Source organism: Bos indicus, chromosome 12 (genome assembly GCF_029378745.1).
Source record: "Bos indicus isolate NIAB-ARS_2022 breed Sahiwal x Tharparkar chromosome 12, NIAB-ARS_B.indTharparkar_mat_pri_1.0, whole genome shotgun sequence".
NCBI lineage: Eukaryota > Metazoa > Chordata > Mammalia > Artiodactyla > Bovidae > Bos > Bos indicus.
The window spans coordinates 5,709,237-5,853,415 of record NC_091771.1 but is presented as its reverse complement, the minus strand read 5'-3'; positions in this window follow the sequence as shown (position 1 = coordinate 5,853,415).

Below are 144,179 nucleotides of genomic sequence, written 5' to 3'. Positions count from 1 at the left end.
GCCATTATTTGACAAATATGTTTTCTATCGCCATGTCTCCTATTCTGCCTCAACTCTAACATGTGTGTTAGGTTTAATGATGTTTTAAATGCTCTTTTTATTTAAGTATTTCATATCCATTATTTTCTATTTCTATGTTTTCAGGTTTAGTAATCTTTTATTCTACAGTATCATCTTTCGATAATAACATCCAGCATGTATTATTCATTTCGACAGTAGTTTGCATCTTCCTACAACTAGTTTGGCTCTTTTCCACAACTTGCATTTCTCACCTTAACATATTTAATTTTCCTGTTAGCTTATTTAACATCTTTATCTCAGTTATAATAACTTGGATACCCTCACACACTATTTTTTCAATTATTTTTTAATTGGAGGATAATTGCTTTAAAATATTGTGTTGATTTCAGACATACAAATGTCCCCTCCTACCTGAACCCCTCTCCCATCTCCCAGTTCATCCCAATGGAATGTTGTTGTTGTTGTTGTTGTTCAGTCGCTAACTCATGTCAGACTCTTTGCCACCCATGGACTGCAGCATGCCAGACTTCCCTGTCCTTCACTGTCTCCTGGAGTTTGCTCAAACTCATGTTCATTGAATTGGTGATGCTGTCCAAGCATTTCATCTTCTGTCATCCCCTTCTCCTGCTTTCAATCTTCCCCAGCATCAGGGTTTTTCCAATGAGTTGGCTCTTCGCATCAGGTAGCTAAAGTATTGGAGCTTCAGCTTCAGTGTCAGTCCTTCCAATGTATATTCAGGACTTATTTCCTTTAGGATTGACTTGTTTGATCTCCTTGCAGTTCAAAAAACTCTCAAGAGTCTTCTCCAGAACCAATTTGAAAGCATCAGACCTTTGGCACTCAGCCTGATTTATGGTCTGACTCTCATATCTGTCCATGAGTACTGGAAAAACCATAGCTTTGACTATATGGAAATTTGTAGGCAAATTGATGTCTCTGCTTTTTAATAAAAAGTGATGTCTATGTTTTTTAATTGATGGGATATTCAGTTCAGTTCAGTTCAGTTCAGTCGCTCAGTCATGTCTGACTCTTTGTGACCCCATGAATTGCAGCATGCCAGGCCTCCCTGTCCATCACCATCTCCCAGAGTTCACTCAAACTCAAGTCCATCAAGTCGGTGATGACATCCAGCCATCTCATCCTCTGTCGTCCCCTTCTCTTCCTGCCCCCAGTAACTTCCAGCATCAGAGTCTTTTCCAATGAGTCAACTCTTCACATGAGGTGGCCAAAGTATTGGAGTTTCAGCTTTAGCATCACTCCTTTCAATGAACACCCATGACTGATCTCCTTTAGAATGGACTAGTTGGATCTTCTTGCAGTCCAAGGGACTCTCAAGAGTCTTCTCCAAAACCACAGTTCAAAAGCATCAATTCTTCGGTGATCAGCCTTCTTCAGAGCCCAACTCTCACATCCATACATGACCACAGGAAAAACCATAGCCTTGACTAGACGGACCTTTGTTGGCAAAGTAATGTCTCTGCTTTTCAATATGCTATCTAGGTTGGCCATAACTTTCCTTCCAAGGAGTAAGCATCTTTTAGTTTCATGGCTGCAGTCACCATCTGCAGTGATTTTGGAGCCCCCAAAAATAAAGTCTGACATTGTTTCAACTGTTTCCCCATCTATTTCCCATGAAGTGATGGGACCAGATGCCATGATCTTAGTTTTCTGAATGTTGAGCTTTAGGCCGACTATTTCACTCTCCTCTTTCACTTTCATCAGAAGACTTTTTAGTTCCTCTTCACTTTCTGCCATAAGGGTGGTGTCATCTGCATATCTGAGGTTATTGATATTTCCCCCTGCAATCTTGATTCCAGCTTATGCTTCTTCCAGCCCAGATATTACTCAGCTATAAAAAAGAATGCATTCAAGTCAGTCCTAATGCAGTAGATGAACCTACAGCTTAATATACAAAGTGAAGTATGTCAGAAAGAGAAAGACAAATATTGCATATTTGCTCATGCATATGGAATCTAGAAAGGCAATACTGATGAACCCATTTACAGGGCAGCAGTGAAGATGCAGATGTAGGGAACAGACATGTGGACACATTGGAGGAAGAAGAGAGTGGGACTAATTGAGAGAATAGTATGCAATCATATATATTACTATAAGTAAAATAGATAGCAAATGGGAATTTGCTTTGTGACACAGGGAGCTCAACTCAGTGCTCTGTGACAACCTCACCCACTAATTCTAACAACTTTGCCAATTCTTGGCCAGTTTTGATTTGTTAATCTTCATCACAGAAAGTCTTCCCACTTCTCTCTTGATTCTTTTTCTCTTTTCTGCAACCTCATCTAAAAGCAGTAAGTTAGGGAAATTTTAGAATTTAACTCACGTGTCTCCTACTTCTTATTTATTATTTTCCTTTGCATGTTACATGTTTTCTTGAAAACCATTGTTTCACATGTTTTTTTTTTTTTTTTTCCAAACTTTTTTAGTGGCTTGAAGCAGAAGAATAAAGCTGATTCTCGTGACTCCTTCTTAGTTGGAAGTCGAAGTTATGCCTAAGTATTCAATTACTGAACTGAAAGGTTCAGTGTAAAGAAGCAAGTAATTGTAGCTAAAAATCTTTACAATGTTTTTTCTATTACAGCAACATTACATGATATTTATCTTTTGCAACTCATTGTTGCTGTCATTTTACCAACTTCTTTTTATCAGTGATGCCAAAATATTTGTATAATTAATTATAAAGAATTAAACATTAATCTTGGAAACTTTACACTAGAAAATCAGGAAGATAAGTATTATTTCAAATACCATCCCCCCAAATCATAAAGTGGCTTAATAATCTGTTAAGAGCAAGTGAAAGTTTGCCTAAAATACAATAGACATCTTTTTTACTGGTGTTGAAGGAATTCTGAGACTGTAACAACCTCAGATGTTAGGATCCCCAAGAGAAGGGAATTGCAGAAATATGAGATCCACACTACACTGTTTTTACTCGCATGGCATTTTTAAGGCCAAGATGCCAAGAAACTTGACAAAAGCAAGTTGTAAATTAGAATGTTTTATTCAGCAGCCTCAGAATCTTATGAAACAAAAATTGGCCTCAAAATCCACCAAAGATATACTTCTGATTCCACATAAATTTTTCAGTTGGAATTTCTGCTGCTCTATTTTTTGGGCTCCAAAATCACTGCAGATGGTGACTGCAGCCATGAAATTAAAAGACCCTTAACCTTTGGAAGAAAAGTTATGGCCAACCTAGATAGCATATTGAAAAGTAGAGACATTACTTTGTCAACAAAGGTCTGTCTAGTCAAGGCTATGGTTTTTCCAGTGGTCATGTATGGATGTGAGATTTGGACTGTGAAGAAAGCTGAGCACTGAAGAATTGATGCTTTTGAACTGTGGTGTTGGAGAAGACTCTTGAGAGTCACTTGGACTGCAAGGAGATCCAACCAATCCATTCTGAAGGAGATCAGCCCTGGGTGTTCTTTGGAAGGAATGATGCTAAAGCTGAAACTCCAGTACTTTGGCCACCTCATGCAAAGAGTTGACTCATTGGAAAAGACTGATGCTGGGAGGGATTGGGGGCAGAAGGAAGAGGGGACGACAGAGGATGAGATGGTTGGATGGCATCACTGACTCGATGGGTGTGAATTTGAGTGAACTCTGGGAGATGGTGATAGACAGGGAGGCCTGGCATGCTGTTATTCACGGAGTTGCAAAGAGTTGGACACGACTGAGTGACTGAACTGAACTGAACTGATCCTTGGAAATGAGAGGAAAACCAAAATTTACACTCAGCCTCCAGTCAATGAAATTCCTTATTTGTTTTAGGTCACTTGACTCTAGCTCCCTGCTGGAGTATAAGCTATTTTATTTTTTTTTCCAAGAGTAGCTTATGATATCCATAAACTGTTTTTTACTTTCAGATATAGCAGTTGATATCTAATTAAAAAAAAAAAAAAAAAGTAACAGGCATTCAAAGAGAGAAGACCACAAGAGGAGAAAAAAAAAGAAAGAAAGAAAGAAAAAGAAAATAGGAATTAATGAATGGAGTTTTCTTATGTAGAATTTACATCAACAGTGTTTAATTCATTCCAGAATAGCCAAAGATGAAAAACTATTCTAGAGAGTTTAAATCTATAACTAAGAGAAAATGGAAACTCTATACTTGAAGTTAAGAATAGTTGACGTTAAATAGCTTGAAGAGAGAATTACAGAATGGGAAAATGAGTACACAGAAAATATATCATCTGAAAGAATAATAATTTTAAATAATTAAAATACAGAGAAGTGTGGAAGAGACCTATGAGACACAGTGAAAGATCTAACATATGTATATCTGATTTTGTGAAAGAGTATTTGGGGATAAATGGAGAAAATATAATGTTTAAAGTGATAATGGTTACAGATTTTTCAAAAACTTTGAAAGACATTACACCACATATTTAAGAAACTCCACATATATAAAGAAGAATGAATACAGAGTTAAATACACCTGAGCACATATAGCAAAGTCATTGACATGCAAAGAAAAAATAAATGCATATGAGTAGTCCAGTCCCACCACTTCATGGGAAATAGATGGGGAAACAGTGGAAACAGTGTCAGACTTTGTTTTTCCGGGCTCCAAAATCACTACAGAAGGTGACTGCAGCCATGAAATTAAAAGACACTTACTCCTTGGAAGGAAAGTTATGACCAACCTAGATAGCATATTCAAAAGCAGAGATATTATTTTGCCAACAAAGGTTCGTCTAGTCAAGACTATGATTTTTCCTGTGGTCATGTATGGATGTGAGAGTCGGACTGTGAAGAAGGCTGAGCCCTGAAGAATTGATGCTTTTGAACTGTGGTGTTGGAGAAGACTCTTGAGAGTCCCTTGGACTGCAAGGAGATCCAACCAGTCCATTCTGAAGATCAGCTCTGGGATTTCTTTGGAAGGAGTGATGCTAAAGCTGAAACTCCAGTACTTTGGCCACCTCATGTGAAGAGTTGACTCATTGGAAAAGACTCTGATGCTGGGAGGGATTGAGGGCAGGAGGAGAAGGGGACGACAGAGGATGAGATGGTTGGATGGCATCACTGACTCAATGGACGTGAGTTTGAGTGAACTCCGGGAGTTGGTGATGGACAGGGAGGCCTGTCATGCTGCAGTTCATGGGGTTGCAAAGAGTCAGACATGACTGAGTGACTGATCTGATCTGAGTAGAGCAGAGGTGGAGGGGATTCATCATATTCAAAAGAGCAACAATGAAACTTGCAATAATATTCTCCCTATAAGAGATGAAAACCACATACAGACATAAACACACACAAATATTTGCAGTATTGAAATGCATTACAGTATAGAATTCTACAACTAGGAAAATATTATAAATAGTCATAATAAAATAAAAATATTTTCATACCTGTGAAGGAAATAGTGCATAGAAAATTGGCAAGAATTTATGCTGGAGTAAAACAATCTTATGGAGAGTGATCCCAGATGAGAAAAAAGAATAAGATGGAACATATGTAGATATACATATACATATATATATATATATATATATATAATGGTGTACAAGTCCTTATATTATAAATCATAAACATTACTTTGCCAACAAAGGTCAGCCTATTCAAAGCTATGGTGTTTTGAGTGGTCATGTATGGATATGAGAGTTGGACTATAAAGAAAGCTGATCACCAAAGAATTGATGCTTTTGAACTGTGGTGTTGGAGAAGACTCTTGAGAGTCCCTTAGACTGCAAGGAGATCCAACCAGTTTATCCTAAAGGAAATCAGTCCTGAATATTCATTGGAAGGGCTGATGCTGAAGCTGAAACTCCAATACTTTGGCCACCTGATTCGAAGAACTGACTCATTTGAAAAGACCCTGATGCTGGGAAAGATTGAAGGTGGGAGGAGAAGGTGATGACAGAGGATGAGCTGGTTGGATGGCATCACTGAATCGATGGACATGAGTTTGAGTAAATTCTGGGAGTTGGTGATGGACAGGGAGGCCTATTATGCTGCAGTCCATGGGGGTCACAAAGAGTTGGACACGACTGAGCAACTGAACTGAACTGAGCTATTATATTAATAATGCTTTCAGATTGAAATATCCTGAAACTTAAAATGTGACAAACACAAAATGCAAAAGAGGTTTAGGAAGGTAAATTGTTCTAATTGAATTAAGCAGAAATATGGTTAAAGTACTAATGAGTTGGGGTTTACATTATTTCATTGGCAGGAATTAAAAGAAGGGTAGAAGATGAACAAACAGAAGAAGAGTAATAAGCAGAAGCTAAAATAAGATAAATTTAATAACAAAAATGCTTAATCCAAATGTGTCCTAGGAGTGCTTAGAGAAATATAAAAGAGATTGGAAAAACAGAAAGCACATTTTCAAGACTGGATCTGCAAATCAAAGTATCAGCAACTGCACAAAATTCATATGAACTAAATTTCTTAATTATTAAAAAACCAAAAACCTACGTACACACAGCTTGCATAAGATAAATGCATATACAAGTATATAGGGAAGTTTATAGATAAAGGAAAGTTAAAAAATAACTGTGATAAATTAATATATGTACATTAATATCATATAAAATATAACTTAAGGCAAGAAAAATTTATAGAAACAAAGATGCATGTATGGAATAAAAATATTTAATCCTTTTATATTATACAACAATTCTATATCTATGAGTGAAAGTTACTCAGTCATGTCTGACTCTACGAATTCTCCAGGCCAGAATACTGGAGTGGGTAGCCTATCCCTTCTCCAGCAGATCTTTCTGATTCAGGAATCAAACCAGGTTCTCCAGCATTTCAGGCAGATTATTTACCAACTGAGCTATCTACATCTATGAATAACCAGTATTATGGCTTTTAAATGTATAAAGCAAAACCTAATCAATATAGAAGATAAATATATGAGTATCACCTGTCTTTTTGAAAATTATTAAGAAAACAGAAGTTGAAAAATAGTAAAACATCTGAACCATCTGATTACAATTTTCATATAAATGGCATTTTGTAAAAGTGCACTGAACAATGACAGAATCAACATTCTCGGCAGTGCTATTTTACCAAAATTAATGAAAGGTGAAATTTTAAATGGTCTCTACCAATTTCAAAGGAATAAAACACATAACGTATGTATTCCAACCTGAGTGGAATTCAGGTAGAATTCAGTAACATTAAATAAATAGAAAAATTATTATCTCTTCATATTATCTCTGTATGGGCTTCCCTGATAGCGTGGTTGGTAAAGAACCGCCTGCAATGCAGGAGACACTGGCTCACTTCCTGGGTTGGGAAGGCCACTGGAGAAGGGATAGGCTACCAATTCCAGTATTCTTGGGCTATCCTTATGGCTCAGCTGGTAGAGAATCTGCCTGCAATGCTGGAAACCTGGGTTCGATCCCTGGCTTGGGAAGATACAACTAGAAAAATTATCTCTTCATATTATCTCTATATAGTTATAAATTATTATCTCTGCCTGCATGTTTAGTGACTCAGTTGTGTCTGACTGTTTGCGACCCCATGAACTGTAGCCCACCAGGCTCCTCTGTTCTTTTGCATGGATTCTCCATGCAAAAATACTGGAGTGGATATCTATTCCTTTTTCCAGGGGATCTTCCTGACCAGGGTCTCCTGCTGTGCAGGCAGATTCTTTACAGTCTGAGATAAAGACATTTGTCAATTCAAAAATGAGATTTAGAAAATATTTTCAACTGTATAAAAATGAAATATATCAAAAAGTGCATGGCAAATAAAATGGTGCTTAAAGAGAAAGCAATATGTTTAGATTAAAATATTAGAAAAAAAAAGAAAGGATGACAATTCGATAATATATGCATAATTTTCAACTAGTTAGGAAAATCACAGAAAATCAAACCAAAAAAAGTAAATAAAGATAATGAAAATTCATATAGATGAAAAACTATAGCTTATTTCCAGACTAACTAAATATCTAAATATGTGTCTTCTAAAAGCCACTGATTCAGAGAAGCCATCTGCATACATCTGGGAAGGATTTCTATTCCAATTAGGTTAGAGTGAAACTATGAAATCATTGATTAGCATCCATTTTTAAAATAAAAAGAGTTTTTAGTCCTCATGCTAATATAAAGTTTTCATAAAATCAATAATAAACATAAAAACAATTCAAATTAGGCAAAATATAGTTATATGATATTACAGAAATGATAGGAAAATGACAAATAATTAATATATAAAAGGTGCATGATTCTTAGTCAAAAGAAAGCTTCAGAATGTAGAGCAACTTAATGTATGGAGGTTGTTGGGAGTTTAAATTGGTACAACTACATTGGAAAATTCTTTGCTATATGTAAAATTGTTCAAAATATGCTTATTCTTCAACTAGTAATATCACTCATGGGTATATACAAAATGTATGTGTATGTGTGAGTCAGTTCAGTTCAGTTAGTCACTCAGTCATGTCCGACTCTTTGCGACTCCATGAGTTGCAGCACACCAGGCCTCCCTGTTCATCACCAACTCCAGGAGTTCACTCAAACTCATGTCCATCGAGTCGGTGATGCCATCCATCCATCTCATCCTCTGTTGTCCCCTTCTCCTCCTGCCCCCAATCCCTCCCAGCAACAGGGTCTTTTCCAAGGAGTCAACTCTTTGCATGAGGTGGCCAAAGTATTGGAGTTTCAGCTTCAGCATTAGTCCTTCCATGAGTGAGTGTGTGTAAATGTCATGTTTAAGAATATTTGTTTATAATAGCTCCACACAGAAGCAACCCCTAGCTCTTGCAACTGTGTGGACAGTATGTATTATATAGTTTAAAACTGAATATTATAAGGCTATTGTATGCTGGTGACTGCAAATACAGTGGCATAGATGAACTTCTATATATTAAGCAAAAGAAGCCAGACCCAAAATGGTACATACTGTCTTCTTTCAATATTGTAAAATTTAATCAGGTGAAACTTATAAATAAAGGCATAAATTAACCTCAAAGCTAACTTTGGAAAATGGAAAGAGGAAAGACTGGAAGAAGATAAAGAGGCATATTGAGGGCTGCTAATATCTTTTTTCTGGATCTGCATGTTGTCTACACGGATGTTGACTTAGAAATAACTGATCCATAAAATCTCTTTACTTTTAATAAATATTCTGTACTTCCATAAAAGTACTTAAGATAAATATTACTTTATTTCCTCCCTTCTCTGTCTTCTTTGATCATTGATATATGTACTCCCCTACTCTTTCAGTACTCTAACATTTCAGTGAAGAGTATAGTGACTTAATGTTATAGGAAAATGTTCAAGTGCTTAGAATCAACAGGTATAATGTTTTCCACTGAAAAGGAAAAAAGTCTTTTAGACTTGCCTCTGTTATTGTATTTTTCTAAAGTAAATGTAAGAAATGAGGGATTGAAAGAGAAGAGACAAGAAGGGAGGGCTGCAAGAAAGAGAAGGGAATGAAGATAATATGAAAGAGGAAATGGGCAAGAACTAAGAGTAGGAAAATGGATGAAATTAAAGTGTTAAGAAAGAGAGGAAATGAAAAAGGGAAACCGGAAAACTCTCTATTTGGTCTTTTTGCTAATATGACACACTATTTATAATTTTGATAATTATGTACATAGGTATAAGCTCTGTAATGATTTTTTTTTTAATTTAAAGGCTGCCATTTGTGATAATAACTAGTAAGTAAATCTACTAAGTAACTCTCTTTTACTAACTCATAATCCTTTCATAAGAATTCTTTCAGTATCTCATTTTCAAGGTAAATTTCTCATCCCATATTTTAAACTAAAATTTTCCTTTTGCTGAGGTTTATTGCTTACAGAGTTTTAATAAAATCATACCAAAACTTCTTATATCTAGATGAGTAATATATAGACATGAGTGCATGCTTAGTCCCTCAGTCGTGTCTAGCTCTTTGCATTCCCATGGACTGTAGACCACTAGGCTCCTCTCTCCATGGGATTCTCCAGGCAAGAATACTGGCGTGTATCCAATCAATAGTGTAGGAGGATTCCCTTTTCTCCACATCCTCTCCAGCATTTATTGTTTGTAAAATTTTTTGATAATGTCCATTCTGACTGTTGTGAGGTGATACCTCATTATAATTTCAGTTTGCATTTCTCTCTTTGCAACCCCATGGTCTGGAGCCCACCAGGCTCCTCTTTGCATGGGATTCTCCTGACAAGAATACTGTAGTGGGTAGTTGTTCCTTTCTCCAGGGGATCTTCCCAACTCAGGGGCTGAACCTGGGTCTCCTGCTTTGCAGGCAGATTCTTTCCAGTCTGAGCCATCACGGAAGCCCACGTATAGACATATTTCCCCTTATATTTTAAATTTATGTGTTCATATCACTGCACTCATACCTTCCATTTTAAAAGCACTATGTTTCGTGAAGAGTTGATATTCTTCCAAAATTTCAAAAGTTTTGTGTGTACATTACTAATTATGTGTATTCAAAGAGAAGTCTTATGGTTTTGATATATTCGGGTTGTGTTAGGACAAATTGGTAAGCATAAACGTTTTATGTGTGTGTATATATATATATATATGTATACATGTATATATAAATATATATATAATAATTAGTAGTAAATATCTTCCCAATAAGAAAAATCACTATGATTTAGTAGAAAAAATAAATTTAAGACTGGAAACAATTATATTCATATTTTAAGATAAAACTTTTACCTGAAGTACATAAAAATGATATATCCCAATGTTCATCATAGCACTGTTTATAATACCCAGGATATGGAAGCAACCTAGATGTCCATCAGCAGATGAATGGATAAGAAAGCTATGGTACATATACACAATGAAATATTACTCAGCCATTAAAAAGAATGCATTTGAATCAGTTCTAATGAGGTGGATGAAACTGGAGCCTATTATACAGAGTGAAGTCAGCCAGAAAGAAAAACACCAATACAGTATACTAATGCATATATATGGAATTTAGAAAGAAGGTAACGATAACCCTGTATGTGAGACAGCGAAAGAGACACAGATGTATAGAACACTCTTGGACTCTGTGGGAGAGGGCAAGGGTGGGATGATATGGGAGAATGGCATTGAAACATGTAAAATATCATATGTGAAACAAATCACCAGTCCAGGTTTATGCATGATACAGGGTGCACTGGGATGACCCAGACGGATGGGATGGGGAGGGAAGTGGGAGGAGAATTCAGGATGGGGAACACATGTACACTCATGGCGGATTCAAGTCAATGTATGGCAAAACCAGTACAATATAGTAAAGTAAAATAAAGAAATTAATAAAAACAATAAATAAAAGTTAAAAAAAAAACTTTTACCTGAAGTACATAAAAATGATTTTGTTGATTGGAAGCAAATATTTCATTGACACTTAGAAACATATTCTGCACATTTAATATTTCTAATAGTGGGATACATCTCACAACTGTCACAACTGTAACAATCTTGCAATTACTGTAAGACTGTTAGCTGTTATGACAGAGTTGTCATTACTGCCATGTATGACCTTCATCTCAGTTATTCATATTGTAATTACTTCAATTGAATCATGTGCATTATTGGAACTACACATGTCAAGTTTGATTACCATTGAAAATGTCTTTCAAAATGTTCAAATGTGTCTCAGCATTGAAACGCAAAATGTAATTGTGTATGCAGAGGCAGAGAAGCAGAACCGCAGGGCATAAATAAGACATCAGGGAGAAAATACTCATCATTGAATGAATCGTTGTAATTTCACGTTTTCTTGAAAGCAACAAGCAAATACTTTCATGGGACTTGAGAGAAGAAGACACTCCCAAATAGGCAAGATATCTTATTTTATTTCTCTGAAACACACTGACAATGGGAAAAAATGAAACAGGGAATTGTCAAATTCCTAGTAATATTTGAAAAAGAAATAGAGACTACTGTAAACAATTTATATATTGTTTAGATTATTATCTTATAAGAACTTTCCAACTTTGCAGTGATTGCTAAGTCACTTCAGTTGTGTCCAACTCTGTGCAACCCCATAGACGGCAGCCCACCAGGCTCCCTGGCCCTGGGATTCTCCAGGCAAGAACAGTGGAGTGGGTTGCCATTTCCTTTTCCAATGCATAAAAGTGAAAAGTGAAAGTGAAGTCACTCAGTCATGTCCGAACCTCAGCGACCCCATGGACTGCAGCCTTCCAGGCTCCTCAGTCCATGGGATTTACCAGGCAAGAGTACTGGAGTGGGGTGCCATTGCCTTCTCTACTATAGTGATTAAGAACAAGTAATTACCTTGATTAAAAAAAAAAAAAAACTGTGAATATAGTCAAGTAAAATATATAATACAAACATCAAAATTTGAAAAATATATTTCAATATCTTAGAATAAAATTCAGGAGATTTTAATTAAGTATTTGTATAAAAATGCTGAATCAGATCAGATCAGTTGCTCAGTCGTGTCCGACTCTTTGCTGCCCCATGAATCGCAGCATGCCAGGCCTCCTTGTCCATCACCAACTCCTGGAGTTCACTCAGACTCACGTCCATCGAGTCAGTGATGCCATCCAACCATCTCATCCTCTGTCATCCCCTTCTCCTCCTGCCCCAAATCCCTCCCAGCATTAGAGTCTTTTCCAATGAGTCAACTCTTCACATGAGGTGGCCAAAGTACTGGAGTTTCAGCTTTAGCATCTCTCCTTCCAAAGAAATCCCAGTGCTGATCTCCTTCAGAATGGACTGGTTGGATCTCCTTGCAGTCCAAGGGACTCTCAAGAGTCTTCTCCAACCCCACAGTTCAAAAGTATCAATTCTTCAGTGCTCAGCTTTCTTCACAGTCCAACTCTCACATCCATACATGACCACAGGAAAAACCATAGCCTTGACTAGACGGACCTTTGTTGGCAAAGTAATGTCTCTGCTTTTGAATATGCTATCTAGGTTGGTTATAACTTTCCTTCCAACAAGCAAGCGTCTTTTTATTTCATGGCTGCAATCACTATCTGTAGTGATTTTGGAGTCCAGAAAAATAAAGTCTGACACTGTTTCCACTGTTTCCCTATCTATTTCCCATGAAGTGGTGGGACCAGATGCCATGATCTTCGTTTTCTGAATGTTGAGCTTTAAGCCAACTTTTTCACTCTCCACTTTCACTTTCATCAAGAGGCTTATGAGTTCTTCTTCACTTTCTGCCATAAGGGTGGTGTCATCTGCATATCTGAGGTTATTGATATTTCTCCTGGCAATCTTGATTCCAGCTTGTGTTTCTAGAGTATTGTATTATGTGAAAATATGAGCTTTATATAAAACAAATTAATATAGAAAATTTGGGCTATGAATGTGAGGGAATTTTAGATATTTTCAAGTCATTTGTCATAAATGCATTTTCTATTTATTTGTGCTCAAAGCTGGAATATGAAAACAATAGAAGATTTTTTTTTTAACAGTTCATTTAATAATGGTGATATTTATACCAAAAGCAAAGGAAAAAGTTTAGCAAACACAGGCTAGAGTGCTTTTATTCATGTCAATTTGCATAAACAGAAGCAATAGAAGGAAGATGGATGCTTTGACCCAATACAATTTGGGGTAGAACAGTGATTTAGCCAAGCAAGATATCATTCTTAGAAAGAGACAGACATTGCAAGTTTTTAGCTGCATAATTTAGGAAGCTTACACCCTCTTCAGTAAGAAGTGGCCTATGGGATTCATTAGAATATGATATGGTGGAATCATGGGTCTAATTCTAAACTGAAATTTTAGTAGCATGTTTTGAGGAATATCAGCCTGACATTTATATCTTGGGATTGTAGCAGAAAATACATGATGAGCTTTCATGAGGGAAGTCATCAGCATTTATAAGGGAAAAGAAAAAATATTGGGTTATAGCATAATGTGAGTTACTCTTCTCTTCAATTCAGTGCAGTTCAGTTGCTCAGTCATGTCAGATTCTTTGCGACCCCATGAATCGCAGCATGCCAGGCCTCCCTGTCCATCACCATCTCCCGGAGTTCACTCAAATTCAGTGAGTCCATCAAGTTGGTGATGCCATCCAGCCATCTCATTCTCTTTCATCCCCTTTTCCTCCTGCCCCAAAATCTCTCCCAGCATCAGAGTCTTTTCCAATGAGTCAACTCTTCGCATGAGGTGGCCAGAGTACTGGAGTTTCAGCTTTAGCATCATTCCTTCCAAAGAAAACCCAGGGCTGATCTCCTTTAGCATGGACTGGTTGGATCTCCTTGCAGTCCAAGGGACTCTCAAGAGTCTTCTCCAACACCACAGTTCAAAAGCATCAATTCTTCAGTGATCAGCTTTCTTCACAGTCCAACTCTCACATCCATACATGACCACTGGAAAAACCATAGCCTTGACTAGATGGACCTTTGTTGGCAAAGTAATGTCTCTGCTTTTCTATATGCTATCTAGGTTGGTCATAACCTTCCTTCAAAGGAGTATCTTTTAATTTCATGGCTGCAGTCACCATCTGCAGTGATTTTGGAGCCCAGAAAAATAAAGTCTGACACTGTTTCCACTGTTTGCCCATCTATTTCCCATGAAGTGATGGGACCAGATGCCATCATCTTTGTTTTCTGAATGTTGAGCTTTAAGCCAACCTTTTCATTTTTCACTCTTTCACTTTCATCAAGAGGCTTTTTAGTTCCTTTTCACTTTCTGCCATAAGGGTGGTTTCTCTTACATAGTAGTAAATTTATAGAATGGTGCATTTTATGAATAAAAGTATTGAACTGTGTCTTAGAATTAATAAAATCAAAATGGTAAAGTGAAAGAAAAAAAGTGAAGTTGCCCAATTGTGTCCAATTCTTTGTGACGCAATAGACTGTAGCCTACTAGGCTCCAACATCCATGGGATTTTCCAGGCAAGAGTATTGGAGAGGGCTGCCATTTCCTTCTTCAGGGGATCTTCCCAAACTAGGCACTGAACCCAGATCTCCCACATTGCGGGTAGATGCTTTCCCAACTCTGCCATCAGGGATGCAAGCTAACAATACTGGTAAAGAACCCACCAAAGGAGACATAAGAGACACAGGTTCCACCCAGTTTGGGAAGATCCCTTGGAGGAGGGTATGACGACCCACTCCAGTATTCTTGCCTGGAGAATCCTATGATAGAGGAGCCTGGCAGACTATAACCCATAGGGTTTCAAAGAGTCAGACACAACTGAAAAGATTGAGCATTCACTCACAGTTGTCCATTTCATATCCCTATTGGAGAAAAATGAAGTCCATGTGCCTTCAGTTTCCCCATTGAGTATAAAACTCGCAGATAATCAACAGTATTGTAAACTTGTTCCAGAAAATAGCAATAGATTTAGGGGAGATTTTGTTTTGCAACTTCTTGGGATCTTTCCAGGTGTAGTCTGAAGTCAGTCTCCCCTATAGAGATCAGGGAGAGATTTAAGAAAGAGACCACTCTAGATTCATCAAGTGGTAAGTTAATAAGTAGGAGAATTTACTTATGAGACTAGACTTCGGTGGCCACCAAATGAGCAAATTTCTTCACCTGTCCTCCAGAACCTTATAAATTTATACAGAGAGGACTTAACTGGGTTCAGTCATGCTTTCAGTACAGACAATCTCAACCCCGCATTTCTATTTCAAGGCTATATTCTTGGGGCAGCTTTTTGGAGGAGGGAAGGCAAGCTGAATGCACCTTTCAAGGACAGGAGAAGGAGTGGGAACTTCCAATTACCTGAGTCCAGGTTGATATCAACTGGTTTTCATGGCTTTTTCATGACCTCTTCCAATAGGAGGAATATATATTGATGAGGTTCAAGGAAGTCCTCCCCAAGAAGTGCTACTCTGGCATGCAGATTATTTTCAGCTGAAAGCAAGAAAGGCCAAAAAGACTCAGAAAGAAACTTTGAATTTTCCCCTAACAATTTAAAAGAATTGAAGATAGAAGACTTGTTCCAGGAAGGGGTTATCACCATAGATACTTATAGAAAATATGAACTCAGTGTGGTAGATGTAGAAACCTAGCAAAGACCCTATGATCAAAGTCCTCTCTGCCTCCCATTGTCTACAGCTCAGCAAAATTTGTTTGCCAAATATTAACTCTTATTTCCCTTTAAAGCCCCTGACCTCTTCTTCTTAATCTAGAATTATATATATATTTATATACATATATATCTCCTATCTTGCTTTACTGTCTTTAGAATCCCTCATGCTTATGTGAATTCCTCATACCTATGTATTAAATTTCATTACTCCTGTTAATATGTCTTGAAAGTGAAAGTGAAAGTGAAGTTGCTCAGTCGTGTCTGACTCTTTGTGACCCCATGGACTGTAGCCTACAAGGCTCCTCCGTCCATGGGATTTTTCAGGCAATAGTACTGGAGTGGATTGCCATTTCCTTCTCCAGGGTATCTTCCCCACCCAGGGATTGAACCCGGGTCTCCCGTATTGTAGACAGACGCTTTACCATCTGAGCCACCAGGGAAGTCCGTTAATGTGTCTTGCTACTGCTAAGTCGCTTCAGTCGTGTCCGACTCTGTGAGACCCCACCAGGCTCCCCCGTCCCTGGCATTCTCCAGGCAAGAACACTGGAGTGGGTTGCCTTCTTCCTTCTCCTTCTCCATTTTCCTTCTCCAACCCTACTACTAATAGCATTAAATATAACATTTACTAAATTATTATATACATTATTTGCTTCACATGTTTCTTTACTATGCTCAAAGGTTATTATTGAAATGTTTTAATTTTTCACCATTTAAAAATAATTTTATTATGCTATATTGACATCCTCAATTCTGATAATAAAAATTTTATGGTTACACAATGTGATTCTTTAATGCTTTCTTTCTAATAATAAATAAAGACCTTGATTTGTTTAATAAGGCTTGCTTAAGTGAAATCACTTACATTACATTACATTTTTATCAGGCAAAGAGTGTCATCTCAGGATCCAGAATCAAAGATCTTCTGGAAATATTAGTGATGTAATTTCTGGATTTGCACTTAAACTGATGTACTGAATAAAAAGATATAGTCTCTTTGAAATTCTCATTATTGCTTCAAATAACTGATGACGGAGAATGCCTGAAGCTTTCCTCAAAATTATCTCATTAGCTCTGATATGATACGTTGTTTGTCAGATGAGAAGGCTGTAGATATTTTTTAAGCACTCCATAGTCTATTAAGTTCGGATATTATATGATTCTTTTAAAATTCAATACAGACTTTTACATTTAAGAGTTGATTATGCTCCATGTGTGAAATTCTTGTGCAAAATAGATAGCTGGTGGGAAATTGCTATATAACACAGGGAGCTCAGCCTGGTTCTCTGTTACAATCTAGAGGGTGAGATGGGGGGTGAGTGGGGAGGAGGCTCAAGAGGGAAGGGATATATGTATATTTGTAGCTGATTCACATTGTTATATATTAGAAACCAACACAGCATGTGAAAGCAATTATCCTCCAATTAAAAATAAAAATTAAAAAAATTGAAGCCTTTCCATACTATTTAGCTTTATGTCTACATTACTAATATTCTGGTGCTCTCTGTCACTGATTTATCAGATTCAGTTTGGTTATTCATTAATATTGAGTTCTTTCTGTTTTTATCAATAAATTAACAGCTTCACATAATAGGTGAAAACATGCCTCCCTATTTTCACTCCAGAGATATCAGCTGTATATTACAATAAAAGAATATCTGATATCAAATTCTAGCACAAAAATGGATACTGACAGTATTATACAAGATCATATAACTTATGCTATAGGATTGATAAAAATATAGATACCAACTTTAACAAGGTAGCAGCTTCCCTGGTAGTGCAGATGGTAAAGAATCTGCCTGCAATGCAGGAGACCTGTGTTTGATCCCTGGGTCGGGAAGATCCCCTGGAGAAGGAAACAGCAACCCACTCTAGTATTTTTGCCTGGAGAATTCTGTGGATAGAAGGGCCTGGTGGGCTAATGTCCATGGGGTCGTAAAGAGTTGGAGATGACTGAGTGACCAAAACTTAACTCTAACAAGTATTTTTAGAGTTTACTCTAGGCAGATGTGACAGCACTATATTTTAGATTTCAGGTCATCTTCTTGTGAGGCCATGTGATAGAACCCATTGTTCATGGTAGAATGTGAATCTGATCAGGATTCTGGACCTGTGACACACACCAAAGGGTGAGAAAGGTTCAGTGTGTACATATCTTCTAGCATGAGGTTTCCAAAACTTTGTAGCTAGATTTATCAAATTCTAAGGTAGACACTTTATAAATAGTTATATCAACTGTTTGGTAGAGTACCTCATGTGGATATCATCAGTCAGCTTCCCAAATTTGCAGAACAAAAATCTTGTCAAGCCATGATTAGGAGGAAACATAGGTATCAAGCCATCACTGTTACACATAATGCTTTCTCGTTCTTTATATATAACCTATAGGAAAAGGCCTCATTAGATTACATTTGTACTTCCCTTTAAGCTCAGATGGTAAAGAATCCACCTGCAATGCAGTAGACCTGGGTTCAATCCCTAAGTTGGGAAGATCCCCCTGGAGGAGGGCACAGCAACTCACTGTACTATTCTTGTCTGGAGAATCCCTGTGGACAGGTGAATCTGGCAGGCTATGGCCCATGGGGTCACAAAGAGTCACACATGATTGAGTGACTAAGCACAGCATAAATTACATTTATTTATTAGTTTAACTATTAAATATTGAGAGGACATATAGAATTTTTTTTGCATTCACATAGGAAAGAATTTACCTAACAAATGAGTTACATAATTCATCAGCTATCACACAAACTTACTCTTGACTGGAGATTTTTCCGAGTATTTCAGGTGAATACTCCTATAGGTCACACTTAGAGCCCAAATGACATTAAATAGGGACTCCACATTTAAATATAAATTGACTGGATAATTCTAGGAAAATACTAGTAGTAGCATAATTTGGAACTCTGCTTTAATATCTCCTTAAAAAGTTTTTTTTTTATTATTTTTTTAAATGGGCAAAACAGTTATATTACAAAAAAATCCTCTGAAGTAAGGGATACATTGTTTCCATCAACTGCCAAATATGAATGGAAGGAGGCAAATAGCTACACCATTGATAACTGTAGAAGACAGAAAGACACTGGACTTCTGATGACCCTTGAACCAGAGTATATCTAAAGCAGACAAGAAGTACTTACTAGAAAGCACAGCAGGTGAAGGTGCGAACAACTGCACCTGGACAGTGGTTGTGCAGGTCCAGTACATCCCGCAAGTTGTATTAGTGAGTGCAAAGGAGTCTGTGATATATAACATCATTTTTTTTTTTTTTTTAAGTTGTATTATAGTAGCTTCACACTGCTGTGTCAACTTCTGCTGTACAGCAAAGTGAATCAATCATACATATACATATATCCCCTCTTTTTCAGATCTCCTTCCCACTTAGGTCACCACACAGCACTGAGTAAAATTCCCTCTGCTATACACTAGGTTCTCATTAGTTCTGTATTTTATACACAGTAATGCATATTGTATGTCAACTCCAGTCTCCCAATTCATCCCACACACCCACCCTCACTCTTGGTACCCATATATTTGTTCTCAAAATCTGTGTCTCTATTTCTGCCATGCAAATAAGAACATCTATACCATTTGTCTAGATTCCACAGATATGCAATAATATTTGATTTTCTGCCTTCCCTTACTCTGTATGACAGTCTCTAGGTTCACCCACAACTCTGCAAATGACACAATTTCATTCCTTTTTATGGCTGGATAATATTCCATGGTGTATACACACCACATCTTCCTTATCTATTCCTCTGTTGATGAACATTTAGTTGTTTCCATGTCCTGGCTATTGTAAATAGTGCTGCTGTGAACACTGATTGGCAAGTGTATTTTTGAATTATTCTATTCTCTGAGTATATGCCCAGTACTGGGATTAATGGGTCATATAGTAGTTCTATGTTAAGTTATTTTAAGGAACCTCCATATTGTTCTCCATAGTGGCTGGACCAATTTACAACCTCACCAACAGTGTAAGAGGGTTCCCTCTTCCCTACACTTCCTTCAGCATCTATTGTTTGTAGATATTTTGATGATGGTTATTCTGACTGGTATGACATGATATCTCAATAATTTTGATTTGCATTTCTGTAATAATTAGTGATGTTGAATATCTTTTCATGTGTTTGTTGGCCATCTATATGTCTTCTTTGTAGAAAAGGCTGTTTAGGTCTTCCATCCATTTTTTGATTGGGCGGTTTGTTTTTTAATACTGAGCTGCTTGCATATTTTCGAGATTAATCGCTTGTCAGTTGCTTCAGTGTGCAAATATTTTCTCCCCTCCCGAGGGTTGTGTTTTTGTCCTATTTATTATTTACTTTGACATGCAACAGGTTTTATTTTTAATTAGGTCTCACTTGTTAATTTTTGTTTTTATTTTTATCACGCTAAGAGATGGGTCAAAAAAGATCCAGCTGCAATTTATGTCAAAGCATATTGTGCCTATATTTCCCTCTAAGAACTTTATAGTTCCTGATCTTATATTTAGGTCCTTAATCCAATTTTAATTTACTTCCGTGTATGGTGTTAGGGAAAATTGGAAGTTTTCTAATTTCATTCTTTTATATGTAGCTGTCTAGTTTTCTGAGCACCACTTATTGAAGAGACTGTCTTTTGCTCCATTTTATATTCATACTTCCTTTGTCACAGATTAGGTGACCATAGGTGCAGGGGTTTATCTCTGGGTTTTCTCTCCTGTTCTGTTGATCTGTATTTCTGCTGTTGTGCCAATACCATACTGTTTTGTTAACTGTAACTTTGCAGTATAGTCTGAAAACAGAGCGCCTATTTCCTCCACCTCTGTTTTTCTTTCTCAAGGTTTCTTTGGCTATTTGGGACCTTCTATGTTTCCATACAAATTGTAAGATTTTTTTTTCTTCTAGTTCTGTGAAAAATGCTATTGATAATTTGATAGGGGTTGCTTTTAATCTGTAGATAATTTTGGATAGTGTAACATTTTCACAATATTGATTCTTCCAACCCAAGAATTTGGTATATTTCTCTATGTGTTTGTATCATCATTGACTTTTTCTTTAGTGTCTTATGGTTTTCTGCATACAATAGGCATGTAATGGAGGCAACCTACATGTCCATCAGTAGATAAGTAAATAAATAATTTATGGTATAGGTATTCAGTGGAATACTACTCAGCCATAAAAAGGAATGAGTGTGAGTCATTTGCAGTGATACAGATGAGCTTAGAGCTTGTCATACACATTGAAGTATATATTAACATAGAATTCAGATGTTTAAGTTGGATTTGGAAAACGCACAGGAACCAAAAATCAAATTGTCAACATCAGTCGTACCATAGAAAAGGCAAGAGAATTCCAGGAGAAAAAAAAACAAAATATCTACTTCTGCTTCATTGACTATGCTAACTCTTTTGACCGTGCGGATCACAACAAACTGGAAAATTCTTAAAGAGATACAGAATCTGTCTCCTGAGAAATCTGGATGCTGGTCAAGAAGCAACAATTAGAACTGGACATGGAAAACTGACTGTTTCAAAATTGGAAAAGGCTGTATATTGTCACCCTGCTTATTTAACTTCTATGCAGAGTACATCATGTAAACTGTTGGGCTGGATGAATCACAAACTGGAATCAAGATTGCTCAGAGAAATAACAACCTCAGATATGCAGATGACACAACCCTTATGGCAGAAAAAGCTAACATTTCCATTATGGTAAATTTGGGGAAAAAAATCTGAATTAGTTACTAAAAGAACTGAATTTGTAGATCAGTGTTGACTTCATTGAGATGAATAATTTCTTAGTATAACCCCTCAAAAAAACTAATAGACACATTATGATAACACCAAATGACTTTATATTTATAACAACCTTATAGCATACCTAAAGTTTTCAGAGAATGGATGCTTGCCAGGAATGATAGCTATTTTTTATATATTCCTGAATTTACTCAAGAGAGAAGACCATGATAATGGTAGATGGAGAGAAATTGCCTTGATACAGCAGGGCGAAAGACAAGAGAATATCAGGATCAGAGTATCATAAATATATACACAACAAATTTATTCAATCAAAAATGGAAAAAATAAATTGTTAAATATTATGGAAATATACAAGCAAGAATGGTGGATTTGGATGAATTGGGTGCTGTCAATTTGTATGATACATAAGATTTTGTAAGGCCTGTGACTAGGATATTTTTAGATATCAAAAAATTTAAATGATTTCATGAAACATATATAAGAAACAACAGTTTGTATTTTAATTCCTAGATAGCTATTGTAATATATTAATTTGTAATATATATTATAATATATTAATATATTGTATATATTAATTTGGTGATTGATATTAATAAAATAATGATTTTAAAGCAATCTAAGTGCTCTATTACAAGGTGGAAACAAGGAGAAAGATAATGAGAAAATTATGAATAGGTAACAATTTTGGAGGATATCTAAGTAAGAACTGAACATTATCACTTCTTTCCATTATAAAATGCATCCTCAAGTAGATGAGTAGTCCTACAAGCAAACAAGGAAAGTTCTATTTTAGGGATAAAAACTAATCACTACAGATGATATTATACATTTTTTTTTAAAATCAGAACATTTTGACTCCTAATATAACCATTAGCTTAGGCAAGACTCATCAACTGGTATAGGCAGTTGTCTGTGGGGAGAAGGGATTCTGGATATTCATATGATGCTAAGATATATTTTGATAATGAAAGGAAAATGTGCAAGAAGAAGAAATCAAACTTTCACCATTTTAATCAGTTGGCCAATCTCATCATCACTCATATTGCAAAGACAAAATTAAGACTAGAATATCATGTATAATCAACTTTAAGACATAGAAAGATTGATGAGTCTTTTGTTTTACTTCCAAATTTACAAGAACTACAGAGAATTGGAATAATTTAAGCTTCACCTAGAGGTGAGTCAGGTACATCCTATCCTTTTAACGAATAAGTGTATTATTTACAAAAAGAATTGTTAAGCATTGAAGAAGTCTAGAGACACATGACAATCTAATGCAATTGCTTCTAATTTAGATCTTAATATGGGAAGTGTGTGATAAAGATAATATTGGGAGAAAACTATTAAGTTGGAATATTTAATAAATTATTATCAAATTATCACAAAGTTCTGATAATATAATCTTCACTATATAAGGAAATGCTTTTCTCAAGAACCATACTGAATTATGTATGGCTTGATAATTATACTGTTAATGTTTTCTTTTTGAAATATTAGCATTAATTGTAGTTATATTAATACATAAATGTAAATAAAAGTGCCACATTCAATATGCCAACAAATGCGGAAGACACAGCAGAGGCCACCAGGCTGGAAAAGGTCAGTTTTCATTTCATTCCCAAGGAATGCCAGTGCTGAAGAATATATAAACTACCATACAGCTGTGCTCATTTCACATGCTAGCAAGATTATGCTCAAAATCCTTCAGGCTGGGCTTCAGTAGTACATGAACAGAGAACTTCCATATGTACAAGCTGGCTGTAGAAAAGGTAGAGAAACCATAGATCAAAATGTCAATATTCATTGGAACATAGAGGAAGCAAGAAAATTCCAGAAAATCATCTACTTCTTCTTGACTATGCTAAATCCTTTAACTGTGTGGATCTCAAAAAAACTGTGGAAAATTCTTGAAGAAATAGGAATATGAACCGACCAGACTCAACTGTCTCCTAAGAAACCTGTATGCAGAACAAGAAGCAACAGTTAGAACTTTACTCGTTCACTACTGGGAAAGGAGAAAGACAAGACTGTCTATTGTCACCCTGTTTATTCAGCTTCTATGTGGAGTGAAATGCTGGGGTGAATGAAGCACAAGCAGGAATCAGAATTTCCAGGATAAATATCAGTGACCTCAGATATGCAGATGATACCACTCTAATGGTAGAAAGTGAAGAGGAACTAAAGGATTTCTTGATGAGGATTAAAGAAGAGAGTGAAATAGCTGGCTTAAAGCTCAACACTCAAAAACTAAGATCATGATGCTGGATGCTTGGGGCTGGTGCACTAGGACGGCCCAGAGGGATGGTATGGGGAGGGAGGAGGGAGGAGGGTTCGGGATGGGGAACACATGTATACCTGTGGCGGATTCATTTTGATATTTGGCAAAACTAATACAATTATGTAAAGTTTAAAAATAAAATTAAAAAAAATTGAATCAGAAAAAAAAAAAAAAAAAACTAAGATCATGGCATCCAGTCCCATCACTTCATGGCTAATAGCTCAGCCTGAAGTGGAAGCAGTGACAGATTTCATTTTATTTTCCTGGGCTCCAATATCACTGCAGATGGTAACTGCAGCCACAAAATTAAAAGACACTTGTTCCCTGGAAGAAAAGCTATGACAAACATAGACAGTGTAAAAAAAGCCAAGACATCACTTTGCCAACAAAGTCCATATAGTCAAAGCTATGGTTTTTCCAGTAGTTGTGTATGAATGTAAGAACTGGGCCATAAAGAAGGCTGAGCACCAAAGAATTTATGCCTTTAAGTTGTGGTGCTGGGAGACTCTTGAGAGTCCCTTGGACTACAGGGAGATCAAACCAATCAATCCTAAAGGAAATCCGTCCTGAATATTGGCTGATATTAATTACTAATATTAAATATTAAACTATTAGTATTGATAGTCCAGAATATTAATCTGGGAGATAGTGAAGGACAGAGAAGCCTGGCATGCTGCAGTCCATGGGGCCTCAAATAATTGGACATGACTTAGCAACTGAAAAACAAAAACAAAACAAATTAGTTTTAATACACAACCTCAGTTCAGTTCAGTTCAGTTGCTCAGTTGTGTCTGACTCTGCAACCCCATGGACTGCAGCATGCCAAGCTTCCTTGTCTATGACCAACTCTCAGAGCTTGCTCCAAGTCATGTCCATTGATTTAGTGATGCCATCCTCTGTCGTCCTCTTCTCTTCCTCCCTTCAATCTTTTCCAGCATCAGGGTCTTTTCCAATGAGTCAGTTCTTCACATCTAGTGGCCAAAGTATTGGAGCTTCAGCTTCAGCATCAGTCCTTCCAATGACTGTTCAGAATTGATTTCCTTTAGAATTGACTGGTTGGATCTCCTTTCAGTTCAGTTAGAGAGTATTCTCCAACACCACAGTTCAAAAGCATCAATTCTTCGAAGCTCAGCATTTTTTGTAGTCCAACTCTCACACCCATACATGACTACTGGAAAAACCATAGCTTGGACTATATGGGAATTTGTTGGCAAAGTAATGTCTCTACTTTTTAATATGCTGTCTCAGTTGGTCATAGCTTTTCTTCCAAGAAGAAAGCGTCTTTTAACTTTATTTCTGCAGTCACTTTCTGCTGTGATTTTGGATTCCAAGGGAATAAATTCTGTCAATTTCCATTGCCTCCCCATTTATTTTCCATGAAGTGACAGGTCTGGATTCCATGATGTTTGTTGTCTGAATGTTGAGTTTTAAGACAGCTTTTTCACTCTCCTCTTTCACTTTCATCAAGAGGCTCTTTATTTTTTCACTTTCTGTTATAAGGGTGGTGTCATCTGTGTATCTGAGGTTATTGATATTTCTCCTGGCAATCTTGATTCCAGCTTGTGCTTCATCCAACCTGGCATTTTGCATGATGTGCTCTGCATTTAACTTAAATAACCAGAGCTATAGTATACACCCTTGACATGCTCCTTTCCCAATTTGGAACCAGTCTGTTGTTCCATGCCCAGTCCTAACTGTTGCTTCCTGAACTGCATACAGGTTTCTCAGGAGTCAGGTAAGGGTGGGCTGGTATTCCATTCTATTGGAGAATTTTCCACAGTTTGCTGTCATCCACACAGTCAAAGGATTTAGCACAGTCAATAAAGCAGAAGTAGATATTTTTTCTGGAATTATCTTGCTTTTTCTATGATCCTGGATGTTGGCAATTAGATCTCTATATGTATTATCCATCAAATAGTTTTATGTTTCTTATTTGCAAAATATCAATGCCTGAGAGACCTATGTAGCACAAAGTATGGCTATATTATTCACCATTAAGTTCACTGAAAGAGATAGAAGGCAACCATCTTAATTACCTATGACTATCACCGTGATTAAAGTATATTACCTGGCAAACCTGCAGATGGAAAATATGAAGATTATCTATGAAATATACATTTCTAAAATCTAGCCCATCAACCTTTAAAGAATAAAAAGTATTCAGCCTTAAACAATAATCAGTTTTATATAGGTATTCTTTTTCAGAAAAAAAATGTTATTCTATTTATTAAATATGAAGGATATGAGTAAATCACCAGTAGTTCAAAATGTATGCTTAAATAAATAGGGATAATTTTAAGCTGATGCCATGACCACATTTGGAATGTCTTGCCAGTGCTGTAAAGTCAACTTAGTCAGTAGAAGTCTAGTCTTGATAGTAATTCCATCATCCCCAGGAAAGTTAATCATACTTCTGGGAATCACATCTCATTTTCAGTCAGTATGAGTGGCTGATAGGGTTGTGCATCATTTTTAAGGCTGAATAATTTTTTCTTCCTAATTAATCATCTAAATGAATGCCCAGGTTTCTTCATCTTCAGTTTTGAGTATGAATCAATTTCAAACAGAAGCTTAATGAGAAAGAGAGGTAGTAAAATTTTCCTTGGAAAGAAGTGATTTACAAAGGGTCAAAATACTCAATCAGTGCTGTTCTCATTAGGACTATTTACATAAATGAAAACTAAATATTTTTTAGACTAATAAAAAAAGTTTATTATAGCACATATTAGCCTATTTTGTATTGTAAATTCTAATTATTAAAATTATTAATACCTTGCTTATTCACATGCAAAGATAAGTACTGCTCTTTTTTAGATTACTACTTGATTTGTGACACTCATTTGTAAGAGTATTGATATTAATGGTCTTTTTTTCTATTTGCATTAAAAATCCAAAATTAATGACATTCATACCTAACAAATCATACTTGTCATTCACATGATATTATCCAGAGACATGTCTAGTCATCTTCTGCCCTCCCAGCCAAAAAATTAATTTAGTTAGGACAGTAATGTTAAAAATAATTAATATAGCTGATAATGTTAATTTGATACAGACTTTCAGTTCATATTATTTTAATGAAATTCAATTCTTCCCACCACTTTTGGAGGTATGTAGGGAAGTTTTTACTCACCATTTTTGATGATTTTCATGGATAAGATGAAGATCGGGCTGGATAGAGATGTAGCAAATGATCACATAATTTGATAATGACAATGCTAAGACCTGAGTTCAACTCAGAGTATTTTAACTCTACTGCCTTTTAAACTACAGTATACTGGAAATAGCTTGATATATTTTGGCTTGAGAATCAACTGAAATCTAAAAGAACTTAGGAAAAAATGTTATTATTGAACACCCATTAAGGCAAAATATTCAATATCTGTGCCTCTTATCAATAATCATTCAAATTGTTACTGTCATTCATGTTTTATGTTCACCCTATGTATCCATTCTTCTAAATATTTTATTCAAATATTTTTCACTTAAACTTGACATTGACTCAATGATGAAGGTAAAGAAAAAAAGTCTCTTTGAAAATGAGATAACAGATTTAGATGAGTCCTGATTTACCAAATTCGCATGACTAGGAGGTTGTAGAATGATATGAATGATGTTCCACATTTGAGAACTTGTGTTTAATAATGACATTTATAATGGTAATGCTACTATAAATTAATGAATGCAACAACTCTGAGACAATGATGTCAATGAAATCAAAATGATGTTTGATTAGGTGTATATTGATAAACAAATGAGTATGGTGATATTAGAAGGGACAGTACTTGTTTAGATATATTTTGGAGGTTACTTTGTCTGCATTTAAACATGAGCTTGGTCTGTCTTTCTGACCATGGTCTTAGTCTGTCTTTCTCCTTTCTGACCATGAAGAAATTACTTGAGCATTAATTACCTTTTTACAAAATGAGGAAAATCACAATCATTGTCTCATAGAAAGTTGCTGTCAGGGTTTACATAGGTTATCACATGTAACCACTCAATGAGGCAATTTTACAGATGGTTAGAAAAGAAAATGTTGGGAAATGTAGTTAATAAACTTGTCCATGCTTTCACAGCAAGTATGTGAACAAATTTGGATGCTTACCCAGATTTCTCTGACACAAAGTTCATGTTCTTTCCACTGGGCCACATGGTTTTCCAAACAGCATATTTAATAAAACACAATATCACTGATGATATATTTGTAGAACCTTTGAATGGAATTTCAATACTGATCATTTTTAGCCAATTATAGAAATGTGAAATTGCCCGGCCAGAAAGCAATGTGTAACCAATTCAAGTGATACCAACGGTTTTTAGAAATTGTACACAAAAGGCTTTTCACAGTGGTGATTTTTCCCAATACACACATCTGGCTATCTCACAGTCTTTTTAAATGGAGAAATATAATTTTCAGAAATGTAGGTTTACAAAGCATGGTGGTCATGAACTCTTCTCCATTATTTCAAAACTGGGCAACTAGACACAGAGCTTCCCTGGGCAGTTGGCCCAGTAAATCATGTTGCGAATAGAGTACTGGTCAAAAGTACTGAGTGCCAAACTAAACTCCTATTGTCTGTTTCAACTCAGCAGATTCTATTGTGGCTGATTTTGGAAGAAAGACAGATTTGGCTTACTGCCACATTTCTCACTCAATCCTTCATTGGAGGCCAAGAGCCATATTTTGAGAGAGAGCTGTGGGGATTTTTAAAATTCGTTTACTTTATATAATTACATAATTTAATTGAAACCCACTGATATTTGGAAAACAAAAAATGAGATCCTTCTGTCAGTTGACTATGTGTAGTCAAGATGACAACTGGTTTGAATTTTGAATAATCTTTATGAATTTAGTCATGTGAGGGAAATATGAGTGAGGACTCATTTGATTGCCTAAATTTAAGGAGACAACACAATTAAACAAATAGCAGCCAACTGTCTCAGAATAGTTTATGAGGGGTCCAGAAATTCCAAGATTACCTTCCTATAGTCTTCAGGACTAAATGTAAGAATAGAGCCTAAGTTGCAGTAGACACATTGGTAGTCAGTGTCTTAATCAAATACAAGTGTAATTCAATTAGAAATGCAAATACCTACATTATCAGCACCTGCAAAATACTTTCTTCTGACTCAACATATAGAGTTGTCATGCTGATATACAGTTTTTTTTTACATCACATGTCTCTGTCTACTCACAAGAATTAAGCACATCAAAATAAAAAGTAAAACCAATACACAAGTAAGACTTTAATTATTCTCATGTTATGCCACTCACTTTTAATCTCCCTCGATTTATGTCAAATTACATAACTGAAAAGTAGTTTTTCAAATTTACAAATGGAATAATGTTATTAACCAACTGTGATACTTTTCTGAGTATTACAGCTTTATAATCAGATTATTTCAAAGATAATGAGAGAATTACGAGCCAGAAAAGTAAAATTCCTTAGTGAAGTCCAGGGAAACCTGGTGTGTGGCAGTTCATAAGGTCACAGAGTCAAACGTGACTTAGCAACTGAACAACAATAACAAGATGACTGTAATATTGAAAAATATAACAGTACAAGTATTATTGTTTCCCTTAATTCAGGGGTCCCCAACCTCTGGGAACTAATGCCTGATAAACTAAAGTGGACCTGATGTAATAATAATAGAAATGAAGTGCACTATAAATATAATGCTCTTGAATCATCCTGAAACCATTCCCCCCTCCCCAGGTCTGTGGAAAAACTGTCTCCTATGAAACCTGTCCCTGGTGCCAGAAAGCTTGGAGACTGTTGCCCTAATTTGACTTGCATTATTGTGAAGGACATGGATGTCCTCAGATATTTCCAGAAATACACTTGATCTAGAAAAGAGCTCCATCTTTAGATCTTTTGAAGGAAAAATTTGAAAATATGTATAAGAAAAAAAAATTGCATTAAAAGGATGTGAGGTGAGTTCTATTTTGTTATCAAATTAATAAGTAACAGTTTTGGCTTTCCTGATGGCTCAGGTGGTAAAGCATCTGCCTGCAATGCGGGAGACCTGGGTTGGATCCCTGGGTTGGGAAGATCCCCTGAAAGAGGAAATGGCACCCCACTCCAGTACTCTTGCCTGGAAAATCCCATGGACAGAGGAGCCTTGTAGGCTACAGTCTATCGTGTTGCAAAGAGTCGGACATGACTGAGCGACTTCACTTTCACTCTAAAAACAATGTCAATTAAGATATTATTAAAAATATAGATACTATCACTTACAGTCACCAAGGATGTTTTCCCATACCTAATCTATCATCTAAGTCTATCTATCTATCTATCTATATTAATTGATGACTTCTGCTCTCTTAGAATTAACTAGTGGCTTAATTTAAATTGAGAATTGGAATCTCAAGTGCCTCTGTTATTGACAGCTATTTTATCTGACTTAGTCTACTTATTTATTTATCTATCTACCTTCCTACTTATTTATCATTTTCTATTTATTAGTAAGATTAGTTTTCAACTTGAGGCCAGACTAATAAAATTCAGGCAATTTATGATTTCTTTTCTTGAAAATTCTTGTTTTTATTATTTTGAATTTAAAAGTTTCAGGATTTTATCAATCCAATCACATGTTACATAAATTGCTTTATAAATATATTTTGTTATGGTTTTACCCAGGGTTAGTAACTAACAGGAAAGGAGAAAACAATATGTTCCAAACATGGCAGTGAATTCAGGACTGATTTAGAGCAGAGATGTGCTATGAGTTCTCATTTAGTTGAACAGTGAATATATGGTAACACTGACCTTTTTTAAACAAGAGACCAAAAGTATTGAAATATATTTTACCACTTTCATGTGAGTCACCCTGAAAAAGAGTAAGATTATTCAGGTTGGAATAAGGGGGTTTGCATATGGTATCGTCTGAAGTATGCTGACATTTAGTTGGTATAAGTGAGAAGGAGATGGATAGGGAAATTTGAGTTGCCAAAGGAACTTATTAAGAAGACAGGGAAATTTTCAAATGACACTTTGGTGGAGACAAAGTTAGTGTATGAAAGTAATAAATAAAATAAGGAAGCATTAAACTTAGAAACAAGGGGATCAAGGTTTTTAAAAGTCAAATCAAGGAGCAGTAGGCAAGTATGCAACTTAATGAACAGAAGGTTTTGATAATTGGAGAAATGTAATTTATTTTGGAGAAAAGGAGTATTGACAGATGACAAGAAATGCTAAATCACCTGCAGAACTTGTTCAGAGTTAAACATCACATGTGAGTATGATGCTACTTTTATGTCAGGACATACCAGAAACATGACCAAAGAATAGATCCTTTCTTTTATGAATAGTCATCTAATATTAATGAGCTAAACTTTTATAATTTATCATCTACATTTTGAGACCATAAGAAAAAAATAGTTATAAAGACTAAAGATGTGTTTAAAATGTGAACAAGAAGAATTTCATACTAGCAAATAATAAGACTTACAATAATTACTTCAAGAAATAAAAATATTCTATAAAATTTTTCAAACTAACCACCATATATGCTAAGAGCCACCATCATAAGCAATATAACAATCCTTAATTTTTTTGCTCATTTTACTTTGTTTCTAAAACTTTGAATAATAGAATGCTAACATAGTTGATATTTTTAAAGCTTTCTTTTAAAATAATGAACCCCATTCACAATATAATATTATACAGAATGAGAGGAGAGTCTCCATTCATTTAAAATAATATGTCTCATACATCATATAACATATAAATTATTTTTATCAATGTCATCATTCTTTCTTAGAGTATTACATTTTCTATAGTTTGGTTCTGTTAATTGGCAGTTTACCAATTGTCTGCATTGTAGTCTTTCATCAGCTTTGAAAATTTGGAGATAACATCATATAATATTCACTTACAAATGTCATAAAATAAATTACTACATTGTGCATTGCTTTGGGCAAATATAAGGCTTAGGAGTTTTAAAGTCAAATTTATTTTTGTGTTCTGCATGCTGTGAAAAGAGAGGTTTCAGAGTCTAAGAGCCTACTTTAAAAAAAAAATAAAAGATAAAATTCTTAAATGATGATGCTGTTTTTTATGGACTCTTGGAAGGAATGTTATGATATGCTTGTAACTCTTACTAAAGCAAACATGAGGCAGTTGGTATCTAAAGTATAAAGTTGAGAGTTAAGGAATATGATTTTTTTTAACCCACTAAGTCTAAGATTCCAAGAAATATAAAAATCTCATGTACAACATATAACTGTGCTTCATCCAAGCAAAAAAAGCCCCTGAACCTTTCTAGTATAGATGCCTTTTGTATCTAACTTGGGAAGAAGAGAGAAGGATCAGCTTAAGGATCAGCCCATGGACAGAATAGATTGGGTTTTATATCCTGATGGCAAAATAATTTTTGCCTCTTGCAAAATTAATTTTTATAAAAATAATAGTTTTAATGGCATATTTTTGTTTTGTAACCATTTTATATGATTATCAAATACATTGCTTTTGAATGTTACTGAACTAGTTGTAAGTCAGGAAAATGAAGTAGCTTATTATAGTTTTCTATTCTAAATATATAGCATCATGCAAACTAAAATGGAACTTGCCTAATTACATGCAATCATTTTATTATACACACACAAAAATTGACAACATTGTGTTAATTTCAGGTATAGAGAATGGTGATGTGGTACTTTTGCAGCTTATACTTCATTATAAATTATTAAAGATAGTGGCTATAATCCCCTGTGTTATACATGTCCTTGTTTCTCATCTGTCTTATACATAGTAGCTTGTTAAGCCCATATCCTTAATTTTCCTGTCTCTACTTCTCCCTCCACTTTGGTAACCACAACTTTTCTATACCTATTTCTGTTTTGCATATACATTCATTTATAATATTTTTTTATATTCCACATATAAACAATATTATAGAGTATTTGTCTTTATCTGACTTGTTTCACTGTAAGCATAACTTCTCTAGTTCCATCTATATTGTTGCAAATGTCAGTATTTCATTTTTTTATGCTGCATAACATTCCATTTTATATGTGTAAATATACCACATCTTCTTTAACTCAATAGTTTGTTGACGGGCACTTGGGCTGCTTCCCTGTATTGGCTACTGTAAATAGCACTGCTATCCCCATGGGGGTGCATGTGTCTTTTTTGAATTACTGTTTCCATTTTTTTCCAGATATAAACTCAGAGGTGAGATTACCGGATTATATGGCAGTTATCTTTTTATTTTTTAAAGTAATTCCCATACTGTTTTCCATAGGGGTTGTACCAGTCTACTTTCCCATAGTTTATGAGGATTCCCCCTTTTCTCTACCTTCTCTTCAATATCTGTTATTTGTAGACTTTTTGATGATAGTCATTCTGATAAAAGTGAAGTGATACATCTTAAAACTGTTTTGAGTTTATTTTTTATATGATATGAAGGAATATTCTAGTCTAATTAGTTGTTTTATATGTGACTGCCCAGCACCACTTGTTGAAGAGGCTGCCTTTTCTCCATTGTATATTCTTACCTCTTTGTCATAGATTTATTGACCATACTTTCATGGGTTTATTTCTTTTTTCTCTGTTCTGCTCCACTGACTGAAGTATCGGGTTTTGTGACAGTATCATCCTCTTTGATTATTGTGGCTTTGTATTATAGTCTGGAAGTCTGGGATAGTTATTCCTCCAGCTTTGTTATTTTTTTTCTCAAGATTTCTTTAGCAATTTGGAGTCATTTTTGTGATTCCTCATAACTTTAAGACTATTTGTTCTAGTTCTATAAAAAATGTTATGAATATTTTGGTAGAGATTATATTTAATCTCAGATTATATTGGATATTATGACTATTTTAGCAATATTAATTCTTCCAATCTAAGACCAAAGGATAGCTTTCCATTTCATTGACTCATCTTCAGTTTCCTTCATGAATGCTTTACAATTTTCAGTGCATAGGTATTTCATCTCCTTGGTTAAACATATTTCTAGTTTGTTTATTTATTTTTTTATGTGATTTTAAAGGGGATTTTCTTTTAACGTTCCTTATCTCCTTACAAGTATATAGAAACACAACAGATTTTTGTATATTGATCTTGTATCCTTCTACTTTGCTAAATTCATTTATTAGTTCTTAGAGTTTCTGAGTGAAGACTTTAGGGTTTTATGTTATCTGCATAGAATTTTATGTTACCTGCAAAGAGTGACAGTTTTACCTCTTCCCTTCCAAATTGGATAACTTTTTATTTTCTTTCTTTGATTGATGAGCCAGGACTTTCAAAATGATGTTAAATAGAAGCAGTGGGAGTGGGCACCCTTGACTTATTCTTGAATTTGGCAGGAAGGTTTTAAATTTGTCACTGTTGAGTATTATGCTGACTGTGAATTTGTCATGTGTGTGCTGTGTTCAATGGTTTCGTCATGTCCAGCTCTTTGTGATCTCATGGACTTTAGCCTACCAGGCTCCTCTGTCCATGGAGGAGTAATATTTGATTTGCTAATGTTTTGCTGAGAATATTTGCATCAAGGATATTGTCCTGCTAATTTAATATTTCTACAATGCATTATTAGTGAAGGAAGTACTACCAACTTTGTGATCTTAAAACAATCATTAACTTATTACAGTTGTGTCTGATATTTTCTTTATCCTCAAAACAGTGTATGCTTTTCCGAGAGAACAGCAGTTGCAAAATTTGAATTTAATTTAAACATAATGTAAAAATAATCTGATGAACAGCAAATTATTGTCTTTCTGTTTGGGGCAAAACATTTAATATTGATGAGGATCTAACAGTTTATTAAACACAATAGGATAATAATTTGTTTATGGAAATACATTAGATAACATTTAAAAAAAAGCACTTTGAAAACCAGAATTTTAATCCAAATGAAATAAGGATTCAGTAGTAATTATTTTTCACCATAAACATCAGTTCAGTTCAGTTCAGTTCATTTGCTCAGTTGTATCCGACTCTGAGACCCCATGGACTGCCGCACACCAGGCCTCCCTGTCTATTGCCAACTCTCAGAGTTTACTCAAACTCATGTCCATTGAGTCGGTGATGCCATCCAACTATCTCATCCTCTGTCGTCCCCTTCTCTTCCCGTCTTCAATCTTTCCCAGCATCAGGGTCTTTTCAAATGATCTGTTCTTTGCATCAGGTAGACAAAGTATTGGAGTTTCAGCTTCAACATCAGTCCTTCCAATGAATATTCAGGACTCATTTCCTTTAGGATCAACTGGTTTGATCTCCTTGCAGTCCAAGGGACTCTCAAGAGTCTTCTCCAACACCACAGTTCAAAAGCAGCAATTCTTCGATGATCAGGTTTCTTTACAGTCCATCTCTCACATCCATACATGACTACTGGAAAAACCATAGCCTTGACTAGACGGAACTTTGTTGGCAAAGTAACGTCTCTGCTTTTTAATATGCTCTCTAGGTTGGTCATAACTTTTCTCCCAAGGAGCAAATATATTTTATTTCTGCAGTCACCATCTACAGTGATTTTGGAGCCCCAGAAAATAAAGTATATCACTATTTCCACTGTTTCCTCATCTATTTGCCATGAAGTGATGGGACTGGATGCCATGATCTTCGTTTTCTGAATGTTGAGCTTCATGCCAATTTTTTCACTCTCTTTCACTTTCATCAAGAGGCTCTTGAGTTCTTTTTCATTTTCTGCCATAAGGGTGTTGTCATCTGCATATCTGAGGTTATTGATATTTCTCTCAGTGATCTGGATTCCAGCTTGTGCTTCATCCAGCCCAGCATTTCTTATGATGTACTCTGCATAGAAGTTAAATAAGCAGGGTGACTATATACAGCTTTGACATACTCTTTTCCAGATTTGAAGGCAGTCTGTTGTTCTACATCCAGTTATAACTGTTGCTTCCTGACCTGCATACAGATTTCTCAAGAGGCAAGTCAGGTGGTATGGTATTCCCATCTCTTTAAGAATTTCCAGTTTTTTCAGGAATCTCCACACTGTTCTCCAGTACAGGGAGGGAGGAGGGAGGAGGGTTCAGGATGGGGAACACATGTATACCTGTGGCGGATTCATGTTGATATATGGCCAAACCAATACAATATTGTAAAGTTAAAAAATAAAAAAGAAAATAAATAAAATGAAAAAGAAAAAAAATAAAATAAAGTTAAGCTTGAAAAAAAAAATTTCCAGTTTATTGTCGTCCACACAGTCAAAGGCTTTGGCATTGTCAATAAAGCCGATGTTTTTTTCTGGAACTCTCCAGCTTTTTTGATGATCCAGAGGATGCTGGCAATTTGATCTCTGGTTCCTCTGCCTTTTCTAAAACCAGCTTGAACATCTGGAAGTTCACAGTTCATGTATTGCTGAAGCCTGGCTTGGAGAATTTTGAGCATTACTTTACTAGCGTGTGAGAAAAGTGCGATTGTGTGGTAGTTTGAGCATTCTTTGGAATTACCATAAACATCATATACTTCCAATTTGTATAATAAAAATACAAATGAAATACAATAATTTTTGGTACTTAAACCCTGACTTAACATGAACATATATGAAAACAAAGTAATATAACATTATATATAATGAGTATAATACCAGTTTTAGAGAAACTTCTCTATTTGTCTGGAGTAGTCAGGGAAGAAAAAGTAGAAGGGAAAGATCAGTTTTTGATAGTCTATGTGTTATATTTTCTTTCAATGTATAATCACTACTATCAATGTCTATCTATGTTGGAAGTTAGTGACATGAATATAAGGTTTTGATTCTGGGCTTTCAATAATCTCAAATAATTTTGATGGGTTTATAAAATTAATAAAATGATAACTGTTTGCTTAATATAAGATAGAATGAGATTAGAAATAGTGTAGGATAACACAACTTTCAGCAAGAATCAAATCTGAAGTAGGCTGACTACTGTGTATATCCCCTTTCCAAAACACTTCACCCCCAGAGAAGGGATATTTAACTTTCGTTCTCAAAAACAAGCAGAGTTTCTGCCAAGGAGGTTTATGTAGGATATTATAATAGAGAAATGAGCATGTTCAAAGTCAAAGTGTTCATTAAGGTGAACATTAATGTAGGTGAACATTAATGAACAAAGGTTCATTAATGTAGAGGTTATCAAAACACCACTTGGGTTTTCTGTTGAGGGAAAGTATTTGGTGGACAGCCACAGTTGCTGCATTCTGAATCCATCAACATATTCTTGCTGAGGATGCACGCCCCACACACAGCTCTCCACAAGTGACTAAGAACAGTAGGCCATACCTACTGGGTATGAAAATTATGAGACTTTGAATCAAATATATACAGATGTTCCAGGCAAAATCTTCCTAGAACTACACTGCACACTGCAGTATGAGACCCTTTGCCTAAGCTCTTTACTGCCATTTCCACAGACTGCAGTGCATTCCCGCAGCTCTCCTGCTCTCTCTGAATGCCTTCTGTATTATTATTTTTTTTTTCCCTGTCACATGTATTTCCCCAATATATTACTTTAACATTACCTCCTATTTTGGTATATGTTTTTCAGATGATCTGAACTAGCTAGAATATTCTGGGGACATATGAGCAACACATTCTGTAAACAGTATCATGCTCTGCAACAAGTAAAGATGATTAAGGTGTCTTCAAATATTAAATATGTTTGAGATTGAACAAAGGTCTGGCTAAAGACTGATAACGATCATGATTCTTCTTCCTGGTGTAGATTAAAATTTATTGATTCACCAAAATGAGTCAAAATGTTAGTATATTGTTATTATTCTAATAAAATACCAGTAGTTAATGTTTGTACCTATCCTGTGATCTCTCTGATATTTACAGAAACATGACTGGGAATAAAATTGCAATTTGATAGGGATTTTGCATTCTTTAGGAGCTTTCCTGGTAGCTCAAATGGTAAAGTGTCTGCCTACAATGCAGGAGACCTGGGTTCGATCCCTGGGTTGGAAAGATCCACTGGAGAAGGAAATGGCAACCCACTCCAGTATTCTTGCCTGGAAAATCCCATGGACCGAGGAGCGTGGTAGGCTACAGTCCATGGGGTCGCAAAGAGTCGGACACGACTAAGTGACTTCACTTTCACTTTCACTTTGCATTCTTTAAGTCTTTGAAAGTGGAACTAAACTTAGCCAATTCACCCAGTTTGGGCATTGTTTCTAAGCCACTTTCTTGGCTATGTTGACTAACAGTTTCATGGGTTTTCACTTAGTCTTTTCTTTCATAATGACTCTACTATCAGGGACCAAAGTAAGTTTTTTAGCTTCCATGTGTATCTCTTGCAAGTATGTACTCAGAGAACAAAGAAATGGCCACAGAATAGTCTTCATCCATTAGATCAATTGTGAGAAAGAATTGGACTTTGGAGCTATGATGAGCTCTCATTTCTGCCTTGTCCTGACCATAAACCATGCACACATGTGAAACTAAAGACAATCTTAGGACAGATATCCAGGTGCTTTCAGTATGAAACCTTTGGCTTGTGCAAAAATACGAATGCTAACATGTTAATCAGTTAAGGTATCAAGAAGTGTGAGCTACACAGGTGTCACCAACAAGGATAACTATAATCTTCCAAATTTTTACAAATATCCTTTACATGACTATCATATCCACTGTGCTTTAGAGTTGTGTTTTTAAGATCTATCTGTATGCCAAAGACACCAAGTTAATCACTTCTAAATAACTCCTAGTATTGTATGCTACATATCCATGACATTTTATACATAAGTTTCTTCATGCCAGACATTGCAATTGCTTCCAACTAATTGAAAAAACAATTACTGATAACACACTGCTCTAATTCAAGTCTTACTACAGACTTGTATAATTTTTCCTATTAATGAATTTATTTTCAGGATAGCAATGGAGAAACAAAAATAGACCACAAACTTGTGGACATGAAGGGAGGGTAGGCGGGAAAGGGTGAGATATATGGAGAAAGCAACATGGAAACTTGCAGTACTGTATGTAAATAGATAGCCAGGGGGGATTTTCTGTATGATTCAGGAAACTGAAACCGGGCTCTGTGACAATTTAGAAGAATGGGGTGGGGAGGGAGATGGGAGGGAGGCTTGGGAGGGAGGGAATATAGGTGTACCCATGGCTGATTCTTGTTGATGTTTGACAGAAACCAACAAAATTCTGTAAAGCAATTATCCTTCAATTAAAAAAATAAAGTGGGAAAAAAATAAAATAAAAAAAATACTGGATCACAGACATGTCTTCACTTCCTACTATCAGATTTCCTTCAAGGATTATTGGATTTGTTTACACTTCTACAGAGTGCTGTTAGCCATATTTTACTTTTGATTTCTTTTTAAATATTACAGTAATTCATTGCTTTTTAATTTGTCTACATGCATTTATTAAGTTTATTTCCTTTTACACGATTGCTTTTAGGCTTTCACTTTGAAAAATTGTCAGTCCTATCCTTTGCATATTATTTCCTTTTCTTCTGCCTTTTTCTTGTGACTTGCCTATTTTTTTTGCATATTCTATCGATTATTTTCACATATTAGAGTATAAAAATACTTAGAGTTGTTTACTGACTGTTAACCTGCACAAAACTCAAACTTACCCCTGAACTGTACATGATTGGGACAGACCAAACTAATATGATACAGTGTTTGATAATGTGATGGTTTAAGACGACCACAGTCTCAGGCTAAATCCTGTTGGAACATATGTAGGAGAGCGCCAAGAGAGAACAGACACATTTTTGAAAACTGAACTGATCTAGAATCATTTCTCACAGAAGATGATGAACTTTCAGTGTGAATGTAACCAGGTTTTTTTCTGTTCTAAAAAAATATGTACCCAAAGGACTATAACAAAGCCTGCAGTCTGTATAATATCTAAAATGTTTAGAAAACAATTCCACATAACATATTAAGCATGAGAAAAATGCAACAATCTCTTGAAGGACAAAACAGCAGAAATCAATCTTGATGTTATAAAAATAATGGAATTATCAGACAAACACAGTAAAATGTATATTAACTGTGAATCATGAAATGAAGGTAAACACATTTGAAAGGAATTGAAAGATGCATTTATTAAATAAATATAAGCTAAATAATAAGCCAAATGGAAACTTCATAGCTAAAATATAAAATCTGAAATTAAAAAAAAAATAGTCAATGGTATAGTAGCATAATGGAAGTTATAAAGATTCAATTAAATTGAAGATGGAGCAACAGAAATTATCCAATCTGAAGTATAAACAAATAAAAAAATAGAAACAAGGTATATGAGGTTCTGATATAAAAATGTTTTTATGTCACTGGAATCTCAAATGAAGAGAATGAGATTTGTTCAGAAAAAAAATGAAGAAATATTTTTTTTAATTCAGCATAAAACATAACTGTACATACTGTATTTTTTAGATATTTAAATTTATTTTAATTAGAGGTTAATTACTTTACAATATTGTGGATTCATGTTGATGTATGTACATACTGTATTTATAGAAAAAGCTCAGTGAACCTCCAATAGGATAACCTAGACCTACAACTAGACAAACCCTGATGAAATTGCTGAACCCAAAATATAAAGAAAATAATTTGAAAGCATGAAGAGTAAAACACTAGAGCAAAACAAGACATGCAAGGGAATAATGAAATACCACTGAATTTCTCAATAGAAATCATGGAAGGCAAAGACAATGTGACAATGTAGATATAATTCTGAAAGAAAAGAACTGTCAAACCTAAGTCTAATATCTTTTAAGTTATTTTTAAGGATTGAGGATGAAATATATTATCAAACGGCTGAAAGATATGAGTAAATTTTGCCAATAGACCTGCTGTAGAAAGATATGAAATGTTACAGGTAGAAAGTAAATGATACCAGAAGGAAACTTGGATCATCAAAAATGAAGAGAGAGTAACCAAATGGTAAATATCCAGGCATGTATAAAAGGTTATTTCTTTCATCTTAAGTTTTAAAAAGGTATCTATTATGACATATATGACTCTTTGCAACCCATGGACTGTAGCCCACCAGGCTCCTCTGTCCATGGAATTTTCCAGGCAAAAATACTGGAGTGGGATGTCATTTCCTTTTCCAGGGGATCAAACCCAGGTTTCCCACACTGAAGGCAGACTCTTTACCATCTGACCCATCAGGTATATATTATGACATGTATATGTATACATAAATATATATTAACATAAAATACATTGAATATGGTATATATAGAATTGTGACAATAGAAGTTCTATTTATAGAGATAAGAGCCTGGAAAATCTAGTTCCATAATGTTATTCATTATCTGCTACATAAACTGTCTTTCAAAATATAGTATCCAGAACCATTCTTTCCAGTTATACAGTGGCAAAAAATGCATTCATATTTATATTTTTATAATTCAACTTTCATTCTAATGTTAAGTCCAAATGATGAAAAAATCAGGTTTTTATGATTAGTGAAACAATTTTAAAAATTATTTTAAATATGGACATTATTGAGATAGTGAAGTTAAGAAATGTATGGATATGAGATATGAATGAGCAATTTTATATTGTGAGTCTGATTATAATTTGGGGAGATTTGCTTGGCTCAGGCTTATAATGAGATTAGTAAGTATCACAGGTCACTTTTTTTTGTTTGTTTCTAAATTAGTCACTCCTGTACATATACACAACAAGAAATATAACAAAGCTTGTATATCTGTTGGAAGATTTTTATTATAGTCAGTAAAGCCAGGGAGGGAGAGGAAGAGGGAGAGAAGATAAAAACTCCTTCTAGTTGATTGGATTTTATGTAATTAACCATTTTTTGTGTGTGCTTTGAAGCTGGATTTAAGAATGGTCATAATATATTTATCTTTAAAATGCCTACTTGTTACATGTTGCTGTGAAACCAGAGACAGTGTTACTCAGGTAGATTGTTTTGTAGGGCAAAACAACTATAGTCCACTAATGTGATTTTTTAGAAATTCATTTAGTGATTTTTGACATTGCAAACACAAAATGTAACATTAAAAAGTCAGTTGGCCTTTGGCAAATTTGACAGTTGTTTGTTCAGAATATCAAAGCAATGCAGGTCAAAAACAATTTTTAGTGAGAAAAAAAGTAGTGGAAAAAATAATTGAGGAAAATAAACAACAAATAAGTAACTGAGGTATACTATTCCTTTTTTTAAATCTTCTGTTTCTATTCCAGTTTTCGGTTCTATGAAACCAACCCATATGAAATTCATTCACTTTCAATGAATTGAATTGGCCATGTTATTCATGAAAATAGAGAGCATAGATTCAAATATACTTTGTGCTGGATTTCCTGTACATGGAGACAGTGACATTTTTTCCTTTCCATTAAGTTAACGTGTTCTCTGGTGCCAAATACACTTTTGTATTCACTTTTGTAAACAGCTTAAAGAACATTAGGATACTACATATTTCTATAACGTCATAATAATTAGGTTTAATGTATTATAGAGTGTGAGTATTTGAAGTTAATGGCATTTTAATGTTCTTTATATTCTCACTGTGGGCCTCAATTACAGGAATTTTTACCCCCTGGGACCACTAAGAACCCCCAATTTCAATCTTTGAATGTCCCTTGAACTCTGGCAATAGAATGCAGAGCATTTGGAAATTGTGCTCCTAAGAATGCTCACCTTTTTTTCTCATGTGGAGAGCACATTATTGTATCTATCATTTGTGAATATACAGACATATTGTTTTGAAAAATGACCAGAATGCAGCAAAGCATCAGACTCATTGTTATCTCTTTTTTTTTCTTTTATCTTTATATTCAATATCAAAAGAAAAGTTAGTGGAAATAGAAATAGCAATAAAGAATTATTTATAGATGGACCCTATAGATGAGTCATATAAGTATTTTCCCTGTCAGTATAACCTAGAAATATTATATATATAATATATATATTATATATATATGATTAACATATATATCATATATATATATATATATGATTAACACAATTCAAAGAAGGCAAGGGAATTCCAGAAAAACATCTACATCTGACTACTTTGACTTTTGACTGTGTGGAACACAACAAACTGTGGAAAACTCTTAAAGAGATAGGAAATCTGTCTCTTGAGAAACCTGTATGCAGGACAAGAAGCAACAGTCAGAACTGGATATGGAAAACTGGCTGGTTCAAAATTGGAAAAAGAGTATGTCACCCTGCTTAACCCACTCCAGTATTCCTGCCTGAAAAATCCCATGGACAGTGGAGCCTTGTGAGTCTATGGGTTGCAAAGGGTCGGACACAACTGAGTGACTAATACATACATGCAGAGCATATCTTGTGAAATGTTGGGTTAATCAAAAACTGGAATCAAGATTGCTGGGAGAAATACCAACAATATTAGATATGCAGATGATACTCCTTTAATGACAGAAAGCAAAGAAGAACTAAAGAGCCTCTTGATGAGGGTGAAAGAGGAGAGTGAAAAAGCTGGCTTAAAATTCAACATTCAAAAAAACTAAGATTATGACATTTGGTCCATCACTTCATGGCAAAGAGAAGGAGAAAAAGGGGAAACAGTGACAGATTTCATTTTCTTGGGCTCCAAAATCACTGCATACTGTGACTTCAACTATGAAATTAAAAAAAAAAAAAGTTTGCTCCTTGGAGAGTTATGACAAACCTAGACGGCATATTAAAAAGCAGAGACATCACTTTGCCAACAAAGGTCTGTATAGTCAAAGCTGTGGTTTTTCCAGTGGTCATGTACAGATGAGAGAATTGGACCATAAAGATGACTGAGGGTGGAAGGTGTGATGCTTTTGAATTGTTGTGCTGGAGAAGACTCTTGAGAGTCCTGTGGACAGCAAGGAGATCAAGCCAGTCAATCTTAAAGGAAATCAAGCCTGAATATTCATTAGAAGGATTGATGCTGAAGCTCCAATACTTTGGCCACCTGATGCAAAGGGCAGACTCATTGGAAAAGACCATGATATTAGGAAAGATTGAGGGCAGGAGAAGAGGGCTGCAGAGGACTAGATGGTTGGATAGCATTACCAATTCAATGGACATGAATCTCAGCAAACTCCAGGATACAGTAAAGGACAGGACAGCCTGGCATGCTGAAGTCCCTGGGGTCACAAAGAGTTGGACAGGACTTAGTGACTGAACAACAGCAAAAAGATATTAGGATGATTAATGGAAATTTCCTGTTTTCAAAGTAGTCATACTCTAATGGGAGAGGGAACTTAAAAAACATGTATGATTGATAATGTTTTTATTTTCAGTAATTCATTCCTTCCCTCTAAGAAGATCAAGCATTCCTTTCCGTTGTCACGTGTAGTAGTCAAAGTCACTTAGTCGTGTCCAACTCTTGCGACCCCATGGACTGCAGCCCCCAAGGTTCCCCTGTCCATAGGATTCTCCAAGGCAAGAATACTGGAGTGGGTTGCCATTTCCTTCTCCAAAGGTGATCAGCTTGAGTCATGTTTAAATCCCTTATGAGTTTACCGATGGCACTTTGTTGATGCTGATCACCACAATTCTTTTTCTGAACTACCATACTACAATGCCCTGTAATTCTTTTTTTTTTTTTTTTTAAAGCAGGCAGGTGTTTAAAAATGGACTCATTTCTTGGTTTTTTAAGACAATTCCACATAATGTTACTAGTGGGCTAATGATGGAATTCAGCTTGCCACCACCCCACCCCTAGGCCACTCTTCAAAGCAAGCTGCTTTATAGAACTTTCCCAACTGTGCGAGAATTTTGGAGTTAACTAGCAACAAGCCTGAAAATTTGGTTACATATATAAGTACAAAGCTGGTTCCTCAAATCCCTGTTATGGCCCTCAACCCAATGCATTTCAACTAAGGCGTCATCTACCTCCTTCTTAACGTTTATCAGACACTTGAATAAGTAACGTCCAGCCACTCCTTGGAGATGGTTCCCTTTCTCAGACACTGGGCTGCTGAAGAGCTCAGGAGCCTCGTGGTCCTGGGCTCCATTACTAGAGCCTTTACAACCTTCCAGAACCTCCATGTCCCCTTTTTCCTCACTCCTTTCATCCTCCGTGGGTTCAAGGGATATTTCCCCACTTCACATTCAAGCATGATCAACTGACTTTCTTGAATCAATATGAACAGAATTGACAATGTCCCAGCTTTGAGCTGAGACATTAAAAATAACTCATATTTCTACCACTTTTAACTCTTCCCATGTGGCCCCAAGAGAAACAATTTCCTTCTTCAGTGTTAGTATCAGAAGCTGAAGAAATATGGAGCAATTTCAACAAGTCAACTATGAAAAGTAATATAATTTGATAAATTTTTGTTATATAGTGAGATTTTGAATTATGTGCTAACGAATCAAAGTTGAGCAATACAGTTTTTTTATAACACAAACATCCAATGTTCAGTTCTATTTATTAATATATTGGAATATTCTGAAAGACAGAATGCCTATGAAATATTTTTTCTAGTCAGTATTTCAAAGGACTTTAAAATAGCATTAATATACATTCATAGATAAAATTAAATAACTGATCTCTTAGCTGCGAAATGTCAGTCAGAAAATTGAAATAATCTAAATAATTGTATCTGTTAGAATTGTCAATAATTTTATATTTGCTCATAATCTATTTTCAGCTATACAGAATGTTCAAGAGTTTAGTTTATACATGTATCTCATTAACTTGTATATGTTACTTTTTATTTCAAAGCTGAATTCTTTCAGTTTTGAAATGTGCCTTTTTTGGTAGTTATCTTCATTTTTTTGTCAGGTACTTATATTATGTCTCATAATTTATTATAAGTCATATAATTAATATGTCTAATATTGATGGACAGTACTTTCAATGGAATAGCACACCAAATTTTGTCTATCTGGTGTTCTGAAAAAATTTTAGTACTATATTTGGAATCTTCTGACAACAATTTAAGAAGAAATGCCTTTGCTTTTTTGTGTCACATGACATTCAAGGCCAATCTCATGACACTTCTTGCTCATGGTTTCTTGTAGGAGGTTTACAGTTTCAGGGCTTAGATCTAAGAGTGTAACCCATTCTGAGTTGATTTCTATGTAGCATGAAAAATTTTAAAAAAGTAAGATAAGCCCAATCTCATTTACTTATATGTAAATATCCAGTGTTCTCAACACCATTTGCTGAAGTCACTATCCTTTCTCAGTTTTATATTCTTGAGGCAATGTCAATATCAGCTGACCATGGAAATGTGGTTCTGTTTCTGGACTCTATTCTGTTCTAATATTCTATGGGTCTGTATTTATGCTAGTACCATATTCTTTGAATTACCATATTTTTGTAATATATTTTGAAATCAGAAAGTACAGTGCCTTCAGTTTTGCTTTACTTTTCCAATATTTTAGGCTTTTGGGGATACCTTTGTGTTTCCATAGAAATCTTATGATTTTATTCTATTTTGTAAAGAATGCCATTGGGATTTTGATAGTGATCATGCTGAATTTGCATACCAAAAACTTTCTATACACTGTTGATAGGAACAGTGTAGCCACAATAGAAACTGTATGGAGGTTCCCCAAGAAATTAAAAAGAGAAATGCCATATGATCCAGTGATCTCACTTTTGTGTATTCATCCAAAATTATCAAAATGAAAACAAGGAGATATTTTGATTCCCATGTTCACTGAAACATTATCCACAACAGCCAGTAGGTGGAAACAATGTAAATGGTCATCAATGTTAAAAGGGGGAAATGGTGGTATTATGTATGATGGAATGCTATTTATCCTTAATAAAAGAAATAAATTCTTCAATAAGCAATAATGTGGATGAATCTGTAGGGTGTTATGCTGTGTTAAATAAGCTAGTCACAGAAGAACAAATACTGTATTATTCCACTTCTATAGAGTACTGCAAATAGGCTAACTCACAGAAGCAGAGAGTAGAATGTTGGTTGCCAGGGCCTGGGCTGGGTGAAATGAAGAGCTACTATTCATGAGTTGTAAAGTGTCAGTTATGCAACATGAATGAACTCTAGAGATTTGCTGCACATATCTACGCCCATAGTTAATAACACCATATCATATACTTAAAATTTTAAGATGGCAAATATCATGTTCACTCTTCTTACTCCAATAAATAAAATTTAAAAAGAAGAGCTACAATAAATCTGGAGAAGGCAATGGCACCCCACTCCAGTTTTCTTGTCTGGAGAGTCCCAGGGACGGGGGAGCCTGGTGGGCTGCTGTCTATGGGGTTGCACACAGTCGGACATGACTGAAGTGACTTAGCAAAAATAAATCTATTAACATATCACATAAATTAAAGTTTTCCTCCTTTATGGTATAATTGAGATTGTGGTTCCACTATGGAATATTTCTTAAATCTCAATGTTGTATTCCTGGAACAACCTATTTTAGAGAGTTTAAAACACAATTCATTATTATTATTATATGTTTGTTTCTTAAAGTATGACATTGACCAATTCACCATTTTTACATCCTTAGAAATGTTTTCATAAGACTCTCATTAGCTTCAACTTGGTTCTGCCACATTTCTTTTACCATATTATTTCCTTCCCAAGTGTTGTTACCACTCTAATTAGTAGTACTGAATGCTGCTAACATTTTAAATTTAAACACATTCTTGCAGTACAACATTTTAATATTATATAACTAAAACATTGCTAGTTAGTTGCATTTTTTAATCTGAGAAACTTGCTATAATCATTTTAATAAGTAGCATGTTTATTATCTCGAGCCCAATTCAAATTAATAGATACCAATATAATCTCTATAAACACTTTTTTTCTTTCTTTATTTCATTTGTCCTGTATTTTCAAACAACCACACGCCTTTCCTAGAATGATTTTTACTTTGTAAATTTTCTATTCTGACAATCTAATGCTTCTCTAAATAGAACATTTTTTGTAGACTGTAAACACAATATGAACAGGAATGGCTCAGGTTTTGCTCAATGTTGTACCACTAAAATACCTAAACACTTCCTAGCATATAGTAATCAAATGGATATTAGTGAAAGGAAAGAAAATAAGGAGGAAGGAAAGGGTGGAAGAGCCTCAAGGTAGATATTGAATAGTTAGCAAACAAATACATCTATTTTTAATTATCTACTGATATAAATCAAAAAACAGAAACTATATAGTTCCCAATTCTAGTTCCTGTTGCTAGACTTCCTCCTGATCTGTGTGAGTTGTTTATATATATAATATGTATATAATTAATATATATATAATATACATATGTATATGTAAATATATATATTTACATTTGCAATCCTAGTTGAGAGGTAAAATGTACAAATTTAGCAGTCAAATACAAAATGCCAAATGACATTTCCTCTTCATTTTCCCTCACCCCATTTCACAGTATTCCCCACCTCCCACTTCTGTGTCTTTCCTTCCTCTACAGGAAGACCTTACTTATGTATTTATATAGAGAAATTCACAGATTAGCAGATCCTCTCAAATTGGGAATTAGTGGACGTTCCGTTAAGAGTGCTACTTGACAATGGTGCCAGGAATAGCAGGAATAGATTAGAAATGAGGGTGTATATTGTAATTAGCATTCGATCAAACTGCTAGCTTCTCTGGTGGCTCAAAGAGTCACACAGGACTGAAGAAACTTAGCACACGTGCACTGGTAACTCAGACCTTAAATAATCTGCCTGCAAGGCGGCAGACCTGGGTTTGGTCTCTGAGTCAGGAAGATCCCCTGGAGAAGAGAATGGCTACCCACTCCAGTACTCTTGCCTGGAGAATTCTGTGGACTGAGGATCCTGGTGGGCAACAATCCATGGGTTGCAGAGAGTGGAACACAACTGAGCAACTAACACTTGACCTGGAAGCTGCCCAGGTGGCACTAGTGATAAAGAACCCACCTGCCAATGCAGGAGACAGAAGAAATGTGGGTTGCATTCCAGGGTTGGGAAGATACCCTGGATGAGAGCATGGCAACTCACTACAGCATTCATTCCTGGAAAATCCCATGGACTGAGGAACCCTGTGAGCTCCCGTCCACAGAGTCCCTAAGAGTTAGATATCACTGAAGTGACAGCACACAGGCACAGCATTGCCAGCAGATGATAGTAACTTAAAGCATATGGATTTTTATATTTTCTACTGCTTTCACTCACTCTTGCTGCACATACTAAGATACTACATTTTATCCTAGAGGGACACATTTCCTTTATTTCAATAGGAAAAATGCATATATAGGCTACATTTCTATTCTACTTTTTCAATCAAACCTTGGCTGCCTTGTATAGTCATCCTTCAATTGCTACTTACGCAGGAAATATATTGCAGATCATCAAGTCCTACTCAGGCACCATGTTCCTTGTTTACTGAATCTAGAGAGGAGCTCATGCTTTCCTTACTAACTACTAGATTTTTAAAGTAATGAATATTTCTAGAAATTTTGGATCACACTTCTTCATATCTTTCATTTATGATATTTTTTACTTCCAAATTTGTTCTTTATACCCTATTCACATATGTGCATATTTATTAGCAAATAAATCCCAGCTTCCCATGATCACTCAGTTTGAGTTGGGTTTAAGACTCTTCTTGATCATAGAAAACTGGGATTTATTTGCTAATAAATATGTACAAATCTTCATATAATCATGTTTATGTACAAATTAATATTGTCCAGTTCATAGTCATATTTATAAAATCTTGACATTTAAAAATATTTAAAATTACCTCAAAGAAAGATGCAAAGTAAAGCTAGTGATTATGTATATACATGGAAGATAAACATTTGTTTAAGATCATTAAATCTTACCACTCAGAATCTTGTCATTTGCTCCAAAAATTGATTAGATAGTGTACTGGGTTAATTAGTGTCTCTCAAAACTCATGGCCACCTCAAAATCAGAATGTGGGTTTATATGAAAAAAAGAAAAAAACTTTGTGGAGGTAATTGTACTTAATATTAAGGTGCAAATAGAATTCAACAGCACATTAAAAGGGTCATATACCATGACCAAGTGGGATTTATCCCACGAATCCAAGGGCTGTTCAAACATATACAAACTAATCAGTGCAATACAACACAGTAACAAAATGAAATTTGAAAAAAAAAAAAAAAAAAACACCATCACCTCAATAGAAGCAGAGGAAGTATCTAACAAAGTCCAATATCCATTCATGATTAAACTGTCAACAAAATAGAAACCTCTCCAAACACAATAAAGGCCAGGTATGAAAAAAACACAGATAATATAGTAATGAAACATTTTACCTGTAAGATATAAAATAAAGCAAGGAAACTCACTCTAATATCTTCTTCCCAACAAAGTACCAGAAGTTCTAGCAAGGATAATTAGACAAGAAAAATAACTAAAAGGCATTCCAATTAGAAAAGAAGTAAATTATCTGTTTGCAGATGAAATAATCATACATATAGAAAAACCTTAAGGCACAAGGAAGGTGTTTTGATATGGCCACTATGTAAAATAATATGATATTACTCAAACAACTAAAATTAGAATTACTTTATTTTCCAGGTATATACCCAAAGGAAATGAAATCAGGATCCCAAAGAGATATCTGCACTCTCTGTACATTTTAGCATTAATCCCCAAAACTAATACATAGAAAAAACCTAAATGTCCATTGATGGATGAAAGGATAAAGAAAATGTGGAATATGTTTACAATAGAATATTATTTCATCATGATGAAGAAGGAAATCCTATCATTTGTGACAACTTGAATGGACCATGAGAGCATTGCTGCTGCTGCTGCTGCTAAGTCACTTCAGTCGAGTCCGACTCTGTGCAACCCCATAGACGGCAGCCCACAAGGCTCCCCCGTCCCTGGGATTCTCCAGGCAAGAACACTGGAGTGGGTTGCCATTTCCTTCTCCAATATGAGAGCATTATGCTGAGTGAAATAAGCCAGACACAAAAAGACAAATACTACACTACCTCATATATGAGGAACCTAAAACAGTTAAACTCAAAAAGCATAGAGTAGAATGGTAGATTTCAGAGGCTATTGGGAGGGAGAAATGGGAAGATGTTGATCAACAAGTCAAAGTGTCAGTTATGCAAAATGAATAAATTCCAGACATCTAAGGTAAAATGTGATTTTGATTAATTATAGTTAATATTGCAATGAATACTTGAAATTTGCTTGGAGGGTAGATCTTAAATGTGGAAACAAAAAAGAAAGAAGAGAAGGAGAAAGAAAGGAAGGAATAAGGAAAGGAAAAAAGAGAGACCAAGAATGCAGGGAAGGATGGATTAGAAGGAGGGAGAGAGGAAGTAAAAGGCATTTATGTGTGATGATGGATAGACATGTTTCCCCTACTATCCAAAGGTAGAAAGTTCCTATGGAACTTTTCTTAGACCAAAATGGTATAAAGTGAAAAGTGATTACTTTAGGCCACATCTAGCTAACGGCTGCACAGAATAAATTTTTGATCATGCACAGAAGCCCACATTCACAGTCCAAGGCTACAACAGTTTGAGGCTGGGATGCTGAGTGTAGTTCCAACAGAAAGACTTTAGCAGTGCCACTTTCCTTCTCAGTGTGTGCTGCCTCTATAGGCTCATTACAAAACAACCACTGAATTCTACTTTTAAATTTTTCATTGGAGGATAAGTGTTTTGCAATGTTCTGGTGGTTTCTGGTATACAACAGCATGAATCAGCTATAAGTATACTTATATCCTTATAAGTATATTTATATGGCTCAAGAGCAAATATCCCCTTGCTCTTCAGCTTGTTTCCCAACTGTCTCCCATTTCACCTTCTAGGCCATCACAGAGCACCAGACTGAGCTCCCTATGTTATTGTCTGTAGACAGATGAATGGATAAAGAAATGGAATATTATTCAGCCATACAAAGGAATGCATTTGAGTCAGTTGAACTGAAGTGGATTAACCATAGCCTATATACAGAGGAAAGTAAGTCAGAAAGTGAAAAACAAATATTGTATATTAATTCATATACGTGGAATCTAGAAAAATCATATTGATGAACCTATTTGAGAGAGTACCATTGAAATATATACATCACCACCTGTAAAATAGATTGTTAGTGTGAAGTTGCTTTTTTTTTAATTTTTTCCTTTCTTCATGAAAGCAAAAACCTTTGAATTTCCCTATTAGTGATAATAAACACTAATGTAGATCTTTTGTAAAATCCCAGAGGCACACAGAAAACTTCCAAAAGGCAAGTATTAACTAGATTTATCGTCATTATTATTTCATAATATCAAGATATCAACTTTCATATCTTAAATATATATACTTTTTAGTTGTCAATAATAGCTTAAATAAAGTATAATATATTTACTATGTATTTAGTTATAAATTCAAATTTAGCACAGTGGATATATGCATATACATATAATCAGAATTTAAATAATTTAATTGAGAAAAACCTGGAGATTTATATTACAAAATACACAAAAGCTAAACAGCTTTTGGGAACAAGTAAATTGGTGAACAATTTCTCATGTGATTGTATTACATTAAGACATGTACAGTCCAAAGGGGGAAAAAAAATGGATTCTAAGATTTAAGTTTAAATGACTAAGAAAAGGTAGAAATGAATAAAGAAGATACGTGTGTGTGTGCTAGTTGCTCAGTCATGTCTGACTCTTCACGACCCCACAGACTGTAGCCGACTAGGCTACTCTGTCCATAGGATTTTCCAGGCTAGAATACTGCTATAGGTTGCAATTTCCTCCAGGGGATCTTCTCAACGCAGAGATTGAATCCTGGTCTCCCATGTGGCATGCTGAGTCTTTATCATCTGAGCCACCAGGGCATCTCAAAGAACTTATAGAATAGAAATAAATATTAGAAACTTTATAAGTGCTTACTCAAAGATTTTCAGGAAAAATCAAGATTCTGGGAAGAAATAATATGTCTTATTGTGATAACACTTCCAAAGTATTGAATTTCCAAATGGGTAGCATTTTTCAAGTTATAAACAGAAAGGGCAGTATTGTAATAATTGGGAGGCTACTCAAAAAATAAAATTCTATAGAAATATAAAATATGAATAGCGACCAATTTTTAAATTCCAGAATATAGAGAAAAGAATTTCATTTTTGTCATATTTTTATTATCTTCCCATCCTTGGGGTCTTTCTTAATTCAAAAGCTTTAGCCACAGAATGACTGAATGTGTTAAAAATGTTCTCAACAATGACTAGACCAAATTCCTAGTTTATTTAGAATTACATATGTAGTATTTGTCTGTTCAGAATGTAACAATATGCACCATTATTTACAGCATATATTTACAATATATTAAAGAAGGAGACAAATACATCAGCAAAAGACTGACAAAGTCTTTATAATACACTATCTTGTGTGAATATAGTTTATATAAATTATGACTTCTTATTCATAAATATGGAATATGAAAATAAATTACAAGTCACAAATATAACAAAATAAGCATAGCAAGAAAGAAAACAAATAGAAATGTTTGATTTGTGCATACTACAAATTTTACATGATTTCATTATCATATAAATAGTTCACATATATAATCTTCCATGTGTTAATTCTGATAAATGCAACAGTAAAAATTAAGATTAATAGAGTCTGCTTTGAATGGTTTGCTACAAGTTATATCTACAGCCCTCTTCAGCACAGTTAGATTGTGCTCTGGGAAAATTTTTACATTCTATAGGTGATTTACAATATCTGCTAACTTGTGTTTTCATAAACTGTTAAGCTATGTAAAATTGCTTTTTTTATTCTAAACTCCTGATGCCTAGATTTTTTCAAGTTATGAATCTACAAGTGTGCTGATCATAAAATAATAAATTTAAAAAGTATAACATTCCAATGTAATAATGAAAGAAACAACTGTTCATAAACACTATATTAAAGTCTGTGAGCCATTCATATTTCCTGTTATTATTAATATTAAATGTATCATTTTTACTTTATTAAATAAGTCATTTATAAATTTAATGAACGTTTATCTTGTGAAAGTATCTTCCATGCTCAGGTCATTGAACTACACAGGAAAATACATAAAACTATAGCGGTTTGTGAGCTCAGAAGGGAAGGGAGCACTTCTGCCTTCTTCAGTCAGCATCCATGTCTAGAACGAGGCCAGATTAGTGGATTTATAGGAGCTGATAGGGGAGAGGGCAATGGCAACCCACTCTAGTACTCTTGCCTGGAAAATCCCCTGGATGGAGGAGCCTGGTAGACTGCAGTCCATGGGGTCACTAAAAGTTGGACACGACTGAGCAACTTCACTTTCACTTTTCATTTTCATGCATTGGAGAAGGAAATGACAACCCACTCCAGTGTTCTTGCCTGGAGAATCTCAGGGACGGGGAAGCCTGGTGGGCTGCCATCTATGGGGTCGCACAGAGTCGGACACGACTGAAGTGACTTAGCAGCAGAGTACATTCATCAAACTCAAGAGATTTACTCCTTACTTAGGAAAAAGTGCATAAGAAAAGTAAACATTATAATAAATTACTTTGAATGTTATAAGAAAAAGAAGTTGGCAGTCATATGGGAACGTAATAAAATAGCCTGGAAGTTAGAGAATGCCTCTGATAAAAGTAACCTTCAACAAAAGCTTGGATATAATTTAGCTTGACTTGGGTGTGGATGAGGATTTTAAGAAAAGAAATCTACATGTACAGATACACATGTTGCAAAAGAACATTTCTGAAACTTGAAATAGCTGGGTATACTCATGTACTGAGTGTTGGAGTTAGTATAACTGGAAACATAGTTTGGATAGAAAATGAAAATAAGTGATAAAGGTTTAAAAATCAGAGTAAAATAATGATACTATTGAAAGCAAAAGAGAGACATTGAAATGCCGTATACACAGAATAAAGCTTTATTATAAAGGCAATTAGGTCAATCCGAGGCAATATACTGGCTGTTAACTCTTCAAGTATTTTGTCTATGCCATTCTATTTCTCTTTCCCTCTGGGATTGTAGTAGGGCTCTTGGATGTCTTATTCTTTCTCATGCTCTGTTTTATTGTTGTTGTTCAGTCACTAATTTGCATCTGACTTTTTCCAACCCTATGGACTGCAGCAAGCCAGTCTTCCCTGTCATTCACCATTTCACAGAGGAGTTTACTCAAACTCATGTCCATGAAGTCAGTGATGTTATCCAACCATCTCATCCTTTGTCATTCATCTTGTCCTCTTGCTTTCAATCTTTCCAAGCATCAGAGTCTTTTCCAATGAGTCAGCTCTTCACATCAGGTGGCCAAAGTATTGGAGCTTCAGCATAAGTCCTCCCAATGAGTATTCAGGATTGATTTCCTTTATCATTGACTGGTTTGATCTCTTTGTAGTCTAAGGGACTCTCAAGAGTCCTCTCCAGCACACAATTCAAAAATATCAATTTTTTGGCACTCACCCTTCATTATGGTCCAACACCCATATCCATACAGGACTATTGGAAAAATCATAGCTTTGACTATACAGACCTTAGTCAGCAAAGTGATGTCTCTGCTGTTTAATACCCTGTCTAAGTTTGTTATCCTCCAAGTCAAAGGCTTTAGTGTAGTCATTGAAGCAGATGTTTTGCTGGAATTATCTTGCTTTTTCTATGATCCAATGGATGTTGGCAATTTGAGCTCTGGTTCCTCTGACTTTTTAAATCCAGCTTGAACATCTGGAAGTTCTCAGTTCACATACTGTTGAAGCCTAGCTTGGAGAATTTTGAGCATTACTTTGCTAGCATGTGAGATGAGTGCAATTGTGCAGTAGTTTGAACATTCTTTGGGATTGCCTTTTTTAAGGATTGGAATGAAATCTGACCTTTTCCACTCCCGTGGCTACTGCTGAGTTTCCAAACTTGCTGGCATATTGAGTGCAGCACTTTGACAGCATCATATTTTAGGATTTGAAATAGCTCAGCTGGAATTCCATCATCTCCTGTTCGGTCCATACCACTTCTGTCCATTATTCTGCCTATCTTTGCATGATATATTCCCTTTAAATCTCTAATTTTCTTGAAGAGAGCTTTAGTCTTTCCATTCTATTGTTTTCCTCTGTTTGTTTGCACTGATCACTTAGGAAGGCTTTCTTATTGCTCCCTGCTGTTCTTTGGAACTCTGCATTCAGATAGGTATACCTATTTTTTTTTTCTCTCCTTTGCCTTTCACTTCTTTTCTTTTTTTAGCTATTTGTAAGGCCAGACAGCAATTTTGCCTTTTTGCATTTCTTTCTCTTGGGGATGGTTTGGATTACTGCCTCCTGTACAGTATTGTGAATCTCCATCCATAGTTCTTCACGTAAATTATCTATCATATCAAATCCCTTGAATCTATTTGTCACTTCCACTGTATAGCTGTAAGGGATCTGATTTAAGTCATTCTTGAATTGTCTAGTGGTTTTCCCTACTTTTTTCAATTTAAAACTGAATTTTGAAATAAGGAATTTGTGATCTGAGCCACAGTCAGATCCTGGTCTTGTTTTTGCTGACTGTATAGAGCTTCATCTTCGGCTGCAAAGACTATAATCAATCTGATTTCTGTGTTGATAATCTGGTGATGTCCATGAAAAGCATCAGCTCCTGTGTTGTTGTAAGAGGGTGTTTGCTATGATCAGGGTGTTCTCTTGGCAAAAACTCTGTTAGCCTTTGCCATGCTTCATTTTGTACTACAATGCCAAGCTCGCCTGCCACTCCAGATATCTCTCGCTTTCCTACTTTTGCATTCCTGTCCCCTATGATGAAAGTGACATCTTTTATGATGTTAGTTCTAGAAGGTCTTATAGCTTCTCATAGACGTGTTCAACTTCACCTTCTTGGGCATTAGTGGTTGGGGCATAGACTTCAAGTTAATTGAACAGTTCACCTTGGAATTGAACGGAGATCAGTCTTAAAGAGATGGAAATACCTGACCACCTTACCTGCCTCCTGAGATATCTGTATGCAGGTCAAAAAACAAGAGTTAGAACTGGACAAGCAATAACAGACTGGTTCAAAATTGTGAAAGGAGTATGTCAAGGCTGTATATTGTCACCCTGGTTATTAAACTTATATGCAGAATACATCATATGAAATGCTGGGCTAGATGAAGCACAAACTGGAATTATGATTTCTGGGAGAAATATCAATAACCTCAGATATGCATTTGACACTATCCTTATGGCAGAAAGCAAAGAGGAATTAACAGCCTCTTGATAAAAGTGAAAGAGGCGAGTTAAGAAGCTGGCATAAAACTTAACAGTCAAAAAACTAAGATCGTGGAATACGGTCCCATCAGTTCACGGCAAATAGACGGGAAAATGTTGGAAACAGTGGCAGACTTTATTTTCTTGAGCTCCAAAATCACGTAGATAGTGACTGCAGCCATGAAATTAAAAGACACTTGCTCCTTGGAAGAAAAGCAGTGACTAACCTAAACAGCATATTAAAAAGCAGAGACATTACTTTGCTGACAAATATCCATCTAGTCAAAGCTATGGTTTTTCCAGTAGTCATGTGTGGATGTGAGAATTGGACCATAAATAAAGCTGAGCGCCGAAGAATTGATGCTTTTGAACTGTGGTATTGGATAACATTCTTGAGAGTCCATTGGACTACAAGGAGATCCAGCCAATCAATCTTAAAGGAAATCAGTCCTGAATATTCATTGGCAGGACTGATGCTGAAGCTGAAGCTTCAATACTTTGGCTACCTGATGTGAAGAAATGACTCACTGGAAAAGACTCTGATGAAGGCAGGAGGAGAAGGGGACAACAGAGGATAAGATGGTTAGATGGGATCACATATTTGACGGGCATGAGTTTGAGCAAGCTCCGGGAGTTGGTGATGGACGGGGAAACCTGGTGTGCTGCAGTTCATTGGGTTGCAAAAAGTTGGTTGCAACTGAGTGACTGAACTGAACTGAATTGATATATTTTATATAAATATATTGATTTAATTTTTATAACACATTGGATTTCTTATAAAAAATATATATTCTGTTGGGTCTATTTCACTAGAAAATCCAGGCTAAGACATTCTCCTATATTCATTGATGTCCACATTTCCCACTGCATATTTTAATATTATCATCATTATTTCAAATCTGTATAATAGTTTCAATATCCGAATAATTTATCAACCTAGTATTTTTCACTTTTTTTTCTTTATAGTGGGTTGGATCCTCTTGTTTTTGTATGTGTGTTGTTTAATTTTTAATAGAATATTAGCTGTTTTGTGCAGTCAGGCTGTAGAAACAGGTATACAACCATCTAAGTTATTTATGATTGAAAAGCTAGGCTGCTTAGTGCTCAGCAGCTCTTTATAATTAGCTGATTAAATTTTTTTGAGGCCACACAGACATTATTTTCCTCATCTTCCACCACAGTTGAGATGATTGGCATGTTCCATTATTCTTCAGAAGGACTTGCCCTTTTCTTGAACTTTAGGTTACATGGTTTTTTTGTGATCTCAGAATTCTGATGGACTCAAAAGAAATGATATTTTAGCTTGACCATGTTTACTTATTTTTTTTTTCCTGTGATGAAGATACTATCTTCAGCTTTTTTAACCTAAGAGAAATTGGAAGCTCTCATTTTTCAAACAAATCTCCAATATCACAGATTACTCCATAAATTCAGTTTTCTTCCTTTATGTAAATTAAGCTTCCCAGTTCAATTCTAATATTGACTGATCTTCTGGTTTCAGTGTTCTACTTTTAGAACAAACTTTCATCTGTTGTTACAGACCTCCTCACAGGTAGGATTTTTTCCTAATTCAAAGAGATGTTTACAAAATTTTTTATATGATTTTAATTTTAAAATGACTTCTGTTTTCAAATATTTTAATCTAAATTGGTATTCTTGGGAGGAAAAAAATATTACACTTCTTTTCTTACACTCTCTTCTTGACACTTGCATGGTTTTTAAGAGGATTGCACTTGACATGACAATCCACTCCAGTATTCTTGCATGGAGAATCCCGTGGACAGAGGAGACTAGTGGGCTACAGTCCATAGAGTCATGAATAGTCGAACACAACTAAAGCATCTTAGCATGTATGTATGACCTCTACACAGAATTCACCACAATTTTCCATTCAGTTCAGTTCAGTTCAATTGTTCAGTCATGTCTGACTCTTTGGACCCCATGGACTACAGTGCAACAGGCTTCCCTGTCCATCTCCAACTCCTGGAACTTACTTAAACTCATGTCAATTGATTTGGTGATGCCATCCAACCATTTCATCCTATATTGTTCCCTTCTTCTCCTGCCTTCAATCTTTTCCAGCATCAGGGGCTTTTCTAATGAGTCAGTTCTTCGCATCAGGTGGCCAAAGTATTGGAGTTTCAGCTTCAGCATCAGTCCTTCCAATGAATATTCAGGACTCATTTCCTTTAGGATTGACTTTGGATCTCCTTGCAGTCCAAGGGACTCTCAAGAATCTTCTCTAAGACCACAGTTCAAAGCATCAAGTCTTCGGTGATCAGGTTTCCTTATAGTCCAACTTTCACATCCATACATGATTACTGGAAAAACCATAGCTTTGACTAGACAGACCTTTGTTGGCAAAGTAATGTCTTTGCTTTTGAATATGCTTTCTAGGTTGTTCATAGCTTTTCTTCCAAAGAGCAAACGTCTTTTAATTTCATGGCTGGTGTCATCATCTGCCGTGATTTTGGAGCCCCAAAAAATAAAGTCTGTCAATGTTTCCATTGTTTCCCCATCTATTTGCCATGAAGTGATGGGACTGGATGCCATGATCTTAGTTTTATAAATGTTGAGTTATAAGCCAACTTTTTCACTCTCTTTAACTTTCATGAAGAGTCTTTTTAGTTCTTCTTTGCTTTCTGCCATGAGGGTGGTGTCATCTGCATATCTGATGTTACTGGTATTTCTCGCAGCAATCTTGATTCCAGCTTGTGCTTCATCCAGCCCAGCATTTCACATGATGTACTTTTCCACTCTCCCTTCCCAAATAATCTCTCTTGCTTTAGATTAAATTCTCTCTCTCTTCATGACAATCAGCTAACATACCTGGAGTCCAAAACTATCCTGAGTTCTAACTTATCTCCAGTTAACTGCTAGATATTTCCACTCAGATGTTTCAATGGACTTTAGGCAAAATATATCCTAAATGCATTTCTTGATATTTCCCATAAAGTTTATTTTTTCTTTAAATTATCCAGTCTATAAATGATGATGTCATTTAGCTGTTTGTTGCAAATAGAAAGGTCTCTATGACTCTTCACTTTTCATCATCTGTCAATTAACAAGTTATGTTTACTTAACTTGAAAATATATTTCAAATCTATCCAATATTCTTATCTGCAACTGCAATCTCTCTAATTCAGTCTACAATTAATTCTTGACAGTGATGCCTGCTGATTGTCTCTTCATTTTCAGCCCACACTGCTCCCCCATTCCATTCTCCTGAAGCTAACTTTTATTTTCAAAATGGAAAGAAATACACATTGTTTTCCTTCTTAAAATTCTTTATGGGCCCCTCAATTAGCATGAAACTAAATTCAAATTCTTAAGATTTGCCAAGCCTTTTCATGATCTAGAAACTCTCTAGTCTCATTTTGCATTAGTTTTAGTCCCCTCACTAATTTCCAGGCATGCTTGTTTACTTTTAGATGCTTGAATCCATTAAGCTCTTGTATCATATCTGGACGGAGGCACATGATGCTTCCTTTAGTGCAGTGCTCTGAACTATTTATTGATAGCTTTCTATCAATATTTGTTTTTCAGATCTTACCTTATGTATAAATTTTTCTGGCATGCCTTCCCTGAGTCCCAGTCTAACTTTGGTAACTCTCATGCTATTCTGTACTTTCTATAGATAATTGCAGTTCATCATCTTGTATGTATCTGATTATTGCTTCAATGCCCTTTTCTCATCTAAGCTTTAACTTTAGCAGATCTCCTTTAAGCTTTAGCAAATTAGTATTCTCTGTGGTTAAAACAGGAAAGGAATGCAATTGATTTTTAAGAAATAATTTGAGTGAGTGAATGAATATTTTAAGATATTATGTTTTAGCTTAAATTAAGCATTAACAAAGTTAATATAACCTTTAAAAACTTGATATTTGATAAAATGTCCCAGAATAGGAAAATAGCTTGGTAATTTATGATTATATGGCTGGTTTTAATTGATTAAAATTCCTTAGTTGTTAAATAACCATTTTAAAAGTGTTTATAAAAATAAACTATATATTTGGCTAAACATTCCACATGATAGGTTTATATTATTAGTATAATCTTTCATATAATGGAGAACAATAATCTGCTATAACTACCTTAGCTGTAAGGAAAATCTGATAAATATAGAATATGGTTTCAGAACAGGAAAAAAAAAGCATATACATTTAACTTTTCTGTATGCTAGCTTTTCACTATTATCTTGCTCTTTTCCTAGTGTTTGTTATTTCATTCAATATTCTCTCATTTTGTTCCTATTGCTCTCCCTATACATTCATTCTTATATTAAATTAGATCACTAGGAACCCAACCATTAATTTCCATTCTCTCTTAGCCTAAACAGTCAATAGGTAAATTTGCTTATACTTCAGTGAGTATAATGATATTAATTCAAATTTTTAAGGGTTAAATAACTTAAAATTGGATAAAAATGTTTTCCTTGCCAAATGAAAGCTGCTGTTGTGGAAAAGTAAAGGCTGAGTTTCTTTATACAATAGCACTTTAAAGGACACATCTCTGCCTTAACTTCTTTGTTATTCTTTAGCATTTTAAAGTGCATCTCATGTAAACATTCCTCTAAAGGGAAATGGCTATAAATCTTTAATACATTTCCAGTTTCTGTGAAGATATTTTGCAACAAAAGTATCACTGATAAATTATGTTAAAAATAAACAAACAAACCTATTATTAAAAGGCTTGCCTCTTTTTCTAAAACATACTGTCTGTAGTTGAGTTTGTCTGGAATTAAATAGCCATGCATTTTTAATGAAGAATGGATGAATATACCAATCGCTTGAGAGTTATTGACATATCCATATCCATAGCATAGTGTCTTATTAAACTATTTGTGCTCTTCCTTATTAGGGTTTATATATTCAGTATTAATAATAGATGACCATTTAAAATTCATTCCTATTGTTAAATCCTATTTGTACTCCTGCAGGAATATTATTAAAACTGTTTGTATAAAACTTATTTCTCCAGATGCAAATGTGTAAGAGTTACCGTTCTTTAAAAAAAAAAAAATTCTATGTGACTAAAATTCCTAAATCATTATAAATAAATTATGCATTTGTTAGCTGCCAGAAATGACTGTTTTTCTTGCATAGGTCTCCTTGAAGGTGGCCTCAGAATTGTTACACTTATCATTATCCAAATAATACATACTGCTTCCTAATCTTCTAGAAAAAAGACATTACTCACATTGCATGCTGATCTTTAGTGAAATGCTAATCGAATCTAACTTCCAGATCTGAGGTAATCTTTACTTTACATAAATGAGCTGGAAAATTTACAGTTTGCACTAGGATGCAAGCAAAATAAGCTTCAATGACCACTTATGTGTTTGATTTCCAGACACAGAGACAACAAAGGAGCAGCCCTGATCAGTTTGTCCATAAAGTTATGGTAAAAGCACCATTAATTGTTGAGTGACACATGTGTCTATTGTATGACAACTTTGAAAATAAGAAATAGACCTTTTCAAAAAATATTCTGCTAGTGAAACAAAATGCAAATAAGAAAAGTTACTTCTCCGATGTAAATGTCCAATTAAATAGACCCCCCAAACTCTTTGCATTTATCCTGTCAATATTAAAATGCATTTTCTGCAGCAACGCATTCCAGATTTTTGTCTTCATGAACTAGAAACTGAAAGTAACCAATGCTTGTCATAATGTTGGCATATTTTATTTCTGATAAAACAGGACATAAAATAAAAACAAGTCCTAAGGAAAACAAAACCAGCAAAACCAAACAAAAACTGTCCATTCACCTTTTACTAAACAAATTCTTCTTGAGCACATATTTCACTCTGTGCAACCTTGACTAAAATAGTGGAGAGAAATGAAAAAAAAAATCCCTTTTGCCAAAGTTAAAGACTTGTAGAGAGAGAAACAGACACTGCCAAATACTCAATGGAATAAATATATACTGCAAAACATGATCTGCAGTATGTTGGGAAATTACACCATATTTTTATAGTGTATTATAGAAGGCTGTATTTCATTTCATGATCTAGAGAACAACTCTGAAGAAATAACATTTAAGCTGAAGCCTATGGATAAAAAAAGTTGGTCGAGAATATTAAAGGGAAAGAATATTCCAGAACATGTGCACAGAGAATGGAAACATGTTATTAAAACTTTACCATTTAAAAAGTGCTATTCTCTTATTCAAAATCTTTATACTTGGCTTGCAGATTCCCATTCAAACAGCAGACATAGTCTCTGCCTCCATGAAACGTGTCAGCTAGAGAGATAAAAACAAGGAACCACTACTAAAGAGTATGGGTCAATGATAGTCAGACTACGGGATGCCAAACCCAATCTACTGTGTAGGTTGCGACATGGAAGAATCCTCAGAGGAGGTGACATTCACAGATGAATAACAGATTTAATTAAGAGGAAGAAAGACATATGTGGTACCTGTGATGAGGCTGGAAAAATAAACAGCATTTTTCCTTTCCAAGGGTCTCTCTAGACAAGTTTGTGATTTAAGACTGTAGGGCTTCAGCTGGAGAATGAAATGAATTGATTCTTCATCAACTGAGCTATCAGGGAAGCCTCATACATTTTTGCATAAGTAAACTTTGTTTTACATAAGGACTCTATGTACAGGTGGAGACTAAATATCTTGAAAAGCAAAATTAAAAACATAAATACAGAGAAAAACAGTTAAAATACTCTCATAATTTTCTAAGTATTCAAGGATACTTGTCTGCTAGAAAGGATAACAGAGAAGATTGAATGAAACTTAGAGGATTCAAGAGAAGATTAGCAGGTAACAGTGACAAGAATTACTATATGTTTAGTGGTGGTTGTTGTCTAGTAGATAAATCATGTCTGACTCTTTGTGACCTCATGGACTGTAGCATGTCAGGCTTCCCTTTCCTTCACTATTTCCACTCAAATTCATTGTAGTCAGTGATGCCATCCAACCATCTCATCCTCTGTCACCCCCTTCTCCTCTTGCCCTCAATCTTTCCCAGCATCAGGGTCTTTTCACATGAGTCAGCTCTTTGCACAGGTAGAGGTCAAGTTAAACTGCTAGTATCTCATTGAAATATTTTTTCTGTATTATATATCAAATATTGTATTTATAGTAAAATATATTTTGTTATATATTTGTTATATATAATTTGTTTTATATATTTGTTATATATATACATACACACACACACACACATATATATATATATATAGGAGGAAAAGCACTAACCAAACTAGACAGAATATTAAAAAGCAAAGACATTACTTTGCCAACAAAGGCCTGTCTAGTCAAGGCTATGGTTTTTCCAGTAGTCATGTATGGATGTAAGAGTTGCACTACAAAGAAAACTGAGTGCTGAAGAATTGATGCTTTTGAACTGTGATGTTGGAGAAGATTCTTGAGAGTCCTTTGGACTGCAAGGTGATCTAACCAGTCAATCCTAAAGGAAATCAGTCCTGAATATTCACTGGAAGGACTGATGCTGAAGCTGAAACTCCAATCCTTTGGCCACCTGATGGGAAGACCTGACTCATTAGAAAAGACCCTGATGCTGGGAAAGATTGAAGGCAGGAGGAGAAGGGGATGACAGAGGATGAGATGGTTGGATGGCATCACTGCCTTGATGGACATGAGTTTCAGCAAGCTCCAGGAGTTGGTGATGGACAGGAAAGCCTGGCGTGCAGCAGTCTGTGGGGTCATAAATTTGGACATGACTGAAAAACTGAACTGAACTGATATTTATTAAAAAAAAAATACAAATGTTGTATTTATAACCACAAAGTATAGCTACAAATTCAAAAATTATAATTATTCAGTTTTTCAATTTCTATGTTTGTAAATGTAATTAAATGAATGTCTGTTAAATTTCATAGTAGGAAAGAAAACATGAATTTTTATATAACAAAGAAAAATTTGTTGAAATTATCAGCTATTGAATTGACTGAATTTTCCCACTGAAAAACCCCAAAGAGTAATTTGCAGAAATTCTTTGGTAATAACTATATGTAAAATGGGTTTCCCTGGTGGCTCAGTGGTAAGGAATCTATCTGCAATGCAGGAGATGTGGGAGACATGGATTTCCCTATCCCTGGATTGGAAAATCCCCTGGAGTAGGAAATGGCAATGTGCTCCAGTATTCTTGCTTGGAAAATTCCATGGACAGAGGAGCCTTGGCAGGCTAGAGTCCATGGTGTCACAAAGAGTCAGACATAGCAGCATACATGCATTTGTGAAATTACCATTATTTTTCTTTAAAGGAAATATACAAACTTCCAATTTAATTTTTCCATTCCACATTTATGCTAAAGTGATGTCAAAAATAATGATCGTATACATTGCATTATTTTTGATTTTCAATTTTGCATTTTCCCCATAATTTATACATGCTACTTGAGGTGCTCATGTGGTTAATTTTTAACTTTGTGGGTAGAATGCAAAATGTACTAAAAAGTTAATGCCTAGGAAAAATATATACACTACGGGTCCCTAATATCTAAATTATAGCATTAAGACTGAGCTGTAGTCAACCAGCCTCACGTGTACTGCCCTGGTTCTAAGACATGAACTAACCCTTGAGTGCATTCAGAAATACAAAACTACAAATACAGGTATAGGTGAACTTACAAAGAATATAGTTCATCTCTCTCACTGGAGTTATTTTTGAGTTTTGGTTTTTCTCATTACTTCCCACAAGAGACTAATCTTCAGATCTGAACTCGAGGGCAATAGCAGGAAGCTGATTCCTGGAAATGATCTCTCTTTCTTTATGCCTGTTGATTCTATTCATTCTCAGAAACTGGATTCTGGCAACTACCATTGTGAATTCAAATAATGCTATATCATGTCTTGTGTAATGTAAGTATCTTGTAATAATAATTCTAATTCCTTCCAACCATCTCTTGTATCATTGCTATCATTCATTTCCTATATATATGCTTGTATAACTGCATGTTTTTACATAAATATATGAGGAGGCCTGAGAAGGCATTACAAAGAGCTGAGAAAAGAAGAGAAGTGGAAGGCAAAGAAGAAAAGGAAAGGTAGACACACCTTTCACCTTAATGCAGAGTTCCACAGAATAATGAGGAGAAATAAGAAAGCCTTCCTCAGTGATCAATGCAAATAAATCAAGGAAAACAATGGAATGGGAAAGACTAGAGATCTCTGCAAGAAAATTAGAGATACCAAGGGAACATTTCATGCAGATGGGCACAATAAAGGACAGAAATTGTATGGACCCAACAGAAGAAGAAGATATTAATAAGAAGTGGCAAGAATGCACAGAAGAATTGGACAAAAAAAGAATTTCATGACCCAGAAAACCACAATGGTGTGATCACTCATCTAGAGCCAGACATCTGGGAATGTGAAGTCAAGTGGGCCTTAGAAAGCATCACTACGAACAAAGCTAGTGGAGGTGATGGAATTCCAGTTGAGTTATTGCAAACCCTAAAAGATGATGATGTGAAAGTGCTGCATGCAATATGCCAGCAAATTTGGGAAACTCAGCAGTGGCAACAGGACTGGAAAAGGTCAGTTTTCATTACAATCCCAAAAAAAGGCAATGCCAAAGAATGCTCAAACTACTACACAATTGTACTCATCTCACATGCTAGTAAAGTAATGCTCAAAATTCTCCAAGCCAGGGTTCAGCAATACATGAACTGTGAACCTCCAGATGTTCAAGCTGGTTTTAGAAAAAGCAGAGGAAGCAGAGATCAAACTGTCAACATCTGCAGGATCATTGAACAAGCAAGAGAATTCCAGAAAAACATCTACTTCTGCTTTATTGACTATGCCAAAGCCTTTGACTGCATGGATCACAATAAACTGTGGAAAGTTCTTCAAGAGATGGGAATACCAGACCCCCTGACCTGCCTCTTGAGAAAACTGTATGCAGGTCAGGAAGCAACAGTTAGAACTGGACATGGAACAGGCTGGTTCCAAATAGGAAAAGGAGTATGTCAAGGCTGTATACTGTCACCCTGCTTATTTAACTTATATGCAGAGTACATCATGAAAAAAACACTGAGCTGGATGAAGCATAAGCTGGAATCAAGATTCCAGCAGGGAGAAATATCAATAAACTCAGATATGCAGATGATGCCACCCTTCATGGCAGAAAGTGAAAAACTGAAGAGCCTCTTGATGAAAGTGAAAGAGGAGAGTGAAAAAGTTGGCTTAAAGCTAAGCCAGAAAACTAAGATCATTGCATGTGGTCCCATTTCATAGCAAATAGATGTGGAAACAGTGACAGACTTTATTTTTTTGGGCTCCAAAATCACTGCAAATGGTGACCTCAGCCATAAAATTAAAAGATGCTTACTCCTTGGAAGGAAAGGTATGACCTACATAGACAGCTATTAAAGAGCAAAGACATTGCTTTGTGAATAAATGTCCATCTAGTCAAGGCTATGGTTTTTCAAGTAGTCATGTATAGATGTGAGAGTTGGACCATAAAGAAAACTGAGCACTGAAGAATTGATGCTTTTGAACTGTGATGTTGGAGAAGACTATTGAGAGTCCCTTGGAGTACAAGGATATACAACCAGTCCATCCTAAAGGAGATCAGTCCTGAGTGTTCATTGGAAGGATTGATGTTGAACCTGAAACTCCAATACTCTGGCCACCTGATGCGAAGAGCTGACTCATTTCAAACGACCCTGATTCTAGGAAAGAATGAAGGCAGGAGGAGAAGGGTACGACAGAGGATGAGATGATTGGGTGGCATCACCAACTCAATGCACATGAGTTTCGGTAAACTATGAGAGCTGGTGATGGGCAGGGAAATGTGGCATGCTGCAGTCCACGAGGATGCAAAGAGTCAGACACGACTGAGCGAATGAAATGAACTGAACTGAAAGCCTTTGGTTTTGGATGACAACAAACTGTGGAAAATTCTTCAAGAGATGGGAATATCAGATTACCTGACCTGCCTCCTGAGAAATCTGTATGCAGGTCAGGAAGCAACAGTTAGAACTGGACATGGAACAACAGACTGATTCCAAATAGGGCAAGGGGTATATCAAGGCTGTATATTGTCACCCTGCTTTTTTAACTTATATGCAGTGTACATCATGTGATATTCCAGACTGGATGAAACACAATCTAGAGTCAAGATTGCTAGGAGAAATATCAATAACTTCAGATATGCAGAGGACACCGCCCTTATGGCGGAAAGTGAAGAACTAAAGAGCCTCTGGATGAAAGTGAAGGAGGAGAGTTTTAAAAGTAGGCTTAAAACTCAACATTCAGAAAACTAAGATTATGGTGTCAGGTCCCATCACTTCATGACAAATAGATGGGGTAAAAATGGAAAGTTACAGATTTTATTTTCTTTAGGATGGTGACTGAAAACATGAAAATAAAGACCCTTGCTCCTTGGAAGCAAAGCTATGATGAACTAGCCAGCATATTAAAAAGCATGACATCATTTTGCTGACAAAGGTCTGTATTGTCAAAGCTATGGTTTTTCCAGTAGTCACGTATAATTGTGAGACTTGGCCCACGAAGTCTGAGCACCGAAGAAAAATATGTTTGAAATGTGGTGCTGGAAGAGACCTTTAAGAGTCCCTTGGATCTCATGGGGATCACACCAGTCCATTCTAAAGAAAACCAATCCTGAATATTCATTGGAAGGACTGATGCTGAAGCTGAAACTCTAACACTGGAAAGGCCTTAATGCTAGGAAAGATTGAGGGCAGGAGGATAAGCAGGTGACAGGATGAGATGGTTGGATGGCATCACAACTCAAAGAACATGAGTTTGAGGAAACTCCTGGAGATAATGAAAGACAGGGGAGCCTGGCATGCTGCAATCCATGGAGTCACAAAGAGTTGAACATGACTCAGTGACTGAACAATACCAACAAAAACACCAACCCTGGATATTCTTCTCTATTTTTCCTTTTTGCATTCTTTTTTTATCTTTGTTTTTTGGCTTTTGATGATTCTATTGATATATCATCTATCTCTGAGATATTCCTCAGCTGTATCCAAGCTACTAATAAGCTCATCAAATACACTTTTCTTTTTGTATTTTTTTACATTTATTTTTTGGTCTTAGGATTTCTATCTTTCTATTTATACCACCCATTTGTTCTTGCATGATGTCCATTGTTCCATTAGAGCCCTTATCATATCAGTCATAGTTGTGTGATCATTCTAATACACTTGACTTGTCTGGTTCTGATCCTTGCTTTCTCCCTTCAAATTGTGCTTTGGTTTTACTGTTTTATTTTATTTTTTTGGTATGCCTCCTAAGCTTTCCTAATAGCAAGACTTGATGTCCCAGGTAAAAGGAGCTGCGATGAATAGCCCTTAGTAAAGTGGTGTCTGGCTGTGTGGGGAGAGGCAGAGTTCTACAGCCCCCTGTCTGGGTCCCAGTCTTTTAGTGAGTGTATGCCTCTGAATCATAACAGTTTCTCAGTTTTTTTCTCTCCCTTTAGCGGGACAAAATGAAGTGAATTGGAGTTTGGAATTTTCATTTCCTGGGTCAATTTGACTCTGACAATGCCCTAGAAGTATGAGTTCTAGTTAACTAGTTTCCCCAGAGAGCAGGCCATGTTTTTTGTTAATTTTTTTTTTTTTTTAATGTTCCTACTGCTGCTGCTGCTAAGTCATGTCCAACTCTGTGCGACCCCATAGACTGCAGCCCAACAGGCTCCTCTGTCCCTGGGATTCTCCAGGCAAGAACACTGGAGTGGGTTGCCATTTCCTTCTCCAATGCATGAAAGTGAAAAGTGAAAGTGAAGTCACTCAGTCGTGTCCAACTCTTAGTGACCCCATGGACTGCAGCCCACCAGGCTCCTCCATCAATGGGATTCTTGAGGAAAGAGTACTGGAGTGTGTTCCAGTGTAGTGCAAAATGATTACTGTTCTCCTTCCGTTGCTGGAAGCACAAAAGGATTTTTCTCCAGTATTTACTATTGGAACCTGTATGAGCTTCTAGAGGTAAACCACACAATATTGTGCCCCATAGCCCCACGACTGGAGATCTTTGGAGTTTTAAACTCTCAGAGTTGATCAGCCTGGGCCTCCAGTACGTTGTCAATTAGAGGTCAGAGTTTCCCACCCTGACATTGGCTCTCAAGGTGGTTTTCACTGCACTGATTCTGCTGTCCTAGTTGCCTGTCTCTACAGCCACAGTGATTTGTCCTGTGTCCTTCACTTTCTTTGGAACCCAAGAAGAGTTGTTTATTTTTCAGTCTATTTAGCTTTTCACTTGCTTTTAGAATGCAGTGGCAATTCCCAAACTTGTTATATGTGGAATCAGAAGCTTTCAAAACTACTAAATATGGAAGGTTGTCTTTTATAGGACTGCCTGTCTTTATCATTTTCTTCTCAATTTTGGAATTAGATATCTTGAATATTGATATCCCTAATTACTCTTAAGTTCTCCATGTCCCTTGTCCTTTGTGAGAGCTTTTTTCTGAAAGAAATGAAGTTTGATCTAGGTAAGATATAATACATGTCTAATTCCACATGTTAAAAGCATTAAGTTCATGTGTTATAGGTTTTATTCAGTTTCCAAATAAATAGCATTTATCTATTTTTTAGATTACATGTATCTGTAAATCAGCATTCACATAACTGTATCTTAAACTGAATTAGGTCAAGGATGTTTATTTTATTTAATTGGTAAATAATACACATGAAAAAATTCCAAATTGTATCAACATTTTCTTAAAGATACATTTCCCCAATTATCACAGAGAAGAGGTCATTATCATGTAATTTAATATAATTCCTATAAAATATCTACCTCCCCCAAAATAAGACAAGAATGTTTTCTATTATTATTTTTACTCTTGAGGTTTTTAGAATGCCTAAAATTAATTATTTTTTCTTTTAAAATATTTGCTTGTATTATTTTCTTTTTTCAATCATTAAACATTAACCATGTTACTTTGTACATTTTTTTTTCCAGATGAAAGGAAAATGGTTCATTAGCTCTCAACCAATCTGGGGTCCCAAATTTATTATTTGAGGATAACAAGTGTAAGCCCCCTAATTTATGGTGCTGTTTGCAAGTTTTATGCAGGCTGCTTGGTTTCTGCAGGCCTTTCCCATATACTCATTTTTGGTTTCCTCTCATTTCTATTCTACACATGTCATTCAGAGAACTCCATTAACACCAGGGTAGGAAAGGCAATGGCACCCCACTCCAGTACTCTTGCCTGGAAAATCCCATGGAATGGAGGAGCCTGGGTGGGCTGCAGTCCATGGGGTCGTTAAGAGTCGGACACGACTGAGCGACTTCACTTTCACTTTTCACTTTCATGCGTTGGAGAAGGAAATGGCAACCCACTCCAGTGTTCTTGCCTGGAGAATCCCAGGGACGGGGGAGCCTGGTGGGCTGCTGTCTATGGGGTCGCACAGAGTCGGACACGACTGAAGCGACTTAGCAGCAGCAGTTCTTAATTACATTTTTGTTAGCATGGGTGATTTGCCTTACACATTCTTTTATCCGAGAAAATGTTCCCTTGTCCAATTTTTGAAGATTTTGTTTAATCAGATCCCTGAGCTAATGAATACCATGTTTAAAGCTATTTAAAAGTATTTTTAAATATTTAATGTAGTATGGAATAAGTTGAAAATTTGCTGAATTTTTGTTTATATTTTAAAAATAATAGCTTTTAAAGTAATGAGTTTAACCAAATTTACTTTGAAACACATTACTTTAGACTATAAATTCAAAATCATTTTTAAATGAAGTAAAGCTTTCCTTAAATAAGAGAGTCTATAGCAGATTGATACTAAAGGATGTGTTGTTGGTAATTGATGATCAAAACTTTAGTAAGAAATTCCTTGTCAATTCAAAAAGATACCCAAAGCACGTGTCTGGGTATTTTTCCTCTTTTGAACCTCTACTTTGTCTCAAGGCCAAAAAGTCCACTTGATAGTATATGGGAAAAAAATCTCTCATTGAATGTAAAAATAAAGCATGTATACCTGTGGTGGATTCAATTTGATATTTGGCAAAACTAATACAATTATGTAAAATTTAAAAATAATATGAAATAAAAAAATTAAAAAAAAAGAAAAGCATTTATTCTCATTGTTTTGTCTCTATATTTGTAGCAGAAGCCTTGTATACCTTACACTGTCATATTTATTCATGGGAAATAATGTTCAGCTTTCTCAAAAATGAATTCTATTAGTGAGTTTCCAGACCAGAAGATAATGGGTTTCTAAGGCACTATAAAAAATGTTTCCTAAATCACAAATATCCTCACTCTTTGTATGGGAATATAGAATTTGGAATAATTTCATGATAAAGAAAAGAGGAGGGAAAGGCTGTAGTAATTGAAGACATATCTTTTCAGTTTACTGTAGAGTCATTTTCCTGGAGGAGGAAATGGCAAACCACTCCAGTATTCTTGCCTGGAGAATTCCATGGACAGAGGAGCCTGGTGGGCTATAGTCTATGGGGTCGCAAAGAGTCGGACATGACTGAGCGACTAACACAGACACACAGAGGCATTTTATTCAGCATATATGGGTCTGATATACTTCTCCTAACTGTCCTAAAGCTCTGTCCCTACATTAAAAGCATCATTGATTCTATTCTCACGCATTCACCACGTGCATGGCGCCACCTGTTCTTCAACAGCATAGCTCCAACACCTGGCCTTCCTCCACTTTGTATTATTCATCAAGCACGTGTGTAGAAGTTTTATGTTTGCAATCTGTTCCTCGTATATATATATATATATATATATATATATATATATATATATATATACATACACACACACACACACACACACACACATATCTGGACTTCCAGATATATGGAAGTGGCCTCAGTGGTAAAGAATTTACTTCAATGCCAGTGATGGCAGGAGCTGCGGGTTTGATCCTGGCATTGGGAAGGAAATGGCAACCCACTTGAGTATTCTTGCCTGGGAAAACCCATGGACAGAGGATTCTGGGGGACTACAGTCCATGGGGTTGCAAAAGAGTTGGACATGACTTAGCAACTAAACAACAACAAAAATGTAATAACTGCATAATTTAAAACAGTTTTTTAGATAACATAAAGGCACACATAATTAATTATGGATTTATTATTTTCATAGGAGAGCAGTCACTTATTTGACAAACATTCTTGTCTGTCATTTTGTTCCCAGGGATTGCTTTAGGGGCTAGTACATAACGCATTATTTATTTAATAAACTATAAAGCTTATTTGTATATATGGTATATATTTGTTGAACTATTTGCTTTAAAAATGGTACCCTTTACCACACCAGAGAAATAAAAATCTGTGGGTTTCCACTGTGGCTTAGCAGAAAATAATTCATCTACAATGCAAGAGACACAGGAGATGTGGCTTAGATCCCTGGGTGGGGAAGATCCCCTAGAGAAGAGATGGCAACCCACTTCAGTATTCTTGCCTGGAGAATCCCATGTGCAGAGGAGCCTGGTGGGATACAGGCCATGAGGTCCCAAAGAGTTGGATACAACTAAATCAACTGAGAATGCACTCACTGGTTAGTGATAACATTAAAATATAACTGTGGGTCTCCACAGGACATACACTTAAGTTAATTTTAAGAGAGAATCCTGGGTTGAATTTTATTCCTCAAAATGATATGTTGAGGTTGTAGTCCCATGTAATTGTGAATGTAACCTGGAAATAAGATCTTTACAATTGTAGTCAAGTTTGTAATGAGTCTTATTGGATTAGTGAGTATGCATGTGTGCTCAGTATTGTCCAACTCTTTGCAACCCCATGAACTGTAGCCCATCAGGCTTCTCTCTCCATAGACCTTTTCAGGCAAGAATACTGGAATGGGTTGCCATTTCCTCCTCCAGGGGATCTTCCCTACCCAGGGATCAAAGCTGCATCTCCCATGTCTCAGGCATTGGCAGTCAGATTCCTTGCCACTTGCGCCACTTTAGAAGGGTGGGCTCTAAATCCATTGATTAATTAATAAGAGAAGGGAAAAGGAAATTCACATACTGAAAAGAGAGATGTAGAGATACCTAGGAGAGTGAAAGTGTTAGTCACTCAGTTGTGCCAGACTCTTGTGACCCCGTGAACTGTAGCCCATCAGGATTCTCCCTCCATGGGATTTTCCAAGCAAGAATACTGGAGTGGGTAGCCATTTCCTTCTCCAATTACAGTGGTAGAAACTGAACTTATGCTGCCAGAAACCCCAGATGTCAAGAATTGCCAGTTAACTCTAGACAATAGGAAGAGGCAAGAAAGAATTATTCCTCTGACCCTTCAGAGAGAGACTGGCCCTGCTAACATCTTAGTTTTAGGCTTCTAACCTCCATATTCTCCTGTTCTAAGTCACTCAGTCTGTGGTACTTTGTTGTGGCACTTACAGGGAGCATAGAGAGTAAAAGGAATTTTACAAAGTATATTCAGGAAAAAAGGTGCAGATTGGGTTCACAGCAAGGAAAACCACTGAAATATTAATAGATTTTTATAGACTGGACTACTGGCTTTTATGATCATTCAGGATATTCTGGGAACTTACTTTTTTCAGCCTATCATTTCACAACTACCTTTCCTGCAATTTACCCTTATCTGAACACACACAATATCTTTATATGTGCTCATAATTCTGCAAGAAATGATAATCCTTTCATCTCTTTCTGATTAAATAATAACTGTTATCTACAACCCATTTCAACAGCAAATTGCCCCATCCTCTATCCTACCAACCAAGTGTATTATCAGTATGCCACTGTTTCCTTCCTTATAGCAAGTAAACAAGTGTTTCCTGATTGTATTATGGTTGTCAGTATGAAAATACATCGTTTCATTATTTTTTGAGAACAAAAACAACATCTTACTGATCTTTGAATCCTGAACTACACTGATCATAGGACTTTGAATAGTATTTGTAACCAAGTAATTAATTAAATAGATAAACTATGTGATACAGAGAAAATGTTTCTCTAGGAGATTATTTTTCTAAGAGGGTATCAATAAAATGGAATCATAAATCTTTAAAAAAAATAAAATAAACTGAAAATGACCATTAAAGAATAAGGCTAAGAAAGAATTTGATTGAAAATATGAGAAACAGTTAATAAAAGGTGCATATGAATGGAGCAAAAGCACATTTTATCTGAAGCAGGCAAGGCAGAGAGCAAAATTTACATTTCCTATTAGTGTTTATTATGTCCATGTATAGATGTCCAAGGCCTGGGATTGACCTTCATGATGTCAGTAGATGAAGCATCTAAGAGATGCATTTTTTGACAAGTTATATAATCAACACTCCTCCCAAAATATTTATGTATCTCCTTTCTTCCTTTATTCACTTAAGATGCGAAAAGGAGTGCCATTGCTTCCGAATTGGGCTCTTTCAACAAGCAAAGCATTTTTATTATAAATATCAGCTGCAGTACATATTTGGTAAATCTTAATAACATCCTCTTACACCTACACAATAAATTACTAGTAAGAACTGCTTTGGCTGTGATATTTTCAGTATTTGTATTATCATCAACTCTTATGTAATCCTATATTCCAATTTTGAAAAGAAACTCTTTCACACACATTTTGACATTTGATTGAATTGAGTAACTTAATGCCTGATTAAAATATTTTCTAATGTCAGATTTCTCTTCAAAAAGCATTAGGCATATTTATAATTGTAACTAGCACCCTTCCCTCAAGATGGCTAATATGCTATTTCTGTATACTGATTTTCTATAAGTTTCACTCTCTTTTTCTCTGTCTCCCACAGTTAGTAACTTAAATTTTCAAGTTAAAACTTTAATTTACTCACAATCAAGGTCTCTCAGTGTGCACTATTCATAACCTATAAAGAGATGAGCATAACATTTTATAAATTTGTGTATATTTTTATAAAAATACTTAAAAATCACTCATGTATTCTTATTCACTATATTATTTGTTATATATTATGCAATATGCTACTGGAGATCAGTGGAGAAATAATTTCAGAAAGAATGAAGGGATAGAGCCATAGCAAAAGCAATACCCAGTTGTGGATGGGACTGGTGATGGAAGCAAAGTCCGATCCTATAAAGAGCAATATTGCATAGGAATCTGGAATGTTTGGTCCATGAATCAAGGCAAATTGGAAGTGATCAAATAGCAGATGTCAAGAGTGAACATCAACATTCTAGGAATCAGTGAACTAAAATGGACTGGAATGGGTGAATTTAACTCAGATAACCATTATATCTACTACTGGGGACAGGAATCCCTTAGAAGAAATGGAGTAGCCATCATAGACAACAAAAAATTCCGAAATGCAGTACTTGGATGCAACCTCAAAAACGACTAAATGCTCTCTGTTCGTTTCCAAGGCAAACCATTCAATATCATGGTAATCCAAGTCTATGCCCTTACCAGTAACGCTGAAGAAGCTGAAGTTGAACAGTTCTATGAAGAACTACAAGACCTTCTAGAACTAACACCCCCCAAAGATGTCCTTTTTATTATAAGGGACTGGAATGCAAAAAGTAGGAACTCAAGAAACACCTGGATTAACAGGCAAATTTGGCTTTAGAGTACAGAATGAAGCAGGGCAAAGCATAAGAGAGTTCTGCCAAGAGAACGCACTGGTCATAGCAAACACCCTCTTCCAAGAACACAAGAGAAGACTCTGCACATGGACATCACCAGATGGTCAAAACCGAAATTAGATTGATTCTATTCTTTGCAGCCAAAGATGGGGAAGCTCTATACAGTCAGCAAAAACAAGACCTGGAGAAGACTGTGGCTCAGATCATGAACTCCTTATTGCCACATTCAGACTGAAATTAAAGAAACTAGGGAAAAGCATAGACCATTCAGATATGACCTAAATCAAATCCCTTACGATTATACAGTGGAAATGAGAAATAGATTTAAGGGACTAGATCTGATAGACAGAGTGCCTGATGAACTATGGAAGGAGGTTTGTGACACTGTACAGGAGACAGGAATCAAGACCATCCCCAAGAAAAAGAAATGCAAAAAAGCAAAATGGCTATCTAAGGAGGCCTTACAAATTGCTGTGAAAAGAAGAGAAGTGAAAAGCAGAGGAAAGGAAAGAGACGCCCATTTGAATGCAGAGTTCCAAAGAATAGCAAGGAGAGATAAGAAAGCCTTCCTCAGTGAGGAATGCAAAGAAATAGAGGAAAACAATAGAATGGGAAAGACTAGAGATCTCTTCAAGAAAATTAGAGATCCCAAAGGAACATTATATGGAAAGATGGGCTCAATAGAGGACAGAAATGGTATGGACCTAACAGAAGCAGAAGATATTAAGAAGAAGTGGCAAGAATACACAGGAGAACTGTACAAAAACATCTTCATGACCCAGATAATCACAATGGTGTGATCACTCACCTAGAGGTAGACATCCTGGAATATGAAGTCAAGTAGGCCTTAGGAAGCATCACTATGAACAAAGCTAGTGGAGGTGACAGAATTCCAGTTGAGCTACTTCAAATCCTGAAAGATGATGCTGTAAAAGTGCTGCACTCAATATACCAGCAAATTTGGAAAACTCAGCAGTGGTCACAGGACTGGAAAAGGTCAGTTTTCATTACAATCCCAAAGAAAAGCAATGCCAAAGAATGCTCAAACTACTGCACAATTGCACTCATCTCACTCGCTAGTAAAGTAATGCTCAAAATTCTACAAGCCAGGCTTCAGCAATATGTGCACTATGAACTTCCAGATGTTCGAGCTGGTTTTAGAAAAGGCAGAGGAACCAGAGGTCAAATTGCCAACATCCACTGGATCATCAAAAAAGCAAGAGAGCTCCAGACAAACATCTATTTCTGCTTTATTGACTATGCCACAGCCTTTGACTGTGTGGATCACAATAAACTGTGGAAATTCTGAAAGAGATGGGAATACTAGACCACCTGACCTGCCTCTTGAGAAACCTATATGCAGGTCAGGAAGCAACAGTTAGAACTGGACATGGAACAGACTGGTTCCAAATAGGAAAAGGAGTATGTCAAGGCTGTATATTGTCACCTTGCTTATTTAACTTATATGCAGAGTACATCACGAGAAATGCTGAGCTGGAAGAAGCACAAGCTGGAATCAAGATTGCCGGGAGAAATATCAATAACCTCAAATATGCAGATGACACCACCCTTATGGCAGAAAGTGAAGAAGAACTAAAGGGCCTCTTGATGAATGTGAAAGAGGAGAGTGAAATAGTTGGCTTTAAACTCAACATTCAGAAAACTATGATCATGGCATCTGGTCCCATCACTTCATGGCAAATAGATGGGTAAACAGTGGGAACAGTGGCTGACTTTATTTTGGGGGGCTCCAAAATCACTTCAGATGATGACAGCAGCCATGAAATTAAACGACGCTTACTCCTTGGAAGGAAAGTTATGACCTAAGTAGCATATGAAAAAGCAGAGACATTCCTTTGCCAACAAAGTTCCATCTAGTCAAGGTTATGGTGTTTCCAGTGGTCATGTATGGATGTGAGAGCTGGACTATAAGGAAAGCTGAGCAGCAAAGAATTGATGCTTTTGAACTGTGGTGTTAGAGAAGACTCTTGAGCGTCCTTTGAACTGCAAGGAGGTCCAACCAGTCCATCCTAAAGGAGATCAGTCCTGGTTGTTCATTGGAAGGAGTGATGTTGAAGCTGATACTCTAATACTTTGGCCACCTGATGCGAAGAGCTCACCAATTGGAAAATACCCTGATGCTGGGAGGGATTGGGGGCAGGAGGAGAAGGGGATGGCAGAGGATCAGAGGGCTGGATGGCATCACCAACACAATGGACATAGGTTTGGGTGGACTCTGGGAGTTGGTGATGGATAGGGAGTCCAGGCATGCTGTGGTTCTTGGGGTCGCAGAGTCAGACACGACTGAGCGACTGAACTGAACACTATTTGTATTTTGGAAAAAAAATTTCTAATGTCTTTAAAACAAAGATATATATGTAAATAACTGAAATCACTGAAATTATAAGTGGCATAGAAACTAACTGGATCAATGATCCATAATACTTTCTCAGTAGTTCAAGTCTACTTGGGTTCCACTCCATCTCACTATCTAATCTGACTTCTATCTCAGATGTTGTTGCTTTTGCCTTTTTTTTTTTTTTTTCATTTGTTGAATGACCCTGCATGTTTCATTTCAGTGATTTAAGTAAAGATAAAAATTATTGAAAATCACAACCAATTATAAAAATCACTAATATTTTTAGTTGTTCAGCAACTTTTAATAGTTTTATGTGCAACATATCTTTTAAACCAGTGTTTTTCAACTGGAGGTTGTTTTAGCTTGAGAAGACATTTGGCAGGGTCTGGAGACATTTTTGTTTGTCAATACAAGAAATCTGTTAGATTTCTGAAATCTAACAGCAACCAGGGATGCTGCTAAACATTCTACAATGCACAGACCCCTGCAAGAAAGAATTGTCTGGTCCAAAATGTCAATGGTGTCAATTTTGAGAAACTATTACTTATTCTTTTCACAATTCCTGTGATACATAAGGTGACTATGATGTTAACAACTTGCCAGTGTCACTAAAAAAATAAATTATTGAACTGGGATTTAACCTAGGCAAACTCAAGCAGTTTGGCAAAAGTACATAGTAGCATCAACTGCTGTGCTATCTCACTGATGTTATCATAAACAACTTAAGGAATGACTCTCAATGATATTTAACTCCTGGTATTCACACCATTGTTAACACTCTCAATTTGGGTGTGATATGGCCCCAGGAACTTCTTTATAGAGTAAAATGTAGCAAAAATATTGGAAGATCATCTCTAGTATTAGGTTATTAAAGACTGACTTTTCATTGTGGTTTTGATTTTTATTTTCTGGATAGTTATTGATAATACCTTTTTGTACACTTGATGGCCATTTCTATGTCTTCTTTGGAAAACTGTCTACTTGAGTCCACAGTCTATTTTTTATTTTGATTTTTTTTTGTCTTTTCCATCATCCCTTTATTTTTTTTTAATTTAATTTAATTTTTTAATTTTACAATATTGTATTGGTTTTGCCAGTTATTGAAATGAATCTGCCACAGATATACATGTGTTCCCCATTCTGAACCCTCCTCCCTCCTCCCTCCCCATACCATCCCTCTGGGTCATCCCAGTGCACCGGCCCCAAGCATCCAGTATCGTGCATTGAACCTGGACTGGCGACTCGTTTCATATATGATATTATACATATTTCAATGCCATTCTCCCAAATCATCCCACCCTCTCCCTCTACCACAGAGTCCAAAAGACTGTTCTATACATCTGTGTCTCTTTTGCTGTCTCGTATACAGGGTTATTGTTACCATCTTTCTAAAGGTACCATTTCACGCCAGTCAGAATGGCTGTGATCCAGAAGTCTACAAGCAATAAATGCTGGAGAGGGTGTGGAGAAAAGGGAACTCTCTTACACTGTTGGTGGGAATGCAAACTAGTATAGCCACAATGGAGAACAGTGTGGAGATTCCTTAAAAAACTGGAAATAGAACTGCCTTTTGACCCAGCAATCCCACTGCTGGGCATACACACCGAGGAAACCAGAATTGAAAGAGACACATGTACCCCAATGTTCATCGCAACACTGTTTATAATAGCCAGGACATGGAAGCAACCTAGATGTCCATCAGCAGATGAATGGATAAGAAAGCTGTGGTACTTATACACAATGGAGTATTACTCAGCCATTAAAAAGAATACATTTGAATCAGTTCTAATGAGGTGGATAAAACTGGAGCCTATTATACAGAGTGAAGTTAGCCGGAAAGAAAAACACCAATATATTATACTAATGCATATATATGGAATTTAGAAAGATGGTAACAATAACCCTGTATACGAGACATCCCTTTATTTAAAAAAAAATTATATTTATTTAAAATTCATCAAAATTGTGTCAAATTCCATATACTGTTTTATACCTTCTTTTCATTTAGAAATGTGTTATGGACCTTTTTTTTTAATTTTATTTTAATTGGAGGCTAATTACTTTACAAAGTTTTCACTTTTATAACTTACTATTACTTTTCAAAAAAAAAATACTTTTTTAGAGCAAACTTCACAGTCTATTTTTTAATCAGTTTATTACATTTTTTGCTATTGAGTTGTAGGAATTCTGTATATATTTTGAAAATTAACATCTTATTTTGTATGTAGATTTCAAATATTGTTTCTCCTGCTCCCTTTTCACTGGAAGTTTTTTTTTTTTTTTTTTGATGTGCATTTGATATGCAGAATCTTTTTCTTTTATGTAGTCTCGCTTATTTACTTTTGCTATTATTGCCTTCATTTTTGCTGTCATGTCATGAAATCATTGTCAAGGTTGGAGAGACAATTACTGTACGATATTGTTTATATGTGCAATCTAAACATGACACAAATGTGATTATATACAAAACAGAAACAAACTTAAAGACACAGAGAACAAATTTGTAAATGCTCAAGGGGGAAGAGAGGGGAGGGATAAATTGTGAATTTTGGATTAGCATATGTACTATTATATAGAGAGTGAATAAACAACAAGGACCTATTGCATAGCACAAAGAACTATATTCAAGATCCTGTAATATCATAGTGGAGAAGAATATGAATTAAAAAAAAATATATATGTATATACTTGAATCACTTTGCTCTACACAAGAAACTAACACATTGTAAGTCAACGGTGCTTTAAAAAAACAATTTTTTTAAGTTAGAAAATGGATTCATAGTCAAACCAATGTTATGAAGTTTCTCCTTTATGTTTTCTTCTAGTAGTTTTATAGCTGTTTCAAGTCTTTTCTATTTTGAGTTAAATTTTGTGTATGGTAATGTAAGGTAAAAGTCTGGTTTCCTTCCTTTGTTTGTGGATTTCTAGCTTTCCTAGCAGAAATTGGTTGAAGAACTTATCCTTTTCCTGTTGTGTATTCTTGGCACCATGTCACAGATCAATTGCTCCTATATTAAGGAACTTAATTCTGGGCTGTCTATTCTGTCCTTTTGATTTGCATATCTGTGTTTATGTCAATACCTGTATATATCTATATATCTGTTATACTGTTTTGCTGATCACTGTAACATTGTAATACAGTTTGAACTCAGGAAGCATGATGCCCCTAGATGTGTCCTTCTAAGGATTAATTTGGTTATCCATGGTGTTTTGTGGTTTTATATGATAGAATTGTTTTTTCTCTTTTTGAAAAAAAAATGCTGTCAGGATTTTTTTTTGTTGTTATTGTTGTTCAGTCACTAAGCCATATCTGACTCTGTGACCCCATGAACTACAAGGCTTGTATTGATCTATATATCACTTTGGGTAAGCATATTTTAATAGTATTAAGTCTCTCAATCTATGATGATGAGATGCCTTTCCTTTTCTTTGTATATTCTATAAGTTTTTCATCAATTTTTCATAGTTTTTAGTACACAAGTCTTTCATCTTCTTAAAAATAGAACTACCATCTGTTCAGTTTAGTCACTCAGTACTGTCTGACTCTTTGTGACCCCATGTACTGCAGCATGTCAGGCCTCCCTGTCTATCACTGACACCTGGAGCTTGCTCAAACTCATGTCCATCAAGTCGGTGATGTTATTCAACTATCTCATCCTCTGTTGTCCCCTTCTCCTCCTGCCTTCCATCTTTCCTAGAATCAAGGTCTTTTCCAATGAGTCAGTACTTTGCATCAGGTGGCCAAAGTATTGGAGCTTAAGCTTCAGCATAAGAGCTTCTGATGAATATTCAGGACTGATTTCCTTTAGGACTGACTAAAGAACTACCATGTAATCCAGCAAATCTGCTTCTTTGTATTTATAAAAAAAAAAAAAAAAGAAATTAGAATTTCAAAGCGATGTTTGCACTTGCATGTTCATTGCAGCACTATCTATACTATCCAAGTTATAGAAACAACATCAATATCCATCAATAGATAGAGAAAATGTGGTATGCATATACCGTGGAACATCATTCAGCCTTAAAAAAGAAGAGAATTTTGCAATTATGCAACAACATGGATGAAACTTGAAGATATAAATGTAAGTGAAATAAATCAATCACAGAAAGACAAAGACTTCATGATTGAACTTCTATGAAGTAACTAAAAATAGTTAAATTCACAGAATCAGTGAGTAAGATGCTCATTACCAGGGACTGGTGGGAGGCAGTAGTGTATAGTTACTAGTAAACTGGCTTAAAGTTTTAGTTAAACATAATGACAAAACTTTAGGTATCCAGTGTGCAATATTGCACTTACAGTCAACTTAATCTACTGTACACTTAAAAATGTGTTAAAAGGTTATATTTCATGTTGTGTCTTTACTGAGGAAAAATAAGATTTTAAAAATAAAACATTTTTCTTATTAAAAAATGACTGTGTCATAACTGGCTGGTACACACCATCTCTGATTTTTATTTTTCTTGTTTTTAAATTATAGTATAGCTGATTTCGGAGAAGGCAATGGCATCCCACTCCAGTACTCTTGTCTGGAGAATCCCAGGGATGGGGGAGCCTGGTGGGCTGCCGTCTATGGGGTCGCGCAGAGTTGGACACAACTGAAGCGACTTAGCAGTAGCAGCAGCAGCATAGCTGATTTAGATCATTATATTAGTTTCACATGTACAACACAGTGATTCAAAATTTTTAATAGATTCTACTTCTCTTAAAGTTATTACAAAATACTGGGTATGTTTACTGGGCTGCACAGCATATCCTTGTAACTTATTTATTTTATACATAATAGTTTGTGTCTCTTAACCCCCATGCCTGTCTTGCTCCACTCCACTTTCTCTCTCTCCTTCCCCTCATTGGTAACCATTAGCTTGATTTCCATATTTGTCAGTTTTTTTTTTCTGTTCTGTTATATTCATTTGTTTGTTTTTTTTTAATAGATGAATTTGCTGAAAATTTATCTTTGAAAAATGTTCACAAGACTGTTATACCTTTTTTAGAGAAAGAAAATGTACTATAATCTATATCTATAGAGTACCTTTCAACTGCTATCAGCACATGATTGGTATAAATAAATTAATGAAGCAAAATAGTTCAGTGGATAATTTAATATTATCATTGGCAATGTAACTGTCATAGCTACTACAACATTAATCCATACACAAGTCATCATTTAAATGTATCATGCTAATTACAATGATTGATTGATTATCAAAAGCTTTATTGAGACTTTATTATTTTCATAAGTGCTGATGTAAATTAATTAATAGCTAATAATTATTGTAACCTTTCAATCATCAAAATATGTAACCTGATTTTAAAGCATAAAGAAAAGAACATCAGTTAACAGGATTGTCAGAAAATAACAACATAACCACTCTTTTTGTAAATTTGCACATCTTAAAACTATATTCCTGACCAAGGTGGTAAAATCAATTTGATTTACTTCTCTCATCATGTGAAATTTAGGTTCCTGCTCCTAATCCAATATTCTGTAGAAATCAAACATAAAAACAAGCTCTTCTTATGTAATTCACAGGTATAATTTATTATAATAATTTGCATTCTTAAATATTTATCAGTTATAAATCAGTAAAATAAGAACAGGAACATTGCTGTGTCTTGAACTCTCCAAACAGTACAGTGTCTGGTTCATAGTGACTCCTAGTCTATATTTATTGACATATTAAAAATGTAAAACTGTTTTAAAGCTATATTAAATTGTATTAACTGTATTTATATTTTTAATTGCAATGGAAGTTTATTTTTTTGTCAGCAAAGTAATCCTCAAATCTCCAAGCTACGCTTCAACAGTATGTGAACGGAGAACTTTCAATGTTCAAGATGAATTTAGGAAAGGCAGAGGAACCAGAGATCAAACACTGCCAACATCCGTTGGATCATAGAAAAAGCAAGAGAATTACAGATAAACATCTACTTTTGATTAATTGACTAAGCTAAAATGTTTGACTGTGTGGATCACAATAAATGGTGGAAAATTCTGAAAGAGATGGGAATACCAGACCAACTCACCTGCCTCCTTAGAAACCTGTATTCATGTCGAGAAGCAACAGAACTGGACTTGGAAAAATGAACTGGTTCCAAACTGGGAAAGGAGTACACCAAGTCTGTATATTGTCACCCTCCTTATTTAACTTATATGCAGAGCACATTATGAGAAATGCCAGGCCAATGAAGCACAAGCTGGAGTTAAGATTTCAGAGAGAAATACCAATATCCTCAGATATGCAGATGACACCACCCTTATGGCAGAAAGCAAAGAAGAACTAAAGAGCCTCTTGATGAAAGTAAGTGGAGAATGAAAAAGCTGGCTTAAAATGCAACATTCAAAAAACTAAGATATTGTAAGGTAATTAGCCTCTAATTAAAATAAATAAATTTAAATTAAAAAAAAAAAAAAAAAACTAAGATCATGGCATCCAATCCTATCACCTAATGGCAAATAGATGGGGAAACAATGGAAACTTTGAGAGACTTTATATTCTTGGGCTCCAAAATCACTGGAGATGGTGATTTCAGCAATGAAATTAAAAGACATTTGCTCCTTGGAAAAGCAATGACAAATATAAACAGCATATTATAAAGCAGAGACATTACATTGTCAACAAAGGTCTGTCTAATCAAAGCTATGGTTTTTCCAGTAATCATGGACGGATGAGAGTTGGACCATGACAAAGGCTGAGAGCCAAAGAATTGATGCTTTAGAGCTGTGGTGTTAGAGAAGACTCTTGAGAGTCCCTTTGGACTGCAAGGGTATCAATCCAGTCAATCCTAAATGAAGTAAATCCTGAATATTCATTGGGAGGACTGATGCTGAAGTTGAAGTTCCAATGCTTTGGCCACCTGATATGAAGAACTGACTCACCAGAGAAGACTCTGATGCTGGGAAAAATCGAAGACAGGATGAAAAGTGGATAACGGAGGACAAGATGGTTGGACGGCACCACTGACTCAATGGTCATGAGTTTGAGCAGGCTCCATGAGATAGTGAAGGACAGGGAGGCCCGGAGTGCTGCAGTCCATGGGGTTGCAAAGAGTCAGATATGACTGAGTGACTGAACAACAACAACAAATACCAATTAAAAAGCACCATAATTTTAAAATATCAACAATAAAAATGTAAAAGAGAAAAATTATGATTCAGTAATAAAACAATAATGTAATGCTTTCTAGCTATGTTTCTATGTGCATTAATTCAATTGTAAATTAATCAAAAATGTGTATTAAATGTCTACTGAATTTCAAGTACAATATTAGACTCATAATATGCTATTGAAAAAAAAAGAGGCATTTTTATACTAATGAACTCTTTTATAGAAAAGTTGGGAAGGCAGAAATTAACCTAATTAAAATATAATTATATACTGAAATAAGTACTTTAAAACAGCAAGGTTATATGAGACAGGAATACCATTTTTCAGGAGGAAGCTGTCAAAGAATTCCTTGCAGAGAAAGAGACATTTCAGTTATTACTGAATAGCTGATACCAAAATGCAGACAGAGAAGTGTTCCAAGCAGCAAGTACAAAAAGTACAGGCTACAAAGTGTAAGGAAGAAGTCATAATCTTGCCAGAATCTTGGACCAATATCTACCAGCTATTACAGGACGGATGAAACTGTGTTAAGAACAAATGGTATCTGAGAACATTCAAGCAGTTCACCTACAAAGGTGAAAGAATTTAAAGATGCCTTGTCCCAGCACCACATTATGCTTGGAATCTAATCCTAATAAAAATGATACATTGCATTATCACACTCTTCCTTTTTTTTAAATTAATTATGAAGATGTGTTACCTCCTCTTTAAAGCACTGCCAGTTTAGATGCTGTGGGGCTGCCCACCTCCCTATGCCAGAGTTTTCACAGCCATGTGTCTCAAGGGCAGTGTGGTTGTGCTAGTAAAAAGGATGCTAGGGGATTTCCCTGGTGGTCCAGCAATTAAAAATCTGCCTGCCAGTGCAAGGGACACCGGTTCAATTCCTGGTCTGGGAAGATTCCACTTGCATCGAGGCAACTAAGCTGAGCCAGTGCCCTTTAGCCTACGGCCCACACAGGGGAAGCCACCACAGTGAGAAGCCCTGGTCACTGCCGACTAGACAGCAGATCCGCTGTCCACAACTGGAGGCAGTCTGCACACAGCAACGAACACCCAGCAAAGCGCAGCCAAAAATAAAACATGAGTTACAAAAAAAAGCTGCTAGGCACAGAAATCACTTAAAAAGGGCCACCCAATGACCTTCCATATGTCTCCTTTTAGAAAAAGATGTAGTTTTACCATGATGCTTGGTGCCTGAAAGCATAATCAAACTCTCCCTGTAGCCTTCCAAGTTCCAGTATCATCTTAGTTGTTTTCCAGTTTACAAAATTTCTCTAACTTAACTTGAATCTTTCAAATAACACATTCTTTAATACATTTGGGTTATTGCTAGATTTTATTCCATATTTTAATGCATATTAATTTGTTACCTACTTTTTGTAAAATCTTTGGAATTCAGGCACAATAAAAGATAGACACAGCTGTGTCCTCATGGAATTTGAGTGATAGAAGGACAATTTAAATAGGTAATTATACTAGGGTGTAAAATTTATTGTGATAAAGGTGATATTCGTTGAAAAACAAAATTGGTAGATTTTAGAGCCAGAGAAGTGTTCCAAAGGAATTCCTGTTTAAAGGAAAGACTTGGAAAGTAAAATGTGAATTACTCAGAAAAAGTGAGAAACGTGTAGAAGGATAGGTAGGAAAATGAACCGTAAGAGACTCATTCTTTGGATAGAATACATGTGCAAAATCATAAAAAGAGGAGACAGCAGGTCACTTTACTGGGCAAAGATAGCTCAGGATATCTGAGGTATAGAATTTATGGGTTCTAAATGTGTGATACAGAAAAGATAAGAGATGAGGTCAGAGAGAAAGGCAAAAGCCTCATAATATAAGGCCCTATAAGCAGCTTGCATTCTTCTTAGGACAATGAGAGTCCAGAGAATAAAACAAAGCAGTGCAGACATGATTTAAGAGATGATCCTGCACCAATGTTCAAACTGAATACATCTATTTAACAGTCTGTTGTACTAGTTCAGGCAAAAGATGATTTGATCATTGTCCTTACTAGACAAGTGACTAGAGATGAATTTGTTAGACACTTATGAATTAAAAATTGTCAGTACTCGGTTTCTGAATGGTGTCAGTAAGAAAAAAAAGAGAAATAACTGATGAATTCCAGAATTTTAGCTTTGAAAAGAGGTTTAAAAACAGAGTCATTTATTGTGAGGAGAGAACTTCAGAACCTCAGGTTAGAACTTAATATAATATATTCCGTTTTGACTATACATGGTGATATGCTGAGCAGAAATGACCAATAAGCAAGAAGCTATAAAGTTCCATCATTTTTTTCAGAATAAAGTGGAATACATTAATCATCTGAAAATATTGCTGTACTTCCTTTAATGTATCTTGTGCAATATTGATCCATTTCATACAAATGGATGGGTTGTTTATGCCTAAAGATTGTTGGAAAACTGCTCTTGAGACAAAAAAATAATATTGAGGAGTCAAGAGAAGACTTGAGATACTAACTTTTAACAGTTAAGTGGGTTAGACTACAAAATATTTGGCAGTATCTTGACTTAAGATATGTTCAAACATTCTGGGGTATAAAGTCAAGTGGGTCTTAGGAAGCAGTGCTGTTAGTAAAGCTAATGAATGACATGGAATTCCAGAGACCCATTCAAAAAACCCATTCAAAAAAAAGTGAAAGATGTTCAGTCGTCTGACCCTTGCAACCCCATAGACAACACAGTCCATAGAATTCTCCAGGCCAGAATACTGGAGTGGATATTCTTTCCCTTCTCCAGGACATCTTCCCAACCCAGTGATCAAACCCAGGTCTCCCACATTGCAGGCAGATTCTTTACCAGTTGAGCTACAAGAGAAGCCTAAGAATACTGGGGTGAGTAGCCTATTCCTTCTCCTGACCCAGGAATCGAACTGGAGTCTCCAGCATTGCAGGAAGATTCTTTACCAACTGAGCTATCAGGGAAGCCCAAAATTCTAAAAGATGATGGTATCAAAGTGTTTCACTCAATATGTCAGCAAATCTGGGAGACCCAGCAGTGTCCACAGGATCTGAAAAGATCAATCCTTATCCCAATAAGCAAGAAGAGTAGTATTAAAGCGTGTTAAAACCACTGGACAGTTTCACTCATCTCCCATGCTTGTAAAGTCATGCTTAGCATCTTGCATGCTAAGCTTCGGCATTACTCAAGCCAAGAACTTTCAGATGTCCATGCTGGGTCTAGAAAAGGCAGAGGAACCAGAGATCCAATTGCTAACATACAGTGGATCATGAAGAAAGCAAGGGAATTCCAGAAAAACATGTACCTTTGTTTCACCGACTATGCTAAACCCTTTGACTGTGTGGATCATACAAAATTCTGAAAATCTTTTTAAAAGACAGGAATACCAGACCATCTTACCTGTCTTCTGAGAAATCTGTATGCGGCTCAAGAAGCAACCCTGTATGGAACAACTGATTGGTTTGGGATGAGAAAGGAATATGACAGGGCTGTTTATTGTCACCCTGTTTGTTTAACCTATAGGCTGAGCACATCATGAAAAATGTGATGTTGGATGAATTGCAAGCTGGAATCAAAATAGGTGATAGAAACATCAACAACCTCAGATATGCAGATGATACGACCCTAATGACAGAAAGTGAAGAGGAACTAAAGAGCCTCTTGATGGTGTGTGAAGGACAGTGAAAGAGCCAGCTTAAAACTAAAAGTTAAGAAACTAAGATCATGGCATCTGTCTCCATTACTGCATGGCAAACAGAAGGGGAAAGGTGGAAGTAGTGACAGATTTCCTCTACTTGGGCTCCAAAATCACTGTAGACAGTGACTTGCAGCCATGAAATCAGAAGACAATTGCTTCTTGGCAGGAAAGCTATGATAAGCCTAGACAGTGCATTGAAAAGCAGAGACATTACTCAGCCGACAAAGGTCCAAATAGACAAGGCTACAGTCTTCCTAGGTCACATATGGTATTGAGAGCTGGACCATAAAGGATGCCTTAGAATTGATGTCTTCAAACTGTGGTGCTGGAGAATATGTCTGAGAGTCCCTTGAACAGCACGGAGATCAAACCAGTCAATCTTAAGTGAAATCAACCCTGAATATTCACTGGAAGTACTGATGCTGAAGCTGAAGCTTCAGTATTTTGTTCACCTGATGCAAACAGCTGACTCATTGGAAAAGTCTCTGATGCTGGGAAAGATTGAGGGCAGAAGAAGAAGGTCTCAGAAAATGAGATGGTTAGATGGCATCACCGATGCAATGGATATGAACTTGGGCAAACTCCAGGAGATATTGAGGGACAGAGAGGTCTAGCTTGCTGCAGTCCAAGGCATCACAAAGAATCGGACATGAGTAGGCAACTGGACAAGAACATCTTGAATTATAGAACTCTGTAAGTGTTTCAACAGCAATTACTTTCACCTGTATTTTTGTGTGGCAATATTCAAAGCCAGGATTCCCTGGTGGCTCAGATGATAAACAATCTTCCAGCAATGCAGAGACTTCGATTTGATCCCTAGGTGGGGAAGATCCCCTGGAAAGTGAAATTGAAAGTAAAGCCGTGTCCAACTCTTTGCGACCTCATGGATTGTAGCCCACCAGGCTCCTCCATTCATGGAATTTTCTAGGCAAGAGTACTGGAGTGGGTTGCCATTTCCTTTTCCAGAAGGGGTGGAGAAGACCCCGTGGAAAAGAGAATTGCTACTCACTCCAGTATTTTTTTTTTCATATTGTTCATGGGGATATCAAGGTAAGAATGCTGAAGTGGTTTGCAATTTCCTTCTCCAGTGGACCACGTTTTGTCAGAATGGTCCACCATGACCTGTCCGTCTTGGCTGGCCCTGCACAACATGGCTCATAGCTTCATAGAGTTACTCAAGGCTGTGATCCATGTAATCATGTGCAGATCTGAGAGTTGGACCATAAAGAAGGCTGAGCACTGAGGAACTGATGCTTTTGAACTGTGGTGTTGGAAGACTCTTGAAAGTTCCTTGGACTGCAAGGAGATCAAACCAATCAATCCTAAAGGAAATCAACCTTGAATATTCATTGGAAGGGCTGATGTTGAAGCTGAAGCTCTAATACTTTGGCCACCTGATGCATAGGGCCAACTCTTTGAAAAAGACCCTGATGCTGGGAAAGGTTGAGGGCAGGAAGAGAAGGGGCAACAGAGAATGAGATGGTTGGATGGTACCACTGACTCAATGGAAGCGAGTTTGAGGAAATTCTGGCAGATAGTGAAGGACAGGGAAGCCTGGCATGCTGCAGTCTATGTGGTTTAGTGACCAAACAATAGCTAGTATCCTTGCCTGGAGAATTCCATGAACAGAGGAGCCTGGTTGAATTACAGTCTGTGGACTCGCAAGGCATCAGACATGACTGAGCGACTGCACACACACACATTAAAGTCACCCTTATGTTCTTTTGGAAATCTCTGTATTTAACAAAAAAGGCATAATATAACTTTCTGATATTTGTGATAACTTCCCAGGCACCTCTACATTTTCTGGACAAGTCAAGGAGGAAGACTATGGAAGAAAAAATTGGAGAGGGAGAGGGTAGAAATGAAAGAACTGAGACGTTCTCTTTGTGAGGGTGCATCCTCTTCAACTACAATTTTCAAGCCCGGCTGTGCAAGAAACAATCTGTGAAAGTTTTAAAGCCCCTCACTCTTGGGCCACCTAATGACCATGAAATCAGTAGCTGTGAATTCGGACATCAGACATAGTTCCCTTTTAAAAAGCCCCATCAGGAGTAGCTCATTTTTTACTTTTTTAATGTAAAAGTTTTTTAATGTTTATGTATTGATTTGGCTGTGTCAAATCTTAGTTGCAGAATGTGGGGTCTTGCATTCTGGTGCATGGATTCTCTGGTTGTGGTGCATGGGCTCTGTAAGTGTGGCAGGTGGACTCAAGGGCAGGCAGGGTTCAGAAGTTGAGGTGCACAGGCTTAGTTGCTCCGCAGCATGTGGGATCTTAGTTCCCTGACCAGGAATCAAACCCAGGTCCCATGCATTGCAAGGTGGATTCTTAACCACTGGATCACCCAGGAAGTCCCAGGATCAGCTATTAAATAGGTGATAATTTCTATTGAAAAAGGGACAATTCAGGAAAGATTAGAATATGCTTGATAAAATTTTTTTCTGTTTAGAAATATTATAATTTTAAGTGAAATGTCATATGAACAGCTGGACTTAATTTTTTTAGCTTATTATATTCCTACCAAACAAAGGACTTCTGTTCAGACCACAAGTCCTCAAAACATAACAGTAAGGCTATCTACCTTGAATGTAATGCTGATTCCTTGGAAAAAATTTGATTTTTAATAAAACCTGTTAGTGGTGATTTGGCTGTTTTTATCTTGGAGTCATACTGTAGGCATTTAATAATATGTAGTATGTCATGTGTCCCAGAAAAAAGTTGTTTATGTATCTTTTAAAACAAATTATTCATAGAAATAAGACAAAGAAAAAAATAAATCCTATATATAATATTTTGAAAAACACTATTTTATATCTACTACTCCTTGGATATAGAATAAGAATTTATACTGTGTTTAGAAAACGGCTTATCCCCAGGTTCCACAGTTTCTAGTTTACTTATTTTCTTCTCAAGGAAAGCCAGGCAGTGATCATGACTCTTTGGTGTTCCAGACCAAGCTAGAGCTACTTTAAAGCAGAGATAAGGTAATATTAAGGTAATAATAAATTGAGATAATATTAAAACAAAACCGACTGAGGTTTTTTTTTTTTTTTCTTTTAGTGCTTGGGTTTCCTTAACTTTAAAATAATAAATCCTTTCAACCTGGTTTTATTAGGCTATGTTAACTACTGGTTGCTTACAACAGTTTAAAGTTTCTCTCTGGTTTCCTCGGTGTATTTCCATATGACAATCCTGTATGCAAGACAGCAAAAGAGACACAGATGTATAGAACAGTCTTTTGGACTCTGCTGGGTGGGGGGGATGATTTGGGAGAATGGCATTAAAACATGTATAATATCATATAAGAAACGAATCGCCAGGCCAGGTTCGATGCATGATACAGGAAGCTTGGGGCTGGTGCACTGGGATGACCCAGAGGGATCGTATGAGCAGGGAGATGGGAGAGGGGTTCAGGATGGGAAACACGTGTATACCTGTGGCGGATTCATGTTGATGTATGGCAAAACCAATACAATATTGTAAAGTAAAAAAAAAATAAATAAAATAAAAATATTTAAAAAATAAAGTTTCTCTCTGATTTTCTAATCAAAGATCCCTTAAATAGATCATATACTTCAGTATCTGTATGAATACTGTAATTTAATTAAAGTCAACAAGATCCCCTAAAATTTGTCTTTTTTTTTTTTCCTATTGCACTAGGATAAAGGCCAAATGCTGGAACTTCAGGAGGACCAGCAGCGTTCTATCCACCCAGAGCCATGCACAAAAGTTCTTCAAAAGTAAGTCTGTTGGTAGACGTATAAAATATAACTTCTCTCTCAGTAAAAGTTTACAATATTTTGTGACAACATAATATTTAGAAGAATATCTTTCATTGTGTAGATAGCATAGCAAACATTATTACATATTAATATAAAACCAAACAGGCATCTTTGTTATGTAGGATTTTAATGTATAGATAATCTTTTGAAAATATTGAGATCGCTTATTTTAATAAAAGTTATATCAGTAAAACATTGTTGTTACAAACTGCAAAATGAGAATGGACATTGACTTATTATATGTAAATCAATTCAGTAATATTTGTTTAAATTAGTTTTTACATTAGAATAAAACTAAGCTAAGATAAAATTATCTTGTATTATATAGCTCTTACTCTAAATGTGATATTCCCAGAAACTTCATTTTTCTGTATTATTTTACCATGTGCTTAAATAAAAAAAGTAAAATATAATGAAAGAGCTTTGCATTTATTCTCATAGTAGGTAACAAAAAGTAGTACCAAAACCTGAAGTAAAATAAATAGATTCATATGAGAAAATATCTTTGAAATGAAATATGTAGATAACAGAAGCCTTTATTTGTTACCAACATGGCATTTAACTATTGTATTTATTTAACCATTGTATTGTATTTAACCATTGTAATTAACTATTATTTATTGAATACCTACTCTATGCCATATATATATGTATATATATGCACCTATAGTATATGCATATACTATATATGCATATATACTATAATATACACATATCCTGTATGCCATATACTATATATAAGCATATACTATACTACTGTATATATGCCTGCTCCTTGGAAGCAAAACAATGACCAACCTAGCCAGCATATTAAAAAACAAAGATGTTACTTTGCCGAAAAAGCTCTGTCTAGTCAAAGCTATGGTTTTCCCAGTAGTTACGTATGGATGTGAGAGTTGCATCATAAAGAAAGCTAAGTAATGAAGAATTGATGCTTTTGAACTGTGGTATTGGAGAAAACTGTTGAGAGTCCCTTGGACTGCAAGGAAATCAAACCAGTCCATCCTAAAGGAGATCAGTCCTGAATATTCACTGGAAGAAAAGATGCTGAAGCTGAAGCTCCAATACTTTGGCCACCTGGAATGAAGAATTGACTCATTGGAAAAGACCCTGATGCTGGGAAAGATTGAAGGTGGGAGGAGAAAGGGACAACATAGGATGAGATGGTTGGATGGCATCGCCAACTCGATGGACATGAGTTTGAGCAAGCTCCAGGAATTGTGATGGACAGGGAAGCCTGGCGTGCTGCAGTCCATGGGGTCACAAAGAGTCAGAACTTAGTGACTGAACTGAACTGAACTATATGCCAGGAAATGATGACAGGATATTGACAACATCAGGGAAGCACAGAGTGTATAGTCAGGTGAGAAAACTCTTAAAAGTACACGCTTATTTTATTAGCCAAAAAAAAATATTCTCTTTTGAGCATCTTTAAAATGTGTAAAAATTTAACATTATTCATGTTTTCAGTTTAACTATGAAACATATGTGGGAATATGTCACATAATTAATAAGAAAAACAATTTCTTAAATTCAAATATATATATTTTTCCATAGCTGTTTTGGATAAGTGGTAAAATAAATTATCATTTAAAATGGCAAATAATGTTTATAGACTCTGGATAATAAGGAAAAGTATACTTCTGACTTTATCAGAAAGAAATATAAGACTTAAGTCTCTGATACGAATTTGTTTCCTATTTTTAGGTAAGTATAACTAACACTTGTGAAGAAAGCTGAGGACCTAAGAATTGATGCTTTTGAACTGTGGTGTTGGAGAAGACTCTTGAGAGTCCCTTGGACTGCAAGGAGATCCAACCAGTCCATCCTAAAGGAGATCAGTCCTGGGTGTTCATTAGGACTGATGCTGAAGCTGAAACTCCAATACTTTGGCCACCTCATGCGAAGAGTTAACTCATTGGAAAAGACCCTGATGCTGGCAGGGATTGGGGGCAGGAGGAGAAGGGGTCGACAGAGGATGAGATGGCTGGATGGCATCACCGACTCGATGGACATGAGTTTGGGTGGACTCTGGGAGTTGGTGATGGACAGGGAGGCCTGGGATGCTGTGGTTCATGGGGTCACAAAGAATCAGACATGACTGAGCGACTGAACTGAACTGAACTGAACACCTTAAAAAATCAGCATCTAGGAAAATACTTTTTGAGTGGCCTACTTATATCACAAGTATCAACATTGCACTGAATATCTTATCCATAAACCTTTGAACTTCCTTGAAGCACTGTTAGGATTTCTATCTGCTGTGCCAAAGTCTACTTCAGGTTAACCCACACTCTGCATTTAGTGACTCTGATCCAAGAACATTCCAAATTGCTTCATGGAATTTAAAATTCACACCCACTGTCTAAAATTTATGTTACTGATGTTCATGTGGAGAGTTGTCAGCGAAGAAAGGAGCGCTCCCCTGAGGACATTCAAATTGATTAAAGAAATGTCAGTCATGTCTATCCACTAGATAGGGAATTTAATTCAAGAAACATTCTCAGTCTAGACAAGATGGCATGTTAGCATGGGCTTATGACCTTTTGTTCACCCCTCAACCTGGACGTCTACATGACCAGACACCACAGAAAATTTAAAAATAGATTTGGGGTGTGTGTGTGTGGTTGTGACTTTGGTGGAGGTTGGAAAGGTGGGATTTGCTGTAAAGAAATTTAGGAAGAAAGCAAGAGAGTTGACATAGGCTGAGTTTTCTAGTCGTGTCTTTCCTATTCCCGGCTTTGCCCCAGTCATCATTTCTGAATAAGAAAATTTAAATGCCCAGATCAGGAGGGACAATAAAGCAGTGTGAACACAGGAAAAGTACAGAGAAGATAATGAAATGAAAAATCTAATTAGTTAGATCTTAAACTAATTACATTCTGAAAACAAAAAGGCCACAAAATGACAATTGAGTCACCTTTTCAGGAAAAAATAAAGTTCGCAGAATATAACTTCTGAGTGATTTGCTTGATTCATGGTCATTGTTACAAGGAGAGAATAAGGCAAATAGAGTGTGACCAGGCCTTGGTGGAGAATGACAAAACTAGACTTTCATACCTCTTTCTACATTCTGTATTTTGGTTTAAAAGTGGCTCAACCAAAGAGGGGGGAAAAAAGACAATAAAATACAATTAGTGCATAATATTTAAAAGAAATATCAAAAGCTAATTAGTGTATGGCATAAGTTATTAATTAAATAGGGGAAAACTAATCAAGATTTTTTTTTAAGTCCTAAGAAAACACCCTAATAAGACATCTCTGAATTTCTTTGCAGAGCTGTATTAAGCTGGAAAGTGTTACTCTTATCCTAAAAATAAAGTGGAAAATTTGCAAAGTAGCATTTTTTCCCCTAACATATCAGGGAACTGAGACTTTAGGCAAACTCCCTCAAAATTTAGGGAGTGATAGAGACCGACAGTTAAAACAAGACACGAACATCTGCGTGCCCAGGGTACAAACTGCCATGGGCCACATACACTAGTTAAAAGACACAGTTGGAGAAAACTAATAAATTTCTAAAGCTAAGTGTGAATGAGTGTGAGAACTTGAAATCTCTGGAGTCTGCTCTTGTATGAGGATTCACACAGGCTTGCAGGTATTTTCCTCCTTTAACCCCTTTTTTTTTGTTTTTTGTTTTTTTTTTTTACAATTAGAGCCACTTTCTAGAACGTGTTTATTAAATAAGGTTGCCTGTTACACCATAAATTATTTTCTTTAATCGCCCTAAAGAGCTGCTTTCTTGCACGTTAGGCAGAAAAATGCAACATTTTCTTTACCTCAAGACAGTTGATGAAAAAGGAGACATCTGACTGCTTGACACGTGAAGGGTGTGGATGAACCTGTCTTTTTAGGACGTTTCGGGCCCTGAAGACAGCAGAGAGGGGCTCACAGGGCGCGTGGCGGGGAGGCGGGCCGCGCGTCTCTGGGGCTGCCAGGGAACAGCGCCAGGGTCTTCTTGAGCTCCTTGTAGCTCCAGTGCAGCTGCTCCACCTCCGCCTGGTGCTGCGCCCGCACCTGGTCCAGCTCCTGCAGCAGGCGCTCGTTGGTGCTGACCAGGGAGCTGTGGCTCTCCTGCAGCATCTGCGTGAGCTCCTGGATCTTGTCGTAGTGCTCCAGGTGCTGCTTGAGCTCCACAAGCTCGCCCGAGAGCCGCTTCACGCTCGCCTGGAGTCCGGAGATCTGTAGGTTCAGTGCGGACGGCAAATGACAGCAGATGTAATCCTAGAAATGTGTTTACGATGATGCTGCCTAGGGCTGAGAAATAGTGGGTATTGCTGAAATTCTGCACAGACCATTGCTTCCTCCTTCTTAACCCGTAGAAGGAAGAACAACAAAAATTGTTCCCTTGGAACACTGGTGCAAAAACATTGCACTTGGGGAGAGAGGATGGCTAAAAGAAACAAAAAGAGGTACTAATTCTGAAGAATAATAACTCTAAATGATAATATATGCTGCGTCAAAAGCTAACATTTTAGAAGGGTCAAGAAAACTTGCTCAGGTAAAACCCCCCCACCCAACAAGATCCAGGGACAAAGCACCTGCATGGGGCCAAGGCTTAATGAGAACATTAGATATTGTTCCATTTTTCTGACCCCCCACTGTACAAAATCAACATTGAGTAAAAACGATACGGTAAGAGAGATGAGAGAGCTGGAAAAGACAGAACTGCTCTGGGGTGAAGAATAAAGGAAGGACTCAAATCCAAGAGGGTAGCAGCCATTGAGGAAATAAACTTCTGGTCTTGCAGGCATACTCATCAAATGAGTATTACGGCAGGTGTGCTGTATTAGAGAATCAACATCTAAAAATTAAAATACTGAAAATAATCATAAATGTAAAATGAATTTAATGTGTGTTAGTTTGAGATAGCCATCTAGGAATTCTATGTAATTTGAAGCCATTTGGGTGGCAGAAGGTCCCCTTTTATACCAAATGGTTACATTTTAAATCTACTCTGTACTGCTTGTACCACATTTTGATTTCTGCTGCAAAACTAAAGGGCAACTTTCTAGAGAGATACAGCAAGCAAATGGCACCCCACTCCAGTACCTGGAAAAGTTGCCTGGAAAATCCCATGGGCAGAGGATTCTGGTGGGCTGCAGTCCATGGGGTCGCTAGGAGTCGGATACGACTGAATGACTTCACTTTCACTTTTCACTTTCATGCATTGGAGAAGGAAATGGCAACCCACTCCAGTGTTCTTTCCTGGAGAATCCCAGGAACGGGGGAGCCTGATGGGCTGCCATCTATGGGGTTACACAGAGTCGGACACGACTGAAGTGACTTAGCAGTAGCAGCACAGCAAGCAAATATGCAATAGGATATAATTTAATGTGATAGTACTCAAAAGCATTCAAAATGCATTTCTTTGAAAAATCAAGGCTTGTTTAATCTTGGGAAAGAAAAACCTATTAATATATCCTATGTGTTCAAAATCATTGAAGGAATTTTTAAATGGAAAAATTCCACATTTTGTATATAATATTGAAGGTTTGACATCATTAGAACCAATATGAATAAACCATTGAAATATATACTTTCAATCATAGAAGAAATAACTTTTAATTTGTTAAAGTAGCCTAAAGATAAATATACTATTTTGGAGATGTATCATTAAAGTATAGCAAGTATATATTAGATAATCTATATCAGTGGATATTTTCAGGAAATTGACCATTTTTAGATGAAACTATATTTAATACCACTGATTCTATTATTACACTTGAGGTGACACATATTCCAAGTCTTTCAATTTAAATTTTGTGTTGATATTTTTTGAGAAATAAAACTCATGATGATATTTAGGCCAAAAATTATGTATAATATTATATGCTAGATAGCTCCTAAGCTAAATTATTTGGCAGAGGCAGTACTATTTAGTTCAATGGAAAACAAAGCTAAGAAGAGAGTAATGTAAATAATCCAGAAAAATTCTTTTCAAAATGGACAAGAGGTTTATATTTAGTTATTAAATGTGCTAAAAATAATGAAGCTTCTTTGTATTATGTATTGCTTATGCTTTAAGAATGCCCTCTTCTTCTAAAGGAAATGACCTCAATATGTTTCATGAATCATCTTTCAGACAGGAGGCATTAGGATTTGCCAGTATCAGTGAAGGTGACTCTCTCAGAGTTTTCTTTCCTTCCATGTCTTCACCAGATTCTTAGGTATGTTTAAAAATACTATTTGACACTTAAAGAATATATCTTACTTTTCTGTTACTTTTACATTTAAATATGAAGAACTCTACATTTTAAAAGAAAATTTGACAAGGCTTTGTACCTTGTGTTTACAGGGAAGCTTTCACGAAACAAAAAGAAGTACTAAAAATGGCTTTGGGTTTTGCTTCTGCAAAGGAATTTCCTGCCAGGAATAACAGAATGTGTAACAAGACTTGCAATTCATCAATGCAATTTTTGTTTAACCTGCAGCGGAGTTGGTTGAACAGATGTGGTGGGATTTGTGTTCAGGAAGGGAAACGTATTCTAGATCCACACAAAAGGGCTATTTGTTCAATGCAGGGTCCTGGGGGATGTGTGTGGAGACGAGGCAACACCTGTAACCCTGGCTTACTCTCTTTAGCTGAAAAAGCACAAGGACATTGTCTGTCTATGTTTCCCCCTAAGAGACTGTCTGGCATTAAATTTAAGAGTAAATATTACAGAAAACCATGTAGCAAACACTATTTTTTTTAATACAGTTAAAACAATAAATTATTAAAGAACTCACGTTTTAACTCTAGGTTGAAATAAAATCCAGTGAAAAGAAAATTTAGCTTATTTAATAAACATGAATGAAATAATTGCTTTCAATGTATTAATAATTTTTCAATAATAATTATATTAAATAACTCATATATTATATATTTCATTTAATCCATATAAATGCCAACACAACCAAAACTAACAGTTTTAAACCACTTTGGGAAGGAAAATGAATAAGGAAAGTAATCAAATTTGTCTTCCACAATGTTTCTGTTTTACTATTACTCTTACATCATAGATAAATGATCCAAATTTAACTAAGCTCTGACAGAGGATGAGATGGCTGGATGGCATCACCGACCCAATGGACGTGAGTTTAAGTGAACTCTGGGAGTTGGTGATGGACAGGGAGGCCTGGCATGCTGCAATTCATGGGGTCACAAAGAGTCGGACACAACTGAGCGACTGAACTGAACTGACCTGAACTAACATAGAGTAGCTTATTTCTTGATTAAACATGTGCATCTTGTATCTAAGAAGGAAACCAAAACAAACAAAAAATAGAACAAGGGAAAATACCTGGGCACACAGCATAGTTTTCCTGAAAATGACACAATTCCCAACAGCCAATGGCACACACATTTCAATTAACAAAGCAAGTTGCATTTATAAACCTTGAAAGTGTTAGTCAGTTGTGTCCAATTCTTTGTGACCCTATAGACTGTAGCCCACTAGGCTGTCTGTCCATGGGATTCTCCAGGCAAAAATACTGGAGTGGGTTGCCATTCCCTTCTCCAGGAGATCTTCCTGACCCAGAGATTGAAACTGCATCTCCTCCACTAAAGGTAGATTATTACCACCAGTTCTCCACAATTATTAATAGCTAAAATGAACAAATGAATACTTTTAACTGAAAATGAAAAGTGTAGGGAACACTGTCTTAAAAAATCCTAATTAAAAATTGTACTTAATAGTAATCAAGTATTTATTAAACTTAAATGTAGATATGAGAAAATATTAATGTTAATAAACATAATCATGATTTCCCTGGTGTCTCAGTGGTAAAGAATCTGCCTTCCAATGCAGGAGACACAGTAGACACAGATTTGATTCCCTGGGTTGGAAAGATCTCCTGGAGAAGGAAATGGCAACTCATTCCAGTGTTCTTGCCTGGGAAAATCTCATGGACTGAGGAGCCTAGCGGGCTGTAGTCTATGGGTTACAAAGAATGGGACACAACTTAGCAACTACACAGCAACAACAAATGACCACTGAATGGGATGAGCAAACAATTTTGAGGGTAATCTCAATGAGAATTTTAAAATTCATCAATGTCTTTATGAGGGCACTGCTTCATCCCAGCAAAAATGTGACAGTGCTTATGGCCCAAAGCCCATTATCAGTGCATCACTAATTTACCTTAAACTTCCCTTCAATTAACAATCAGGATTGTGGTACATTTGCCTCTTAAACATTTGCTAAGAAAAAAAAAAAAAAGAGAGAGAGAAAGAGAAAATGTATTTCAGAGAAAATAAAGGAGGAACATACTATATGCAGTCAGAACACACAAAGAACTAGAAAAATTAATAAAAAAGAAAGATGTATATGTTAATATTTCTTTGGTAAATAGAGTCATCTAATTTAAGAGCTAACAAAGATAGAAGAAAAAGAGAGTAATTAGATGCACAGCTGAGACCTTTGAAAGAAATACATATCATAAAAACCTAGCCTGTAAAGTTTATATACCAGTCAACACTTCCATATTTGGTCAAGAAAAGCTTATCTGTTACCTAAATTGCAAGCAAGGAGAATGAAGAAAATGAAGGGCCTTGAAGGATTGTGACGATGACCATTATATTAAAAATGAGTGAATATATACATGAACTTCAAATAAATAAGTGGGTGATTTTAACATTTTTAAGTTTACTTCAAAAATACTTTTTGAGTTGGAAGGTATTTTGCATGATAATAATGAAACTTATTTAGATTCTTGTATAGCTATTCTATTTTTTGTATGTTGTTTTACCTTTGTTTTATTCCTTTCTTAAGTACATTGATACTGATGTTTTGTTCTTTACTTAGTTTTTTACTGGGATATAATTGCTTTACAATGTTGTATTAGTTTCTGCTGTACAATGAAGTGAATCAGCCGTAAGTAAACATATACCCACTATCTCTTCCTGAATATTCATTGTAAGGACTGATGCTGAAGCTGAAACTCCTATACTTTGGCCACCTGAGGAGAAGAGTCAACTCATTGGAAAAGACCCTGATACTGGGAAAGATTGAAGGCAGGAGGAGAAGGGGATGACAGAGGATGAGATGGTGGATGGCATCACTGACGCAATGGGCATCAGTTCAGTTCAGTTCAGTCGCTCAGTCATGTCCGATTCTTTGCCACCCCATGAATCGCAGCATGCCAGGATTCCCTGTCCATCACCAACTCCCGGAGTTCACTCAAACTCACATCCATCGAGTCAGTGATGGACCACTGGAAAAACCATAGCCTTGACTAGAAGGACCTCTGTTGGCAAAGTAATGTCTCTGCTGCTCAATATGCTATCTAGGTTGGTCATAACTTTTCTTCCAAGGAGTAAGCATCTTTCAATTTCATGGCTGCAGTCACCATCTGCAGTGATTTTTGGAGCCCCAAAAAATAAAGTCTGAAACTGTTTCCACTGTTTCCCCATCAATGGGCATAAGTTTGAGCAAATAAGAAATATCGTAAAAACTGCTGCAATGAACATTGGGGTACATGTGTCCTTTTAAATTTTGTTTTTCTCATAGTATATGCTCATGGATTGCTGGGTCATATAGTAGTTCTATGTTTAGTTTTTTTAAGGGACTTCCATACTGTTCTCCACAGCAACTGTATCAATTTACATTCCCACCAACAGTGCAAGAGGGTTGTATTTTCTGTTTTTAAGTATCATGTTAGAAGTTTAGCATGGAGTAGTTAATATAATCGGAGAATGCAATGGCAACCCACTCCAGTACTCTTGCCTGGAAAATCCCATGGATGGAGGAGCCTGGTAGGGTGCAGTCTGTGGGGTTGCTAGGAGTCGGACATGATTGAGACACTTCACTTCACTTTCATGCATTGTATAAGGAAATGGCAACCCACTCCAGTGTTCTTGCCTGGAGAATCCCAGGGATGGGGGAGCCTGGTGGGCTTCCGTCTATGGGGTCGCAAAGAGTCGGACATGACAGAAACGACTTAGCAGTAGCAGTTAATATAATAAGAAGACCACCTGTAACTAGACCTAACTGTAAAAGAATATTTTAAACTCCTATTTTATTTTGTAAACACACACAGAAAAATTGAAAGTTTTGTTGCATCTCTCAAACAATCACAGTAATGTTATTGAAAACAGGATTTAATAGGAGATGGGAAAGAGTATTAGAAGCTTCATACAGAATTGAACCTAGGCTTAATGTCAGTCTTTCCCCTCAAAAAAAAAAGTAAGCAAAACATTGAATTATGAGAAAGGAAGAAGTATTTATGTTTACAAGGTGATAATGATACCTGTATCTATGATTACATTTCTTGAAAGCTTACTTCCATTTTATGCTAGTCTTATTTTGATACTTAAGAAAATACAGAAACTTAGAACTGAAAGAATCCCTAGAGAGCATTTATCCATATCTCTCATTTTGAAGAGAATAGAAGAAAGTTTATAATGTCTGGATAGTGAGTCTAATGTCACATAAGTAATTAGTAGCAGATCTGAAATTTTACTGTAGTTGCTTTCTTTTTTTTTTTTAAACCATGCTAAATTGTGTTGCATTATATAATCTAATGTATGTTTACTTTACATACTTGGAAGTGATTTGCAATTTATCTAGGTTGCACTGAATGAAACACCACATACTATGTCTGTTCATTAAATTATTTATCCCTAGTTCTGCATTTTCATGAAGTGCCAATAGGCCAAAGAATGAACTCCTATGGAGAACAGTGTGGAGGTTCCTTAAAAAACTGGAAATAGAACTGCCTTATGATCCAGCAATCCCACTGCTGGGCATACACACTGAGGAAACCAGAAGGGAAAGAGACACATGTACCCCAATGTTCATCGCAGCACTGTTTATAATAGCCAGGACATGGAAGCAACCTAGTTGTCCATCAGTAGATGAATGGATAAGAAAGCTATGGTACATATACACAATGGAGTATTACTCAGCCATTAAAAAGAATCATTTGAATCAGTTCTAATGAGGTGGATGAAACTGGAGCCTATTATACAGAGTGAAGTAAGCCAGAAGGAAAAACACCAATACAGTATACTAACGCATATATATGGAATTTAGAAAGATGGTAACAATAACCCTGTGTACGAGACAGTAAAAGAGACACTGATGTATGGAACAATCTTATGGACTCTGTGGGAGAGGGAGAGGGTGGGAAGATTTGGGAGAATGGCATTGAAACATGTAAAATATCATGTATGAAACGAGATGCCAGTCCAGGTTTGATGCACGATACTGGATGCTTGGGGCTAGTGCATTGGGACGACCCAGAGGGATGGTATGGGGAGGGAGGAGGGAGGAGGGTTCACGATGGGGAGCACATGTATACCTGTGATGGGTTCATTTTGATATTTGGCAAAACTAATATAACTATGTAAAGTTTAAAAATAAAATAAAATTAAAAAAAAAAAAAAGAATGAACTCCAGTAACAGTGCTCTCTTTAGGGCACTGTTGTACTTTTAGGTGTATGGTATAAAGCATCACTACGAACAAAGCTAGTGGAAGTGATGGAATTCCAGTTGAGCTATTCCAAATCCTGAAAGATGATGCTGTGAAAGTGCTGTGCTCAATATGCCAGCACATTTGGAAAACTCAGCAGTGGCCACAGGACTGGAAAAGGTCAGTTTTCATTCCAATCCCAAAGAAAGGCAATGCCAAAGAATGCTCAAACTACCGCACAATTGCACTCATCTCACACGCTAGTAAAGTCATGCTCAAAATTCTCCAAGCCAGGCTTTAGCAATATGTGAACAGTGAACTTCCTGATGTTCAAGCTGGTTTTAGAAAAGGCAGAGGAACCAGAGAGCAAATTGCCAACATCCGCTGGATCATTGAAAAAGCAAGAGAGTTCCAGAAAAACATCTATTTCTGCTTTATTGAGTATGCCAAAGCCTTTGACTGTGTGGATCACAATAAACTGTGGAAAATTTTTCAAGAGATGGGAATATCAGACCACCTAATCTGCCTCTTGAGAAATTTGTATGCAGGTCAGGAAGCAACAGTTAGAACTGGACATGGAACAACAGACTGGTTCCAAATAGGAAAAGGAGTTTGTCAAGGCTGTATATTGTCACCCTGCTTATTTAACTTATATGCAGAGTACATCATGAGAAATGCTGGACTGGAAGAAACACAAGCTGGAATCAAGATTGCCGGGAGAAATATCAATATCCTCAGATATGCAGATGACACCACCCTTATGGCAGAAAGTGAAGAGGAACTCAAAAGCCTCTTGATGAAAGTGAAAGTGGAGAGTGAAAAAGTTGACTTAAAGCTCAACATTCAGAAAATGAAGATCATGGCATCTGGTCCCATCACTTCATGGGAAATAGATGGGGGAACAGTGGAAACAGTGTCAGACTTTATTTTTCTGGGCTCCAAAATCACTACAGATGGTGACTGCAGCCATGAAATTAAAAGATGCTTACTCCTTGGAAGGAAAGTTATGACCAACCTAGATAGCATATTCAAAAGCAGAGACATTGCTTTGCCAACAAAGGTTCATCTAGTCAAGGCTATGGTTTTTCCCGTGGTCATGTATGGATGTGAGAGTTGGACTGTGAAGAAGGGTGAGCGCCGAAGAATTGATGCTTTTGAACTGTGGTGTTGGAGAAGACTCTTGAAAGTCCCTTGGACTGCAAGGAGATCCAATCAGTCCATTCTGAAGGAGATCAGCCCTGGTAGTTCTTTGGAAGGAATGATGCTAAAGCTGAAACTCCAGTCCTTTGGCCACCTCATGCGAAGAGTTGACTCATTGGAAAAGACTCTGATGCTGGGAGGGATTGAGGGCAAGAGGAGAAGGGGACAACAGAGGATGAGATGGCTGGGTGGCATCACTGACTCGCTGGACGTGAGTCTGGGTGAACTCCAGGAGTTGGTGATGGAGAGGGAGGCCTGGCATGCTGCGATTCATGGGGTTGCAAAGAGTCGGACACGACTGAGCCACTGATCTGATCTGATACTTTTTCTTTGCTGCATATTGCCAACCTTATGAATATCTGCTATAGGAAGACAATCCTCTGTTGTAAAAGTATACACTAGACCCTTAAAGTAAAGGTTTGTTACGTTGCTTGTTATGGGCTGGATTGCATTTTCTCCAAGTTCACGTGTTCATACATTCATGCATATATTCTAAACCCCAGGGTCTCAGTGTGGACATATTTGGAGATGTGAGGGGGAGATCTTTGAAAAGATGAATACGTTAAAATTATGTCTTTGGAGTAGATCCATTCCAATAGGACTTGTGTCCTTGTAGGAACAGAAATTTGGACACATGGAAACACGAGTTACATATGCATGTAAGTAAGGGCTATGTGAAAAACAGAGGGGAATCGGTCATTTGCAAGCCAAGGTGGGGGGCCTCCAAAGAAACCAACCTTGCTGATACCTTCATCTCAGACATCCAGCTTGAAGAACTGTGAGGAAAAAAACTAACAAGCTGTTTAAACAAGACAATCAATGGTATTTTTCCTTTTTTATGCAGGCCTCAGAACACTAATACACTGTCTGTCTTAACTTGTAAATATACATCAGAAGAAATATTCAATTCCTTGGGCCTTTTGGTTTATATTATTTATTTATTGCTACAAATGAACATTGTTTCCCTTTCACTGAAATAAACAGTTCAGAATAAGGGAAAACTAAGAAGGTATTTTTTGTATATAAGTACAGTGTGTAGATTGGAGCTTCCAAGAGTGTATTTATAGTCAGTTGCTATACCTGAGAAGATGCATTTGGGAACATAGCATTAGGTCTAGTTATCCTGTCTCATCTCTGCTGCTGCTTCTACTAAGGCGCTTCAGTCGTGTCTGACTCTGTGCAACCCCATAGACGGCAGCCCACCAGGCTCCTCCGTCCACAGGATTCTCTAGGCAAGAATACTGGAGTGGGTTGCCATTTCCTTCTCCATGTCTCATCTCAGACTGTTAGAAAAAAATCCATCTCCCCTCAGACTTATGCTGACCACAGTCCCTAACAGAGGATTCATCCTTCCAATTCAACCTAAAATATCATTTCTGGATATTTCCTACCTTAATCCAATCCTCTATCCCTTTCTACTCTCTCCCTACCTCTTACACTTAAGAAAAACAAACTTTCCTACATTTGCACAATTTATTATTGTTCTGAAAAACCAGCTATCAATTAAACAATAACTTCCCCTATAGTCTCATTGATCAGAAACTATGTCTGTTGTTTTCAATACCAACACTTGGAGGGTAAATTGATGTCTTTTTCCTTGCAATTCTTGCTGCTGTTGTATATTTACTGTCCTAAACGATAGCAACAACAACAACAAAAACATATCAGCAAAATTTCTCTTTCACTGTATGTTCCACAAGGTTCAAACATCCTCACCCTTCTTAAATACCCTCACCTATTTACCTCTTGGTTACTTCCTTTGCACTCACTGAAGAATTTCAATACTTGGTTTTCTGTTTTCTCTTCTAGAACTCTTATCTTCAGCAGTATCAGAAATCACATGTATACCATTTTCTCAGAATGCTCATTTCTCAGTCGTCTTTCAGTTTCTTAAAGTAGCCAAGCTCTGTTCTACACAGACACTTTATACATATTTTCCAAAGCTATCTTTTCATGCACACAATTTCAATGCCAGCTACAGCTTAGAAAATCTATATCATGTATTTTCTAGGTCAGAAAGGAAGAAAAAGAGAAATAGAAAGGGAGAAATAAAGATAGAGAGAAAGAAGAAAGAAAGGAAAAGAGGAGAAAGAAAGCAGAAGGGGAAGAAAGCTCAGAAAGGGGAAAAATGAGATAGGGGCAGTAACAGCAAAGAACGATTAATGTAAAAGTGAAGCCACTAAAACTTTTTGAATTATAGAACAGCAAGAAAATATAATCTAAACCATATTTACCATCCTACTCTTAATATGCACACCTAGGTATGTTATTTTTAATCCACATGTCTTTACTTTAAAAAAAGGTAAACCACTTTGGCTATGCTGTAGATAAAATTCACTTTTAAAAGCCTTTACCCAAGTATGGCCTCAGGGGAAAAAAAATATTACCTTCTAAAATACATAAATGTGAGAACTGGAAAATGTACATAATAGAACACATAATGAAAGTGATGTCACCAAAAATTGGTGCCTGGTGCTTTTTAGTCAGAAGACAAAGTTTAAGGGGAAGAGTATATCTAAAATTTGTAGAAGTAACGACAAGGATAACATCATGAACCATTTCCAAAGAATTAAAAGGCCAATTTTTATTTTTTGTTATGAAAATATTGGCATGTTATACTTCATAATTAGTTCACATGTGAGGCCATACCAGGAGTCAAAGATAATCCAGGAAGTTGATTAGAAAATGTACCTGTCAGCCATCTTGCTTTCAGCTTATCTGAGCCTGACACTTGCAGCCGTTTGCTACGCATATTGAGGCAGTGAAATGATTTTTTGAAATGCAGCTAATGTCAGTTTGTTTCCAAAACTTGGTCTTGGATAAAAGGAATATTTCTACCTGAATATCCACTACCCAATTCCACAGGGTTTGTATTTGCTGTGTTTGAATATTTAGTTTCCAGTTTTCAACTGGAAAATTCTTACAGAAAAGATCTTTTTCTTTTTTTTATTACTGAAAATTAATGAAAATACCACACAAATAAAATGGATCCATAAATGCAGAAGTCAAATTTAAACAGCAATATTATTTTTCCTGAATAAAACAAAATATGTTTTTTTAAAAAAATCAGGTATTAGTTGATAGATTTTTCAATTATAAATGCTCCTGTTTAGTATGGCACTTTCAAATCGTGATTTCTCTCCACATCTTTAGTTCTACATTTTCTTTTTTTCTTTTCACTCTTTTTCCTCATGTGTATATAAATACAGTATTTCTTGTTTTGCAAAAATTTTGAAGATAGTTTTTGCCCACATGTGTAGCAATAACATACACATAATGGAAAAGAAAATCTGGTTTTGGATATAATAATTTGCTAGTTTTCTTCTCATTATAGTATCACTTCCATCACCATCCATCTAACTTTAACTTCTAAGCTCCCCCATCTGTTTAAAAAGAAATTCTGAAAACACTGTGTTATAGTGTTTGGGGAGAAACATAAAGGGAAAGGAAGAAAGTAGTGTCTTCCTGTGGAGGTACTTTTTATAAGATAATTTGGGAGGAATGTTTATTAATTAAAATTGTATATACTTAATTTCATACATAAAATACAGGCTTCCTCAGTAGCTCAGCGGTAAAACATCTGCCTGCAATGCAGGAACTGTAGGAGATGAGAGTTCAATCCCCGTGTGAAAAAGATCCCCTGGAGGAGGGCATGGCAGGCTTGAGTCCTTAGGGTCTGAAAGAGTCAGACATGACTGAAGTGACTTAGCATGCATGCATACCTGAAATATAATCCTTAATATAGACATACAACACAAAGAAGACATAAATATGTAATAGCTCAAGAAACATTGACTGCTTGGTACAGAATAAAAGTGATAAGATACCACATATATATATAAATTCACACACATTGATTGGTTAAGGCTTGATAGCAAGTGAAAATCAGTGAGAACATAAAATAAGAACTACAGGGAACAAATGTAGCAGAAGGGAATGAGACAGCAGGGATAATAGCTTCATATAAATTAGGAGGGAAATAAAATTAATGATGAGTTTTTAGTAGCCAAGCTACAGAACTAATATTTTAAACTTGTCTTGAAGGGAAAAAAAAAAAAAATGGGAGAAAGAAATCGAGACATTTGGAGAGTAATGGAGATGAGACTAATTGCAATTTTAAAAACCTAATAAGAAAATTGAGTACACCTAGAATAAAATATGTTAAATGATAGAGTTCAGGTGTAATTTGTAATAAAGTAATAAAATAATTATAAGCCCCTAAGAATGTCTTAGAAAATCATATAGCACAGAGAGAAATATAGTCTTAGCTTCAGAGAAGCTAAAAATCTAAAGCTCAGGAAATAATTTCTTATCTAAATTTAATTTCAATTAATACCTCAAAAAATAAAGATTTACTTGAGGAAAAAATATAAGCATTTTAACCTGACTGGCAATAATACATTGAGAGTTTTCTTTTTATGAAAATAAATAATTATTTTGTCTTTTGAAGTCAACCTCCTTATTATGTTCTGATAGTAAAACCAAACAAGTATACAAATATACAAGGAAGCGTTTTCAACAAATATTCACAAATATTGAAAATCTAAAAAGGAAAAAAAAAATATTCCATGTGAACATCACACATAATAAAGCTGAAGTGGCTCTACTGATGTTTGAAAAAGTAGACTTCAAAAAAAAAAAAAAAGCAAAGAAGTAGTACCAGACATAAATAAGCCCCTTTCATAAAGATGAAAGATTTAAAATTATAAAAAACACTTGCAATGTGAATATGCATGCATGCAATCATATAGAGCCAGACAAATGACAAAGCAACATAATTAAAGGAAGAAAAAACACATCCACAAACTGTTGCAGACTTTAATAATACATTGTCAATAATGAACAGAGAAAGTAGACAAAGAAATCTGAGATGATGTAGGTAATTTGAAAAACACAAATGACCATAGAGGGGCAATATATAAGTATAGAAAACCCCACTCCACAAAAACAGCTTTCATTCCTCTCAAATGCATACTCACTAAGAATGAACAAAAAAACGTCTCCATAAATTTTATGGGATCATACAAAGCATGTTTTCTGAAACACAAAGGTGTACAACCAGAAACAATTAACATTAAGATATTTAGCAAGTCTTCAATTGCTTGAAAATCAGACAAAACTCATCTATAATTGTATTAAAAAATCAAAAAAAAACTTTAAAAAATACAGTTTAATTGAATAATATTAAAAACCCATCATTCTCATATTTGTAGGATGCAGCCCTAGCAATCCTCAAAAGCAACTGTATGATTTTTAATCTTCAAAATAGTAAAGAAGAGACAATTTAAAACACTCTCTGACATACATCACAGCAGGATCCTCTATGACCCACCTCCCAGAATATTGGAAATAAAATCAAAAATAAACAAATGGGACCTAATTAACCTTAAAAGCTTCTGCACATCAAAGGAAACTATTAGCAAGGTGAAAAGACAGCCTTCAGAATGGGAGAAAATAATAGCAAATGAAGCAACCGACAAACAACTAATCTCAAAAATATACAAGCAACTCCTACAGCTCAACTCCAGAAAAATAAACGACCCAATCAAAAAATGAGCCAAAGAATTAAATAGACATTTCTCCAAAGAAGACATACAGATGGCTAAAAAACACATGAAAAGATGCTCAACATCACTCATTATCAGAGAAATGCAAATCAAAACCACCATGAGGTACCATTTCACACCAGTCAGAATGGCTGCGATCCAAAAGTCTACAAATAATAAATGCTGGAGAGGGTGTGGAGAAAAGGGAACCCTCTTACACTGTTGGTGGGAATGCAAACTAGTACAGCCACTATGGAGAACAGTGTGGAGAGTCCTTAAAAAAACTGGAAATAGAACTGCCTTATGATCCAGCAATCCCACTGCTGGGCATACACACTGAGGAAACCAGAAGGGAAAGAGACACGTGTACCCCAATGTTCATCGCAGCACTGTTTATAATAGCCAGGACATGGAAGCAGCCTAGATGTCCATCAGCAGATGAATGGATAAGAAAGCGATGGTACATATACACAATGGAGTATTACTCAGTCATTAAAAAGAATACATTTGAATCAGTTCTAATGAGGTGGATGAAACTGGAGCCTATTATACAGAGTGAAGTAAGCCAGAAGGAAAAACATAAATACAGTATACTAACACATATATATGGAATTTAGAAAGATGGAAACAATAACCCTGTGTACGAGACAGCAAAAGAGACACTGATGTATAGAACAGTCTTATGGACTCTGTGGGAGAGGGAGAGGGTGGGAAGATTTGGGAGAATGACATTGAAACATGTAAAATATCATGTAAGAAACGAGTTGCCAGTCCAGGTTCGATACACAATACTGGATGCTTGGGGCTAGTTCACTGGGACGACCCAGAGGGATGGTGTGGGGAGGGAGGAGGGAGGAGGCTTCAGGATGGGGAACACAGGTATACCTGTGGCAGAAAAAAAAAAAAAAAACTTGACAAAGCAATTGTTGATGAAAACGTGGAGTCATCTAAACTTTCTTACTGATGGGAGTAAACTTTTTAAAAAATATTTGGACAATTCTCATAAAGATTCACTTACTCTCTAATTCAGCAATTTAGCTTCTAGATACTTTTACTTTTATTATTTTAAATTTTATTCTATATTGTAGCTTAGTTGATTAACAATGCTGTGTTAGTTTGCAGTGTATAGCAAAGGGATTCAGTTATACATATACATTCATGTATTCTTTTTCAGATTCTTTAGCCATGTAGGTTGTTAGAGAATAATCAGTATTGACTTTCCTGTGCTATACAGTAGGTCTTTCTTGGTTATCTATTTTATATATGTGTGTATATGTTAATCCCAAAGAATAGATCCTATTTTCTTAAAAAATGAAAATACATGCACAGTAAGTCTTATCCAAGAATGTTCAAAGTAACTTGACTAGCAAAAACTGTAAACATGCCATGTTTCCATCAACAGTAAAACAAACACAGTAACACATCTATTTATACAATGAAAGACTATGCAGAAACTACAAGACTAAACTATTGATAATGCAATTATGCAGATAATTTCAAGAATATTAACCCGAACAAAAGAATTTAGATACAAAAGAGTACATAACTGTGTAATTACCTTTGTGAAGATCAAGAACTGAAAAAATCATGTTACTATAAATCAGAGCAATGCTTTGTGTCAGCAAAACTGGGAGTTGACCGATAATGAGCAAAAGGAAGACTTCTGGGGTTGAGAGCATATATATTGACAAGGATGTGGATGACACAGGTTTTTCCTTTGTCGAAACTGATGCTGGTATACACTTAGGATCAGTGGGTTTCCCTGTGTTTAAATTCTGTCTCAATAAAATAAACAAAAATAAAGCATTACAAAAATAAAATGTCATTTACATGAGCAAAGCACACAAGAAAAGCAAAAATGGTATCCAAATATAACATTAAATATCATAAGTGAAGAAAACAAAGAAACAGTGCCAAAGCAATTAACAAAGTGACAAGAAAGCACGTGTGGGACTCTCTTCAATACCAGGTTTAGTCAGATTTTTTCAGAATATGTCCCCTCAGGCAAGTGAAACAAAAGTAAATATTTTTGAAAATGGAACAACATCAAGCTAAAATGCTTTTACGTAGAAAAGTAAACTATCAATAAAGTGAAAAAAGCACCAACTGAATGAGAAAGATATTTGCCAATAATATATCTGATAATGAGTTTATTTAAAAATTATCCAACAAACTCATGTAAGTCAACATCAAAAAGCAAGCAACCCAGTTAAGAAATGGTTATAGAACATGAACAGACATTTTTGTGAAGAAAGCATATAGGTGGCCAATAGGCACATGAAAAGAATCTCAACATCACTAAACCACAGGAAAAAGACAAATCAAAACCACAATGAGATATCACTTCACACTCAGCAGAATGCGTATTATCAAAGACAACAAATAACAAGTGTTGGCAAAGATGTGGAGAGAAGAAATCTCCATACACTGTTTGGGGGAATGCAAATTAGTGCAGCCACTATGAAAAACAAAACGGAGATTTCCTAAAAATTTTAAAATAGAACTGCCAAAAGATCCAGCAATTTCACTCTTATGTATTTATGCAAGGAAAATAAAACATTAACTAGAGAAGATATATACTCCTTTATGCTCATTGGAGCATTATTTACAATAGGCAAGATACAGAAGCAACCTAAATACCCATCAACAGATGAATGGATAAAGAAGGATATACAATGGAATACTGCTCATGCTCAATGTTCTCAGGCATGTCTGACTCTGAGACACCATGTACTGTAACCATCAGGCTCGTCTGTTCATGGAACTTTCCAGGAAAGAATACTGGAGTGCGTTGCCATTCCCTTCTCCAGGTGATCTTCCTGATCTAAGGACGGAAACCACATCTCTTGCTGCTCTGCATTGGCGGGTGCATTCTTTACCACTAGAGCCACCTGGGAAGCTCCCAATGGAATACTACTCAGCCATCACAAAGAATGACATTTTGGCATTTGCAACAGCGTGGGTGAAACTAGCAGGTGTTATGCTAAGTTAACTAACCCAGACAAAGACAAATACTATATTATTTCATTTATGTGTGGAATCTAAGAAACAAAACAATGAACAGACAACAAAACAGAAAGACTTGTAAACACAGGGAACAAATATGTTGCTGCCAGAGGAGCAGGGTGGAGGAATGAAAAAGAGGTGAGGGAGATTAAGATGTACAAACTTCAGTTGTAAAACAAATGCAGTGGTTATGAAATGTAAGGTGTGGAGAATATAATCAATATCTATGTAATATCTTTGTATGGTGATCCAACTATACTTATTTTGGTGATGATTTTTCAATTCATAAAACCATCAAATCACTATGTAATGTAACAGGGATTAACATGATATTGTGGGATGGGTATACTTCAAAAAAAGAAAAACAAGCAAACTAATAGAAAGAGAAATCAGATTTGTCTTTATAACCAGAGATCGGGGATAAGGGGAGCATGATTCAGATGGAACCAATCTAAAGGTGATACTGCCAGTTATGAGACAAATAAGTGCTAGGGATAGAAGGTAGAGGATAATAAATTTACACTGCTGTATGTTATATATGAAAGTTCTTAAGAGTAAATCCTGAATTTTTGTCACAAACATACACAAATATATTTCTTTTTGTATTTTATATCAATATGAGATGGTAGATGTTCACTATGTTTTTTTGTGATAATTATCTCATTATGTATGTAAGTCAAATGATTATTCCTTCACTTTGAATTCATATGGGGCTATATGTTAATAATACCCCAATAAAACTGGGATTAAAAAAAAAAAAAAACAGCATGTTATGAAGTTACCATCCTCAGTTAGGAAAATCTGGAAATCTATCAGTTGTGCTAATTGACAGATGATGAAGCACTGAAGTTGGGACTATAAAAGAACTTGCTGTTCAGTTGCTAAGCCATGTCCAACTCTTTGCGACCCAAGAAATACGGCACACCAGGCTTCCCTGTCCTTCATGATATCCCTGAGTTTGCTCACACTCATGTCCATTTGGTCAATGATACCATCCAACCATCTCATCTTCTGTCACCTCCTTTTTCTCTTGCCCTCAACCTTTCCCAGCACCAGGATTTTTTCCAGTGAGTCAGCTCTTCATATTAGGTGGCCAAAGTACTGGAGCTTCAGCTTTAGCTCCAGCCCTTGCAATGAATATTCAGGGTTGATATCCTTTAGAATTGACTGGTTTGATTTCCTTTCTGTCCATAAAGGAACTTAAGTCATGCTTTTTAGAAATAGTTGCACCCAGTCAAAGTAGGTATAGGTAACAATCCTGCTTCTTACATATGTCAACTTAAACAGTTTTCACACACATAGATATTTGAGGAACTTCTTCACAGAGTTGTTTATTATACTGGGAATTTGGGGGCCACTAAAATATCTACAACCGGAGAAATACAATTGTGATGGATATAGAAAACTTCACACAGTGTAGCAGTTAGTTGCAACTTATATGAGACAGGAGCAGTATGGAAAGGCAAGAAAATATGACATTAAAAGATGAACTCCTCAGGTAGGTAGGTGCCCAATAATGCTACTGGAAAAGAGTGGAGAAATAACTCCAGAAAGAATGAAGAAATGGAGCCAAATCAAAAAAACACACTTTGCAGATGTGACTGGTGAAGGAAGTAAAATCTGATGCTGTAAATAGCAATATTGCATGGGAACCTGGAACATTAGGTCCATGAATCAGGCAAATTGGAAGTTGTCAAACAGGAGATGGCAAGAGCAAACATTAACATTTCAGGAATCAGTAAACTAAAATGGACTGGAATGGGTGAGTTTAACTCAGATGACCATTACATCTACTACTGTGGGCAAGAATCCCTTAGAAGAAATGGAGCAACAATCATATTTCACAAGAATCCAAAATGCTGTAGTTGGATGCAATCCCCAAAATGACAGAATGATCTCTGTTCATTTCTAAACCAAACTTTCCAATATCAAGTAATCCAAGTCTATGCCCCTCCCAGTAATGTTGAAGAAACTGAAGTGGAATGGTTCTATGAAGACCTACAAGACTGTCTATAACTAACACCCCCCAAAAATGTCCTTTTCATTATAGAGGGCTGGAATGCAAAAGAAGGAAGTCAAGAGATACCTGGAGTAACAGGCAAATTTGGCCTTAGAGTAGAAAATGAAATAAGGCAAAGGGGAACAGAGCTTTGCCAAGAAAAAGCATTGGTCATAGTAAACACCCTCTTCCAACAACACAAGAGAAGACTCTACATATGGATTTCACCAGATGGTCAACACTGAAATCAGATTGATTATATTCTTTGCAGCCAAAGATGGAGAAGCTCTATACAGTCAGCAAAAACAAGACCAGGAGTTGACTGTGTCTCAGATCATGAACTCCTTATTGCCAAATTCAGACTGAAATTGAAGAAAGTAGGGAAAACCACTAGACCATTCAGGCATGACCTAAATCAAATCCCTTATGATTATACAGTAGAAGTGACAAATAGATTCAATAGATTAAATCTAATAGAGTGCTTGATGAACTATGGATGGAAGTTCATAACATTGTATAGGAGGCAGTGATCAAGACCATCCTCAAGGAAAAGAAATCCAAAAAGTCAAAATGGTTGTCTGAAGAGGCTTTAAAAATAGTTGAAGAAAAAGGGAAGCTAAAGAAAAAGGAGAAAAGGAAATATATATTCATTTGAATGCAGAGTTCCAGAGAATAGCAAGGAGAAATGAGAAAGCCTTCCTCAGTGACCAATGCAAAGAAATAGAGGAAAACAATAGAATGGAAAAGACTAGAGATCTCTTCAAGAAAATTAGAGACACCAAGAGAACGTTTCATTCAAAGACAGGCTCAATAAAGGACAGAAATGGTATGGACCTAACAGAAGCAGAAGATATTAAGAATACACAGAAAATCTATACAAAAAAGATCTTCATGACCCAGATAACCAAGATGGTGTCATCACTCACCTAGAGCCAGACATCCTGGAACGCAAAGTCAAGTGGGACTTAGGTAGCATCACTATGAACAAAGCTAGTAGAGGTGATGGAATTCCCGTTGAGCTATTTCAAATCTTAAAAGATGATGCTGTGAAAGTGTTGCACTCAATATGCCAGCAAATTTGGAAAACTCAGCAGTGGCCACAGGACTGGAAAAGGTCAATTTTCATTCCAATCCCAAAGAAAGGCACTGCCAAAGAATGTTCAAACTACCACAGAATTACACTCATTTCACATGCTAGTAAAGTATTGCTCAAAATTCTCCAAGCCAGGCTTCAGCACATGAACCACGAACTTCCACATGTTTAAGGTGATTTTAGAAAAGCCAGAAGAACCAGAGATCAAACTGCCAACATGCGTTAGATCATCGAAAAAGCAAGAGTTCCAGAAAAAAAATCTACTTCTATTTTATTGACTATGCCAAAGCCTTTGACTGTGTGGATCACAAGAAACTGTGGAAATGTCTTCAAAAGAGATGGGAATACCAGACCACCTGACTTGCCTCCTGAGAAATCTGTATGCAGGTCAAGAAGCAACAGTTAGAACTGGATATGGAACAACAGACTGGTTCCAAATTGGGAAAGGAGTACTTCAAGGCTGTGTATTGTCACCCTGCTTATATGCAGAGTACATCATGCAAAACGCAGGCTGGATGAAGCACAAACTGGAATCACGATTGTTGGGAGAAATATCAAAAACCTCAGATATGCAGATGAAAGCACTTTTATGGCAGAAAGTGAAGAAGAACTAAAGAGTCTCTTGATGAAAGTGTAAGAGAGGAGAGTGAAAAAAAGGTGGCTTAAAACTCAACAATCAGAAAACTAAAATCATTGCATCAAGTCCCATCATTTCATGGCAAGTAGATAAGGAAATAATAGAAACAGTGAGATACTTTATTTTGGGGGGCTCCAAAACCACTGCAGATGGTTATTGCAGCCATTAAATTAAAAGATGCTTTCTCCTTGGAATAAAAGCAGTGACCAACTTAGACAGCATATTAAAAAGCAGAGACATTACTTTACCAACAAAGGTCCATCTAGTCAAGGCTATGGTTTTTCCAGTTGTCATATATAGGTGTGAGAGTTGGACTATAAAAAAAAGCTGAGCACCAAAGAATGGATCCTTTTGACCTGTGGTGTTGGAGAAGATTCTTGAGAGTCCTTTGGGCTGCAAGGTGATCCAACCAGTCAATCCTAAAGGAAATCATTTCTGAATATTCATTGGAAGGACTGATGCTGAAGCGTAAAAGCCAACACCTTGGCACCTAATGTGAAGAACTGACTCCTTGGAAAAGACTTTCATCCTGGGAAAGATTTAAGGCAGGAGGAGAAAGGAACAACAGAGGATTAAATGGTTGGGTGGCATCACCGACTTGATGGATGTAAGTTTGAGCAATCTCCGGGGGTTGGTGCTCGACAGGGAAGCCTGATGTGCTGCAGTCCATTGTGTTGCAGAGTGTGAGACACGACTAAGTGACTAAATTGAACAGAACTAAACTGGGACAGGACACACCTATACATGTACATCTTTCAACATGGATATTCCCTATTGAGAAAAAAAATTGGGGTATTTTGAAAAGTACAACTTAGAAAAATTATAAATAAAGAAGGAAGATTTAAGTAGAATTGAAGATGTGGCAGGAATTTGAAGTGGTTACTTCTGATAGATTTTTTTTTTTTCTATGAAGTAGAGGGCAAAGTCATCTTATGAGAATTGTACTGGTAGAAGAGTGTGGAGAATACAAGAGTTTAACTATAGAAAGTAGACAAAACAAAACAAATAAAAATTTCTACTAGTATTGAGATCCAGCTGAGGTCAGTGTCTATGAATATATATTGCTAACAATCTTCTCAGTGTGTGATTTTTCTCTGACTTTTTTTAGCTACTCAGTAGGAGACTTCCCTGATAGCTTGGTTGGTGAAGAACCGCCTGCCATGCAGGAGTCCCTGGTTTGATTACTGTGTCAGGAATATCCCCTGGAGAAGGGATAAGCTATCCACTTCAGTGTTCTTGGGTTTCCCTTATGGCTTAGCTGGTAAAGAATCTGCCTGCGATGTGGGAGACCTGACTTAGATCCCTGGGTTGGGAAGATCCCTTGGTGGAGGGAATGGCTACCCACTCTAGTATTCTGACCTGGAGAATTCCATGGTTTATAGTTTATGGGGTCTCAAAGAGTTGGACACAACTGAGGCACTTTCACTTTCACAGGAGGCTTGTACAAGGCTGATAGTATATCAGTCCCAAAAGGAAAGGAAGACATGCATTCATTATTCAGGTAAGTAGACTGAGTCTTCATATTTTTTGTCAAAATTATTTAAATAGTACTCCCTTTATATTTAGTTGATACTCCTAGTGAAAAGCATAATATGAGCCATGATGAAAAATGACAGACTTTAAACAGTTAAATTTAAAGAAGGTTAAGGTAAAAATTGAAGGCAGAAGGAGAAAGGGACAACAGAGGCTGAAATGGTTGGATGACATCACGGACTCTATGGACATGAGTTTGAGCAATCTCCAGGAACTCGTGATGGACAGGGAAGCCTGGCATGCTTGGTCCATAGGATCACAAGGAGTCGGAGACGACTGAGCGACCGAATTGAACTGAACTGAAGGTATGTTTGAAAGGTTAATCAAAAGTAAAATTTCAAGTGGTTATCCCTTAAAAAAATTGGTTTGAAATGGAACAGGTATTTTGCAATTTATGAAAGATGGGTTCTAATCCTGTCACTGTCATTAATGAACTTTGTGAGCTGAGACCTTTCCCAACCCTTCTGAACATTCCAACATCTACAACATTAATGATCAGAGTATAGGTTTTATCTCTTTCAGCTTACTAAGGCAAAAGATTAAAGCTGAAATTTTCCAGACTGCCACCAAATTCTTCAAGAAAAAACACTGCTAAGGTCCCTTAAACACTTTTATGTGTGAACATAATAATTAGACACTTTTATTTTTGTATAAGAATCTCAGGACTGTTAAACTACAGAATTCAGAATATATTCTCTTCACCCTCATTTCCTGCACTAAGAATACTTTGAAATTACATTCTGGTGGCCACCAAAAGTCTACCTGAACTTTTTATTGTCATAAACATCAGCAGTGTATACATAGTTAACATTTGTTTTCTGATTTATCTGAAACAGAACTACTATGGAAGTTATCCATTTATGAACATATCTATTCTTCATGTACTCCTGAATCTTCTGGTTGCTTCTAGTCTTTCCTATGGATCCATTTTTTTTTTCTAATATACCTTGCCCAGAATAATATAAAAAATGAGCAAACATATATTATTTTGAAATTTATTTTTACTGAAAATAACAGCAAATATTAAACAAACCATAATTCTTCTTTGTGGAAAAAAAGCAGAAAGACGTACAATGAAATAAATTAAAGCTTCAGGCTCAGAACTAAGCCTCATATATAAGACATGTACTTAGGAAGCTATAAATCTTATATCTCAACCGTGAAAATTTAAAGTAATCCTGTTTTTTTCTTTCTTTTTTTTTTTTTTTTTTTCCAGAAACCACAGTTAAACCACTATGTCACTTAATAGAAAGGAAAGATGGGCCAAAATATTCCTGTTATTTTTTAAAGTACAGGCCAATCTATGCATTTTCCTGGAAAGTGAAAAGAATGTATATTATGAAGAAAATGTTCTGATAAAAGTGAAATTGATATTTGCTATTCTTTGATTTTTTAAAAATTGTGACTCAAGAAAAATGGTAACGAAAGGTGTAAAATAGCAAAAGTAAAACATTCAAGATCGTCTAACACCTAGCACATGAGGATTAAGGTTTCAGTTCAGTTCAGTTCAGTCGCTCAGTCATGTTCGACTCTTTGTGACCCCATGAATTGCAAAACGCCAGGCCTCCCTGTCCATCATCAACTCCCGGAGTTCACTCAAACACACGTCAGTGATGCCATCCAGCCATCGCATCCTCTGTCATCTCCTTTTCCTCCTGCCCCCAATCTCTCCCAGCATCAGAGTCTTTTCCAATGAGTCAACTCTTCGCATGAGGTGGCCAAAGTACTGGAGTTTCAGCTTCAGCATCATTTCTTCCAAAGAACACCCAGGACTGATCTCCTTTAGAATGGACTGGTTAGATCTCCTTGCAGTCCAAGGGACTCAAGAGTCTTCTCCAACACCACAGTTCAAAAGCATCAATTCTTTGGCGCTCAGCCTTCTTCCAGTCCAACTCTGACATCCATACATGACCACAGGAAAACCTAGCCTTGCCTAGACGGACCTTGGTTGGCAAAGTAATGTCTCTGCTTTTCAATATGATATCTAGGTTGGTCATAACTTTCCTTCCAAGGAGTAAGCGTCTTTTAATTTCATGGCTGCAGTCACCATCTGCAGTGATTTTGGAGACCAGAAAAATAAAGTCTGACACTGTTTCCACTGTTTCCCCATCTATTTCCCATGAAGTGATGGGACCGGATGCCATGATCTTTGTTTTCTGAATGTTGGGCTTTAACCCAACTTTTTCACTCTCCACTTTCACCTTCATCAAGAGGCTTTTTAATTCCTCTTCACTTTCTGCCATAAGGGTGGTGTCATCTGCATATCTGAGGTTATTGATATTTCTCCCGGCAATCTTGATTCCAGCTTGTGTTTCTTCCAGTCCAGCATTTCTCATGGTGTACTCTGCATAGAAGTTAAATAATCAGGGTGACAATATACAGCCTTGACGTACTCCTTTTCCTATTTGGAACCAGTCTGTTGTTCCATGTCCAGTTCTAACTGTTGCTTCCTGACCTGCATACAGATTTCTCAAGAGGCAGGTCAGGTGGTCTGGTATTCCCATCTCTTGAAGAATTTTCCACAGTTTATTGTGATCCACACAGTCAAAGGCTTTGGCATAGTCAATGAAGCAGAAATAGATGCTTTTCTGGAACTCTCTTGCTTTTTTGATGATGCAGCAGATGTTGGCAATTTGCTCTCTGGTTCCTCTGCCTTTTCTAAAACCAGCTTGAACATCAGGAAGTTCACAGTTCACGTATTGCTGAAGCCTGGCTTGGAGAATTTTGAGCATTACTTTACTAACATGTGAGATGAGTGCAATTGTGCAGTAGTTTGAGCATTCTTTGGCATTGCCTTTTTTGAGATTGGAACAAAAACCAAGCTTTTCCAGTCCTGTGGTCACTGCTGAGTTTTCCAAATTTGCTGGCATATTGAGTGCAGCACTTTCACACATCATATTTCAGGATTTGAAATGGCTCAACTGGAATTCCATCACCTCCACTAGCTTTGTTCGTAATGATGCTTTCTAAGACCTGCTTGACTTCGCATTCCAGGATGTCTGGCTCTAGGTCAGTGATCACACCATCTTGATTATCTGGGTTGTGAAGATCTTTTTTTGTACAGTTCTTCTGTATATTCTTGCCACCTCTTGTTAATATCTTCTTCTTCTGTTGGGTCCATACCATTTCTGTCCTTTCTCGAGCCCAGCTTTGCATGAAATGTTCCCTTGGTATCTCTAATTTTCTTGAAGAGATCTCTAATCTTTCCCATTCTGTTGTTTTCCTCTATTTTTTTGCATTGATCGCTGAGGAAGGCTTTCTTATCTCTTCTTGCTATTCTTTGGAACTCTGCATTCAGATGCTTTTGTCTTTCCTTTTCTCCTTTGCTTTTCGCTTCTCTTCTTTTCACAGCTATTTATAAGGCCTCCACAGACAGCTATTTTGCTTTTTTACATTTCTTTTCCACAGGGAAGTTCTTGATCCCTGTCTCCTGTACAATGTCATGAACTTCATTCCATAGTTCATCAGGCACTCTATCTATCAGATCTAGTCCCTTAAATCCATTTCTCACTTCCACCCTATAATCATAAGGGATTTGATTTAGGTCATAGCTGAATGGTCTAGTGGTTTTCCCTGCTTTCTTTAATTTAAGCCTGAGTTTGGTAATAAGGAGTTCATGATCTGAGCCACAGTCAGCTCCCGGTCTTGTTTTTGTTGACTGTATAGAGCTTCTCCATCTTTGGCTGCAAAGAATATAATCAATCTGATTTCAGTGTTGACCATCCAGTGATGTCCATGTGCAGAATCTTCTCTTGTGTTGTTGGAAGAGGGTGTTTGCTATGACCAGAGCATTTTCTTGGCAAAACTCTATTAGTCTTTGCCCTGCTTCATTCTGTATTTCAAGGCCAAATTTGCTTGTTACTCCAGGTGTTTCTTGACTTCCTACTTTTGCATTTCAGCCCCCTATAATGAAAAGGACATCTTTTTGGGGTGTTAGTTCTAAAAGGTCTTGTAGGTCTTCATAGAACCGTTCAACTTCAGCTTCTTCAGCGTTACTGGTTGGGGCATAGACTTGGATTACTCTGATATTGAATGGTCTGCCTTGGAAACAAACAGAAATCATTCTGTCGTTTTTGAGATTGCATCCAAGTACTGCATTTCGGACTCTTTTGTTGACCATGATGGCTATTCCATTTCTTTTGAAGGATTCCTGCCCGCAGTAGTAGATATAATGGTCATCTGAGTTAAATTCACCCGTTCCAGTCCATTTTAGTTTGCTGATTCCTAGAATGTTGACATTCACTCTTGCCATCTCTTGTTTGACCACTTCCAATATACCTTGATTCATGGACCTGACATTCCAGGTTCCTATGCAATATTACTCTTTACAGCATCAGACCTTGCTTCTATCACCAGTCACATCCACAGCTGGGTATTGTTTTTGCTTTGGCTCCATCCGTTCATTCTTTCTGGAATTATTTCTCCACTGATCTCCAGTAGCATATTGGGCACCTACTGACCTGGGGAATTACTTTTTCAGTATCCTATCATTTTGCCTTTTCATACTGTTCATTGGGTTCTCAAGGCAAGAATACTGAAGTGGTTTGCCATTCCCTTCTCCAGTGGACCACATTCTGTCAGATCTCTCCAGCATGACCCACCCATCTTGGGTGGCCCCATGGGCATGGCTTAGTTTCATTGAGTTAGACAAGACTGTTTTCCTAGTGTGATTAGATTGACTAGTTTTCTGTGAGTATGGTTTCAGTGTGTTTGCCCTCTGATGCTCTCTTGCAACACCTACCGTCTTACTTGGGTCTCTTACATTGGGCATGGAGTTTTTTTCAGAGCTGCTCCAGCAAAGTGCAGCCACTGCTCCTAACCTTGGACAAGGGGTATCTCCTCACTGCTGCCCTTCCTGACCTTCAACGTGGGATAGCTCCTCTAGGCCCTCCTGCACCCGAGCAGCTACCACTCCTTAGAGGTGGGGTTGGTCCTCCTGGCCGTCGCCCCTGGCCTTGGGTGTGGGGTTGCTCCTCCCTGGCCGCTGCCCCTGGCCTCCGGCGTGGGGTTGCTCCTCCCAGCTTCTGCCCCTGACCTCGGCACTTAGTGCACCGTTGGAGCCGCCCACGCTTAGTGTGCCGGTCGCATATATTATATGCACATATACATATATATAATATATATATATTTATGTGTGTAGACAACCTACACATATATACATATGTGTATATATATGTATGCTGCTGCTGCTGCTGCTAAGTCGCTTCAGTCGTGTCTGACTCTGTGAGACCCCATAGATGGCAGCCCACCAGGCTCCCCCATCCCTGGGAGAACACTGGAGTGGGTTGCCATTTCCTTTTCCAATGCATGAAAGCGAAAACTGAAAGTGAAGTCGTTTAGTCATGTCTGACTCTTAGAGACCCCATGCACTGCAGCCTACCAGGCTCCTCGGTCCATGGGATTTTCCAGGCAAGAGTACTGGAGTGGGGTGCCATTGCCTTCTCCATATATATGTATGTACATATACAAATATATATGTATATGTGTTTGCTTACATATATCTGGTTAACTTGTTTTTTAGGCTTGGGATTGTATTTCCTACCCCTATATTTTACCTAGACAGTGCATGCAACTAATTTCAGCCAATGGAGGCAGAAATGTTATGTCTTTTCATGGCCAAAGTTTTCAATTGCTAGTACAAGATCATTCTTGTGGAGATCATAAAAGCATGTGTTGAGATATTTAAGCCACAAATGGAAGTCGATTCCCTGGGCAAATAACCCCAGTGAACCTACAGATTTTGTATGAGCAAGGGAAAAAGTGTGATAATAATAATAACCCACAAACAAAACACTAGAGTCTCTCAGTTTAAAAAAGAGAGAGGGTTTTGCTGTGTTAGCTGTTACTATGTTGTATTTATACAGAACAAATAGCCTATATTAACTGAGATAATAACCATCATAAGAGTTTCCACTTTTAAGTATGTTGAGAGCCTCATTGGTAATACACGTGAGACAGCTCAACAGTAGGCTGGTGTGGTTTCAAGCAGCTCAAGAACACCACGCTCTGATATGATATATGCTTTTTTCTATAACTACCATTATCATTGGTCATGGAAATTTAAAATATTCATGATTCTCACCACCTGGTAGGTCATTTTTATTCATCAAGTTGATTACCACCTGTTGACAAAATGGTAGGTATTATTTTCCTTTAGCTTTTCAATCAGAGCAAAGTCAATTTATTTAAAAAGTTTCAGATTTATTGTTCTATTTCCCCATTCTCTTTAACATAAAATAAATGGCATTTAATATGATTTTATAATAAGAACTTTGTTTTTTGTTGCTTATAATAGTTAACTTATAACTAATATTATAGATTTCTCAGAGATATTTGCTGAAAATCTGAATATCAGATTTAACAGGTCTTCTTATTTAGGTCTTTACTTATATTGCAATTAAACTTCCTGTGGGAAAATTTGAACTGTTTCAATTAGTACATCAACTGATACAATTTAGTATGATCTATTGATACACTTTAGAACATGGAGAGTCACAAGCTTTATTTTTTCAATGTAACATTGTATGAAAGTAAAAAATACTGAAAAAGAAAATCACTTTTAAAGTCTCATTGAAGGTTCTGAGCAATTTTGAAGAGGCTACTCTTCCATGAACAGATGGTTGTAAACGAATTCTGCCAAGACACCCAAACAGATTTCTGTCCTAAGGTCATCCTACCAGAGATTAGAAGATGTGTGAATGCTAATCCAGATCTGAGCTAGATAACTTTTTTTTTTTTCCAGTAAAACTGGATCAATTACATAACCTGATTTTTGAAAAGCAGTTTTTGGAAAACCACAGCTGCCTGAAAATAACAGGCTAGACTTTCCATTACAACAACATCTCAGTGCTTCTACCATTAACGTTTCACAAAATGAAACAAAAAGGCACAAGTATTTCTGACACATTCTGGAATTTCTAACTTTGTAGAAAAGAGTGAATGAAAGATTTGATCTTTTATTTAAATCTGAAAAATACAAATATTTTGTTAAGAAATGATACTTTGGAGTCATTAGTGTCTAACTAAAACAATAGATCTGCTAATTTATTGGCAACATTTCTAAAAAAAAGCTTTTCCTATAGACTATTAAGTATTTATTTCTATGCTTCAGTGATAATTATTTAAATTATATTTGTTTGTTGGGCATTCAGATCTATGCTTCACTGACTATATTAAAACCTTAGACTGTGTGGATCACAGTAAACTGTGGAAAATTCTTAAACAGATAGGAGTACCAGACCACCTAACTTGTCTCCTGAGAAACATATATGTGAGTCAAGAAACAACGGTTAGAACCACACATGGAACAAAACTGGGTTCAGTTTTGACAGGTTCAAAACTGGGAAAGGAGTATGACAAGGCTGTATATTGTCACCTTGCCTATTTAAGTCATGTGAAATTCCAGACTGGATGAATCACAAGCTGGAATCAAGATTCCCAGGAGAAATAACAATAACCTCAGATATGCAGATGACACCTCCCTTATGGCAGAAAATGAAGAGGAACTAAAAAGCCTCTTGATAAGGGTGAAAGAGGAGAGGGCAAAAGCTGGCCTGAAATTCAACATTCCAAAAATTAGGAACATGGCATCTGGTCTCATCACTTCATGGCAAATAGAAGGGGAAAATTGGAAGCAGTGACAGATTTTATTTTCCTCGGCTCCAAAATCACTGGGGACATTTACAGCAGCCATGAAATTAAGATGCTACTCCTTGGAAGGAGAGCTATGACAAATCTAGACAGTGTATTTAAAAAGCAGAAACATCACTTTGCCAGCAAAAGTCCATATAGTCAAAGTATAAAGAGCAAAGTCATAGTTATAGTAATAAGTCATAGTCATTATAATAAGTGCAAATACTAGTGTATCTGGAAGACTATTTTAGAAAGAGACTTGGACTTTTTCTGTCATACATTAACTGCCCAAAATTTTATAAGAAAATATACATTTCATAAATTTGTGTTATAATTCAGTCTCCAAAATTTCTTAAGGTGGAAGATGAAAGGATGCCCCATAACCTTAATGCACCAGATAAATTGATCCATTTGAAATAAACTGAAGTGAAAGAAAGTTTTACTTATGAAGACACAAATGGATACACAAAAAAATTCTGAAATCGCTGTAAAAAAAAAAATAGACATTTTTCTATACAAGTCCCTGTCACTTACATGTCAGCAATTCAACTATCTTGCTGAGATTGCTTTATTACCTGTAGAAATGTTATATACATCATGCCAATTTCTCATGACTGTTTCAAGTAACAAAAGAAATAATGAATTTTACTGTATTTTGAAAGGTCTGATGAAAATAAACTAGTATCTTCCCATATACTTTCTTTTAGTATTTTCAAAATTCTTTTAAATGTTTCTAGTAACACACATAAAAAAATGGGTATATTTGTGTTCAGAATATAGGCAAATTCTCAAAAAGATAATGGGAAAAATACACCATATATTTGCATCATAAATTTTTGGTCATCATTATGAGGCAGCACAGTTTCGAAAGGTAAGAAAAGAAAATGAATCACTTTCAGAATTTCTCTCTCTGCCTAATATGCTAAAGAGAATAAAAAGAACTGCTATTTCTTAGACTCACAGATCTAGAAAACACTTATGGTTTCCCAAGGGGGAAAGGATGGTAGGAATAAATTAAAAGTTTATGAATAACAGATACATATATAAATAGATAAACAACAACAAACACACTGTGTATATAGTACAGGGAACTATATTCAGCATATTGTGATAACCTATAATGGAGACGAATATGAAAAAGAATAGATGCATATTTTTAACTGAATCACTTTATTTTAAACCTGAAACCAATATGACATTGTGAATCAACTATATTTCAATTAAAAAAGTTGTTGGTTTTGAAAAAATAGTACCATTAGTTCTGTTTAAATGTGATAATAAGGATAAAATTAAGTATTAAGTAAAATGGGATTAGAGGAGAGCATGAAGTATCAGTTTTCTGGAATGATTGGTCAGTTGTAATAGAAATAACCATCAATAATACTTTAATATACTTGTAAGTTGGTTTGAAAGACTATAATCTTAGGTGAAAATCATAGTTTTAAAAATAAAGGATTTTAAAGAAATTTCTGAATTTTTAAAATAATTATTTAAATCTGAGCCACCAGGCAAACCAGTCAATCTTACAGGAAATTGATCCTGAATATTCATTAGAAGGACTGATGCTGAAGCTGAAGTTCCGATACTTGGGTCACCTGATGCCAAGAACCAACTCATTGGAAAAGACCCTGATGCTGGGAAAGATTGAAGGCAAAAAAAGAAGAGGGTGAAGAGGATGAGATGGTTAGATAGCATCAGTTACTTCATGGGTATGAATTTGACCAAACTCCAGAAGATAGTGAAGGACAGGGAAGCTTGGCATGCTGCAGTTCATGGGTCACAAATAGTCAGGCATAACTTAGCAACTGAAAAACAACAGCCATTAAGAAGCAATCACAGAAGGTGAATGTTTCAACAAGCTGATTTTAAACATGAAGGAATTCATGCTCAGAAAAGTATATGTCCCTAAGATCATGCAAAGACCAAGAAATTTCCTTCCAAATTTGAATGATCATAAAAAAATTCAGAAACTTTTTTAAAAGCCTATATTTTTAAAACTATGATTTTATTTGTTATTAAACAATGTTAAAACTGCCACGTATTTCATGCACTGAGTACTTTAATTACACTCTGTATAATTTTTTATAATACCCCAAGTATATTTTATATACTTAGGATATCTATTCTGTCAAGTATAATTGTAAATAAAGTAGCATAATATATTTGTAAATTATTCCAATAAATTCATCTAATATGCATGAGAATAAATACATATATATGTGTACATATATAAAAATCTATATATAAATACACAAACCTACAACTGAAAATAAAATATTTCATAGGTATTCTATTCTATTAAAATTATTTTTTAGTAGCAATGCCTTGAATGGAAGTTTCTGGATCAGAAGGAGGTAGCATTCTCTCATGCATTATATACCCGAACTCTCTGGGAGTAACTTAGGCACTCGGAAGTAGCTGGCTTATTATTTCTCTATGTCAGCGACAGGCAGAGAAACAATAAACCCCTGGCAAATACACCTGTTCTCAAGAAGAAAATGAACTGATTTTGTTCTCTCACCAGGGCTATTTGTGTTAGAATGGATAATGGTCACAGGTGGTCTGATCTGATCTTTCCCTATTTTAGTTGAGAAATAGCTTTTTACACTTAGAACAGTTCACTTCTATTTAGCTCTGAAAATGAGATGTCTTTGTGTTTGTGACCCAACTGAAGTCACCTTCCTTTTATCTTGATATGTATATGTGTATACACACACACACACATATGTGTGTGTGTTTATGTGTATATGTGCTCAGTTATGTCGATTCTGTGACCCCATAGACTGTAGGCTGCCTGGCTCCTCTGTTCATGGAATTTTCCAGGCAAGAATACTGGAGTGAATTGCCATTTTCTCCTGCAGGGGATCTTCCCTGCCCAGGAAAAACAAAACAAAGCTTTTGTCTCCTATGATTCCTGCATTGGCAGGTTAATTCTTTACCATTGAGCCTCCTGGGAAGCCTTGATATACATTAGTGTGTACATTATCTTGATCTAATTTCCTTAAATATAGACCCTGGGGAAAAAATTTTAAATTCAGAGTGTAAAAAATATTACTTGTAATATATAATACAAAGTGAGGTGTAGATATGGTAATTTGATCAATTTTTACTATTAATCTCACATTCAATGTTTATTTTCACAGCTTGAAATAATCTACTTTAAACTCCTTGTACCAAATATTTATTAAAATGCTTATTTTGATATGAGCTAACAGCATAAAAATCATTTTATTGCTATAATCTTCAAACAGTGAAGGATATTCCTAGCAAAGGTAATGTACAGAAAATAAGATCATGAGTCTGGAAGTGGAGTAATTAGATGTGTGTTCAGACATTTTCTATTTATTTAATAATATGGCAGGATTTTAAAAGTAAAAACTAAAATAAAATACTATTGAATTTATACTAACTTTGTGTCTGAGTGGAGTGGAAAAAGAAAATATTTTCTAACATTCTAACAGAAATCACAGCCACATCAGGATTAGCTGTTTCTTTGAGTTACTGTCTGTCCTCTACTATGCTTGCAACTACAGCAGTCTTTCTGTATCTGCAGGGGATTGGCTCCAAGAACCGTCATAGGGCCCACCCTGGCCCTCCTGAGGATACGAAAATCTTCAAATTAGTCCCTTCAATGAAATGGCTGTATGAAATGGCCCTCCACATCTGCAGATGAAGAATTCGCCAATAAAGAAAACTGACTCTGCTAATAAACTAAAGAGAGAGCTAACCAAAAAGCCAGACTACAAGATCTGCTATCTCTCAGTTAGTAAGTTTTAAAGAATGGATTGCCACTCGGGCAAAAATACGTATTAATCCTCTGTAATAAGAACACAATACAATGGAAAAAATAGAAGAATTTAAGCAAACCACATCTTTCGGGATTCTTCTGTGATAGCTTATTTACATTTGCTCACCTGGCAGGATTCTTTCAGTCTACCTTGTTTGATTATTTCCAAATAAATCCGTAAATATGAATGTTTTTGGGTACTTCAAAATTATGTTTAGTGTTCAAGTAAGTTTCATTCATAAGACAATCTGCATGTATTTTGGTAAAAAAGATTAAATATTAAATGGATATTATTTTTAAAAGCCTAATAATGCATTTTTTACCGTGAAGATTTTGCCCAGGCAAAATTATTAATTTTTAAAGATTTTACTGATATGTCATTTTCCTATAAGGTCTGCACTATGCATTTCTTTTAAAGCTGTTTAATGCTGTTTATATTTCATGAGTATAAGAGCCTTGGATTTTTTAAAATATGTAATTTAGTTCTCACTAGGAGTACTCGAAAAGCAATAGAAATGCATCTGATAATGACAAACTCTGAATACCGAGACACATATACACTGACAGCTTCTGATGCCACCGCACAACGCTTGCTCATGTAATTTGCAGTTCAGCACCGCCTTTCAGAGACATTAATAAACTACGTTTTCCCAAACAGCCCACCCCATTGATAGAACACCTCCGGCTATTCTTCCTCATAATCTTATTTTGTATATGTTCCACTTCAATTAAATATCCCTTTATCACTGTAAAATGCAGCTCTTTGACATATTCACTCTATAGTATATGTGCAAACTTCCATTAAGTATCCTTATTTATAAATTTTATTCCAATCTTACTAAAAATTTGTGCTTTCAGATCAATAATAAAAAAAATCTAAAAAAAAATCTATATGAGATTTACATCAGAAAGTTGATGTTTGTGTTTATGTTTATCATAAACATTTTTTTTTATGGTCTGTAATGTGACAATCCATTACTATAGTTCTGATATGGGTTTATGTTGTACATGAATCTATATTCATGAAATTAAGCATATGAATTTACACCACGTAAAAGGTATATAACACATTGTAAACCACTTTGCTAAAATAAAAATAATTGTTATCCTTCTTAATACTGAAAACTAGTTTAATTTACACATAAGCTTTGTTCTAAAATATATTTCATTTATTTTACATGACTCAATTGTCCTGTTAGAGATTAAATTAAATAAATATTTATAAGCTACAGCATAATGTTGTCTTCTTTAACCAACAAGGCACTACATTTACTTGGTTCCTAAGTGCACACATGTTTTAAACCACATTTAGTGTCACAGATATTTTGGTATGGAATTTTGATAGTATTCCAATATTTAGTCTAATAGAGAATTGTAAATCATGGGTACTTATCATTTTATTGACTTTGTATCCCCCCTCTGAAAAAAAGATTTAAGATGATGGTTGACGATTATGATTTAGGATGCATATGAGTAAATCTGGAAGAATATAATACCTGTGCTACATCATCAATCTGATCCAAGATAATTCATTATTTAGGTATGACTTGGTGGTATAAACCAGGACTCAGAGTAAAAGTTTAGAATCTGACAGTTGTTTTTACTTTTCATGACTAAGAGAAAGCAATATTACTGAGTAATTAATAATTTTCCATATTTTTTTGTTTTTATTTTGTTTTGTTTTACATCTCTCTAAGATTTCTATAATTAATAGAAGGGAAAGGAATAGAAAATAAATTGTGACAAATCTTGAGATAAATTGCAAAATTCTCTAAGCAAATAACATAAGTATTGATATGAATCTTTTTAAGTTTGTTGATGCTTGGTCTATGGTCTATGTTGGTGAATGTTCCATGCACAGTTGATAAAAACATAACATGTCCTCTCCTGATTTGGATACAGTATGTTATGACGATTTGGTCAAGTTGATTGATTTTTGAGATCTATGTTCTTACTGAACTTTTATAGATGTGCTCTGTATTTTAATAAAAGGAGAGTTAAAGTTTAGAGCTATAATCGCGGATGTATAAATTTCTTTACATTTTATAAAACTTCTACTTATTGTATATTTAAAACCTCTTACATGCACATGTATTTAGAATTTTTACATTTTCTTGGAGAATTAAGTCCTTTAGTATGCAATACCAGTTTTTATACTCATAGTTCTTTTTTTGTTGTTGTTTAAATATAAATTTATTTATTTTAATTGGAGGCTAATCACTTTACAATATTGAATTGGTTTTGCCATACATCAACATGAATCCACCACGGGTGTACACATGTTTCCCATCCTGAACCCCCCTCCCACCTCCCTCCCCGTATCATCCTTCTGGGTCATCCCAGTGCACAAGCCCCAAGCATCCTGTATCCTGTTGATAACTACTTTGACATCTACTCTGTCTTCTAGCTAGTGGTCCACATTTTTGGGCTTCCCAGGTCTCACCAGTGGTAAATAATCCACCTACCAATGTAGGAGACTAAGAGACACTGGTTTGATCCCTAGGTTGGGAAGATGCCCTGGAGGAGGATATGGCAACCTACTCCAGTATTCTTGCCTGGAGAATCCCATGGACAGTGGAGCCTCGTGGGCCAGAGTCCATGGGGTTGCAAAGAGTCAGACACAACTGAAGCAACTTAGCACACCAACCTTTGCTTTTAACCTATTAATTATTGTATCTCAAGTGACATTTTGTAGTCAGAACAGAATTAGCTCTTTTTTTTTTTGTTTACCTCAATCTGAAGCTCTCTTTTAATCAGTATATTCAAATCATTTATATTTTACAGGACTGTTGTTGTGTTTGGATTAAAATATAGCATCATACTAGCTGTGTTCTATTTGTTGCATCTGCTCTTGTTTTCCTTTTCCCTCTTTACCTGCTTTCTTTTGGATCAATCAATCATATACCATAATCTTGCTTATCTCCATGCTGACTTATTTATACATACCTCTTTTAAAAATGTTTTCTCTACTTTTGTAGTTGCTTTAGAATTTAGTTTTAAATAACCAGAGTCTACCTTCAAACAGTAATATGATTCTTCATGTAGAGGAAAAGGATTTCACAACAGTAGGTTCCCAATTTCTCTCTCCCATATCTTGGTTTAGTGTTGGCATACATTATTTTGAAGCCTGGCATGCTGCAGTCCATGGGATCACAAAGAGTTGGACATGACTTGGTGGCAACAACATTTTTTTTTAATATATATGTTATTTTAAAAATGCATTGGTATTAATTTTGGGCTTCTTGGATCAATTTTTTTGTGTTATTACTTTTCTTGACACATATGATATTCTTTTCTAGCCAGGGCATGATTACCCAAATAATGGTGTACATCTCTTTAGAAAATAACTAAGATATTCATTACCAAAAGAAATATCAGAGCTTTTTCCCTCAATGTTTACTAAGTCTGAGAACTGGCTCAATCTGGAAACATGGCAAGGGATCATGGTATTTTATTGGCATCACTTCCCTTAGCCTCTTGATCACTCATGTTAACCAGGAAGAAGGATCTAGACCTGAGAAGGCTCTAGCCAAAAATAAGGGAAATTTAAAAGTGCTGGTAGAAATGAGGAGAAAACAGATAATGAACAACAGTTGCAGACTCAAGACCAGTGCTGTATTTTTCTCACAAATTTTCCTACTCTATGATTCTCCAGGCAGAAAAAAGAACAACAAACAAAACCAACCAGGATGTTAAAGAACTGTTTCCACATGGGATAAAATTACTGTGCAAAGCAAGAGGCCTTGAGAAGAACAAAGAATGAATAATAGTATACGTTGTGGTCTGACAGTCTATTCTCCTCTTTATGTATTTGACACCTGCCCAGCCACAGTGTTGGCTACTGAGAGTTCTCAGCTGAGTACTTATGTGTGGAAGGTTAGCCCCTAACCAGCTAACCAGGTATAGTCTTAAAACACTGACTGGTAGCACAGAGTACAGTGGCCTATTCCTCCAACTTTTCTATTCTCACAAATTCTAAGATGCTATCATAGATCCAGAGCTTCTAATGGCACTGGCCAGTGTCTCTGATGATGAATCATAGTTCCATGTCTCTCCTTCTCCAAATTTGCCTGCTTGTCCTCTTATATGATGTGTTCTAAGAGCACTCTGCACATCTGACCAGCTTGCTAATATGTTCCTTAGAGTTTATTTCCCAGAGAAGTTGACTTAACATGCTGTGTTAGCAGTAAAGTGCACTTTTTTCTTGACTATGCAATAAACTGTGGAAAATTCTGAAAGAGATGGGAATACCAGACCACCTGATCTGCCTCTTGAGAAATGTGTATGCAGGTCAGGAAGCAACAGTTAAAACTGGACATGGAACAACAGACTGGTTCCAAATAGGAAAAGGAGTACATCAAGGCTGTAAATTGTCACCCTGTTTATTTAACTTATATGCAGAATACTTCATGAGAAATGCTGGGCTGGAAGAAACAGAAGCTGGACTCAAGATTGTCGGGAGAAATATCAATAACCTCAGATATGCAAATGACACCACCCTTATGGCAGAAAGTGAAGAGGAACTCAAAAGCCTCTTGATGAAAGTGAAAGTGGAGAGTGAAAAAGTCAGGTTAAAGCCCAACATTCAGAAAACGAAGATCATGGCATCCTGTCCCATCACTTCATGGGAAATAGATGGGCAAACAGTGGAAACAGTGTCAGACTTTATTTTTCTGGTCTCCAAAATCACTGCAGATGGTGACTTCAGCCATGAAATTGAAAGATGTTTACTCCTTGGAAGGAAAGTTATGACCAACCTAGATAGCATATTGAAAAGCAGAGACAATACTTTGCCAATAAAGGTCCGTCTAGTCAAGGCTATGGTTTTTCCAATGGTCATGTATGGATGTGAAAGTTTAACTGTGAAGAAGGCTGAGCACCGAAGAATTGATGCTTTTGAATTGTGGTGTTGGAGAAGACTCTTGAGAGTCCCTTGGACTGCAAGGAGATCCAACCAGTCCATTCTGAAGGACATCAGCCCTGGGATTTCTTTAGAAGAAATGATGCTAAAGCTGAAACTCCAGTACTTTGGCCACCTCATGCGAAGAGTTGACTCATTGGAAAAGACTCTGATGCTGGTGAGGGATTGGGGGCAGGAGGAGAAGGGGACGACAGAGGATGAGATGGCTGGATGGCATCACTGACTCGATGGACGTGAGTCTGGGTGAACTCTAGGAGTTGGTGATGGACAGGGAGGCCTGGCGTGCTGCGATTCATGGGGTCGCAAAGACTCGGACATGACTGAGCGACTGAACTGAACTGAAATGATGCATGATTTAAGAATCTTGAATAGATTTCTTGCTTTGTTCACTTCTTGTTAGACCTAATGACCTTGGACTATGCCAACCAGAAAATTCACGTGATAAGAGTTCAAGCACATAGCTTTTGTGATTCCCTTTCACCCAAGCTATCCAACCTGTTTCACTTGTTTGTTCAGGTATTTTGCATTTCTTTGTCATTTATTCCTGAGTTTTATTGTTATTATTTTGGAGGAGTTGATACTTAAGACATTTAATAAACTTTCCCTCAATTTATTCATGTATTAAATAAACTCTATAGTGCTTGCAGAAATAAATGAAATAATTTATGCAAACCATTTAAACACTATCACTCATAATGGATATAATTGTTATTTTATATCTACTCTTTTCTGTACTTTACCATAAGGATGTCAAGATCCTTAGGATATGAGACCTTTTATGAGATATTCTCAGACAGTTCAGTAAAACACATTTTTATACTTGTGTTAGTCATAGTCAATGACACTAGTGTCCATAAGAAATGTATATCCCCCCCCCCAAAAAAAGAAATGTATATCCCTTCAACAGTTTATGAAATACTTCTAATACTTGCTGCATTCTCTTAATATTTAAATAACAGTAACCTATTATTTCAAAAATAGTAATAAAATAATGATATGATGATGATTAGAATAGTCTGAATTCTCCATAAAATGTATCAATTTGATTGAATTGCAAGTAACTTGAATTCCATATCCCTTGCACTTCCAAACACATTTTCAAGCTTAAAGCACAAGTAAATCTAGAATTTGATGCATTTATTCTTTTATTAAACTACATGAAAAGGTAAATGAAAGGTGTATTAATACCAAAGTGAAACTTGTAATGATGAAGAACACAGGGAATTTGCTTTAAAATCCACTATTACAACAGTGAAGAGAAGTGTCAAAGACTAAGGCTTTAGCTTCATGTATAAAAATGTGCATTACCATGGAACAAAGAAATATTTAACTGACTGATCCTGATTTGCAATGAATCCTAGAAAGAAATATGTGTAAGAAACAGTGTCCATCAATCTATTGTAAAGATTTTTAATTAAGTGTGCTGCTTGGCTATCTAACCAATAACATTGACTCAACATTCCCAAAAGTGTGTTGAAGATAAGTTTTAGAGTTGAGAAAACTATTCTGAATTGTTAAATTATTTGCTTTAATGAGTTTGAGTTTCACATCTCTAAAACTTGGTATAATATTTTCCAAAACTTCCTTATGTAAGATTTTTTGTCTATAAACTACTAGGGAAGAACCAGAGGCATGGAGATATTAAGAAGTTTGCCCTTAGAGTGAGTCAGTTAAGGAGAGATGACCTTCTAAAACACAAATCTCTTTTCTTTTTCCTCGGAGTTATTTATTGGGGGATATTTTATCATTTCTATCACTATACTGAAATCCTGTGTACATAAGAAGAAAAAAATTAGTCATGCCAGAATTAATGTAAAAACCATTATTTTTCTTAAGAAGATATGTGAAATAATGGGAAATGCATTGAGGCCTCTTGATTTCTGATCTAAAAAGCAAATATTATATATTTGAGTAATATACATAGAAATTATTGCTAATTAGTTTAGATGACAATATGCATTTTTCTTTTTTTGAAGGTCAAAATTCTATCTGCTTGCATTAATAAGATTTTGAATTCACATTACTATTGCAAGTGAATTCGGAGAAGGCAATGGCACCTCACTGCAGTACTCTTGCCTGGAAAATTCCATGGATGGAGGAGCCTGGTAGGCTGCGGTCCATGGGGTCGCTAAGAGTCGGACACGACTGAGTGACTTCACTTTCACGTTTCACTTTCATGCACTGGAGAAGGAAATGGCAACGACTCCAGTGTTCTTGCCTGGAGAATCCCAGGGAAGGCGGAGCCTGGTGGGTTGCTGTCTATGGTATCACACAGAGTCGGAAATGACTGAAACGACTTAGCAGCAGCAGCAGCATTTCAAATGAATTATTTTAAAACGTATTTTGAACACCAAAAAATATAAAATAGTAAGATCACTGTTGTGACTAACTCATATTCATTTAATGCTACAGTGATATTTTTAACTCTTGCAGTAGCCCATGCTACTGTGAAAAACATAAAATGCATGCATATTAAATTTTACAAGACAATTTATATTCACAGTAGTTCAAATAGCAGGATGGTCTTCTCTACAAGTTATCTAGTCAATTAGTGTTGTACTAAATGGAAAGGAGCACCTTTTTTTTTACAGGTATGAAGTGAAAATGTATAAGTTAGAGTGAGTAGAGTTAATGTGAACTAAGAAAAGAAAATGTCCAAAGTGTAAATTAAATAATCTGCCTTCAGATTTGTGTGTGTGTGTGTGTTGAACGGAGGGTGGGACTTTCCTCACTATTACTTTCTTTTGAAATAAAAGGTCAGAATTTGAATGGAAAGGGAAAAGGGAAGCATTGAAACTGCTTACAAGGTTCATATAAAGGTAGAATTGGAGGGAACCTCTATTATTATTATTATTTATTTATTACTGTTTTATTTTTGGCACAAAATTTAGTTAAGATGAAGTTAATGTATTTTAAATTTGTTTTAATTCACTAGAGATAAATGCATAGAGAAAAATAGTGGCACACAAAGTATTTTTCTTTCTCAATCTTTCAAAAGGTGGTTCATGCAATTATAGGTAATCATGTGTGTTCATAGAGTGGTACACAAAGACTTGGAATGATTTCCAGTCTCAGCAAGAAATTTATTCACACTGTTGAAAATTATCCTATTTCTTTGCATATTCAGTTTTTTGCACCTGAAATCTTAATCTTGACCTAAAACCTTCTCTCTGAAAAAAACTTTCGATGTTTGAAAAGTCAAGTCCTCTAGGTATGATTTTACAGTACTGGTTCTTAATTGTTTTCAAACCTATTTTGTGTTATTAAAGTTTAGAAATTCTACCAAAATAAAGATGTTTATGTTGGTAGGCCTGCTTTTTAATTTTATAGAAGTTCAAATAATACAATTTGTACTCTCTTGTGTTGGCTTCTCCATTTAATAATTTCATTATGGAATTTATCTTTATTGTCAACAATTAAAGTATTAAATCTGTACTTTATACATAATAATGCTGAAGAAGTTTTAGTTACTCTCAGAAGTATTTTATCTCCTTTCTCTCTCTCTCTCCATAGCCTTCTTCACAGTCCATCCTCATTCATGGAGGAGCAATCTTCCCCTTTTGTAATAACCCACTTTCTCTCTTCTAGCTGAATTCTACCACACATTGTGCCTATGCCTCCCACTGCAGATTTTTGCTTCAATTTCTCCAGTTTATATACTTCTGGTTTCTTAGGATGAATGGACACATTAGACATTTGTATTTCTGATTCATTGTAGCTTTCTGAGGATATGACTTGTCTTTAGCTTTTAGATCAAACTCCCACCTCTGATGGTCTGTTTTCACTCCTATCTGCAGTATCTCATGAAACCACTTTCTTCACATTTCAGGAGTTCTTCAGGGAAAGTTGTCTTGTTTCTACCTGAAACAAGGATTCAACTGTTTCAACCTCTTTAGGCAGCAAAGATTTCATTGTACTGTTTGCTAAGGCACAGACTACCCTGCCCACTTCCAACTGTGTCTTTTTCTATCTGATAGCATTACATTACACATTATATTGAAACACTTTATCAACAAGTCAAAATTGCCAGTGAGCATAGTGGCAATAGATTAGCCTCTTAAATTGCACACCATGTCCTATGGCCTGCAGAGTTATAAGCATCTACTAGCTACTACAAATCAAAAGCACTTTGCTCAAACACCCATAAAGTGGACATAAGAATGTTGGCTGATTGCATTCACTCAAAATTTCCACACCTGAATTGATTTCAGTGAAGTTCAACAACTTGGTTTGGAGAAAAGACAAGGGATTTTAGGCATTTTTTCCAAATCTCTTATTAATCATATATATTTTCTCCATCTATGTATTTCATACAGTTGTTTCTATTATGAATATGATTGCATACATCCTGAGTTCAGATTGTAGAAGCACCTCTTAAACTGACCTGTGTTTATATAAATTATTCTGGTGGGTGTTACCACAAGTTTTATTTTTTTTTAATGTTGTTTTGTATTTCATTCATTTTCTCAATATGCACAATCAGCATACTTTATGTTTTCATGAATATCAGATCAAAATTGATGGCCATATGCAGGAGAACAGAACCAAACACACTTTCTAAAAGGTACTGAATAATCCATCTCCCCTCTTGTGTTTCAACTTTTTCTAAAATTAACTACTCTTGAATAAAACTGTAGCACTTCTTCCAGCTGTTTCTGAAGAGTAGCAACAGTTCTATGCTAAACCAGCTTGGCATTTAAATGTATTCTTTGCTTCCTAACTGAGGTAGTTAAATATTCTTCTAAAAATGCATATACTGACAAATTAGATATAAATAATATTCCAAATCCTGAAAGATGATGATGTGAAAGTGCAGTTGACTCATTGGAAAAGACTCTGATGCTGGGAGGGATTGGGGGCAGGAGGAGAAGGGGACGACAGAGGAGGAGATGGCTGGATGGCATCACTGACTCGATGGACGTGAGTCTGAGTGAACTCTGGGAGTTGGTGATGGACAGGGAGGCCTGGCGTGCTGCGATTCATGGGATCACAAAGAGGCGGACACGACTGAGCGACTGATCTGATCTGATCTGATATCATAATAAATATTTAAATTAGATAGTTAATTTTTGTATATTTTGAAACAATTTCTACCATTGTATAGGAAAACCAGAATACCAGAGACAATTTTTTTTTACTTAACAATTTTGGAACAGAATAACATTTAGGTAATATTTCATAGGATGTTTCTGAAAACTCAAGTTTCTAAACACTTGCTTAAGATGTAATTCTTAAAATGTAACAAACTTATTTTTTGTATTTTATGTGCTTATTTGAAAACATTGCTATAAAAGTATTTTCCTTTGTAATGTATTTTAATAAGAACCATGTAATCATAAGGGTATATACACATTTTCTCAATCAAGATATAATTAAATTATAATCCTATGTTTATGTGGTTTTTGAAAGTCCAATTTTCTTTAGGTTCATATTATCATTGGAGATGTAACCATTCAGTCAAAATAATTAAGAAAATCTGTCAATGTGAGCAATATCATTAATGTACAGTCAGATAGAATATATGTTTTGATAAGTAAACAATTATCCAGGGGAGGAGACAAGAAAATATTCAGTTTATACTTAGAGTCATAGTAAAAGTATTTTTATATCTAAACAATAGCTTATTATTGCAATTTACAGCATTTCATAGCTTGTACCCAAAGCAAATTTTTATAGAACAATTATTGAGAAGTTAAAAAGGAGTTGGTAAACAAAAAATGCTGACACAACTGTAACTAGACTCTTGAAACCAGGCTTTGCTATAATAAAGCACAGTTTTATTAAACACTTAATTAATTGCTACATTAAAATGATAGGGGCCCAACTCATAAAAATGACTTATGAGAATGCCGGCTTCTTTTGCTGTGTTAACTGAAAATGCAAGTTATATACACCATTTAATTAATAAAAATGTAATCAAGCAATAGATAGTGTGGGTGTTTAGTTTGAAAACAAAGCTTGCAGGTGTTTGGGGATAAGGAAGTGTGATTTTAATGTTGTTAGTACCATTTACTCGGAGAAGGCAATGGCACCCCACTCCAGTACTCTTGCCTGGAAAATCCCATGGATGACGGAGCCTGGTAGGCTGCAGTCCATGGGGTCGTTGAGAGCTGGAGACGACTGAGCGACTTCACTTTCACTTTTCACTTTCATGCATTGGAGAAGGAAATGGCAACCCACTCCAGTTTTCTTGCCTGGAGAATCCCAGGGACAGGGGAGCCTGGTGGGCTTCTGTCTGTGGGGTTGCACAGAGTCGGACACGACCGAAGCGACTTAGCAGCTGCAGCCCCAGCAGTACCATTTACTAGAAGTGGCTCAAACTGAAGTTTCATATATGTACCAAACCAAAGTCAATAGAGGCACTCAGATGTTTTATGCTACAGATTTTAACTATTTTTAATTTTCAATTTTGGGGCTTCCCAGGTCCAATTTAGAGTTGCATTAAGGTTATGTATACAGTAATCCTAAATGAAGACCACATACTCAGTGTCTTTGAGGCAATTTGTTGAAAAGCAACTTAAAAGAAATATTTATTCTATTGCACTAAAGCCTATTTATGGATTGTTATTTCTCTCAACAACACTTTCAAGTTCATCCCACTTTCACAAACGGAGTTTTAGGGACATTACACTGGGCTTTCCACATGAGGCTAGTCGTAAAGAATTTGTCTGCCAAAGCAGGAGACATAAGAGACACTGGTCTCATCTTTGGGTCAGGAAGATCCCCTGGAGTGGGAAATGGCAACCCACTCCAATATTGTTGCCTGGACAGAGCAGCCTGACAGGCTACAGTCCATAGGGTCACACAGAGCTGAACATGACTGAAGTGACTTACCACACAGCACACAGGGACATTGTATAACTTTTTCTAAAGTCACACAACATGGGTGGAGGATATCGGTTCCTAACAAAGCAAATATGCATGACTGTGCAGCTTATGCATTTAAACTTATACCATTTATCACTGTTTTAATTTAAATATTACCTGTGAAATAATAATCATTTCAAGCTCTATTATATTAAACCTGTGGTAATAGATTCTTATGTATAAATTACCATAATTACTTTAAATTTACTTCTAGGGGAAAAAAAAAAAAAAAAGACAAATGAGAAATGATAGTATCTGATCAGAGACCATAAGAGTGACTGAAGACATGACAAGGAAACCTGGTTTTCCCTAGTGGTTAATCTGGAACTGAAATGCGATTAATCTTTTCCAGAGCTGGCCAAACTTTAAAAGCTTATTCTTGTCTCCTTTTAAAAATGTGAGATACTGCCTCTTACAGACATTATATTAATGAAATGAAAGCTATAGTTTTCTTTTCTAAAGAAGTAAAAGACTTTAATCAGCCTTCCCAGAGAGTTATTCATCTCCATCATAGAATTATCAGCAATGACTCACCTAATCCTCATAAAATGTTGTAGAAGAGGAAGCAGTAGACAATCATTAAGATTAAACACCACAGCTAATTCACTGGGTTCTGAAGACCTTCTTGATATAGACCCCATATTTTTTAGACTATTTTACTAACTTTACCCTCCCTCAGATTCTTTATCAACTTTCACAAACACTTCCCCCAAGTTTTCAGGAAATTATACCTAAATTTTAGTTCTCACTTGTATCTAAATTTGATCAATATAGTCTAGGCACCATGGTAAGATAATTTAATTATGTTTTACAGAACATATTATTTTGTAAACTCAACAATATTTTAAGTTACAAAAGCAAGTAAAATAAAATTAAATGGTAAGTTGAAATGCTACTTATCAAGAAATTTGCTCATGAAAATTTCTCCTTTGGTGATTACAGCAGTAAAATTTTAAAATTAAAGTAGCAATTGTCGCTTTTCTACTGATAGTCAGATCCTTGACCACCAAAAAGTTAAGAATTTTGTTCTTAGGGTATATAAGAACTGACATATATGAGAAAATATTTTTCTCTTTCTAAATAGTGGACCCATTTGCAAATCTTCTACATT